Source organism: Pseudorasbora parva, chromosome 9 (genome assembly GCF_024679245.1).
Source record: "Pseudorasbora parva isolate DD20220531a chromosome 9, ASM2467924v1, whole genome shotgun sequence".
Taxonomy (NCBI): domain Eukaryota; kingdom Metazoa; phylum Chordata; class Actinopteri; order Cypriniformes; family Gobionidae; genus Pseudorasbora; species Pseudorasbora parva.
The window spans coordinates 36,605,473-36,749,651 of NC_090180.1; the positions used below are offsets into that span (position 1 = coordinate 36,605,473).

Consider the following 144,179-nt stretch of genomic DNA (forward strand, 5'->3'; position numbering starts at 1 on the left):
TAAGCATTGGAGTGAGTGAATCTCTCTCTCTCTCTCTCTCTCTCTCTCTCTCTCTCTCTCTCTCTCTCTCTCTCTCTCTCTCTCTCTCTCTCTCTCTCTCTCTCTCTCTAAAGCTATGCTTGGCTTGAGGGTGGATTCTACAATTTGCATCAGTATATTGTGCTGTCACAACTATGCCGTTTGCATGTTAAAGCTACCCCATAAAGACATCACACTGCTTGCAGTATAGACAGCATTGTTGATTATGATGCAATCTAGTCACGTTGCACAACTTGCTTGCAGTGTAGCCACACCGTTATGTGTTTATTTGGCCAAGGAGAACATTTTAGGGAATTTATGAGTACATAAATTAGAGAAGTAGCACTTTATTTTAGTTTGCTGTTCCCCATAATATGTACTTATTATAGTAATTGCAATAACTAGGTAATAACGGGGTGCTAATCCTAAACCTAGCATTAAACCATGTAGTTATCTTGTACTACCCAGTACTTTCGTATATGTACATGTGTGCATACTATAAAATGAAGTGCAACCACTTCCAAAATTTTATGACACACACACACACACACACACACACACACACACACACACACACACACACACACACACACACACACACACACACACACACACACACACACACACACACACACACACACACACATATATATATATAGATTAAAAGTCATAATTAGTTCATACGAAATATGTTTAAAAATTCTTACTTTTTATCTAAGAATGTGTCATTTTTATAACTAATCATGTCATAATGACTTATGTCAGAATTTTGTTTAGATTTTTTGTGTTAGAATTTCAACTTGTCTTCTCATAACTATCACTTAGTATTTCATAATTTAAACTTTTCAATGTCATAATTATGATTTACCAAAGCATTATATTTTTCTTATGTGGGGAATATTGGCTACCATATGAATCAGACTACCATATAAACCAGTTCAAAACTGGATTACCGAATCAGTAGGCTGAACTGAAGAACCAGATCTGTGATTCATGATTGAATCATTTGTTCAGTTTTGTGAAGTAAATCATGTGATTCATTGAAAAAAAAATCACTTAAAGGAACGTTTTATTCTTGGTTTAGTTATCGCCATTGTCAACATGCCAAAGAGAGCTATAAAACATTCAGTAATTCATTACTTTTCCTCATGCAAAGCTCATATGTACCACTTTGGCAGCTCCAATCTTTATCCACTATCATTATTTTGGAACGACAAGATTATTGTAAATTGAGTTGAACTAATCATTGATAAAGTATTTGAAAAAGTAACCTGGTATAAATCCAATAAATAACACATTTTATCTACTTTATTCCTATGCCCCATGACGCTTTGTGCAAGTGTAACTTCCTTTAAGCTGTAAACAATCAGTGAAAGGCTCGCTCTATGAATGCAATAATATGTTTGTTTTTTTTTAAACTGGGAAAAATGAGATGACGTTACTTACCCTTCAACCATAGAACATTTAAATGGTATTTAAAAGTGTAAAAGCATCATCAAGGTACTTCCAATAGATAATGAATAACCCCAACATTTTTATTCTTTACACAACAATAACGGATAGGATAAATATCGCTGTAGTATCTGTATTATGTAAAATACGTTTCCCTCATTCAAAAATGTTCATTAACTTCAGCATTGGATGATACTATTTAAAAAAGACTTCCATCATTTTGACAGATAATAAATTGTCTTTCCTGTGAAAACAAACCTGGAAAAAGACGTGAGGATATGAGGAGAAAAACAAGAGATTATCCGTGCATTGCAGTGAATTATTAATGGGATACACCGATCAGGCTTAACTTTATGACCATCTTCCTAACATTGTGTTGGTCCCCCTTTTGTCCTGACTGGTCTGCGGCTATGCAGCCCATAAGCAACAAACTGCAATGCACTGTGTATTCTGACAACTTTCTATCAGAACCAACATTAACTTCTTGAGCAATTTGAGCTACAGTAGCTCATCTGTTTGATTGAACCACACGGGCCAGGCTTCGCTCCCCACCTGCATCAATGAGCCTTGGCCGCCCATGACCCTGTCGTTGGTTCACCACTGTTCCTTCCTTGGAACACTTTTGATAGATACTGACCACTGCAGACCAGGAACACCCCACAAGAGCTGCAGTTTTGGAGATGCTCTAACCAAGTCATCTAGCCATTTGGCCCTTGTCAAACTCGCTCAAATCCTTACACTTACCCCTTTTTTTTAACACATCAACTTTGAGGACAAAATTTTCACTTGCTGCCTAATGACGAGATAATCAGTGTTATTCATAATGTTACGCCTGATGGGTGTATATTGTAAATTAAATCGGGAGAACAGACCACAAATGTGCAGTATGTTGTTCCAGTATATATGCATTATATAATTTTTTATACTATTACAGCGGAATGCAAAGGAATAAAAAAAAGAAAATAATCACGAGGAAAAGAATGCAGCGACTGAAAAGAGCTCTTGCCATAAATATTCTTGTTATAAATTCACGTTAAAGGTGTACTATGTAGTATTTTTGCAGTAAAATATCCAAAAACCACTAGGCCAGTGTTATATATTTTGTTCAGTTGAGTACCTACAATATCCCAGAAGTTTCCAACTATTTGTAAATTGTGAGAAAATTGCTATTTTAACCAAGGAAACGGGATGTTTCAGCATAGCGTTTGAGGAAGTCGCCTGTCAATCGCGTGATATCTGCATTACCCTCGGTTTTATTCTGCAGAAGCGCTTTTCTCTTAGCAGTGTGAACATGTCACAGCAGCGTCGAGCGAACGCACAGAGTAACGTCATAACATCATTTTAAACACACTTAAATGTATCTAATATGATAAACAGAGCTGCTTTACCTTATAATCATGACTGGAAAAAGCGGAGGTGCGCGAGTCCAGCGACTGTGTCCTGTTCCATTATAATAAAAGTCCCGGTGCTCGCGAGCCATGTGCTTGTATAACAATCGCTCCAGCGGCCGTGATAAGCTCCACAACACTCGGTCCTGCTCTGCTTTACACTACAGTAACGTTAATAACCGCATTCATGAACATGATTTCTGCCCGAGTCCTATTTTCCACCGGCTGTGAGGTGAAGACCACATGTCCCAAGATACTGCGCTCACACTTGGCATCATCAAACTACACCTTTGTTTAGAATAGGCGCCCTCCAGTGGACAGAAAGTTGCATAGTGCACCTTTAAAATACAAAGTGTTACGTTATTCTCATGTCTCTGAAAATAAGGACAATTGACTGCTCATTCAGTCAAACTGACGGATACGCTTTATTTGTAGAGCAACCTTATGATTTGAAATAATTTTTTTCAGTCTTTTTTAATTGAAGTTCCCCAAACCAGAAGTGACACCCATAATTCAATAAAATTGATGGATACTTCCAAAAATTAACATCAAAAATATTTGATAGCTTTAATGATTGTATGTGAGCTTTCAACATCTTGTGTGTGAACCTATGTCTGTATATAGGTATATGTTTGTACTAATGGATGTGCAAATATCCCTCTCGTCACAATGGCGTTGTGATGTTGTCAGCGCAGGTAGCTGAAGTGGAAATAATGCCGCATGTCAGTGGGAGCAGACAGGCCACTCCGAATCCACACTGAAAGCCTCCACTTTTCAGCCTCATCTGTGGCCAATCTCCCCGCCGGACGGACCTCGCCGTGAGCTCATTGAGTTGTCAAAATCTCAAATAATCCCAGCTGCGAAGAAAAGAACAACCGCAGAAATGTCTGTCTTTCTCTCACTCGGGGTCAGTATTCCAAAATCTTCTCCAAAAAAAGCTCAGAATCAGGGTTGCCGTGGGAACCCCTAAAGCCAGGCCCTGGTCGGACCAGCAGGCATTTAAATGGAAATGGGCAGTGCAAGCAGCTCTTTAAAGGCATCTCCCTTCTCTCCTTTAGCTCGTCAGCACACATTTGGGCACGGCTGGCCGCGCAGCAAAGACACCCCACCGGCACACCGCGATGTTCAGGCTTAGAAGATTAGGAGATCCTTTTACAGAATCTAATCTGGTGCTATAAAGGGGGACAATGCGAGCGAAAAGGAGAGGGGAGAAGGGCTGATTCGTTTTAAACTGCGCCTCAGCAGCTCGAGTGATTTTATTCCGTTTACCCACCCCAAAATATGCTCATAATGCAATCTGGACTGCTCTTCCCCGGCTGATTGTGTGTCGTTCTTGCATGTCATGATCCATCAGGATCAACACGCAGTCACAGAATCCAGCACAGAGGCGGAGCACGCTCGGATCGCATGCTGAGACGGGAGAGAGTGACATGAGAGAGCGGATGATGGTGCCAGGATGTCATAATAAAATGGGCAGAATGAAAGGCCGCTGTGTCTAACGTGGTTAAAGAGATCAGCTCTTCAAAGCAGCCGCCCCCTTCGTATCTCTCTGATGCACCCCGCACCCAAAGGGCTGCCTTTCAGCCTCACAGTGGTCTGGTCCAGACTCATATGGTGCAGCTGTTTCGGAACGTCTCCGAGTGTATTTATATGTCTGTTTGTTTGCACACAGCCTGAGGCTGGGATGGTATGCAAAAGCTGCGCTGCATTGTGGGAAGAACATGAGGTTGGGCATCACGGCGAGGAGTGTGGAGAGTGATTTGTTTGTCATCTCCATGAGTTCAGGGATATTGATCCCACTTTATGTAAATCATTGGAAAATGAAGGCATTTGAATATTTGTGACAGACACGAGTGAGGCGTTTTGGGTAATTCATGCAACCTTTACAAAGGCATAAATCTGGGATTCCTCCTTTTGCAGCAAGAAAGGATAACAAATAGTCTCATTTAACATTCTGCAGTCATCTGAAAATCTCAAACCATATGGCTGGGATGAGCAACCCGTCCAAAAATCTGCTCCTGATTTCACTACTGTTTTATCAGCATCAGTGTTTTTTGTTCCCCATACGTCTGCAATACTTCCATTTAGATAACAAAACGTGAAAGTTACTCTCTTTCTTTGCTTCTGATTTGTCTCTGAAACATTCATTCATTCATTGGAGAGCTGCAATCAGGCAGAAAATCAAGCTTAAAGAGAGGGAGTGCCAGTACAGACACAGGGTTTCTTTCCCAAACCTAATCCACTTTTTGTTGCAGGCTACTAAATTGCATTCCTGCAGGCGAGGAGAATGGAGTGGGACTTTGGACTGAGTAATACAGGGGCTGAAAATACAGAGATATGGGAATCGTTAGCTACACTGGTGGCAGGAGATGTCTCCTGACAGAAGCTGTTAGGACATGCCAGCTCGATAATGCTGTTTGAAATAGTTTGAACCATTTGATTTTCTCCTTGGCTAGGAAATGAATCACCTCGAGACATTCTCAGCTTCATAATGCAGTATACATTACCGGCAACAACAAGTTGGATATTGAAAAGGATAAAAAAATATTTAAAAAAAAACTGTCTCAAAGACTTACTGGACGTACACATTTTCACATATGCAAAATACTATTCCTGCTGGCTTTAGAAACAGAATGGGATTATTTTAGGTAGACAGACAGACGATATTGATTCTGTAGATATACAAACAGGCAGATGATAGATAGATAGATAGATAGATAGATAGATAGATAGATAGATAGATAGATAGATAGATAGATAGATAGATAGATAGATAGATAGATAGATAGATAGATAGATAGATAGATAGATAGATAGATAGATAGATAGATAGATAGATAGATAGATAGATAGATAGATATGCAATAGACAAACATAAAAACAGACAAACGATAGGTATATAGACCGACAGACAGACAGACAGACAGACAGACGATATATAGACAGATAGATAGACAGACAGACAAAGATGATAGGTAGATAGATGGACAGACTGACAGACCAGCGATAGTTAGATAGACAGATAGATAGATAGATAGATAGATAGACAGACAGACAGACAGACAGACAGACGATAGATAGATAGATAGATAGATAGATAGATAGATAGATAGATAGATAGATAGACAGACAGACAGACAGACAGACAGACAGACAGACAGACGATAGATAGATAGACAGACGATAGATAGATAGATAGATAGATAGATAGATAGATAGATAGATAGATAGATAGATAGATAGATAGATAGATAGATAGATAGATAGATAGATAGATAGACAGACAGACAGAGACAGACAGACAGACAGACAGTAGAAAGATAGATAGATAGATAGATAGATAGATAGATAGATAGATAGATAGATAGATAGATAGATAGATAGATAGATAGATAGATAGATAGATAGATAGACAGACAGACAGACAGACGATAGATAGACAGACAGATAGACAGACAGACAGACAGACAGACAGACGATAGATAGATAGACAGACAGACAGACAGACAGACAGACAGACGATAGAAAGATAGATAGATAGATAGATAGATAGATAGATAGATAGATAGATAGATAGATAGATAGATAGACAGACAGACAGACAGACAGACAGACAGACGACAGACAGACAGACAGACAGACAGACAGACAGACAGACAGACGATAGATAGATAGATAGATAGATAGATAGATAGATAGATAGATAGATAGATAGATAGATAGACAGACAGACAGACAGACAGACAGACAGACAGACAGACAGACAGACAGACGATAGAAAGATAGATAGATAGATAGACAGACAGACAGACAGACAGACGATAGATAGACAGACAGACAGACAGACGATAGAAAGATAGATAGATAGATAGACAGACAGACAGACAGACAGACGATAGATAGACAGACAGACAGACAGACGATAGAAAGATAGATAGATAGATAGATAGATAGACAGACAGACAGACAGACAGACAGACAGACAGACAGACAGACAGACCAATGATAGATAGACAGACAGACAGAACACTGGACATTGTCTGCTGTGTTTTAAGACGATTCCTAATTCTGTATTCACTCTGTGTGGGAGATACATTAGGGACAGGGTCGGCTCTAATCGTTATTGTCACGACTCTCTTTTCCATTAGTCAATGCTTACGTCCACACACGCGCAGCACATACACAGACACTAGGCCGTGCAAGACTGATTGAAGCTGGGCGCAGTACGTTAATGAATGTATGCCCAGCGAATACAAATAAGGTTCCTGTTAAAGTTGATTTAAACAACAAACAAACCGCATATACAGCAACACAAATGAGGAAAATCTTAGCAGTCGTGAAATTATTCAGATATTCACAAGGAAGCAACACCCTGGTTGGAGTCATGGCCTAGTGGTTAGCCTAGAAGGCTTTTTTATTTGAAAGGTTGCTTTCAGATCTCAGGAGAAATAATGCTATGTTTTATTTACAGATCAACTTTATTTCAGATGTTTCCCTCAAAAAATAGAGTAAACATAGAGTATTTCCTCCTTCAGGAGAAAAATTTGAGATAAGCACAATTGTTGACATATAACAGAAATACAGAGATGTTAATGCACATAGAGATAGGACAGAATTTCATGAAAAGTGACGCTAATCTGGTGTCACTGAAACATTTTGAATCCATTATTTAAGAGGAGGATGAATCTATGATTGGTCTTCCTTTGTGTTCAGCAGAAGAAAGACATTCATATAGATTTGGAACAACTTAAGTGTGAGTAAACAATAACAGAATATTTTGGCTGAACTATCCATTTAAAGTTATAGCGCACCCAAAAATTAAAATGTGATGTTTATCTGCTTACCCCCAGGGCATGCAAAATATAGGTGACTTTGTTTCTTCAGTAGAACACAAAGGAAGATTTTAACTTCAAACGTTGCAGTCTGTGAGTCATATAATGCATGTAAATGTTAACCCATGAGAGTATGAGAACTATGAGAGTAAAAAAACGTGAAAACAAAAATACATATTAAACCCTGCAATTTGTGATGACACGTTGATGTCTTAAGACATGAAACGATCGGTTTGTGTGAGAAACCTCAAATACACCACTATGTCCAACAGCCTTCAGCGCGCGATCACTTCCGGTGAGTGAGGTCTGTACACGGTATATGTTGTAGAGATACACACAAGAGATCACTTCTGGGGCTTGCATAAACTACACCATATCATGTACAGACCTCACTTACTGGACGCGATCGCAGGCTGAAGGCTGTCGGACATAGTGGTGTATTTGAGGTAAAACATGATATAAATACTTTCCGGTTTCTCGCTGATCGTTTCGTGTCTTAAGACATCAATGTGTCGTCACGAGCCGCAGAGTTTAATATGGATGTTACCATTCACATGCATTATACGACTGACAGACTGCAACGGAAAAACTTAATTTGTGTTCTACTAAAGAAATAAAGTCACCTATATCTAGGATGCCCTGGTGGCAGATAAACATCACCTTTTCCTTTTTCGGTAAAATATCCCTTTAATTTTGGATATTCCATGTTGGTCAAATAAAGGTTATAATAATAATAATAATAATACTAGTTGAGATATTTTTTACAATCAAGAGAAGGCTTGCATGATTATGGTGTTTTTTCTCAGGAGACAAAATCTCAGATGAGAAATTTTAATTTTTTTCAGAAAACCAAATACTTTAAAAAATACGGTCTGCCTAATTCAACATCAACAACACGATTAGGTTCAGTTGCTGCCTTCAATTTATAAGCCATTTCAATTTATTTAAAACAGTGTTGCCTCTAGTTGTGTCTTTAACAAAAAAAAAAAAAGCTGGAATTGGTTCAATTATTGAGTCATATAACAATTTACAGTGAATGTTTATTACATTCGTTATTTTTTATTCTTCAGGAGTGTGCAAATGCTTACACCTTAAAGGTGCAACTTTTCGTCCACTGGAGGGCGCCTATTCTAAACGGCTCGCGAGTACCGGGACTTTTATTATGGCGGGACACGACACAGTCGCCGGGCGCCCGCACTTCCGCTGTTTCCGGTCAGGTAAAAACAGCTATTTTTATCATATCAGATACATTTAAGAGGCCAAGGGCTTCGGCCATCAGTCCACTCTCTTCCCTGAACTGAAATGAAGTAGTGGGCTGTACTTTCCACACGATTGACATCAGGTTCATGTACGCCAGGTTGGCTGGTAGTTATGTTGCCCGCATACCGCCTCCCATGGCCGAGACTGGTATTACGATACCTTACGGGCTGGGGCTAGTAATGCTACTGCTAATTAAGATTGATATTTCTGCAGCACTATAACTTCATATTTTTTTAATGACATCATCGCCCTTATTTCTTCTCATTCTTTTGATGCGTGAAGGTCATTTTTTGGATATTTTTACCTCAATTTTTACACATGGCACCTTTAAACCACAGCGCTCATGCAAGCAATGTGAGTTTGAATCCAGGTCATGTAACATGTTATGTCACTGACCTCTCTATACTGCAGCAAAAAAAAGCGAAACCACATCAAAGTCTTCATGGACAGTTGAGTTTTGAAGTGATAATCTGATGGACAGTGAGTCACTGGTACAGATGACCTGCTGCATGGGGCCAATGAGATGCTGTTTCAGGCCAAGAAAAACAGCCAATCTTGACACAGAAAGACTATCCATGCCGACCTGCGAGCCGAACTCATCAACTCTTAGCTACCAGCCTGGGATGAATGAAATCAGACCCCTGCAGCCCTCAGCAGGAGTTTTATCAGTGGCTGGCCGAAAGTCCACACATACACACACACACACGCATTTCTAGAGTAGATCAGCCTGCGCAAATCTGCTTGATATCTTCCACCATTTAGCTACGTCCCCTTTTCCATTGTCGACACCACTGTCTTTGTAAAAGAGCCATTAATTTTAGCCTCACCTTTGTTCTTCTTTTCTACAATCTCTTTCACTTTCTCTAGGTCTCCCATCATTCCAATGCCCTTCTCTTTTTACATCCCTCCGTCTGTTCTTTTTCACACCCCTTCTATTTTTTTCCCCAGCACGTTGGTCTGGTATGCATCGCGGCATGTTATTTTGAGTTCCCATCGATGGCAAAGTGTGTGTCAAAATGTATGATTTTACCTCTGATAGCACGTGGGGAATAATTGCGGCAGGCAGAGGCAGAGAAGGAGAACAAGATCTGTAATCTGTTTTCCTTGGATCAGAACTTTATGAATACTCACAGGGCTTAGTGAGCTGGGCGAGATGCATAGTGCAGATACTTCCTGCTGTCCCAAGACCGGACCGCCCGCAGCTAACAAACCCCCGCTGGAGTCACACACACACACACACACACACACACACACACACACACACACACACACACACACACACACACACACACACACACACACACACACACACACACACACACACGCACACACACACACACTACCCCTAAATTCCCTCAACATTCTCCTGTCCAGATCAGCTCAGTGTTTTTTTTAGCATGAGAGTTCTGCCTGCTGACTAGCTTATGAAAACATATATTTATGCCAATTATCCCAAATCAATGCATGAATTAAAGATCCTTTTTATTTTTAAATAGGTAAATGCATCTTATTCCAAAAAAATAAAACATTTTGGGGATGTGACTGACTTTTTAGTGAGTGAGAAATGTTTTATATCTCCCATTCAGAAACTCTCTTCTATTCAGGTTAAAATATGAATAATCATATATATATAATATACACTCACCTAAAGGATTATTAGGAAAACCATATTAATACTGTTTTTGACTCTCTTTCAACTTTCAGCAAGGTGCTGAAATCATTCTTTAGAAATGTTGGCCCATATTGATAGAATCACATCTTGCAGTTGATGGAAATTTGTGGGATGCACATCCAGGGCATGAAGCTCCCATTCCATTCCATCCCAAAGATGCTCTATTGGGTCGAGATCTGGTGACTGTGGCAGCCATTTTACTACAGTGAACTCATTGTCATGTTCAAGAAACCAATTTGAAATTATTCAAGCTTTGTGACATGGTGCATTATCCTGCTGGAAGTAGCCATCAGACGATGGGTAAATGGTGGTCATAAAGGGATGGGCATGGTCAGAAACAATGCCCGAGTATGCAATGGCATATAAACGATGATCAATTGGCACTAAGGGGCCTAAAGTGTGCCAAGAAAACATCCCCCACACCATTACACCACCACCACCAGCCTGCACAGTGGTAACAAAGCATGATGGATCCATGTTCTCATTCTGTTTACGCCAAATTCTGACTCTACTATCTGAATGTCTCAACAGAAATCGAGACTCATCAGACCAGGCAACATTTTTACAGTCTTCAACTGTCCAATTTTGGTGAGCTTGTGCAAATTGTAGGCTCTTTTTCCTATTTGTAGTGGAGATGAATGGTACCCGGTGGGGTCTTCTGCTGTTGTAGCCCATCGTGTGTGTTGTGGCTTCACAAATGCTTTGCTGCATACCTCGGTTGTAACGAGTGGTTATTTCAGTCAAAGTTGCTCTTCTATCTGCTTGAATCAGTCGGCTCATTCTCCTCTGACCTCTAGCATCAACAAGGTATTTTCACCCACAGGACTGCCACACACTGGATGATTTTCCCATTTTACACCATTCTTTGTAAACCCTAGAAATGGTTGTGTGTGAAAATACCAGTAACTGAACAGATTGTGAAATACTCAGACCGGCCCGACTGGCACCAACAAACATGCCACGCTCAGAATTGCTTAAATCACCTTTCTTTCCCATTCTGACATTTAGTTTGGAGTTCAGAAGATTGTCTTGACCAGGACCACACCCCTAAATGCAGTGAAGCAAGTGTTCCTAATTATCCTTTAGGTGCATGAGTGTGTATATATATATATTTTTTGTTTTGTTTTGTTTTGTTTTACAATGCAATAAAACCAAAAGCTAAAACCTGTCTTCACATTTGCATTTAAATTCAGGTCTGACTCAGTTCTGTTATGGAACACCCACACTCACAATATTATATTCCAATAAATTCTCTATAGGCAAAATCATATTCCATATCCCATTTTTTACTATAAAATATATCACATGATGAAAGTAAAATGGGTTGCAAACACTCTTTCACGCTGACCTTGCCTGCACAGTCCAGCTCGACTGGACTCTGAATCAGAATGTAACAAGCTGTTGTGGTGTGATGAGAATCCAAATTAAATTCCATTTTCAAGCAGTGAAATTATCAAACCTCTTGTCTTTATTACGATGATTGACCTTTATGGCCGTGTGGCCACTTTAAGAGATTTGAGCTTATGAAATCTGAATTGCATCGATCAAAGCATCATCACTCATCATAAAATATTTTTTTTCACTCAGTCTCCCTTCGCACTCCCACTCTCCAACAGCTGATAACACAGGCGATGATTAGCCCCGGTGAGTGGCGGCAGAAGGTCACATGTCTGAGTGCGGCTTTCTGTTTCTCCCGCACGCTCGCAGATGGCGGTGATTAGGGCGAGCAGGACCGTGTGGACAGTGTAGTAGATGGATCAGGGACGGAACAGGAGATAAATAAACTGGGCTGTTTGCGTGCTGATCCTGTCAGCAAACCCGCAACAACCGATCTATCAGCAAAGACAGTGAGCGAACTGAAGATAAATGAAAAAAGGCTGAGAGAGACTGGTGAGTGCAGCAGGAACAACAGAAACAGTAAAAAAAAACATCGGAAAGACAGAAAATCACAAATGAGATCTCTATTCTACAGAGCCCCTCGAGGGACATGGTGAAGAAACCACCTTGTCCCCTTAGGGGTTCCATACAATTGTCTCTGCTAGACAGCAATAAGATTAAAATCGGCATGAAGCAGAACTTGCGAAAGTCTTTTCTTCCCTATTGTATGTATATCTAAGTGAAATGGCTTCTTGAACAAGAAAAATGTAGGGCAGAACTTGATTTTGCACTCTTGTGCATACTTTGTGTTACTGAATCAGTGTCCTAAAACTGCTGGTACCTTTTGATAGCACTTATAACAATCCAAGTTGCATAAAATATTGGTGGTGAGTGCATGTCTTTATTCTTTGCAGCATGATAAGCTTTTCTACTATAGGCAGAGTGCCAATGAATGCTATTCTGGTTCAGTCAATAAAAAAAAAAACATTGACAAAAGAGTAATTCTTCAGAACCTAACTTGCATTTGTATTGCATAATTACTTGCAGTGACTGCTTGCGGTAATTACGCTTGTAAGATTCTAAAGTAGGCTATATAACAGGTGTTCCCAAACTTCTGAATCTTATGGGCTGTGACTGATAGCTTAAAAATGCTGCTTGCAGAGAATGCATTCAAAGGTGGGAAGGCATCAAGGCATGTCCGAATCCAATGTTAGCTTCACTTCCGTCTCCTGAGATACATTCATCTGAGCATTTTTTTTTCTAAGGCAGCATAGATGTATCCTTTGCTGCCTTTGATATCCCACAATCCTGCGCTTTCAATTCTGTGACAGTTGAGCTAAAAATAAAGATGCTGTCTGAAAGTTGCGGTTGGTGGTGATCAGTTTGTTTGTAAATTGTGTTCCACTTCTGATGTCAATTCTAGCGAGAATCCAGTTCCCTGAGGTACCTTTGTGCGCAAACAAAGTCATTGCCTGATAAGGCAGCGAAAGAACAAGTCAGCTTTGGACGCAGCCATGGCCATAAAAGACAAATCAGCAGAAACCCAATGTTAAGCTAGTGCAATGTTGATGTGAAACTGACATTAAAGCTGAGAAGCTTAAAAAACGTTGATATGAAACAATGGACTATCCTTTCTGCAATGGGCCTGACACAACAATTTCCGCTTCAATGAGTCTGATTGATTGAGAAACCAACTTGTAAGCATTTCTGCTTCACTAAAAAGCGCTCATAAGAGTCTTTCACTTTGAACTTCAATGGTTTCATTGTGTATTCTAGATTCACTAAATAGAACGGTCTCACAAAGGTTAGAATCAGACTTTTCTCGTTACGCTGTATGTTTAGGGTCCACTCAAAAGAGCCATCTTATACGAGTCATTAGTTTGAGAGTCTGATCACTGGTAGCATTATATATTCCTCACTGAATAAAGCATGGGATATTTTAGTATGGTGTGTCCAATGGAAGCCCATTTCCACCATAATAAAAAAAAAAAAAAAAAAAAACACAGTTATGCCATAAAATTCGGTCATATTTATGAGGTAAAAAGTCCAATTTGACAAGCCAAGTCATAAATATGATATAAAAAGTCCAAATTATGACATAAGAAGACAAAATTATTAAGTTAAAGGGTAAACAGTTGAAATTCTGACTAAAAATGTCATAAATATGACAACAACAAAAACATTTATGAGATAATAAAAAGTTTAAATGATGTAGTTGAAAATGACATTAAAATAAAGACATTAAATAAAAAATGACATTAAAACTAGAAGTAATTATTATTACAGTCATTATGACATATAAATTAATAATTTCAACTCTTTTTTCAACTTTTTAAATCATAACTTAGTATGCCATAATTATGACTTAGTATGTCAATTTCTTTTTAACGTCAATTAAAAATGTTGTCATAATTTTGACTTTTTATGTATTTTTTCTGGCATAAATGGGATTCCATAATATTTGTTCAGCATTGGCAGAAAAATTGCACTTGCGAGAAACTGCCAGTTGTGACTTTTTAATTTTTTTTCTCCCGATTCTAAGAAAAAAAAAATGCCAGTATTGGGAGATGTAACCTCCCAATTGTGAGATAAAAAGTTGCAATTATCTTTTAAGATGTTTTATTCTGTGGCATAAACAAGCTTTCATAGTCAACTGAACATAACGTCATAAAAATGTTTTTTTCTTTTAGCAGTTAAATTAACTGCTTCAGAAATATAGACTACACGTGAACCGAGCATGCAGTAGAAACATGTGAGCAGGCTAAAATGTTTCGCAAATCTGTCCTGCGGTACTGAAGTCAGTGGATCAAACTTTGTTCTGTAGTTGGAGGGGGAGAACATGGGAGAACTGGGGGAGCAAAGAAAAACCCCAGGCCGTGAAGAAGACTCAAAGAGCATAGAGATTAAATGCTGAGGATATTTATATCTCATATTGGAGTTAGTCCTAGCCCGGGGGACACCGACTGCAGAGCAGAAGTCTGTAGAAAAGCAGGAAAGAGGAGCGCGGGGGAGGGGAACCAACATACATTGCAAGATAGTACATTTTAGTGCGAGATAACATTATTAGAAAATGGTCAGGGAAAATAATGGAGAAAGAAAAGCACGAACACAAAGAAGCTGCCTTCAGTCATACATGGCTAGGGTTAATTCTGTCCTCATTTTGTATTCATAATCTGTTCCTGCTCTAAAATGGAGAGCAGCACTCCTCAGCAACTTTCGTTTGATGATGGAAAGTAATAGAACTCTGCAGACTCAATTGGTCCATTCATCATTCAACAACACAACGCGTGCAGATTTCCCCCACCCGACCAAAGTCTGCTCCGGCTCAGTCAATGGGAGGTAGATTGGTATTCACTCACGGATGTTATCTTATCAGTAACCTTGAATGTGAAATCAATTTGTTTTGTGCGGGCAGGGCTAGTGAATATTTATGCCAGTTTTGGAGCGAGGCAATTGGCTCCATATTATCTCTGTTACCTGCACCGAACGGGAATGTCAATGATGTACTCCAAATAAAGCGTCCTCCTTGTAAACAATGGCCTTATCTCTGCGTTTTCATGGTCGATTGTGCAGTCGGGGCCATGTCGTTTTGATACAGCTGACATGCCGCCCGAACGTGATATAGGCGGTTATTTCTCCTGAACCAACTGACAAATGTTCTCATTGTGAAGCATTTTATCTGCAAGTAAAAAGCTGTGGGAGTGTAATTAGCGGTCAAATGGATAATGTAATTAGATTTTCAATTTGTTGATTGTTATACCATAAGAAAATGACAAATATAATCTCCCTTTTTCACAGCAAAAAAAAGATTAAATGGAATTGAGACTTTTCCTGACTAATGAGATGTCTAAAACATCAGTATACTCATCAGTGAGATTAAAAGTGCAATAGGTGATTCTCTACAGATTTTTTTTTTTTGTTATGCTGGTTGCAAGTATCCTCCTATCCTGATAGAAAGCACATGTGAACATGTGAAAAACATGTGAAGTTGTCTAAATGTATATATATATATATATATATATATATATATATATATATATATATATATATATATATATATATATATATATATATATATTTATCGTGTGTTAAAGGTGTAGGACCATAAAAAACCAACACGATCTCATGGTCATGCGTATAAATAGTACGAGTTTGCAATCTCGTGGAATGTATACGGCAAAATGAGTTTTGGCGTGCGTATGGTACGCGGTTTTACGCGTGCATATGATACACACTTTATGGCGTATATATGACACGCTCTTGGGTAGGTTTAGGGTGGTGGGGTGGGGGGTTTGTATGTATAATAAGCCATAAAGTGCGTATCATATGCACGCGAAAAACCGCGTACCATACGCACGCCAAGACTCATTTTGGCGTATACATTCCACGAGATTGCAAACTCGTAGTATTTATACGCATTTTCGTGAGATCCGTCTCTAAAAAACATGTGTTCCCTATCAGTCAATGTGTGTTTGCAGCGCAGCCTGTTCACACAGACATCATACGGCATTATTAGCGCATTCACGTATGTTGTGCAGACAGATTGAGAATATCATTGCCATGTTTTATGTTCTTATTTTAGAGGTGACTTCGCAGAAATAGAAACCGTTACTTAAATAGAATCATTGTGTCGCCATCATAGCTGGTTAGGACGAAAACTCAAATTAACATGGAAAAGATACCTTTTATTGTGTCAATGTCGTATGTAGTTAGGACATGGTGTGAGTCTGCTCTGTAGTGAACATGAATTGGAGCCTGGTATCAAGGCCCCGCCAACACTCTCACAGAATTGGTTAGTACAGTTTACTCATTATGTCAGTGTGAAATGAACAGCTATGGAAATGTATAAATTAAAATTGAAGCGACAATTTCCCCCCCAAAAAAGTCTGTTGGTGTTTCAATTTCTGTTGGTGTCAATCATGGCGTCACACTTTCATTTTTCTAGCATCAAAGAACTAAACTAAACTAAACTAAACTAAACTAAACTAAACTAAACTAAACTAAAATAAAATAAAATAAAATAATGTTTGAAGTGTAATTTGATTGTTTCGTTTGTCTCACATTAGATTCAGAGGACGGGGTTTATGAACTATAAAGGCTCCAGCCTTTGAAAATTGAAACATTTTGTCTCTGTTTACTAGTAATAAATGGAGAATTTAATCAGGTAAATAAATCTCTTTAATTTTAAATGAGAACAAACTGAGATGTTTCCTTAGTTATACATGGAATGAACATTTTATTTTGAAAACATCATCCAATCAATAAAAGTCTACAATTTGAATCAAAATTTTGATCTTCAGACTTCTTTCTCGTATCAGTGATGGTGCGCAAAACACATGAAAATAAAGAGCTGGATCTAATCGCACACTGTAAAGATTTTATGAAAACAAAATCAAAAATCACATAACAGGATACACAGAAAACACTAACTGTTTTCTTCTTGACAACAAAAACACATCATTTGAATACTGAAGAGAGACCTTATCATTCCTTGTGACATTATATATTCCATTGTAGATAAGCATCCCTTTGTAAGATGCTTTATGCTAGTCAGTGCTCAATTGATGTGGGTCTATCTTGTAGATACAGTACCAACTTAATTTGTGGAAACTTTCAAATATTGCTGGTGGACCAAGAAAACCATACAAGGTTAAATTAGTTGGGCCAGAACCAAAACACATATGCTGGTCTTTCAGATCTCTACAATATTTCAAATTGCACCAAGATGTGAAAAAAGGTCACCCAAGACCAACTTATCTGTCTTTTATCTTACTATATGTCAACAATAGACTCTTTTCTTTTTCAAAGGAATTTAAAGCAAAACATCTGAGAAATTGTGATAGAAACCACTTGCCTCCTGAGCTTTGCAAGACCACCGAGCAATTCAATGTTCCACTAGGATGCGGTCATCTTTCAGTCTATGTGTGTGCGTGTACTGTTTTGGCTGGTGTTTTGTCACCTGCCCATAAATGTCTAGTAGCAGATTGAAGTCACTGTAGCAGAATACCGTGTGCATTTGTTTCGTCCAACCTGGGTGAGATCATTACCTGAGGCGCTATACGCTACCTCCTTCACCTCTCTCTCTCCTGCAGGTTGTTGTAATGCAGCAGATGGCTTCCCTCCACCGCTGAACGTTTCAACAGAACGGCTCACAGCATCCCTCTCCGTCCCACTCTTCCTCGTGCTCTTCGCCTCTATCTCTCTCTCCCTCCATTTGCCCCCTGTCCCCGCAGTCAGAAATGGACACCAGCCAGACCACTGCAGACCAGCGTCCCTCGCTTTAGAAGACAGATTTCAACAAAAACATGGGATGGAAATACCATTTGATTGCAGAGTGTGTGTTTTGATCGAGCTGTGTTTCGCATGCTAGAGATAATGAGGACGGTCTGTGGATTACTTCTTCCATGTTGCGCGTAATTCATAAATATATGTCCTTTGGTGAAGTGTTCGGCCATAAATCCCGCTTCATAAGCTCCAGAAGTTGACAAAGACATAGAGTTTTGTAGAAATACTAAAGCTCGCCTCAGTATTGGTCTTGGACCACGGCGAACCTAGGAAAAGGAATGTGTATGCGCTCGGCACAGGGGACTTTTGGCATGGCGGTCTGTATGGATTGTCCTGTGGTGCACATGCAAACCAAGGTACTAAGCTCAAGGCTTTGTCCAAACATTTCCCTCACTTTCTCTGGCTCTTAATATTTATCCCTCGCTCCATCATTATCTCTATCTCTCGTTTCTGACGAATCACGCAAGTGTTCTCTATATCACACTTTGCGGTTGAAAAGGTTCCAGAGCTTTGTTGCATTATAGAGATGGATCTGTTGAACTTTTCCTAAGTTGAGGATTTCAAGATTGCTGGCACGGCGTAAACCTCTGCTCGCGTCTGATTTATGCTGCTGGGTTTTTCTTACACAATCTCATAAATACTTATCACTGGACAGAGAAGAAATTAAGCAGACTGCTTTTTGGCCGCAGTGGTGTCTGCAACATTTTAGTCTGATAGAAAACCAAACTCTGGCGTGTGGATGAGGATGCTGTGTTGTCGATGCTGTGGGATATGGCTGGGCATCAGAACCTCATGATGGACTAACAGTATTTTTACAGAAATTTAAAATACTTTTAAAATCCCCCTGCAGTCAATCATTTGTTTCTTTCATAATCAACATAATATATTTTTTTTAAAAGTTCCTGTGAAAATCTCTTCATGCCTTAAAATAGCTTTAATGTAACTCTAAAACCTTGCTTTATTTAGCATATGCGGTTTCATGCAAATTAGACCCAGCCTTCATTCAATCATACCAGCTCGGACTACCTGAGCTCTGTCAACTGTAGTCAGTGTTGCCAAGTCCATGGTTTTCCTGGGGAATTGGGCTACATTAACACTGTTGCTACAGGCTGTTTTTCATATCCATGGGTTGAAGCGTCCCCAATAATGTGATGCCCTTGGAATGTGAATTTTAGCAGGGAAAACACAGCTTTTACCCCCAAAATGCAATTGTGCTAGCCAAGAAATCTAGACGCACCCTAGCGGCAGCAAATCTAATCTGCCGCGAGTGTCGTTTAGCAACTCTCAATACACGTCTGAGCTGTAAACGGCAAACTCTGGTCGCGGCAATCACATCGTGTATAGAGTCGGTGGGCGGGGCTTAATATAAAGACGTCCGAGTTGCGCGTGCGCATGCTTCTAGTAAACACAGAAACTGGCGAACGGCGGTCTTTCGAATCAGTTTTGACCGCGACTTGGAGTTAAGGTTTTCTCTGAGAAAATAACAAAGAACGGCACTGAAGTCATTCTTAAGAAGGTAAGATGTGTTCTGAGTTTTGCCGACCGGATAGTTTTAATAAAGTTTTAATAAAGTGTAATCTGTCAACGAGTTCTGCTTCACCTTCGTTGCTCTGGTTGGTTGTAGCGCTATCCAATTGCGTGCAGAGGGAGTTTGAAAGACAACCGTTTATCCCACCCCTTTGGATTGAGCCCTGTCAATGGTGAGTTTCCAGACCAAACATCTTGATTTGGGTCAGGCTTGTCAGGCTACAATGGGCTAGTTTGTAGTATCAATTGGGCAGATTTTGTTATGAATGTGGTGCTACACAAAGCCAAGTAGAAATATTGGTTTAATTCAGCCACATTCTGTATGTTTTAACCAGAAACTTATTCTGAAGATGTAGAGGAAAAGCGAATAACAACAAGTCGATGCATCAGAATGGTAGTCGTAACGCGTTTTATATATTACTATCTAAAACCATAGACACGTAATGGTAATTGATATGATTAGCCTTTGGATTGACTATCAGTCAGCTAATAATGTGTTGCTAATGTTACACAAACCATGTTCCTGTTCCCCATCTTAGAGTCAGACTGCTGCTTTCTAAAAATCAGCACGATAGAAACGCTGACAGGACTAGTTGCAGCTAGCTGCGGCTTGGGCATTCCCATCATGAAACAAGAATGCCTATTGGTGTTCCTGGTAGAGTCTCATCGACCAATTATGATGAGTTTATCAAGGCACACTGGGTATGATGCCATTTCCCCTTCCATATGCATGATTTTTTTTTTCCCAAACCAGTTCAGCAGAAATGCCCTGCAACCGATTCTAAACATTTCATTGGCCGTGTCAATCACAATAACGATTGCCTACACCCAACCCTGATCCCTAAACCTACCCATCACAAGAAACATTCTGCATTTTTACATTGTCAAAAAAAAACATCATTTAATACGTTTAAAAGTCAATTTACATTGTGGACACACACACACACACATAATGGTTCGTTTAGACGTAGATATTCACGCGGAATCACACGGCGTAGACATACACGCAGATAGCTCAAAATGTGTACAGATAACAAGCCACTTGGCTTTAGAAAGTGCCGTGTATGTTTACGCAAAGTTATGATGTCATGTTGCAAGATGCTAGATCTTATTTTAAAGCTTCCGTTTGAGAAAAACGAACTATCGAATGTTGAACATATTAATCCGGATGTTGACAGCTAGCAGTTCAGCAGAAAAGGCGAAGAAGAAGTTCCAGTCTGAGAAACCCCCCACCAGCACGATAATGTCCATTTGTGGCCGCAGTTGGATGATATTGGATAAATCTGCACATAGTTTGTCTTAAAGCATATAAAAACACCACACAAACATATACAAAACATTGAAAACTTGATTTTCACCCCATTTAAATGTGATACTTACGTGTAGTGTACTAACTAAACACCTGCTCATAGAGAGCTAGTGAGCTACCTACCTAGACAGCATTTTAAGCAGTTGTAGGTGTGCAGCCATCAAGTTTGATTGATTTAAAATTGACTATATACCTAATGTTTGTGCATGCTAAGTTGTAGGCTATGGTTAGAATATTGTGTTGTTACCTTAGCAACATGCTAACGACAAACACTAGCCTACGGACCCTTTTCAGAGAGTGTGGACACATTTCTGCAAAAAATTATGTAAATCTGGTCAAGTTTTTTATATTTTTTATTAGTATACATTTGAAACACTACCCTGGTAAATTACAAAAAAAAAAAAAAAAAAAAAAAAAAAAAAAGCGAAGTCAACACTTCTGCAATTGGCTTTCTAATACAGCTGCTGAGGGAGCGATTGCAAGTTTCTCTCCTCTGGCTGCCGTTATTCGCCTCTCTATATTATTTTCTTTTGGAAAGCTGTGGAAATGCAATAGTGATTGTTTTTCTTTTGCTGTTAGAGCAATTGGGACTGCAGAAGTAATATTTGTATTGGTCTCCCAATCTACAGAATTGTACCCTGCTGAAGTTGACTTTTAAGTTACAAAACCTGGAAATGTGAAAAAGGTCCATTAGAATCAACTATGAGTCTCTCATGTTCTATTTGTATTATGTGCAGAGTTGCTGTTTATGTAGAGTGTCCCAAATCAGTCACTTTTAAGGCTTAATTTCAGTTAGTATGCTGCCTAGGATATAGACAGAAAGCTTACTAGGATTTGAAACAGAGCTTGTATGTGTTGATCCTAGAGAAAGCCTGGTAAATAAATCAAAAATTCTTGAAAAAAAACAAAAACAAAGAGTGGCAAATGAAGAGTAAAAGTACAGAAAAATGAGCAATGAAAACACCCACTACATGCGACGTTATGACAGAAGTGGTGAGACAGTGGGAAAGGAAAATAAATTGAAGATTTTAATTGCATTGAACCCCCTCTGCTCTCTCTCTCTATCTCTCTCTCTCTCCATTAGTTTTGTGGTTCCGGTAAAAGCCTGTGGGTGAGTATGACACTGTTAAGCAAACCTCATTACCTTTGTCATCTCTTTCTCATTAATCATGCAGGGCTGTATGAAGCTCACCACAGCATGTGCACACCGCCAAAGTCAATCACTCACACTTATACACCTCACATATTAATAGGCATGAAATGTCGATAATGTATTAAACATAATCCAGCATCAAGTGATAAGTTAAAATCAGCTTCATACATTCAAAGGGAGGATGTGCAAAAGTCACATTTGAAATGTCTGCACTGCAAAATTGTTTGCTAACTTAGTTTGCCTTGTTTTCCAGTGCAAATATCAAATAATACTTAAAACAAAATGCATGTAAGCACTTGAGACACAAAGTTGTGTAAAATATTTAGACTTCATTTGAGAACATATTTTAGGGCTGTCAAACGATTCATTTATTTTATCCAAAATAAAAGTTTGTTTACATAATATATGTATGTGTACTGTGTATCATGTATATTTGAATACACACACAAATACATGTATATATTTAAGAAATATTTGCATGTACTGTACTGTATATATTTTATATTATATATAAATATAAGTTTTAATACATTTTCACATGTGTGTATTTATATATAATAATTATATACAGTACACACACATATATTATGTAAGCACAACCTTTTATTTTGAACGTGATTAATCGCGACTAATTGTTTGACAGCTATTTATTATTTTTTTCTTTGTCTGTTAATAAATGTTTTTCCCTTGTTTTAGGCATAAACCTCACTAAAATCTGATTCTGATCTCATTTGGTAAATATATCTTGTTTTAAATATATGTTAACTATATAACAAAACCAAAATACTAAATTAAGAAAATGTTGTCTGGCTGTGGGGACCCAGCTGACATTATCCCTAAATGATTTCACTCTGCTGTTCTTCTTTTAATGTTTATGTAAATAATTCAATAAAGTAGAATTTATTTTTTGTATTATTATGCTGCAGTTTATGTCTGAAATATATCCTAAAATGCCATCTAGTTTTAGCGCCAAAAAGATTCCTTTAGTTCAGAGGGAGGTCAGGACAACGGTCTTCACACACACCAGGAATACTGTTTGTATAGGGATTAATGGACCAGAGGTCTCATACAGCTTAAGGCTGATTATGGAAATGTAGAATGCAAAAGTTCCCACCGTCCATTTGTCAAGAGCTGAAAATCACTTATTTACCATTCAATCATTGGTCATTTAACCCCAAACAGCTTTGGTCAATATGGGTCGGCTCCCCCAATCTTGAAAAATGAAATAAAATAAATGCATTTGTATTTTAACTACATTGGGGGAAAAAGGGAATTAAAAATAAAAAATTCTGCCATGAGCCACAGTAAATACATACATTTTTACTGGATTTTACTGGATGTCTGGAAACCAAGACAAAGACAGCATTTTTTTTTTGCAGCAGCAAATATTTAGGGAAATCCTTGTTACTCAGGACATTTTCCATGCTCGTCTGGGATGGGACAAGATAAAAGAGGGAATGAATGCATTTGCTGCTGCCACTCCAGATTTCGATTGTTAATCTTGTCCTTGTTAAACTTGTTTCTTCTTTCCTGCAACTTAAAAAGAAAAAGAAAAAATCCATGTGCTGGAAGTTGTTGAAAAGAACTGATAAAGTGGCAATTGAAAAAGACTGATATCTAGCTGATAAAAGACGCCAGTACTGTAATACACAGAGATCCCACAGAATACACATATACAGGACACTAGAACAGATTCATATAAATGTAAGACCTGGCTTGTGTCCTGACAGACCTTAAAGATTTAAAACATGGATTCAGGGCTGGTTTTGTATAGCATAACTCTCTCAGACTGCAGTTGTAAGCCGTTTTTGAGTCCTCAGACACACTCTGTCCTTCACCACCCTCTTAGAGTCTAAGTCCTGGTCCACTCCGTCCCTGTTAAACCTCATGGAGAACTATCAAAACACTTTAGTTCCTGCTCCCTCTCTCTCTGCTCTCATCCTGCAGGAATGCCATTTCTCTTCCCCATTACATATCAACCAGATTCAGGCTGGTGAGTCTTTCCTGAGCAAAGTTTAAATCATCTAACATGTTTTTGTTTTTTTTTTGCTCCATCCTTTCTTTTCTTTTTTTCCAAGGCGACGGGCGTCTAAATACATGCATAATGAATGCATCTCTCATTAGAATGATTGTCAGAGGAAAAACATTGCTTGGCTCACGGCAGGGTTTTCTGGGATTCTAAAATTACGTTTTCTCCACGTTTTTTTCCCTCCCTCCTTTATTTATCAAAGGCTTTCCACAATCAGCCCTCATCGCGACCGGGACGGCTGTGGGAAACAGATGTTTACTGATTAAGCAGGCGTACCGTGCCAAAGCGGCTGTATTACGGCCCATTCAAAGTGTAGAAAGGACAGGGGAAAAAAAAAAGTTTATAGAAAAAAAAATGAAGGAGGGAAAAAAAAGACTGGCTGACGGAACGCAGGCACTCACGGGCAGCCCCCTCTTCTGCCGCTGCTTCAACCATAATACGGTTTGATTGTTTAAATTGTTCTTCGGGGGAGAATTTTCTCATTTTTTTCCTCTTATTTTTGATATGCTTTTAATGTGTTGGTTATCCCTGCCAAGCTGCTTTTACTCACAATCAGCGTTTACACAAACACTCACTTCAAGCTCGAGCTGAAAGAGACGAGGAGAGGAATGATGGGTGAAAAGGAGAAGAGAAAACTCAAAATAATCTAAATGCTACTGGCAAGACCGGCAAACCTGTTTATACCACCACATTCGACCGTTTCGTTTTAACTGCAGCCAAAATGTAATAGAAATATGTGACCAGCATTGAAGCCAACTGTCCGCTCTCACCCTCGGCTGCCACTTTATGCGGATATAAACACGGGATCCATTTCTCTCCATGTGAGAATACCTCATCAGACGCCCCATCCAAATACCTTTCAAGCAATCCGTTTCAAAGAATTAGCGTAATTAGCCACATAAATCAATGTAGACATTAATTACAATGCACTTGGCAATCATTTATTTCTCTCATAGCTCTATTTTACAATTTACAAACTAGATAAAAAAGACCATAAATAAATGACATGTTTCATGTACCTAAATTCATCAAATAAAAACGGAAGAGGGAAAATGCTGACACAATTGTGCGCAACCTTAAACTTAAAGGAACGTGTGAATTGTTAGTGTTCTTCCGGGAAAAAAAAAAAACTACATTAGGAGACTTGGCACGGTACATTCTACTGAATTTCTCTCCTCTCACATTCATTGCATATTCCAAACAGGTCCTAAACAGGTAAGGAGGGAATATCGAAAGATGAAACGGGAAGAAAGCTAAGTCAGAAGCATTTCACACGAGAATGCGTCACATTAGCAAGAAGTCGATAAAGTTTGGAAGGATGGCTGTGGTTGATGTGAAACAGATCACACTTGAAATGGTAACAGTTTATTTTCCCTTTTTATAAACATTCCTGTAATAAGTTCATTTTAGGTACAAATAACGTGCCTCTTCTTGCAGTCCGCATTCAGACCATTCGAATTAGCATTGAAATAGTTTCATTCGAGTCAAAGGACCCAAATAAATGTGGCATGTTTTTAAGTTACAATCTCCAGCATTGGTAAGAAGCAAAGAACAGCAGTGGCTTAGAGTATGTAGCAAACGACTCCAGTATGTTGGTCTCCAGAGAGCAGCCACGAAGTTCTGCAGTCTTAGCGCACATCATGTGCTTTTGTCCTCAGTGTATGCGCCTCCAAACAAACCGTCATCCTTCAAAGAAAACAGCAACACGCTGCACTGAGAACGGAGAGTTTTTCCTGTCAAGAGTGAGACCAAATGAAAATGTTCATTATATCTCTCATCGAATCTCTTAGGAGACAACCGAAGGGCCCTCAACCGCTCCTCGGGTTGTTTGTCATGTTCTCAGTCTCCCGTCGTGGAAGCGTTCAGCGTTTGCTGGGAATAATGGGAATTGAAGTCCGGTGTCAAGTAAATGTAGTTATTGAAACCGCGATGGATGCGAGTCTGCGTCGGGTTTGACGGAGGATATCGCTGCGAAGCAGATGTGTGAAGGTGACTCTGTGGAGCGAGAGAGAGAGAAAAAGAAAATGATTATGATTCAGGGATTCAAAGCGCGTCCTGTAAACAGACCAGAACACACAAACGGAGCATTAATTGAAGTAATCCACAGAGTATGGAAACTGAAATTGCTCTGTTTGCTCTGTTGCTGGGGAGCCTGGGAAAAACACATTTTACATTGTTGGCGCTGTTTTCATTTTGAGCTCATCCCATCAAACGGCACCGATATATATATATATATATATATATATATATATATATATATATATATATATATATATATATATATATATATATATATATATATATATATATATATATATATATATCCCTTGTGTTCATTGGTACTGGTTCTAATCCCAACTAATGAGCGGATAAATAACTGCAGGGGACAGAGAGGAAGTAGAGCGGATCCCATAAACATTGGGTCGGACTTGTTACTTTGTGCTTACCTTAGCTCAGCTCTGATGGAACTTCCAGTAAGGGAGACATGTGTTGATTTCACGGCCCGCCGAAGGTCTCCGGAGACAGAGAGGCGAAGAGAGAGAAGGCATGGATGGAGCAGGGAAAAACCGTGGAGACCGAGGTGGCGAGAGAAAGATGTAAACTGAGGGCCGATTTTTCTATTCCGATCCAGGCCAAGTGGAGCGGCGTGGAGAATTGCGGCGTGGAGACAGATATTCCATTCTGAGGGGAGACCTGGAGACCTTCCAGAACTGGTCTTCCATTGTCGACGTTTGGAAGATAAATGCCTCGTGAAATCCCCAGGAAAACAGCGGTAAAGAGTGCATAAAATCTTTATCTCCAACACCTCTATTTCGTGTGTTAAAAATCCGCCAGGTGCCGCTGACTCAAGTAACCATGAAGTGGCAAAAATCCAGTACTATTTATACATTTACTTACAGGCACATACATACAAAAAAAATCAAATAAACGAACAGAGAAACTCCTTCGTAGTTTCATTGAAATGAAAAGTTTCCTACAATCATATCCAGAGCATCAGTACAGCGCGGGACAACCCTCTTGACTCGATGGCGTTATTGAAAGAAAAGTGCTGTATCGTTCCTCTGAAATCGTTTTCTGTTTTATTTTTTTTCCTCAAAATGTTATTTAAAGTGCATGGATGAGGTAAATGGATTTTCTTAGAACCAAAATAAAAAAGGAAGTCCAAAGAATGTTTCGAGTTTGTGTGTTCTGATCCCATGGGTTCAGACAGGAACCATCCTGTCTTGCATTTGTTGCATCTGGGACAGCATTCCCTGCGCGCTGTTGAGGATCTTATCCTGATGTGCGGCAGAGGAGATCCCTATCCTCGCCATGTCTCTGTTCCAATAAAACACAAGACGAAGGTGATGAGAACATGTTTAAACTCTTTTTTGTGTCCCTCTCTCCTCATTTGCTTTTAACATGAAATCTAAGAACTCGATCCTGGCTGAACATTTGAATGCCAAAGTAGAAGTTCTCAGTGCTTCGTTGGCAACTACAGGATTTTTTCACGGAAATGTGACTACTGAACCCATACGTCAGGACCGTGTATCCCTGAGCGCTGATTTAAGAGCTGGGTTTCTTTCCCTTGTATTAGTCAAAAGTATGCCCGAAGCCAACATACACACATCACACATCTCCTAACACCATAATAGAGCCCAGTATTTGGTCACGAGACTCACTCTTGTGTCATGTGGACCACAGCCTCTGGGGTAGTGTAGCCAGCAGCAGTGAAGTTGTCTCTGTAACGTTCCATGTTGATGGCCTGCAGCCAATCGGCAACTGATCCCAAGTTTGATGTGAATTCTGGGCTGCTAGGCTCCAGGAGGGTGGTGTTGGGTCTAGAAAAAGAGAAAAGACTTAGTTAGGAGCCCCAAGAGCTTGGGCTCGCTCTGTGTTGCCCACTATGAACAACGTATGGAAGAACTATAAAAGACTTTATTGCCGTGAGCATCACTTCATTGGAACACGTTTATATAACACTGCCAGTCGTGCATTTAACATGCACTTATGTGCCACAGCTGAAAACACATTTACAGCAATCTAAATCACTGGAGATTGGACCTAAGAACATGGCCTATACGTGAAGTGGCATGCCCATTCAAAATGAGCAAAGATTTTGAGCCAAGTGGATTTCAAAAGATGGAGCTAAAAAACATTTATTTTTTTATTTTTTTATTTATAGATTTAGAAATTGCACAAAAAATAAAGATAATGATTGAATGCAATTTCCCCCAAAAAACACATTAATCATAAACATTTTTATTATTTAACCAGAATAATATATATATATATATATATATATATATATATATATATATATATTTAAGAAAAAAATATTATAATATATATATATAAATAAAATATATATATATATATATTAAAAAAAAAAATGCATATGAAAACAACTCAGATATGGAAATAAGTGCACCAGGACTGTGACTGGCGTACCCTCAAAAAATAGGTAGATGTTGCCCCTTGGCTTCTGTGATAGAGATTTTATTTATTACCTGGCTATCTCTCCTCCTGTCCTTTTTAGGCTGTTGGGGTTACGGATAAGTTTGTCCAGCATGTTGACAATTTGGCTGAACTTTGGCCTTTCAGCGCGCTCTTTCTGCCAACAATCCAGCATCAACTGGTGCAAAGAAACTGGACAGTCCATGGGTGGAGGCAGCCTATAGCCTTCCTCAATTGCCTTTATCACCTGAGATAGAGAAAGATCCAAATGAGTTGAAGACAACAGCTGTAAACATTGAAGCTCTGAATCAAAATCGTCCAGTCCTTATAAAACACTTACATCCTGGTTACTCATGTCCCAGTATGGCCGCTCTCCATATGACATCACTTCCCACATGACGATGCCGTAACTCCACACGTCGGAGGCGGAGGTGAACTTTCTGTACGTAATTGCTTCCGGGGCGGTCCAGCGAATAGGAATCTTGCCTCCCTGTGATTGATAGGTTCCTGTTATTTCCTTTCAAAAGAAATAGCAAACACATGCATCGAGGTTAATCATACACACGCATGCACACACACACACACACACACACACACATGCGTTGAACTAAATATTAGGGTTAGTTTGCTCATTCCTATTCTATTTGAAAAGCACAACCACATGCATGCAGGTTAAATGTTAAAGATAATGGGTTAAAAAGCTTGTGTTAGCGCTGCAAACACAAGTAAGCGAAGACGTTTCAAACGTAGGTGTTAGACTTACCCTGGTAGTGTAAGCAGCATCTGGGTCTTCCTCCAAAACTCGAGACATGCCAAAGTCAGACACTTTGCACACCAGGTTACTGTTCACCAGGATGTTGCGCGCCGCCAGGTCACGGTGGACGTAGCTCATGTCAGACAGATACTTCATTCCTGAAGCGATACCACGCAGGATGCCCACCAGCTGAATTACAGTAAACCGTCCATCGTTCTTCTATGGAAGGAAGAACATATATAGTTAAAAGATGTTTAAGCCAATACAGTACTAAACGACTGCCGGGTCAAAACGACATGCTTTAATAAACCTACAAACTAAACGTACCCTGAGAAAAGCATCAAGGGATCCATTCTCCATGTATTCAGTGATGATCATAACTGGTTTACCTGCGTGGAGAAATAAAAAACATTTGAATATATCAACATTGTATAGCATGCAAGTAACAAGTGAAAGTAAAGACATTTACAAATGATCACATTTTCCACTAAAATATCAAGCATCACGACTGTTCTCAATAGTCTCGATAATAATACGAAATGTTTATCGAACATATTTCTGTTCATTAAGAGCCAACAGATCCTTTGAAGCTGCATAATAGCACCTGATTGGAATGCAGTTTGCCCTACTCAGAACCAATCAGAATTGGTAAATCTAGGTACTAAACCTGTTTAAAGGTAGCCTAGAAATCTAGACGCATCCTAGCGGCAGCAAATTTAATCTGCCCGCAAATGTCGTCTAGCAACTCTCAATACACTTCTGAGCTGTATTCGCCTAACTCTTGCCGGGCCAATCACATTGTGTATAGAGTCGGTGGGCAGGGCCATAATGACGACGGCCGAGTTGCGTTTGCATGCTTCTAGTAAACAAAGAAGCTGGCGAACGGCGGTCTTTCGAATCAGCTTTGACCGTGACTCTGGAAGACTTGGAGTTAAGCTTTTCTCTGAGAAAAGAACAAAGAACGGCACTGAAGTCATTCTTAAAAAGGGAAGATGTGTTCTGAGTTTTGCCGACCGGATACGGCGAATGTTTAATCAGTCAACGAGCTCTGCTTCACCTTCGTTTCACCTTCGTTGCTTTGGTTGGTGTAGCGCTATCCTATCGCGTGCAGAGGGAGTCTGAAAGACAACCGTTTATCCCGCCCCTCGGATTGAGCCCTGTCTATGGTGAGTTTCCAGACCAAACATCTTGATGTGGGTCTGGCTTGTCAGGCTAGTTTAAAGGGACAGTTCACCCAAAAAAATTAATTAGCCCATGATTTACTCACCCTCAAGTCATGGTGTATATGACAGTCTTATTTCAGACAAATAAATTTGTATTAATAATTTATTTATTTATTAATTATTATTAAAAGTTATTTTATAAAAGTCCTGGCTAATCCAAGCTTTATAATAACAGTGATTATTGCTCGTTTTTGAAGTCCACACTGTAAAAAAAAAGATCGTTGGTTTTTGTTGGTTTAACTTAAAAAAGTAAGCAACCTGGTTGCCTTAAAATTTTGAGTTGAAATTAAAAACTTGAGTTGATACAATGAAGGAAATTTGTTTAATAAATAGAAACTCAAAATATTTTTGTATCTGAACCACATAAAAAAAATGATAAATCATGAAAATAGCACTATTTGGCATGTTTCACTGTGTCATCAGAAATAAAACACACACAATTACCCAATATGCTTACAAATTTTTTTTTAATAATATTTTAATAAAGGTTGTCGAATCTCAAAAAAATGTTCATTGTATTAACTCAAAATTTGAATTTCAATTAACTCAATTTTAAGGCAACCAGGTAACTTTTTTTTCTAAATAATTTTTTTACAGTGCATAAAAATGCATCTGTCCATCAAATAATGTGCTCCACACGGCTCTGGGAGTTTAATAAATGCCTTTGGAAGTGAACTGATGCGTTTGTGTAAGAAAAATATCTATATTTAAAACTTTATAAAGTAAAGTTTCGGCTGATCGCCTTCTGTAATCAATTTATGGAAAAAGTGTTGAAAGTGCCTCTGCAGTTCAAAGGCTTACGTGACCAGTTATTCTCGTCAGACGTCGCGTACGCATCTTGAACTCCAAGAAGGCACTTTCAACACCCTTCCACGAAAGGCGATCGGCCGGAACTTTAATTTAAAACGTTTTAAATATGGATATTTTTCTTACACAAACGCACAAACGCTTCAGAAGTCCTTTATTAACCCCCAGGAGCCGTGTGGAGCATGTGATGGGCAGATCCGTTTTTATGGATTCAAAAACTGAGCAATAATCACTGCCATAAAGCTTGGATTAACCAGGACTTTTTTAATATAACTCAACTAAACTTCATTCGTCTGAAAGAAGAATGTCATATACACCTAGGATGACTTGAGGGTGAGTAAATCATGGGCTAATTTTAATTTTTGGGTGAACTATTCCTTTAAATCACCTATTTTCAAGAGCTAAACAGTCCAATAGTGATTCAAAACTCAAAATGTACAGAAAAATGCAGATATTGTATGTTGCTTGTAGCCGTATGCACTTAAGTCACACATCAGTCCATTTAAATGACACTTCCCAATCAAGAATTGTTCGTTCGCGAGCCCCTCCTTTCTCACACTCCCCCCTCTCTTCCTCTTCGCTCCTGTTTGCGAGTGGGATTTCTGTGTAGGTTTGTTTACTGAATGCGGCCGTTGCTGGAGGCTATCAGGACTGGATTCCCACATTACCTGCCAGTCAGTACAGAGACAAGGCAATGCTATGGCAACGCAAGCCCCTCTCACGGAGCCAAAAGGATGGAGCGCAGGGGCTTCACAATAGAGGACAATGGCACATGCACACACGCCTACACAGAGCCGCTCACAAACTCATGCACACACACACTTCACCTCAGAGGAATCATTGCAGTGTTCTAGCGGTGCCTTCATTATGCAAATACAATCTTGCATTTAATGCCAGCGCATAAAAGACTGCGCCCACCAAGCCCGTCTGTGAAAGCTTTCTGCAGAGACGGCTGGCATCGCGTTTCTCTCCCGCTCTCAGAGGCTTAGGGGCATTTTGTCTTTATTTATTTAGGACAATTTCTACATCATTAGTAATTTATTTAACAGGTTTAATTGGCCTGGTTGGAGGCGTAGGTTACGAGAGAGGGCTGCCATTGTCTGTTTGTAATAACAGCTATCCTGAAGACGCTACTTCTGCCATGCTGAGGATTATGGGAGAAGGGCTGCAAATATTAAATAGGACTAGCACGTTGCACTAAGCTGGCTATGCAACAAAAGCTCTGTTATAGGAAAAGTTATGATCACATTGTATCATGCATTTTCCTAGTTTTTCATGTCAAACCATCCTAATTTTTTTAAATAAAAAATACATAAATAAGTTAAATAAAATGAACTTTGGCCCAGTTAATGTATTTGCACAGTAGACAAACTCAATGAAAACGTAAATTGGCTCTTGTAACTGAAAGGCGTACTTTCATTACTAGACTTGCCATATCGAGTGTTATAATTTCTCCCATTTATTTTTCCACCACTGGTCTCTTTCTCCTGCTCCTTATAATGTCTCTGTCTTGCTCTCTGTTCCACTTCTGTTCTCTTTCTCTCTGTGTAACCCATCTGTTGGCATTGTCTTCACTAATACATCAGAGAGGATGGGGATTTGCCAGGGCTATCTGGAGAAAAGATGTGACTCAGTGGGATTGTGGGATTGTTACATGTCTGCAGAAGTCCCTGCATATGAATGCAGCTCTCTTCCATGCAGTCTACCAAAACAAACTTAAAAAAAACACACATCTTCATCTTTGTGTTTCTCTAGAGCTCCCTAGCTGCCAGACAGCACCATCCGCGTGAGAAGACACTAAGGGTGTTCTTCAGTCCAGCTGTCAAACGCAAAGCCATCAAATGCAAATCACAGCTCCACCACATGCGCGCACACACATACACACACAGACTCACACACACAAACAGGTCATCTGCATATTCACAGTGAAGGCCGGCCACAACTACACTCTAGTTTTTTTTTAAACACACATATGAGAGAGTCAACTTTCAATCAATAATGAGTTATTAAAAGGTTTGATGTCAGGTCTGCCAGTCAGCCAAGATTCCGTTCTAGTAATGAGAAGGGTGCATTACAAAAGACAGGGTTGATTTTCAGCAAATTGGGGGACAGGGAGCACGTCATTTCTTTAGCATGGTTCCAAAAGGCATTTAAGATGCAAACAGGAGGCAGGCATCAACAGTAAAAAAAAATTAGAAGCAAAGTCGAAAACCTGAAGAAATGAAAACCATCAGCTCTACAGCAGAGCTTCAATGGGTGGCCAAATAAGCTGACAACACAGCAAACAATAATTTTCTTAACAAGCATTTTTGTTTCTAGTTTTTCCCATACAAATATGTAAACATCCTTTTCATCCTTGTGAGAAGCAAAATTCCATATATTTTTGTATTTTTAAAGTTAATAGTTTTATCATTGAAACTAAATTTAAGGAGGTTTATGCTTAAAACTAAAAAAATATATAAACAATACAATTGATGATTGAATTTATTTGAGAACAATTTTAAGTATATATATATATATATATATATATATATATATATATATATATATATATATATGTATATATATTTTTTAATTATCAACTATTATTAGTAGCAATATTAATATTAATTATTTTATGTTTCGATAATTCTGCTGAAAACCACAACAAAAATCAATATGCATCACTTTGCAAAAAGTCTTTTTATGAAAGATGGCTGTAGACAGTGAAGCACACCGCTTGAATCAACAAGCTCATGATTTGCAAAAGATATGCAAAACCAGAACAAATCGGTCTGAAAGGATGTGGTCAAAGTAAACGAGTAGCTCGTTCGCATTATAAACTCACATTTAGTGACGACTCCCTCCAGTCGGATGATGTTGGGGTGGTCAAACTGGCCCATGATGCTGGCTTCGCTCAGAAAGTCCCGCCTTTGCTTGTCGGTGTATCCTGCTTTGAGGGTTTTTATGGCGACGCAGATCTCACGCTTTCCAGGCATCTTGAGACGGCCGCTGCACACCTCACCGAACTCTCCTTTAAACGGAAAAACCAGGCTTGAATCAAAAATGTCTGTGGTACATAATGACCCATGAGATATCTCTGGAACGGTGGGCTAACATTTCACTGTAACAGTTGTGGTCTAGCTACACTCAGTCTGAGACACACGGAAAGGAAAACAGCAGGTCGTTTGCTCACCAATGCCGATGACCTTTTCAATCTTGATGCAGGAGGCGTCGATTTCTTTAGCAAATTCGCGGACTGCTTGGTTGGGGTCCTCGTAGGTGAAGGGGTCCACATAGATCCGGACCCCTGTGGAGAAACAGAAAGAGGTGCCTACATGTTAGGAGGTTGAGAGAAGAGGAGGGGAGGATAGCTGGCAGACAGACAACATGATGAATATACAACATCTGTTTTCCATTCTCCTCCTCCTCTTGTTGGCTTCTGTCTGTCCTCCACCACACTGAGAACATATGAACATGCAACCCTTCTCTTCTCCTATATAACCTTTTCCCTTTAACTTAGTTGATACATCTTTGAGAATGTGTCAGTTTGTGTTTATTTGGCCCCTGCATTACCTGGATGTAAATGCCTCTCCTCATCAGAATCCTGCTTGGCTTTGCTGTATTTGCTTCTCCTGTTAACACACGGAGATGAGAGAGATTTTAATCCACAGAAAAGAAAAATCACAAATTAGATCTTTTTAATGTCTCACTGGTTTCTTTCAGACGGGAATTAATTCTTTGAGATTGAACAATGTCGGAAAATGGCGCTCAGATTTTTTAGATAGCAAAGTGTGCAATGTGAAAGTCAGAGAGGTAAATTAAATGTGATATTTTTGCATAAATTATTTGACATTTTTTAATTATTACAATGCCTCCTAAAGCAGGCTCCGAATGTTTTAGCTATTATTACAACAATTTTAATAATAGATTTTTAGATTCTAAGGCATTTTAGGATACGAATCTGAGATGAATAACTAGAAACATAACTGAGCTCTCTAAGTCTCCTGGTATATGAAACAATCACCTAAGAAATACAATACAAATTCTCAGAGAAATCAGCTGAAACATTTGTACAAAAACATACACCCAGACTAACTGGCATATGTGAGCCACAGTGGGCCAGTCAATGTATTAGGTCAAACTTTTGAAAACCCTTAAACCTTTTCCATAAAAGTGGGGCTGTAAAAATCTGCAAGGCTAATAAAGCTGCACAGAGTGAGAGAGAGACTACATCAAAGTAGATAGAAGGTCTGTTCATGAACCAAGTCCATTTGCCTTTCATCTAAAATAATTTAGAGATTGACGGATAAAGAACAAACAGCAACGAGGTGGATAGAATGACAGATGAGTAAACACAAACTCATCAAGTGGCCAAAATGGCAACTAAAATTCCGTTTAAAACCACCCACCCCCTCTTCTAAAAACATCACTGTTTGCCTGTCCACAATGACATAAAGGAGATAGAATGTGCCACCTTCAAAGTTACCATTTCACCCAATCACCTACTGACCCCTTAGGGCCAACCGCTGACCCCTCTACATGGGCGCAGGAGGCAGAATAGAGGCAATGGAACAGATAACAACCCCGCCTAGGACGTTGCCCTAACCCAAGACTCCCTGCTGGGGATGGGGTCACCTGCCTGTATTTAGAAAGGGGGTGCTCACCCAGGAATGCACAACTGCTGTTATTGTTTTTCTACTGCGTTCTGGCGCTGACAAAGGCCCCCAAGGTTTGGGGCTAGTGAAGGAAGAAAAGGTTAGAGGGAGGGAGAGGGGCATATCCACAGGTAGAACAGGAGGAAAGAGCCAGGCTTTAACGCCTGAGTGCTCTGCAGAAGCTAGAAATAGCTCTGCCTGCAGGGGGCCATGCCTTCGTGGGAGGAGGCCCTGCCATCAGCCCGAGCGGCCAGTACACATTTATTTTAGGAATAAGGAGATTATCAGGTGTGATATCTAAGTACAGAAGCAAGAAACCTCACAGCTTTGTAAGGGGCTATAACCCCCCTCCTTCGCCTCCACGATCGAGCGGTTGGTGTCCCCTCAAGGTAGAGAGGTGTAGGCCAAAGGTGAGAGCTACTTGCGAGGTGCAGTCTTGTCTCCCACTGATGGGCTCCACTAAGGAAGTGCTTAATGGATGCTTGGCCAAAACAAAAGCCCCATTCATTAGCTTGAATTGTTAGTGTCCCCCTGAATGAAGGCGATGGCTCTCTTTGGGTACTTTGAGGATGCGAAGATGATTAGCTTGGCTGATAATGATGCAATGTTAGACACTCTCACTTCGGTCTTGGGAAACTCCAATCAGACACAAAAGAAGGAGGCCTTCAGAAAGGGAAATGTAGCTGATGATAACCATGGTGGAGTAAGAGCTTGGCTGAGAGTTTGGCAAAAAAATGTGTTTGATTAAGGTAAAGCAACCATGACATTTCGCCCGTGGGAGTATGACAGTCGCTCTGATTGAGTACGGTACAAAGACGCACATACGCTGTCCTGCCGTGCGTCTCCCTTGGGAATGGAACGTCTTCCCTACGGATTCCGACACACATGGCACAGAGAGACCCGTAGCAGCACAGCGGAGACTAATCAGGCAGAGCTGCCAACGGCCTGTCACAATACCACTAGCTACACCACAGGAAAAAAAGAGAGCGAGAATGCAGGAAAGAGGAGGAGGAAGAGCTGTGAGAACCAGACTGATGGACAGGTAGAGAGAGGGGAAGACAGCAGGAGAACAACAGATAGAAAGACTGATACAGGATGACAGACAGGGTGAGGGAGAGGTGACGGAGACGCCCACAGGGACAGAGGGAGAGATGGAGGAATGATTCCCGTTTCAGACAGTATCTGTGAGACGAATGACATCCAGTTGGGACGGGTGGCTTACCTGCGGCTGATGACGAAGACTCCGATGAAGATGAGTAACAGAATAACGCTGCCAATCACAGAAACTAACAGGACGGTGGAGTTAGCGCCATCTCCGATGATGGGAGAGGGAACTAAGAGGAAAAAAACAACTTCAAAGTTAATCTCAAATGTATAATTCCCATTTAAAGTGTCAGATTAAATTTGTTAGCAATTTTGAATTCTTAGTGAAGAGCCAGAGAGGAACAAATCCTGTTTCTTTTAAGTTGCTGAAACAACTTAGTATCAAAGCTCAAAAACATTCCACTCGTTCCACAGAGTTTGCTTTAAAGGCTTTTAAAAATACCAGCAACTTTGTAGTAAGCAAACAAAGAAACTATCGTAAAGAAAAGGAAAACATACACATGGGCTATAATTATGTTACTTTAGAGAAATAGTTTCCGGATGAATGGGTGATCCACCCTAAAATTCAACACAAGTCTCTAATTGTGGAAACAAACACTTGCCATTGTCGGCTCGGTAACACGCACATGGAAACCTACCTGAGTTGGTCATGAACTCGAAGGGGGCACTGAAGTCTCCATAGCCAGCGGCGGTGCGGGCACGCACATGGAATACATAAGAGGTGAGCGGGCTCAGGCCTTTAATCTCGGCACTTCGGGACGTGGTCTTCATTATGCGATAGCTGCGCTCATTTTGATCCTGATTGGATGAGAGAAACAGGAACCAACAGTTGAACCATCTTGTGGGATTGGTCATTAGGATTGTTTTATTTGGAATCAAACCCTGATAAAAACAAAACGGAAGAGGGATTTGTTTAAGGTCTGACACAGAAACTACAGCCAGGCTTTTGTAGGGAAAACCGCAGCCTCGTTGTACAAAAACAAGGCTGCCATCTTTGTTTTCGCTTGCTCCCTTGGGTGTAACCTGAATTTGCTTTTCAAAATTCCCCCGTTTCATCACTATATCCAAACCACTTAAACAATGTGAAGTTTGAACCAAAACAAGCAAAGGAACTAAGTTTAATTATTTTTTTTTCAATGTCCCCTAATGTTTGGCTTATAATTGTTGGATCAAGAAACAAGAACCTTTGTGTCTTGGTCTTGAGTGTGTGTCAGTGTGTGTTTGCAATGGAAAACATCAGCATGTAAGGGAAAGGAATCTGACCACTGCTGCAATCTGTAATCAGTCAGCCAGACGAAGACACAGCGGGAGAAGAGAGAGGAGAACGCTGTTATCCTCTTTCTATCCTAACGGCCCGCATGCTCCACCCTAGATCTGTCCATCCACCCCATGCTGTTCTGACACACTGGTTCGCCAGACTCCTGCTGCGAGTGTGAGTGAGTCTGGTCTGGCCATGAACTAAAATGCAGCTCTCTCGTTTGATATACAGTACCTGACATCATACTGCTCAATGAAGGCTTCACATTGATTGCTACACCTTAATCTGTGGTTTCAAAGGAGCATATTTCCCATTTATAGTCTCTGACAAGTGCATTTACAAAAGTACATCCCTAATTTAAAGCTGCCAGGATGAGGAACCTGCCATCTTAAAATGGGATGGATTGCAAAACTAAATCCAACCAGCATAGTTTTTTTTTTTCCGCTGAAGTTGGTTGACCAAGCTTTCTGGTTAAAAAACCTAATTGAGCTGTACACCAGCGTCCAAAACACAACATATGCTGCTGACCACATATGCTAGTCTTTTCAACAAGGAAGCTCCCATCAGAGCCACATTTTGGAAACTACTTTCCCATGAATCATCTCACCTTCTCATAGTACTTGACCTCGTACTCAAGAATGACTCCGTTGGCTCTCTCGGGTTGCTGCCATGCCAAAGACACAGCGTGTCTAGTGATGTCCTTGGCCTGGATGGTGGTAACCGGAGAGGGAGCTGGAAGAAGAGAAAATCACAAAGAGAATTTTTTTTAGATTTGCTAGGAGCACTGACCACCTAGCTGTTTCAGAGAAAAATAAACATGTTAGTGCCATAAAGCAATGAAAAGGTATGAGATTAGAGATATGTATGCTGTCGAACCAAGAAAACCTGAAAAACACCAAAATGCTGGAAGTTACGCAAGTTAGCATTTGACGATGTAGTGATTACAGCTTCGCAACTCCCAGAAACAGGTTGGATCGCCAAAGGGATGCACCCATTATATCATCATCATTACGGATCCACTATGAGAATCAGGCTAGTGCTTCTGAATCTTTTCCTCCTCTTATAATTCCACTTTGCTACCACAGAAGGTCCATTGATGTAGTCATCTAGGGAGCACATTCTTATCTGTAATCTTTAGGGTTTTATCAATGACACTCCGCAGCTGCCAAAGGGGAATTTAAGCCAGACCCTGAAACGATTCTGGCCTAGTTTCTTAGCACAGATGAAAATTATAATTAGAAACAGATCAGTGTTTAATATTTATCTTCTATTAACTCGACTTTTACATTTACTTGTTGAAAATCTGGAAAATGTGTTGCTATGCTGTGGTTTGAAATTAGCACCTGCCAAATGCAGGTAAAAGTCAACTGTGGCGGCCATTTTATGATTCATTGAAATACATATCTTACGTGCAGTTCTTTTAATAATGATTAATCTGTATTTAATTTATTATTTATGGATAACTTTATTTACTGTGAATTTTGCTACTTATTAGACAGGAAGGCAACAGCTAAATATGATATTTGCTGTGACGTAGTCAATCTGGTTTATTTCTCTTTTATTTCTTTTTGGCTAGTAGAAGTTCTGAATGGCCGGTAACTTCAAAATGTTGTAGCCAAAATGGCCGGTGAGTGAAAAAGTTCAGGGTTAATAACCCTTTTGTTAAATTAATACTAATGTGGCCCTTAGCAAGCATTAGTAGAGAAAACCAGATCTGGCTTCAATGCTGTAGGGCAATATCTGTTCAGAACCCCGATATATGGGGTCATAAACTCTAAGAACAGACGGTCAGGAGTAAAAGGTCTGTTTGAAGAGTGTTCCATACAGGTGTGACCGCTATTACAATCAGAGTTCGCCAAGACAATGATGGTGGGAATGACACTTGGAAGACCCCACTCCTGGGGGCCCTACACACACAGTCCCCAAAACCAGACAAAAAGGCACTTCCTGTCTCACGCTTTCTCAAGAACCCGAAATTAAACACCTTGTAAAAGTTAACAGTCCACTCAGCGCAAACAAATGCGAACAGCCAAAAAATGCACATATGCGCAATTTGACCCTACAAGCGGTTTAATGTCATAAAAACCCATTCTGACAGACACAGGCAAGAAGTAATTAGAAATTTCTATGCAGTGATATAAGACAGAGTACTTTCACAGACGAGAAGCTGATTACTAAGTTAATAAGTATGCTCAGTGCTATACTGTGGTGACAAATTCAACACATCAGCCTGTGACCAGATCACATTACGGCATCATCCTGGTATTTAATGAAGTCTGAAGTCATAACAGTGGGAATATCATATTCAACAATGATTTGTGAACATAAACCACACACTTACCAGCTTGGTTAGTGGTAACCGTCACAGACACCGCCTGTTCCGGTCCAGGACTCTGCTTGGAGACCCCATTGATAGCCCAGATCTCAAAGGTATAGTTAGTGTGAGCCTGCAGGTCGTTTATGGACACCCGGGTGGCGCGTAGGCCCAGCTGCTGGGGGGAAAAATGGATGCCGTTGCCGCAGGGCTGACAGCGTTGGCCGTCCGAGCTGCACCGCTTGCATATGACATTATAAGCAAGGTCCTGCCTGCCACCGGAGGATTCTGGAGTCGTCCACTCCAGATTCACGGAGGTCTCATTCACATTGGAAATAAGGTGCTGTGGAGCAGATGGGGGCTCTACGAAAAGACAATTTTGGGAAAAAATAAACAGTTTAGAGAACTATGACAAAATATGCACATGATTTATGTTTCATTTCCGCTACAGTGATGTCTGAAAGTTTTGGAACAAACAAAACAGGATTATGACTGTGGCAGAGATTGATCTCAAAATACACCCTTGGCAAGGGAATCTTCAATGGTAAACAAATACACCCGCTCACACACACACACACACACCCTTTTATTGCCACTGCAGGCAGATGATGTTACAGGCTATGACGGATGCAAGTCTGTTTGGGTGCTTGTGTGTATTGCTGCTGTTTTCACTGTGGTGTTTTCGTAAAGCAGGCGCTGCTGAATTTAAAGATAATTACATTTACGACAAACCAGCACCACAGGCGACGCAGTGCTAGCTGCGCAAAAAGGAAATACACTAAACCCGCACACTAGAGAAAGAGAGAGAGAGAATGAGAAAGAGAGAAAATGATTACATCTCCATAATTGAGTAACTTTTGCTGATAGGGATCTCATAAATGCTAATTTGGTTGCCCTCACTGCCATCTCTGGTATAGCAAAGCAATGACATTCTTGTCATAAATATGGTTCTCTAAATCTGCAGTCTCAGGTTGACTTTCTAATAAAATCTGCCCGGAGCAACATTTTATTATTTAGGAGTTGCTCTTTTATTGCTCAGGAGACTTAATTGAGTCCTCGGGTATGTTATATTCAAGTATTATGGTTTCTCCTAAAATTAACATAAAAAGAAGTGTGACAATTGTCAACATACATTATAGAGATTTAAAAAGATTATAATTTTGTTTAGAGAAAACTGGATGAGAAATGTTTGAGTTCAGATTGAAATTTCAAGACTTCAAGACTAGGTATCTGAGCAAAGTTTGCAACACTGTTGAGGTCTCCAGAGGAGTTTTGAAACTCCAGAGTTTTGAAACTCCAGAGGATTGTTAAGGTCTTAAAGGGACAGTTCAACCAAAAATTAAAATTAGCCCATGATTTACTCACCGTCAAGACATCCTAGGTGTATATGACATTCTTCTTTCAGATGAATAAAAGTTGAGTTCTATTAAAAAAAGTCCTGGTTAATCCAAGCTTTATAATGTCAGGGATTGTTGCTTTGTTTTTGAAGTCTATAAAAATGCATCTGTCAAATAACTATGTGAGGTTAATTAATGCCGTTGGAAGTGAATTGATGCATGTGTGTAAGAAAAATATCCATATTTAAAACTTTATAAAGTAAAGTTTAAGCCAATCGCCTTCTGTATTCAGATTATGGAAAAAGTGTTGAATGTGCCTCTGCAGTTCAAAGGCTCACGCGACCAGCGTCGCTCATCAGATGTTGCGTACGCATCTTGCACTCCGAGAAGGCACTTTTAACACTTTTCCACAAAAGGCAATTGGCCTTTTAGGCAAAAGGCAAATTAAAAAAGTTTTAAATATGGATATTTTTCTTACGCAAACGCAACGATTTGCTTCAGGAGGCCTTTATTAACCCCCCAGAGCCGTGTGGAGCATGTGATTTGATGGACAATATATATATATATATATATATATATATATATATATATATATATATATATATATATATATATATATATATATATATTAGGGCCATTATATATATTAATATATATGTATATATATATACATATTTATTACGCAAAAAAAAGAAATAACATAATTTTAACCACACTGATTTTAGCACCGCGGAACGTTTTTCAATGAATGAGTTTCGACGGACCGATTATACTGGAACACCGACCAGCGCTCACGAGTCACGACAACAACAAACCATAGTGAACATGAACGAAGAAGCTGATGAGACCGCTTTGCTTGGCCCCGTGGATGGGAAATTTCCTTTTAAAAAATGAAAGGATGGAAGCGTCGACAAGAGCATGGTTGTGTGCAAGCTATACAACAAGGAATTTGTGTATCACCGCACTACATCGAGCCTCAAATATCACAAATATGCTTTTGCTACACTTAATAGCAAACATTGCGCTGGTCTGCTGGACTGAAATAAATAAACAATATTTTGGTGATTGAGCTTATGTATTCAGTCATTATTCAATGGTATACTAAAAATCCATGTGAAAAATTACTTCTCATTGTTCTCAGGTCAACTATTTATATGCAATTAAAATGCGATTAATTTCGATTAATTAATTACAAAGCCTCTAATTAATTAGATTAATTTTTTTAATCGAGTCCCGGCCCTAATATATATATATATATATATATATATATATATATATATATATATATATATATATATATATATATATATATATATATATATATATAAATAACTCTGATTGTATTCGTCTGAAAGAAGAATGTCATGTACACCTAAGATGACTTGGACTTCTTTGAAAATCATGGGCTAATTTTCATTTTTGGGTGAACTATCCTTTTAACAAACATGACAAAATCTGAAAAGCAAGAGATAGCCACATTATTTTTCAATGTGGAAGTAAGCAAATTCCTGTGAATTTCTAAGACTTCTACTTCATTAGCCGCAATAGGTACATAATTAAATAATAATAAAGTGCAGTGAATGGTAAAATGTCTCGGTTACATATGGTAACCCTCGTTCCCTGAAGTAGGGAACGGAGACATATGTCAGAGATGATCCGACGAAACGAGATCCAATTTCATCAGATCATCCCTGACGTATGTCGAGAGTGACCGACTGAAAGGGAATGTCTTGGTTAAGTATGGTAACCCTCGTTCCCTGAAGGAGTTAACAGAGACGTTTGTCGAGAGTGACTGACTTCAGTTTCAAGCAGCATAGTGGACTGTTTTTATAACACTAAAATAACTGGAAGTGGATGACACCAAAAGCCTTTGTATTCTTTTGTAACCTAATTACAAATGGCTGCACTTGCCTATTGTTAAAAATATGTTAGATTGGCATTAAACAAGGGTCTCATTTTAATGCCATTGCTCTCAAAGAAAAGCTACTGAAATATTAATCTCCTACTCTCCCACTGGATGGACAATTAGGTAGTCCAGCCAAAGTTGGCATATTTAGCTGGGATAGACACAAGTATTTTAACTAGAAAGAAAAATGAATCCCTTCACTCTTTAAAAAACCTCCGATGAGATTTGTCATTCCGCTGGGTGGTCCTGAGTACCACACGTTCAACATTAAACTCAAAGAAGTGAGTGAAGGGGACAAACATTCAAACAGGATGCGTCTCATTATCCCTCCTCGAGATCTCCCCATATGGCAAAAGCCATTTTCAAATATCTCCATATCCTCCAAATCATTTAAACACTTCAAACACATATCTGATCCAGGTCTGGATTAGATTGAATTCCTCCTGGCTGAGCTTTAAGTGTAAATGGACTTTAAACTCTGTTTAACCTGTATTAAGTATGTGGCTGCTGTACCCACCCGGCAGACTGGGGTGAATCGAGCGCGCTCCCACGGTGGCTCGGTGCCACACGCTCCGTGATTGACAGGAGCTGATTAAGTCGACCGGCTTCGCTGCATTTTAATACGATAAGGTGAGAGAGAGGCTCGGCTCGGCAAGCGTAATGGGGTCGTTTCACTCGCGCCTCTTTGCTGTCTGTCTCCCCACTTTCTCGCGTTTCGCTTTTTTCCCCTCCCTTGCTACCTAGCGCCTTTTTATCTCGTTTTTTTGTATGCGCCTTTCAGCGCATTGGCTGTTGAGTATGTGACGGCTGCTTCTGGGTGAACGACAGACGGTGATATGAAAGATCTCCAATTAGAGAGAGGCTAGAGTAAGGAGACAGAAGCGAGAAAGACAATCCGATACGTAAAATGGACGCCCGATAGGTACATGAGAGCCCTTCCTCCCCCCCACCTGTCGGCCCTGATCATTCAGATCTGGAAAACCTATTAAATCTGACACCATGAACACATCTGGCCTGGGTGCCTCTCTGCCCCTTTCCCAGAGATCTTTAATATATTTATCACGTAACGCGTTTTAGATCACCCCGGCCTATGCACGTGTGTATGTGTGTGTCTGCAAGAACCAGAGTGATTCGTATGTGAGAAAGAGCGTGTCTTGATGTGCACGTTTGTTTTGTTTTTTTATGATTAACCCAGTCGCCTTGGCTCAAAGCTGTGCCGCGTTAACTGTGCTGGTCTCTATTTAACAAGCAGAACACTGTTATCAAGTCCATGACTCACCTCACGGTCTGACACACATATCTATCTACTCATCATGACAGCGCTCCTCCCAACTCACTGCTACACACACACACACACACACACACATTGTCAGTCAGTCATGAAACTTTTTGATTAGACAATGCAGGAATAAAAGACACAAAATAACATCCGCTGCAATTAAACGTCCAATAATTTATCACTGTCAAGCTGTTTTTTTGTTGTTGTTGTCCTTATAGCCTTTAGGAAAACAGCTCCACTAGTGTGTGAAGTGAACAGCTGCAGTCGGATACAAGTCCAGGCGGTGCTGGTTCTCCTGAGTGATATGTGCTTCCTTAGTTTAAAATCCCTGACCTGGTCTAATGATTGCTCATGTCCAGGGCGGTTTGTTTACGTCTGTTTTTAGTCTCACACAGCCAGACATTGACTACAAGCATAATCTGATCCACATTACAGCTTATTCTTGCCAACAAAAAGCACACAGGAAGAGACCATATAACTGAAATCTAAAATGACCCTGTGACATTTAAATGTGGGTAATTATGAAACGGAGCGTCTTTGAACTTTAAACTTTCCACACTGTAAAACAAATTATTTACTTACTTTTTAAAGTTAACCAACAATATTTTTTTACAGTGCACTAAATAGTTATAACAAGTTTGAATTTAACATGTTTTTATGTTTTAAACATTCAAACTTATTCAGAATAAAAAAATCGTCTAGCAACTCTCAATACCCTTCTGAGCTGTATTCGCCTAACTCTTGCCGGGCCAATCACATCGTGTATAGAGTCGGTGGGCGGGGCCATAATGAAGATGACCGAGTTGCGTTTGCGTGCTTCTAGTAAACACAGAAACTGGCGAACGGAGGTCTTTCTAATCAGCTTTGACCGCGACTTTGGAAGACTTGGAGTTAAGCTTTTCTCTGAGAAAAGAACAAAGAACGACACTGAAGGAAGATGTGTTCGGAGTTTTGCCGACCGGATACGGCGAATGTTTGATCTATCAACAAGCTCTGTTTCACCTTCATTGCTCTGGTTGGTTGTGTACCGTATCCTATTGCGTGCAGAGGGAGTTTGAAAGACAACCGTTTATCCCGCCCCTCGGATTGAGCCCTGTCAATGGTGAGTTTCCAGACCAAACATCTTGATGTGGGTCTGGCTTGTCAGGCTACAGAAAAACTGCTTTTAGCATCGATAACAATCGATAACAGTATAAATCTGACCACAATCGCCAGTGTATGCATGCATGAAACACAGAAGTGATGCACAATGTGTATATTAATCTATGGAAGGTTTTTTTTTTTTTTTTGATTTTGTAAAGAAATTAATATTTTTATTCAGCAAGGAAGCTCTAAATTGATCAAAACTGAAAGTAAAAATAATCAAAAGTGACAGTAAATATGAAAATGTTCAATGTTATACATTATTTCTATTTCAAATAAACACTGTTATTTTGAACGTTCTATCCATCAAACAATGCGGAATAAAAGTAACAGTTTATATATATATATATATATATATATATATATATATATATATATATATATATATATATATATATATATATATATATATATATAATGCAGAATAACAGCATCGATAACAAAAAAAAAAAAATACTTCTTGAGCACCAAATTAGCATGATTTCTGAAGGATCACATAAGATTGGAGTAATGATGCATAAAATTTTGCTTTGCCATCACAGGAATAACTTACATTTTGCAATATATTAAATAATAAATACTAAAATATTATAATGGAAAACAGTTGTTTATAAATAAGAATGTTGATCAAATAATGCATAAGTGCAAAAGAGACCTCTTTCAAAAACTTTTTAAAAATCTTACCAACCTCTAACTTTTGGACAGTAGTATAAATCTGACTAGAATTGGCAATGCACGCATGCACGGAAGACAGAAGTGATGCACAATGAGTGTATTAATCCATGGAGTCGGTGACAACCCCTAAATCAAAGTAAATGCACTTACGTGTGCAGGGCATAGAGGCAGGGTCCGTCTCAGACCTGAAAAAGCCTTTGTCACAGGCACAGGAAGTGGATCCCTCCCTCACGGAGTAACTGTCCAGGGGACACTTGGAGCAGCTGTCGTCTGTAGCCAGCGCTCTGTAGTAACCGATCTTGCAGGCTGCAAAGTGAAAGAAAGAGAGAGAAAATCGAGATGTTAATGATTATAAACTATTCGACATGTCCTGCTACAGTTTCTCATAGTTTTGCGATACAAACCGTAGTCTTTCACCTCCAGCAATCATAAAGGCACTCTGTCTGTGTATGTTTATGTCAGGCCTGTAAGTGAGGGGTGTGGAATGTCAGAATGACAGACAGCAGTGCACGGCTTTATGACACTCTAATGAAGAGAGGAAGTGATACCAGAGGAATGCACTGTCATTAATCCTAACACCCAAGCCAAGCCCTCTCTCTCTCCCTCTCAGCATTTGTTCTCTAGCTCTGTTTTCTCTTTCAGTCTCTCTTTTCAAGTTTGTCCGCTTTCTTTAATTTCTTGTCCATTTTTGCCCACCCTGCAGCTTTATTCTTTTCTTCCTTTGTTTGTTTGTTTGTCTTTCTACTTCCTTCTTTCTTTTTCTGTTGCTCCTAATATGCCACACACACAAACACACAGAATAATTTCCTATTTATGGTGACAGAGACAAAGGAATGCTTTGAGGTCTTGTATTGACTTTTTCCCCCTCTCTACAAAGCCATCGATACCCGCAGAAGTACAGATAGCATTTGAACAAGAATAAATCCGCACTACTTATGACATTTATCTAAGAGTTTATTGATCTGTAGATAGGGCACAGATGTGTTTCCCTAAAAGGCCCTATCAATGTAAACGCTCTGTATGGAATATCACAAATCATAATAATGCCTTTAGCGATAATCATACATGCTCTTAGCAAAGTATTATGGGAAAGAAACACAAGGCTTTTATATGACAAATAGGACAAACAAGCTTTCGTGTGTCGAGAGGACGGGCATTAAAGGGCAGTCAGAATGGGCTTTGTGTGCCATTCACTTAGATTCATATGAATGCGAACAAATGTGACGATATTTGCCTTTCACTGTGTACAAAAGTTTGGGTTTGTTGAACTCTGACCTGCAAATTCACAATGCCAAAACACGTTAGACCAACAGGGGATTTAAAAGATCACGGATTTACCTGTTGGGTGAAAATTAAACATAGGGAAACCCTCATTTTGGTGGGTTTGCATCAATATTTGTAAGTGCGGTTAAGAAGAGTCTTGTTGGTTTCAGTGTGCCGGAAAATATAACAGTACTGTACTGGTTTGTCTAAATACACAAAAAAAAAACTATTAAAAATAATTTAGAAAACAGACCAAAATCTAAAATTAATCATTTAAAATAGATTTACAGTGCAATATGAAGGATAAACCATTGTTTTGAGATCTGCTAAAAAAAATTAACAGTATTATTAAAATAAAAAATTCAATTAAATTAAATGTATTAAAAAATAAAATTAAAAAAAGTTAAATTAAATTAAATTAAATTAAATTAAATTAAATTAAATTAAATTAAATTAAATTAAATTAAAAAATATAAATAAATAAGAAAACAAACAAACAAACAAACAAACAAATAAATAAATAAATAAATAAATAAATAAATAAATAAATAAATAAATAAATACCTGAACCAGTGTATCATGTACCAATATATCATGCATCCTACTGTGATGGAACGTGATATCATATCTGCTTTCCTATATTTGCTGTTGGGTCCGAACTAATTCGTTATTTTCTCTAGCCCCGTGACTCCCTTTACACGGATCCTAACCAGTCATGTACCCCACACGCCCACAGTTAAATACCACTACTGCAAGTATAAATGTGAACAACATTGATTGTTACATCGCATAGTATTTCCGCTTAAAGTGAGGACAGAAAAGTTCTCGGCTTTTGATTGGCAAGATGCAGGAGGTCAAGACCAACAGTACTTCGAACAAGTGTCCCTCATCACTCTCTGCCTCATTCTCTCTTATTTTTTCTCTTCACTGGTCAATTCTTTTAATCTCACATCAGTGTCAGGAACCCCGGGGCTGCATTAGCGCTTGCCCTCGGGAATCACCACCTTCCACTCTCCTCCATTTCTCTGTTTCATCTCTCTCTCCATCACAGACTGCCCAGGGGCCAATCACTCGCAATCAGCCACAATAGCATGCTTGATCAGAGGAGAGAGTTAATATACATCTTCAGAGGGAAGATTAACACAGTTTTGTCATCTTCTAAACAGGATCCATAAAACAACAGTAGGGGGGCGAGGGATAGAAAGATAGGACAAGCTCAGGGAGAAGAGATGCGGACCTGGGTCGCAACCTTCACTGGACGGTGGGTTTTTGTTGCAGTGCATTGGAGGGGAAGCATGGGAATTAGAGCTAGAGGCTTCATCTGATCAGCTTTGGTTCATCTTAACACCAGCTGGAGGACAGAGTTAATTGAAGAGGATTCTTGGGAAGCTTAACGCCACGGCAGGAAACTGGAGGTGTGATCGAGAGACCAGAAGACCTCGAGTGAAGGAGCTTCCGTCTTGTTTATAAGCGAATGCACTCATTGACGTGTAGCACTTTTCTCAAGCACTTAGGATATCTAACACCCTCCACCTGCTTAAGAGCCCGAGTGTTTTCTCAGTCCCAGACCCTTACGGAGGATGGCCAGCTGTCTTCTCCCTTCCTATGTCCTCCATCCTAGATCCCTCAGGAGACCCCTAACAGATCCTGGTTTCCATTCCACACACATCTCTCGTCCCCCCTACAGGTCTGACCTTTCCACTCTCTCTCCATGAAGCCTAAGACCAATGGGCTGGACAATAGCAGGACAATCACGGTCTTATTGTCCACTCTGGTGGACGATTGAAGAGATGAGCTTACTGCCTGTGACATAATAGGGTCGTAATTACTAGCCCATGCCCTAATATTCAGGGTCAGCGCTCTCGTCCTACCGTCCACCGCAGGGACAATGTCCTTCTCAATAAAGACACCATCTCAGACTGAATGCTTTCTATGAGCTTTAGACCTTAAAACAGTCACCTGTTGTCTTTTATAGAAAGACAAAACGCAGGGTGGAGTTAAGGACAAAAGTGGATAGGGCATTGTGTTTGGAAGCGAATGAATTATGGAATTCCGCAAGGTATGCGAGGCGGTTTATGAGTATTGAAAGATGTTCCTGGCAGGACAAAAGACTTCAATTAGATGCATGTAATCCGATGACGTTTGGTTAGACACCGACAGAGGGTGATACTTGCGTCAATAAAGACATTGATGGTTTCTATTCAGATGATCGCAAATAAATAAACAGGGGACAAAGAGGTAAATCTGCAGGAAAAATAAATAGAAATGTGAGGAGAAGTGGAAAGAAAAAAACGAGAGAGGGGACAGGGAAATGAGAGAGAATGGAGCTTCAGCGCTGGGTGGTCTTCAGAGTGTGTGTGTGTCCTTTAGGAAATTCAACACTGACTTAACTCTGCCAGGTTATATTTCTCTCCTCACACACACAAGTGGAGTGTGACTCTCTCCGTCTCTATCTCTCTCTCGGTTTTTGCCTTTTTTTCTCCACCTCCTGCACCCCAGAGTAATTAAAACACAATAAAATTAAAAGTAATAAGATTAATAAAAACTACAAAATGCATGTTGTCTAAGTTGATAATTGACTTTATGCAACAATAAAAAACATAACAGTTTACGTGCAAGTCTTAAATGGTTTTGCACATTTTGAAACATGTGCATCCTTTTTCGCACGTTTCTATCCATCATTTTTATGCATTATCCCATAATCACATAAAAGAATATACTGAGGGAAACCCAGCTAATGCTGCTCATAAACAGGTTTACAAGTTAGGAAATTCATTAGAAATTGAGCATATTGGACAATTTTGGCTGCTGCTCTGAAGAAGAAGAAAAAAAGAAAGCCTCTTTTGCACAAACACACACACACACACACACACACACACAAACTTGCCGAAAACAGAGAAAGTGAAGTCAAGACCTGTGGGCTTGCAAGAGCTAATGGCTAACATATTTATGACACTTTTATGACGCTGGCTTATCTCTGAAGCCGCTGCTCAGAAGGATCAACAGCGGCTAATCCACCTCACATAACGCACACACACACACCCTCACATTATCTTCATGTTGGAATATCAAGGTCTTTTTATGACGTATCTAGTTCATAGCCTTTAATGTAGTTCCTTGCCCCTTTAGTCACTTAACAGGCTTGTTGTTACTAATACACAGAGAAAGGGGGTGTCAAAATTGTACCTCTGTCACTGGGACCGTACCCTTAAAATGACTTATTTGTACCTTTTCTAACACAAAAAGGGTAATATTAGTATCTTGAGTTACATTTTTGTACTCTAGGGTACTAATAAGCACCTTTTAGGAGTAAAAAAAAAGGTACAAAGATGTCATTTTAATGGTACTGTCCCAGTGAAAAACTATTGTACAATAAAGTGTTGACACCCCTTTTCTCTGTGCGTACACTGTAAAAAATGATTTAAAAAAAGTTACCTGGTTGCCCTAAAATTATCAGTTCATTGAAGTTATTACAATGAACATTTTTGAGAATCGACAACCTTTATTCAAATATATATATATATATATATATATATATATATATATATATATATATATATATATATATATATATATATATATATATATATATATATATATATATATATATATATATATATAATATTATTTTTTATTTTTTTATTTTTTTTATAAGCATTTTGGGTAATTGTGTGTTATATTTGTGAAGACAAAGTGAAACATGCCAAATTGTGCTATTTTCATGATTTATAAAAAAAAATTATGTGGTTCAGATATATATATATATATATATATATATATATATATATATATATATATATATATATATATATATATATACAAATATATATATACAATATATATTTGTATTATCTATTGACCCAATTTCCTTCATTGTATCAACTAAAAAAAATAATTTCAATAAACTCAAAATTTGAAGGCAACCAGGTTACTTACATTTTTAAGCTAAACCAACAATATTTTTTTTTTACAGTATAGAAATGTTAAATATGTAGTTATCTATTATCTTCTATATAGTATTTACACACTCATTTATCATTACTAAATGTTTACTCAATTGTTATTGCCATCACACTAGTCACTATTCGGTGAACCACTGGTTTATAAAAGTGAAAATTCCCAACGTTATCTTTTTTTAAACTTTTCAAAACACAGCTTTCACTCTTATCTGATACTACGCCTGAATAAAGAAAGAGAAAAACCCTGCGCAAAACAGAACGAGAAAAAAAAGAGATGATTATCATCTCTGCCCTGCAGCACGAACACACCAATTCCCTCATTGATCGGTTCCCACCATCTTCAGCTTATTAATTACATCTGCAGTGACTGATACCTTGATCCACTCACTGCATGCAAACATTCCTCATCGCTGCAGTGTGCGTGTGTGTGTGTGTGTGTGTGTGATGATGCTGTGATTGATGTGGCTCTAACCCCGGAGAAGCTTGTTTGTCAGCGAGGGGCCAAGCTGCGTCAAACCTTACTGGCTTTAATCTCCATATATTCGCCTCGGTTTTATTTATCGCTCTTCTGTCTGTCTCTGCTTCTCCGTACCCTTCTCCTGCCCTCTCTGGCTCTCTGATCCCCCACCCGAACCTGTCAAAAGTTTCCTGGGACTTTTCTTAAGACAGTCCCAAGGTCTTACCAAAGTAAGGTAAGGCGGTACAGCTAGAGGCGAACGCACGCGAAGGACGTGTGTTAACCTTTAAGTGCGAGAACTCCGCTTTGAGGTAAATTATTATCTGGCCATCTGCTGTACAGAAGTGTGTGTGTGTGTGTGTTGCTGTATTTTATATAAGGAGCTACGTAAAGCTTTGAAGGGAAAGGAAGGGGGCAAAGCAGCACAGACAACAACTCCAGGGTAGGTCTTTCTGAATCATATCAAGATCCCAGCCAGAGGTTGGGATCTGATAGACAGGAACCCCACCTATCCACCGACACTCGCGACATTTCAGGAAGTTCTTTATGAAGGATTGGCTCAGGCAGGTGACAAGAAAACACTCTTTTCTCCTTTCAGTCTGCTGTGGGGGGGAGGGACAGTGCAGCAGCAGGGATGTGGAGGTGAAGTCTCTATGAAATGCAGCTCATTGTCTTGTCTACTGTCCTCTAAGGGGAGCGGGCAGCTGAGAGAGGCAGGGGGCCAAACATCTCGCATTCTTAACAATTCCTGCATAGCAAACAAGGAGGAGATGCCTTGCAACTGTGTGTGTGTGTGAAGAGAATGCTAACCCGGAAGATCAGTCATTTTACTCACTCTCATGTCGCTAAATACATGCAGGGTTAGATGTCTACAAAACAATGAGTTATCTGTTAAAGTATAGACCAAAATGAAAGTCTTTTAATTTTGAATGTGAAGTTTGAACTTTCAGAAGGACTAGTGAGATTTGGGAACTATGGTGGAAAGCAAAATGTTTTTGGGAGATTAATGCCTCAAATATCAGAATTTTATTCAGGCAAAGCTCTCAAACAGCTGCAAAAGACTTTATGTTAATTGTTGACTTTTTTAGCACTGTATTTTGTACCTTGGAGAATTTTTGTATATTTTTAGTACTATCTTTCAGTACTGTGGCAATACTATTTTACAGTGATGGTACACAAAAATCAGGCCCCGATTGAATACGTTCCAGTGACCATCACACTGTAAAAAAAAATTGTTGGTTTAACTTAAAAAAGTAATAACCTGGTTGCCTTAAAATTTTGAGTTTATTGAAATAAAAAAAAATGAGTTGATATAATGAAGGAAATGAGTTTAATAAATAGAAACTCAAAATATTATTGTATCTGAATCACATAAAAAATGTGACAAATCATGAAAATAACACAATTTGGCATGTTTCACTGCATCATCACAAATAAAACTCACACAATTACCCAATATGCTTAAAAATATATTTTAATAATATTTGAGTAAAGTTTGCGATTCTCAAAAATGTTTATTGTATTAACTCAAATTTTTAATTCCAATGAACTCAAAATTTTAAGGCAACCAGGTAAATTTTTCAGTTGGTCAAATTGAATTTCTGTTAATTAAATTGCATCAATTCACAGAAATTCAATTTGGCCAACTGAAAAATTTAGATAAATTTAGATTTTTTTTTTTTTTTAGTGTATCAGATGGTAATACTACGGTACTTAAAAATATTCGAAATTCATGTACCACATAGTATTCTGTGATACTTCCAAAATACCATAGCACTAAACTAAATGGTCTGAAATCCTTTGGTACCTTTTTGGTACTTTTCTGTAAGAGCATGGTGCATCAAGATACTCATAAAAATATGATCCTACTTTAGTAAAACCCCTCAAATCACAGTAGTATCACTGTACATGTACCATGATAGTTTTAGTCCACTATCCGCATCAAATAAATATTCTCTCACTTATTACGTTCTCCTTGAGGTTTTTCTCTCTCACACAGTCTCGCTCCCTTGTTCTCTTTTCATCACTTTCTCTTTTTTCTCTCTGTCTGTTTCCACTACTCACTCGTGGTCATAATTGCCTCGCTCTAAAGGGTGCAGAAATTGTCCCCTCATTGCAAAGCCAACATTTTTCTCCTCAGTACAAATGCTCTGGCCTGCAATTGCTTTTCTGGCACTCCATAAACCACCCCCCTCAGCCCTGTCTGTCTCTTTCAACACATCTCACAGGCAGGATTACTCTTACAATCATTAGCAAATAGCACTCGCTTCAAGCAGGCTTGGCATTGGGCTCTCTCTGGACCGCTATATTAAATTCTGCAGAGGGGTCGGGGCGGTGCATTCGGCGTGAACCCTGTCTAAGTGGTGCTCTCTTGAAGAGCTGATGCTGCTGAGAACAGGTCGTGTCCCGTCCACTTGTTTTGTTCAGCGGCCAGACCGCAGAGACTGCAAAGGGCTACTCTGGGCTGGGCTGCAGCCAGTAGCGGCGGGACGTGCTTTGATAGCTCATGGTGAAGAAAAAAAAGAGATTCTCCAAGACGAACCCCCTTAAGAAATGGACATTTCAAAACCTGAATATGAGCTACGGCTTATAGATTTGTGCACTAGGCTGTGATGCTCATGTGGAAAATGTACGTTTGAAATCCAATTTCAATGTCTCAATGTTTTTCTCTCCTAAAATAGAAAAAAATTGTCAGCTTAAAACCTGCAAAAGTTCATGTCATATAATTTGCAAGGTCTTTAAAGTGTTAGTTCATCTCAGAAATGTAAATTATGTCATTAATGACTCTCCCTAATGTTGTTGACACCCGTAAGATTCGAATGGTTATGAATCAGCGTATTTATTCAGAATTCGGATCACCAATGTCACGTGATTTCAGCAGTTTGACACGCGAATCATCCGAATCATGAATCAATCCGCTGATTCATGACGGTTCAAATCTTTGTTTGCGCATTGAAAACAAAAACCCAAGAGAAAACAATGCTGAATAAAGTCGTAGTTTTTGTTATTTTTGGACCAAAATGTATTTTCGATGCTTCAAGAGATTCTAATTAACCAACTGATGTCACATATGGACTACTTTGATGATTTTTTAATTCCCTTTCTGGACATGGACAGTATACTGTGCATACACTTTCACTGAAGGAACAGAAAAGGTCTCGGACTAAATATAAAATATCTTAAAGCTACACTGTTTAACTTTTTTAGTTCATTCTTAGCTAAAAACACTTAGATCTATCAAAAATATATGTGCTCATTAATGTATATTAACTTCTTTCAAGTAATAAAGTATTCTCGTAAGTTTATAATATGCCATTGAAAATACATACGGGTGAGGGGTTTGAATGCTGGTCGCCATGTTGCCCCTCCATCTTGAAAGTACATTAGCCAAAGAGGGACATACCCATAAATTCAAGCTTCGCCTTTCGCGTTTTAACACTTGATGGCCGTGTCGAATGTGAAGAGGGGGATTGCCATGTTAATATTGGACTAAATCGGCCACCGTAGGAGTTAAAACGAAATTAAAATTTGTGAGGAATAGAAACTAATATTGTTACTAATACCTTTTCACCACTTGATGGGGGAAAATATCACACAGTGTAGCTTTAAACTGTGTTCCGAAGATGAACGGAGGTCTTACAGGTGTGGAACGACATTAGGGTGAGTCATTAAAGACAATTTACATTTTTGGGTGAACTAACCCTTTAAGTTAAAGCATCGGTTTTCCAGATCAAACCTACGATGAAGTTTGCCCCGTGAGGACCACGGTGAACACAGAAAAATGAAGGTAATGTCTGTTCGGTGCTGGTTGATGCCAGGGAGGGTCGTGGCCTCTGGGTAGAGATATTGTGCACGGGAGAGAGAGAGATAGAGAATGAGAGGGGAAAAGAGAGATAGAGAAAGGCCCTTATTGATTCTAGGAGCTTTTCACATGCTAATGTTCTCGCTGTCGGCTTCGGTCCCCCACCTCCTCTTAGCCAAGGGCCTTCAAAGGAAGGCTGCCACACAAAGACAGGGAGAATGCGCTGTGCTGCCCACTGAATGGACGCTCTCGCTTAGCGAGCAAACTATGCCTTAAAAACACCAGGAACAGCTCATGACATAGAGAACATTGCACTGGAGAAACAGGCACACTCTTAAAATCTCAAATGGAACGGATAAAATCTAACAGTTTGATTACATGTATCAAATCAGAGCCAATGAAAGCAGTAACAACTTACAGTGAAAATAAGCAACATTAAGACTGGATATTTTTCCCCCTCTCAAGTGATCCAAAATTCGGCACAGCGCAAGAATTCCTTAGACATACTGAATGCACATGCAAAGGGTTATGGGTTGTGGTTACTGTGAATGTGCGGCCACAAGCTCGTGCCTTGGAGCAGAGGTGTGTGCCGACGAGGTGGTGAGCGAACAGAAAGAGTTTCTGGATTCTCGGATTAATGTCCAGCAAGGGATATTAAAGGGTAAATGTGTCAACACTACAGCAACGATGAGTGAATTACACTTCGCAACAGTCTCTTTTTCAAATTACTGCTTTGCTTTCTGTCACGTGTGTTAGTTTTTGAAGGTTGAGGAGTGCAAATATAAATGAGAAAAATGCATGTGTGGTTAGATTGCGAAAGTCTGTGTGTACACATATAAATGCACTCAGAGTTTGTTAGGAGAAACATACTCGGGTTATTTAAGTAAGCCACATGTGTTAGAGGAGGCATGCAACATTGTAATGCTGTTAAGGGTGGTTTACAGGCCAAGAGGAGTGTGTGTGTGTGTGTGTGTGTGTGTGTGTGTGTGTGTGTGTGTGTGTGTGTGTGTGTGTGTGTGTGTGTGTGTGTGTGTGTGTGTGTGTGTGTGTGTGTGTGTGTGTGTGTGTGTGTGTGTGTGTGTGTGTGTGTGTGAGCCTGTTTATGTGGTTTATGAGGACACAAATTTGTATAACTACATGGGTATTACACTGGTATTACACTATAAATGTGGTTTATGAGGACATATCAAATGTCCTCATAATTCAAATGGCCTTAAAAACATACTAAATGATGTTTTTTGAGAAAGTAAAAATGCAGAATGTTTCCTGTGATGGGTAGGTTTAGGGGCAGGGGCAGTGTAAGGGGATAGAAAATACGGTTTGTACGGTATAAAAACCATTACGCCTATGGAGAGTCCCTGTAAACCACATAGACCAACATGTGTGTGTGTGTGTGTGTGTGTGTGTGTGTGTGTGTGTGTGTGTGTGTGTGTGTGTGTGCGTTTGACAGTAGCTTTAGTTGGCAATTCAATGTGATATAGAAATGTATCATTTTGTCTCACTAAACTGCTACTTAGCTACTTTTTAAACCTCAAGTACAGAATTATTCTGTAATTTCACTGTTACTATTTGGTGACAAAACTGCTAAGCAACAATGTCTAGCTACATTTCAATGCTTCTATATAAGGACCCGTTCCTATGTTTCGAAATTCCTCTGTGAGATTTACGTCTACAGAAGTGCTTCAGCAAACGCTCTTCATCTTCCCCTCCCGCTTTTCTGTCTTTCTCTCAGTGCTAACAAAGACATAAAGTCACAACTAATTGCGTTCAGTGACAAACCGAGTGGCTATTTCCACAGCAGCTGGTCTGAGAGAGACCAATCCACTCTATCGAAAACCCCAGGAATGGAATAAACCCTCAAGTCTAATAGCAAGCATTAGATCCAGCCATGCTTCAGCCCCTCCAAATAATTACCAGTATTAATGCGCATTGTGAAGTCGCCGCTGTGACCCCTACGGGCTAATCACTAGTGTTGCCTTGCATTGTGGAAACAGGTCTGCCAACCCCCAAAATAATCCCATTACTAAGTCTGTCCTTTCTCCAGCTCCTGTTCTTGTAGACACGCTCTCAGCTAATTGACATCTGTTAACTGACGTCCTATCTAAAAGTGCCGAGAGTGAGTTTTGCGAAGAGCACTTCAGTCAGGAATCCCTGAGTATACTGCCGAGTACGCATGTTTGCGCAATGGAGAGTTCAAAAAGTGCTTTTGTGTGTGTCTATGAATAGCATTTCTTTCAATCACGTTTGCATATTTACCTAAGTAAGACAACAACGAGCCACTTCAGTTCCTGTCATTCATTCTGCAAAAAAAGTTTTGTCATTTTGTTCAAACCGCTGGCACTAAGATTAATTTGTGACATCAATCATCATGAATCCAACCATTCATATTATGCCTTCATAAACACTTCATTAGTAGAAAAGAACAACTGCATTCATGGACTCCATCTGGTGCATTTGTACAGAGAAAATTTTGGCAGCGTCCTAATCAAACCCGAGGACAAAGACGCGCAGCAGCCGCGCTGACTGTAAAGTTAACAGTGCCCCTCTTGCATAAAACAGGTCAGCAGTTTCAACGTCTCTTTCAGAAGAAAATGATGGCTCGGGCCTTCCTGCCTCCGACACAGGCTCAGTCCAACCTATGACCTTCTCTGGAAGGAAGCCAACTTAAGGGCTCCATGTACGGAGTGGGAAAAGAAAGAAGCCAGGCACTAACTTATAGGGAGGATCGCATAAAGTAGCTGGGCTGGGCGCTCACGTCCGCCGTTGACGGACATCTTGTCAAATGAGCACAAACCCTTTGGCATGAAGCATGTGTGGAGAGCAGCGGCTAAATGGATGCTGGGTTAATCAGGGAGAATGGGAGGACAGACCCTCAAGCAGCGAGTCAATAGGGCTCATCCACTCAAAAAGATATTTGCGCTGGCATGCGGACGCTGAGACAGTGCTGTCCACACTGCTGTACGAGTGACGCTAGAAGAGATCTGTGCTCAGCTCTTCTGATCTAAGGGATCCAGACCGCCGGCAATGAATGTGTGCCAGACGGCGTAATTAAAATATAATTAAACACCAGAGAGATGAGACTAGCGCTATTAAAAATTCTTAAAAGGGAATGCGAGCTAGTTCACATTAGCAAAAATTTGCTTAGCATGTAGTTTCAACAGACTTTCTTGGGAAATTATGTGAATGTATCAAGGACGCTGGACAGTTTCTACTTAATCTGGTTATTTCAGGTATTTTGCCTTATAAAAAAGTACAGTGATTTATCATACTATGGGAATTTAAGATCCTGCATGGGACAGCTGGAAATCTTGTACAAGGTATTTCAAAGTGCACCATAGTATTCCCATGGTATTACAATGCTCCATTTTTATTTTAAAGGGTTAGTTCACCCAGAAATGTAAATTATGTTATTAATGAGTCACCCTAATGTCGTTCCACACCCGTAAGACCTCCGTTCATCTTCGGAACACAGTTTAAGATATTTTATATTTAGCCCCGAGAGCTTTGCAAGTGTATGCACAGTATACATGTCCAGAAAGGGAATAGAAACATCATCAAAGTAGTCCATATGTGACATCAGTTAGTTCACGAGTTCACACTTACAAATAATTCAGATAGAATAAATGGTATGCGTATTTGGCGTGCTGTCCGAGGAGAAGGCTCCGAGCTTGGTATTTGGCCCGAACCCAGAGTACTCCCCCCGTATTTCTGGTTAGGAAAGTAACCAGGTGCGTGTGAGGTAGAAGGGGTGGTGGAGGGATGCTGCAAACTTTGTCAAGGAACATTGGTGAGTTGACTGTGTATTTATGTGATCCTCCACTTGAGCTGATTGGTAGACATGTTGATTACTGATTGTTGACAGCTGGTTGGAATGACATCATGATTAGGTAGATCATTTGAACGTGCTTCTCCCGAACTTAGTTTTTTAAGAAACATCATTTAATTAGAATCTCTTGAAGCATCGAAAACACATTTTGGTCCAAAAATAACAAAAACTACGACTTTATTCAGCATTGTCTTCTCTTCCGTGTTTGTTTTCAATCCGCAAATAATCTGTATCATGAATCAATATGCTGATTCATTAGCCTGACAAGCCAGACCCACATCAAGATGTTTGGTCTGGAAACTCACCATTGACGGTAAAACGGATAAACGGATAAACGGTTGTCTTTCAAACTCACTCTGCACGCGATAGGATAGCGCTAAAACCAACCAGAGCAACGAAGGTGAAACGGAGCTCGTTGATAGATTAAACATTCGCCGTATCCGGTCGGCAAGACTCGAACACATCTTCCCTTTTTAAGAATGACTTCAGTGCCGTTCTTTGTTCTTTTCTCAGAGAAAAGCTTAACTCCAAGTCTTCCAGAGTCGAGGTCAAAGCTGATTCGAAAGACCGCCGTTCGCCAGTTTCTATGTTCACTAGAAGCACGAGCACAACTCGGCCATCGTCATTATGTTCAGCCCACCGACTCTATACACGATGTGATTGGCCCGACCAGAGTTTGGCGTTTACAGCTCAGAAGTGTATTGAGAGTTGCTAGACGACACTCGCGGGCAGATTAGATTTGCTGCCGCTAGGGTCCGTCTAGATGTCTAGGCTACTGATTCATAACTGTTGAAAATGCTGAATAAAGTCGTAGTTTTTGTTAATTTTGGACCAAAATGTATTTTCTATGCTTTAAGAGATTCTAATTAACCAACTGATGTCACATATGGACAACTTTGATGATGTTTTTATTCCCTTTTTTGGACATGGACAGTATAGTGTGCATACACTTTCATTGGAGGAACAGAAAAGGTCTCGGACTAAACATAAAATATCTTAAACTTTTTGGGTGAACTAACTCTTTAAGTATTTACTCATAATTTGTCATTTATTTTATTTGTTTTATGTCAGATAGCATTAGCATGGATGCAAACAGCTCGACTAGTTTCCATCAGCAAAACACGCTTAACACAGTTTCAACAACCCCTCCAGAGAAATGTTGTGTTAAATACCACAATTAAGTAGAAAATATCTTGTCATATAAATTATTGAGGGTACAAAGTCACAGCTATTGCAGTTAAGTGAATACAATATGAATGCAGTGATATCAAATAACATTTTTGAACGAAGAGTAAAAAAAGGGTCATTTGTCACACCTAAACTTACATTAGCGTGGACGCTAACAGTTACGCTAACAAGAGAGGGACAGTCACCTCCATCCCTCACCCTTCCCGCCAGTTCTGTCCTTCAGGCCGTTTTCAGCCCCCGGTGCATCCATCACAACATGACAACTGAAGGGCTGCGAGCTGTCAGGGGAGCTTCCGTATGGGAGCACCGGATGATGATAGACAGGAAGAGGTCAAGGAGAACAACGCACACATGAGCAAGCAATTGCACACATACAGACATCGAGAGAGAGAGAGAGAGAGAGAGAGAGAGAGAGAGAGAGAGAGAGAGAGAGAGAGAGAGAGAGAGAGAGAGAGAGAGAAAGAGAGAGAGAGACGCAAACAGACCGGAGCGTCTGAACTCGAAACACGGACGTCAGACTCGGCCGATTCAAAAGATCTGGATTTAATCATGCGAATCATATTATCCAAATGATTTTAAACATATACAGCATGCTCCCATGATCACAGAGCGAGGAGGACGGACCTAACCTCCGCTCGATCTCGCTGAAAGGACGAGCCGCCCATTGTCTTTGAGAGACAAGTTTGCTGGCTTTGCATTTCACGGACGAAATATGCAAATTATGTATTTGTCTGATATCAAAGGACACCTCTCTCCATCTCTCTCTCCATCTCTCTTTCCTGGGACAGCTGACAGTCCATTCAGGGGGCAATGGAGGGGCTCATAAGGGAGAACTGAGGAGGATCGTGACAGGAATCAACATATGTGCTTGCCATCAAAAGCAAAAAGGAAGTGATGAATATTCATAGGCAGGAGCATTTTGGCAGGCGGCGGCTATTGTTTAACAAAGAAAAGAGCAAAAACGACTCACAGCTGAGGATGATGAGTCTCATACACCTGCTCATAATTATGACAGCAAAGAGATACACAGGCAAGCTTTTTCGAATTAGGAACACACACAGCCACATACAGGTGCTAAGTTGCGAAGTTTACACAGGAAAAAAAAAATCTGCATCTCAACAATAACACATAAGAAGAACGGATCAATACCTCTCCTCAAGTACACCAATTTGCTTAATGCGTGATTAAAGCTAAAACGTACTTTTGCATGGTGAAGTCGATACAAACGGCGTTCTCTAGAGAGTCTATCTCAGCTTACACACATAAATAATGTTTTGTCAAGCAACGTTTTTCTTCCAGTTACACAAACTGCTGTCTGTTCTGATTCAGAGAGCAGTGTTTTATAATTATAACACCTTCCCATCATGCTCTAGTTTTCAAACCCTTTATCCTTTCTAATTACGTAAATATGCCTGAGCTGTTTTACATTAGCACCCATTAAAAAATAATGTGGTGGCACAATGGTTGAGTGATGCATCAGATGGTACTTTGATATATACGGTACTTGCATGGTACATATATAAAAAACCATAGTATCACTGACAAAAAAAGAACCATGCACTCTACTTGGCCTTTTTTGACAAGTATCATGAACTCCAAAAAAGTACCATGGCACCACCATTTATATCCCCTCCTACTATCCCAGCAAACATTGGTTATATGGCAACATCGTGTCTCTGGCCAAAAATAGTTGCGGTAGGACAGCACATTTCCTAAAAATGTATTCAGGTGTGTCAGTTCAACTTTAATTTTAGAACTATTTTTCAACCACGGGACATGTCAAAGGGACGTCTTTTCAAAGGACATTAAACGTCACAATGTTTGCCGGGAGGGTGATATGAAGGCATCCGACTGCTTTGAAATATACCACGGTGCTAAAAGCCATGTACTATGGTACTTCCAGGAATATTATAGTAGAACTATAGCCTGGATGCAAGCCGGACTTGTCCCCGCCCACAACAATTTTTGGGTCGGGCGGTTCGGTCTGGACTCGGACCATAGAGGAGTAATTATCCCCGAACAGAAACTGTTCGGACCAATGAAATCATCAGGGCGGGCTTTAGACGATGACGGACAGATGATAAACAGAAACGTAATCATGCACGTCATCAAAGGTGCTTGGATTATATTTGTTCAAATCCTAAACGGAGAGCTTGTTTGTATATGCATTCAACTGCACTATTTCTCTCGAAAATGATGATCATGTTGAGTAAGTACTTTGTGTATCCTTAATTTATTTTTATTTTTTTACAACACCGGCAAAGATTGTTTATTCCAGCGCGTGTGCAGACAGGGTTGCCAAGTTTTTACAACAAAACCCGCCAACTACTAGCCCTAAACAATAGCTTCTCTGGGTGCTGGTTCTCTGGAAGAAAAAAAAATGGTGTTTGGGGGGGTATAATGTGTGTTATTATGGCATGGTTGCCTGCTAAAATTCGCACTCATGGGTCTATATATCACATAATAGTCACTTCAACCTGCGGACATAGAAAACAACCCGCGGGAAAAATCTCGGACTTGGCAACACAGTGCAGTTGAGCTCTGTTGACATTTGACAACTAACGTAATGCGTCACGTCGTTGCTCTGATTGTTTGTAGGTCTAGCCAATTGAGGTTTTTCCTGGTTCGGTTAAAACACGCCCCATAATCACAGCCCAATGGAGCAGTTTCAGACTCATATTCTGACTAGAATAGAGTATGACCACATCAGGCTAGTGCTAAATTCTTGTCATACTATCATGTTTTTGGAAATGCACTATAGCAATATCATAGTATATTTTGAAATATATTGATGTACTATTTTAAAAGTAAGGTGAATCAATTCAAGTATCATGGGGTACTACCATGCTTGTTTTATACAGTACCAGTACTTCATTTTTAAGAGAAAATTATAATTGTAAAAATACTATAGTACTGTTTTGCAGAGGCATTTTAGTCAGAAGAGCTGAAAACCCGCTCATGCTGGTTGGATTTTTCTCCATGTCGTCGTGCTGTTTCACTAAACTACGTGTACATTTACAGTGTAGTGAATCTCTGAGAGTGGGCTGTCATTCTTCATTGCAGCCTAGCATCTCAGCAGGCTTTTACACGTCTCCAGCTCGCCGGACGCCCACTAACAAGCAGAGATTTCCTCTCTGTCCTCACCTCCTACTCAACACAGCAGATGAGCAGCGAGAAAACAGAAATCTCTTAAAAAGAAGAAAAGACACCAAATCCTCTGGCCAAGTCTCCGCTCCATTCACCAACCGAGCTGCGGCTGTTTTGTGGCCTTCTCTCGCTCCTCTGTTCCTGGACCTGTCCATCTAGACTGCAGCTGTCAAAATTTTGACGTCTTAATCAATCTCGGCCATGACCCCCGTCTCTTGGGGAGGAGAGGAGGATAAAGCCAGGGGTCACCCCTGACCCTGTCTAGTATTCCTCCCCTCTCGCCCCCATCCCCGATCGCGACATCCCAACAATTGGGGAGAGGCTCCCATTGAGGCCTTCTGGGGTACAGGGCTTGTATCCCTTATCCTCAATGGGCTTTTTTCACAAGGTCCTTGGGACGCCCCATTGAGAAAGTTCTCGCCCTCGTCATTGAAGGTGAACCTCTGCATCCCTCCCCTGGCCTGGGCTGCACACACAGACTTATTAAACAGACAGTGACTCGCATCTGCATGCTGGGATAGAAAGCCACCTTTTGAACCCGCTTCAATGAGGAAACAACTGCCTGTTGCCTCGATGAAAGATCAGCATTTGATGGCTTAATCAGACATTGATGACAGGTTCATGCTTAAATAACACAGATATAAAGAAGATGGTCTAAGGATATGTAAAGAAGGCACCTAGGTTATTTATAAAAGCCGGAATTTTGAATATTAGCTACTAAACATGATTTGTGGTTTGCTTTTATTGGTCACTTTTTGCATTGGCATTGCATTTTTTTTAACAAATATATTTTATGCACCAGTGCTTAGCAAAAATAAGTTTCTTTTTATTTTCCTGCTGGTCTGTAGTTATAGACTTATGATGACTTTGTTATTACGAGCTTGTTGCATTCAAGTGCTTTGTTGTCGGAATGAGCAGGGATGATGAAGGACACCAGCTTTGTTCTTGCCTATTTATTGGGAAAATCTTATCAAAACCAAAATTATATGTAGTGTCACATGCACTGACAACCATATAAACATTTACAATGCCATCAAGATCTGCCAGATTCTATCATTTTGGTCAAATGCAGGCTGTTTAAAAAAAATGCTGGTAACACTTTACAAAAAGGAAGTATTAGTTAACATTAGTTAATGCATTAGTTAACATGAACTAACCATGATAAACCCCTCTGTTCAGCATTAGTTTATCTTTGTTAACGTTAGTTAATAAAAATACAGCTGTTCATGGTTTTTCATGTTAGTAAACATTGCATTAACTAACAAGATTTTAATAATGCATTATTAAATGTTGAAATTAACATTAACAAAGCAAAATAAATGCTATGTAAGTGCAGGTCATCATTAATTCATGTTAACTAATGTAGTTAACTAATGTTAACTAATGAACCCTTAGAAATGGTAATAGAGTGTTACCATTTTTCTTTACAAAATGTCTTAGTTTTTCCAAAAGGTTTGCCACCTACTAACATTTTTGATGACAACAAAAGAGAATATATTGCAACAACAATAGAGAATACAGTAAGTCACAGGAAACCGAGCGTAGTTTGCGATGTATAAAAATTAACATATAAGACCGATGACATTGGTGACACGGCACTGGCTGCATCACTAACCCTAACCGTCCTAAAAGAGCAAATGATGGTTTTGTTCAACTGACCTCAAACGTATAGTTCAGCACTGTGCAAACAAGTGGCCATAAATTAAACAAATTTTCCTCTACAGATTTTAAGACTTGAAGTGTTTTATTAGTATTTTTGTATTTACATGCGAGTTGGGAAATGAAATCTGAAAACTTCTACCGATGCCAAACAACAGAAATCTTAAAAACACCCTCTTCCAAACATCTCAGAGTAATGAAATCATCAACGCGAGCCCTGAAGTGATTTAAGTAAAGCGTTCCACCAAATGTCTTTGTGGAAACGCCGTTATGCTCTTGGTAAATTACAGCCTCTTTCCTTCATTTCAACATATCTGAACGGCAAAAGAGAGCAGAGGGAGAGAGACGGAAAGCTAAGGAGCGAGTGGGGAACCTGGCCGCTGCCAGCGAGCTCTGCTAATAAAAGAGGGGCCAAGAAAAACGGCCAGGTCCCAGAGAATGGCCTTTCCCAGTGTACCCCTTCAACCACCCACACAAGCACATCCACAGAGAAAGAGAGGGAGATCGCCCGCGGTGATTGCCGACCGCCCCCCTTGAGCCCGCAGGAGCCCTAAATTACAGCCCGTATTTGTCATGCAATTAGCCCGCCGAGATAGCGCTCATAAATAAAGGCCGTTAGACTGGCCAGTCGGCCGTTTATCACCCCGCTCAAGCAGTGACCCTCTCCTGGACCAGACAGAAAAGAAAGAAAGGGCGTGCTCAAACTGTCTACATGTCCTCTGGCTCTTCCTTTTTGCTTGCACTGACCTCAGCATTACCCCAAACAGTATATCATGGCTTTCTCAGTCCCGTATGGCCTGACTACGGACACTGGGAATCAAAGCCAGCATGGAGAAAGAGAAACGGCCCTCTGGTGACAGAAGCAATCTATCTGATCCTCTCCTTTTCTTCTTTTATCTGTCCTGCTCTTTCAGAGTTTTGCCAATCACATCTTTTCGCTTTAATGCGTACTGAAAACCACCGCACATGCTCTTGAGAGATAGCAAACGAGAACGAGAGCAAAAAGGGTACAAGAGCATTCGCCCATGATCTAATTAAGCGGATTCTGCACATAAACCACACGGCTGTTGCTCCAACAAAATAATTAGCGCCAACGTTTCTCACGCGCATATCCACAGGGATGTGTTTTGATATCAAACAGGGCGGTTCATAATCATAACCAGACCTCTTGAACAACAACACTCGCTTAATCCACATTGAATCTGCTGAGTGCACAGCTGTCTACATCTTAGTAAACTCTCACATCCCTGAGGGGAGACAAGCGCATCCGGGTCAGCTTCACTTATAATGATCTCATCTTAAATTATGGAATGTGTTGCTGCTGGGCCATCAGGTTTTTTTTAACTTTCCATGTGGGAGGTGCGTAACTCTCGAATCATAACATAACCTGGTGAAACGCTCTGTTAGAAAAAACACGAGCGAGGGAGTTATCCGAGCTCTTACCTTGGCATGCTCCTCCGTGTTCCTCATAGCCAGGGTTACACAAACAGTTTCCAATAGGCACCAGCCATTCTCCATCTGCTCCACAGTACATTTTAGGGACCTCGCGTTCCTCTGAATTGTCCACACAGGATCCACGTACCTCCACTAGTGATGAGGTATCCGCCCCAGTGGTGGTGTCTGGGAACTGGGCCAGGTTGCGTACAGTGAGGGGGCATTTCTTATAGAAGATCCGTACGGATACCAGGGCGATGCAGGCCCCGACATCCTGGAAGGCCAAGTAGAAACCCTTCCGTGTCAAAATTCCTACATCCCGCACTTCCGTGTTCAGCTTCATGATGCGGTCTCCTATGTCCACCTGCGTGAAGCTCTCGTCGGCCGCGATGGTGTCGATTTTGGTGAACTGGTTCTCTCGGATGTACCTCTCTTTGTCATTGTTGGACTCATAGTAGTAGAGGTTAAAGGTCTCCTTGCAAGTTCCCATGACTCCTGGCAGGCTGTTACAGTCACGCAGGGTGAATTTGATCTCGATGTAGACTCGCTGAGCTCCGCCACGGGGAATCCAGTCTGTTCGGAGCCAGTTGTTCTGGTTGGGTTCCATTACGTTGCATACCTGGTACGTCCTGATTGGCGTATTCTTCTCATCCATGATGCTCACCTCTTCCCACTGTGAGAGAAATGGAGGGAAAGACAGAGAGGTAAGTAGGCCTGTAGAGATTCTGCTAGGGAGACTTTTGTCACAGCAGGTGCACACAATTCCAGGCCCAGAGCTGGAGATTTTCCACAGACCAACAGCTGCAATGATGCAATGATTTCATTGATTACAATATGGTAATGAGAATTTAATCAAACATCTGCCAGATTCTGTGCACTTTTTTGTGGATGGTAGGGATAGTGGTAACACTTGAGTTTAGGTTCCAATTTTCACTATTAGATAGTTGCTTATTAGCATGCATCATGACTAGATTATTGGCTTTTTATCTGTACTTATAAAGACCATATTAATGCATTATTCTGCATGACCATATTCTACATCCCTTAATCCTACACAAGACCTAAACTTAACAACTACCTTGCTAACTTTTAATAAGCAGTAATTAAGAGTTTATTGAGGCAAAAGTCATAGTTAATAGCTAGTTAATAGCCAGAATTGGAACCTAAACTAAAGTGTGACTGGGATAGTTTACCCCAAAAGGATAATTCTGTCATAATTTACTCAAACCTATATGACTTTCTTTCTTCTGTAGAAAAAAAGAAATGTTGAAGAATATTTGAAGAGTTCGGATGCAAAAGCCTCTAAAAGCCATAATAATATATGTTCATAAAATACTTTCACTTCAAACCCATTAAATCCCAGCTCAGCACATTCAGAAGTGCCGGTACTTAGGTAGAAAACTATACATAGAAGCCTGACAAAATTGCTTATTTTTTAAGAAAACAGTCAGATGGATTTAGAGGCTTTTGCATCAGAACTCTTCATTTGTTGTCCAATAAAAGTATAGTCAATGGGGTGCAAAACACAGTGTGGACAAAAAACACTTTTTTCACAAATGTATTTATGTGTTCCTCATTAGAAAAGTCATACAGGTTTAAGAGCGACATGTAAATGATTTTCATTGTTGGGTCATCCATCCCTTTAAGACAAAAAGTTTTATTACTCAACCTAAATTAAAAAAATTATACAGCACTTTTGTGTGTACAGAAATACATATGAAAGCGCTATATAAATGCCTCATTCATTATAACCTGTACACTGCTTTGCAAACTCTTTGGCCACTCAAAGATGTTTTTAGAGATTTAATTTTCTTTTAAATGTAAGATTGTTAAATAATCAACATAATTGGGATTATATGATTCTCCGAAGCATTGTTAAGCTCCATTTCTGTACATTAAAATTTAAAGTGCCGTTAATGCCTTTCAAATGATAGCTGTGTCAAATTATTGACCTCTGTAATTGGGAGAAAGACAATTGTTTAAAAAATATTAAAACTAAGGCGAAAGTACGGTTTTCAATAATAATACAGCATTAGCAACACCTTTGCACATATACCAAACAAAAGGCACTACCCAGCCCTGCAAGAACGCTCTGACTTCCTGCTCACCATTAATCCCATATTAAGCCATTGTAATACCATGGGGCCTAGAGTTTGATGCTTCCTGCTGGTGAGAGTTTCAAATGAGATGTATGCAATGAAGTAGAGTTTTGAAAAGGCCTGTCACGATCTATGACGCTGTCTTTTCTTCTCGCTTTTTTACTCTTTGTAAGTCGTAAGTGTAGAAATCCCAGCTGTCACACCGATAAAGCTGTACATTCGGCCCGCTTGCATGAGGGAGGGGGTTCTGTCGGGACCCTGTCAATCAAACGGGCCGATGAGATAAAGCAGCAGAGGGGGGGTGGGGGTACCACATTTCCTCAAATGCCAAGTTCACCACTAAACCTGAAACCAACATAAGTGGGTATACGGAGAGAACAAGGAAGACTAATTGTGGAATAATAAAGTAGTAGATCAATCAAGTAGATTGATTTCAATATTTCAATGGAAACATTTCTAAATAAGTATGTATGCAGTTTTAATCAGTTTTTTGTTTTTGTTTAAATAGGCTGTAATATTAAAATACAACAACACACTCAATAATAATGTATATAAACGTGCTTAAACTTACACATACAGTTGCTGACTAAATAATAATTATAATTAAGTATGAAAATTAATGTAAAGTGTGGCCAAAAAATACAACAAATAAATATAAAACTGAAAAATGCATAAATTAAATATTTCAACCTCAACATGTTAACCATCAGCGCAGTGTATTTCAATGATCTTATTTCTACTCATTTTAGCAAAGTCAAAAAGTCAAGCTTCGTTGTAGTACATATGCAAAACACAGTGCACCAAGAACAAGAAAATTCTTGATTTTTAAGATGCCAACCCATAAATTATGTAAAGAAATTAACATTATAATTACACAGCATAACATTTCTAAATGAATTATCCTGAGCACAAGCACTTAAACTCAAGTCGTTTCTCAGTCTGTATGAAACATCAAATTATAAGAACAAAGCCATTTCATCTGTCAGGATTTATAATTATGGATGTTTGTGCAGGTCCCATTAATCTTCTTTGCTTCATATATGCAATAATGCAGAAAATACTGATTGCATACAGTGTGATAGCTCTTAAGCCGTTTCCCATCCATTTTTTTGGTGTGGTTTTAGCATAGCATGAGGCCTTGGTTAGACCTTCTAGTGTTATGTACGGAGCGGAACAGCAATTCCGCTGTGCCACAAAAAAGGTTCTTTCATTTCTCTAGCCTGCTTTTCATGTGCAACTGTAGTTTCCAAGACAATTAACACCTTCAAGAGTTGTCAGCAGAGATGTTTCCACACAAATACAAAAGTAAAAACAACATTGTCTGCCCTCTGTATAGACTCACCCCTCCTTCCGTGGGACTCGCAACCCATTTCAATTCTCCTTGCACAGTTCTCGAGTCCAGCAGAGTCACTGCGGAAAGACAAAATGCTGTGAGTCACTGAAGATGGATCATCAACCTCCTTATGACTACACCAAACTTTCTCTTAAGTCACAACTTGTTTCTTTTGCTACCCTTTTGTTCCCAAACCACAAAGTTCTTACTCTCTTCATTTCCTCAAAGCATATGCTTATTAATGCATTGGATATGGTTAAATAACACAAAATATTAAGCCAAAATAAGTATTTTATAAAGTTTGATTGTGATATGATTAAGTATTGTTTTAATCAGTGTACAAATTTGGCTAGTGTCCAAACTAAATCCGGTCCTTTGAGAGAAGAACGTAATTAGCGCACAGCGAATGTGCAAGGAATATATAAGAAGCTTATGTTTACATTAAGTGTTTACTTTTATTTTTTATTTCTAAAGGTTTCAGAATGTGCGAGTAGCCTTTATATAGTCTATACACGCCAAAAACAAAGCTATAGCCAACCCCAAATTAAAAGCGTACGTGTAATGTGATATTTAAACGAGTTTATAGTCTATATTAGACTGAAATGTTTTTTATCACTTGTCTCGTGCGTGCCTCTGTTAATTAAGATGAACGAATTTCATACTATTTCGCTTATGAAAACACATAGAATAAAATAGGCAAAATAGAGTCGTAAAAAAGCAATTTTCCTTCACATTATTCGACCAATACGCTACATATATTTCCATTCTGGTCATCCAAGCACGTTTCATGAAATACAAATAAATAAAGACAAAAAGATAGGCGGAATAAATAGTTTCAACCAAAATTAGAAACCACAGTGTTTACTCCCAGTAGAGTCCGAGTTTAAACTTCGTTTGTTGAGAAGAAAAAAAAAAAAAAAAAAAAAAAAAAAAACGGTTCAGTCTTCCATCTGCGGATTTGGGAACCACGGACACTTGGAGATTCCCAAAGGGACTTTCGGAGAACACATTTATAATTCCTTTACGCTGTCGTACAATGTGCCACTCTACATCGTCCCAAGTCGTAACCCAAACAACAACAAAAAATTTACTCTTGGAGAAATTTCCCTTTGGTTTGGTAAATCCTTACCTTCATTAGGAGGGTAGACCCGTGCGGTTAATGTTAAAGTCGGTATCCAGAATATTAGCGCAAAAGTCGCTGTGAACACAAGCGCAGCCATTGGTGTCATTTCGTGTGCGTCTCCTCCGCTCCGCGTACGGACCGAAGTTGCGTCTGTCCCGGTGGAATTAGCGTTTGAGAGTGATGCACTGAGCGCTGCTGAACACCGCCGAGGGGCGGATCTTTACTGCCTGACGTGCCTGTCACAGCGAGACACAAAAAGTCAACAGTCTGTCCATTCGAGGGAATAGCCAACCCATTTTCCAGGTATATGGTAATTGGAGAATTGCAAAAGTATAAAAAGTCTTTCTTGGTTCAATCTTTTGCGTACCATAGAAAACCTAAGCTCGCGCGTCTGTGTGTGAGAGATAGATAATGCAGAGTGTGCGCGTAAAAGCGAATGCAAACGAACTAGAGGCTGTTGTTAAAGCGCTGTTTTTACATACATAACTTGGTCTATAATATATAGGAAATACACTGATCATGATAATTATACATGTATACGTCATAGATAAGACATGGAGCGCGCAAGTCATTAAAGTCAAGTTAACCAGCTCTTTAGTGGGAAGAGCAAGCGCGCCGTCTAGTGTTTGCAATTTATTCATCTAATCCACAACACTTGAAGCCTAATTCTAAACGTGCTAGTTCGTGTATAAAGAAACTACTTTTGTAACATAACAGAACATGATTCAGTGGAAATAATTATTAATTTAACAAGCAATCCTAAAATAGAGGGGGAGATGCTTCAAAAAAAGCATACCATTTTAACTCTGCAGTGTTTCAGTACTACAGTTTTAATGCCAGAGACTCATTTTCGCAAATCGGTTCTTTCAAACAGTTAATTTAAAAGGGATTGTATCCTTAATTTTATATCTCGATATAATTGCGTGATTGGCAACCCGGCATGGCATATAGGCTACTATAGCCAAACTTACGTTCAGTAGACACATGATAATTTCACGATTAAGTTTAATTAATAACTGTGTTTATCGTGCCCGAAAAGAAGTCTGATTCTTAAACGAATTGTTCAGACCTCAAAAAACGATTCATTCGCGAATCGGGCATCGCCATTCAGTGTTGCTTCAAAGACTTAAAGTTATTAAATGTTAGGGTGAGACCCTTTATGCCTTTATCAACTGGACGCCTACACTTCCCGACCTCTCCTGCCCTTGTCAATCACGCGTTTCATGACGCCCACAACCAGAGCTGCGTCTTTTTTCATAGTATTTTCCGTAGAGTTCCATCAATAGCAGCAGATGCGTCGAATTCGCTTTGCGCCTCGCGCCGTCTTACTGCATGCGCCCACCTGATGAGCCAATCTACATCCCGTAACGGGTGATAGGGCTGACTGTGTGCTGACAACTTTGACAACAGTGTGTTTGCATATGGATGGGCTGCAAGGGAGAGTACTGACTTGAGTTATTGAGCGCCACCCTCGAGGCTGATGGATCTGAAAGAGACAAGGCACTGTTTATACTTTAACATTAACAATTGTGGCAGCACTAAACTGTTGTGTGGATCAATGTTCATGGCCGGAATAAAGTGAGATATCACTGTGTTTTAGCTTAAATATATAATCATGTAAAGTTTAGTGACAAAATGTGGAAAAACCAGGCACTTTGGTGTGGCATGACCATTTTTTGGAAAGCATTAAAGGCAAAATTTGTTGTTACATCTACCATATAGGTTTGATAAACCTGAATTTTCGCTGCATTTGTAACCCTTTTTTACCCATTCTGATGTAGTTTGTGTGTGTGTGTGTGTGTGTGTGTGTGTGTGTGTGTGTGTGTGTGTGTGTGTGTGTGTGAGCCTGTTTATGTGGTTTATGAGGACACAAATTTGTATAACTACATGGGTATTACACTGGTATTACACTATAAATGTGGTTTATGAGGACATATCAAATGTCCTCATAATTCAAATGGCCTTAAAAACATACTAAATGATGTTTTTTTGAGAAAGTAAAAATGCAGAATGTTTCCTGTGATGGGTAGGTTTAGGGGCAGGGTTAGTGTAGGGGGATAGAAAATACAGTTTGTACAGTATAAAAACCATTACGCCTATGGAGAGTCCCTGTAAACCACATAGACCAACATGTGTGTGTGTGTGTGTGTGTGTGTGTGTGTGTGTGTGTGTGTGTGTGTGTGTGTGTGTGTGTGTGTGTGTGTGTGTGTGTGTGTGTGTGATTTTGTTTAGTTCTAGGCACCATTTTGAGCCCTATTTATGGAAAGTTCCAGATTGTTAAAGTAAAGTGTTCCCAGTAAAGGTCGTTTTTTGAAAGTTGGTTTTAGCAGATTGGGTCAAGGCTTGAAAACTGTCCCACCACCTTCTCAGATTTTAGAATTCAAGTTTCGTCTGACCACAGCCAGCGCTTCCTGTTTATGTATAGTCCAGAGAAGCTACGTTTTTGTTCTTTCCCATATGTGTTTGGGGCCTCTCGTTTTTAATGGCATTAGGCTGAGGAGCAGGTGACGTCCGGGACTTTGTCTCTAGGGCCACGATCGAAGCGCTTTGTGGCGACGCCGTTGCTCCGGCGAAACCATTTCGCCCGGCATAATGAAGTCGGGCGGAGCATCTGGCGTTCCTAGACGGGTGCCCAACATCGATTGTCACTCAGTTTGACGAAGAGAATGGCGTTTTATTTTCTCAATCTGCACGAAAGACTGCGCAATCATAAAGGCCCAATTAGCCGGGGAGGGGGGCGGTTCGCTTTTAGAGGTCTCGGCCAATCGCTTTAACTTATATCGGTGAAGGCCTATTGATCGCGTTATGGCTAGTGGGCGGGGAGTCGCCACAGGCAGGGGTGTGTTTGTGCGAGGCTTAGCTCTGGGCCGTTGTGTTTGGTCATTTGTGTCACAGTTTTTTTTGATTGATTACCGTCAGATCATTTTCCATTCTCTTTCGGGATTCTCGGGTCTCCTGTCTGAATTCCCTGAGCGGCGCCCCCACACTCGGTTTTGTTCTCCGAGCCCCAGATGGCATCTGCCCACACATCTGTATTGTGCGACGCTAACGCAGGCCTCCAGACTGAGTGCACCCGGGACCCCCAAGGGACACTGTGCGGTCTGTAATTGCTAACTTCGAGCAAGGCAACACTCTTCTACTTTCTGTACACCCCACGTTCTGGCCTCTCTCAGAACCTTACAAACAACGTACACTCATATCCGAAAGAACTTCGCTCTAATGCGTACATCCTGTGCTCATGCAAACACTGACCGTGTGATGGATCGGTTAAAACGTAGTAGAGGGGGTGAATGAATGCAGGCAGGCCGAACTAAAAGGATGGGCTCAGCAGTATGAAGAAGCGTGTGGGTGTTTGTGATACAGAAACAAAGGAAGTGAAGAAGAGCTTTTGGCTGTTATTTCACAGATAGTTATTTCACCCTAAGCTTGATTGAGATGTGACCGATTCCAATGGAATATGAGATTGATTGGTTTTCATTCTCCAATGAAGATGTACCCTTACTAGATGTTTCTATAGCCTTTCAGAGGAACCAAATGAGGTGAGAAGTTTCTTTGTTTGAACGTGCCTGTCTTTCAATAAAATCCAAAAAGACCTTGCTGAGGTTTTTGCATAAAATCCTTTTTCTCCTTCTGATTAAGATGAGGAATGACTCACTCTTTCTCTGTCTCCATACATGATTTTCCCAAAGACCTTTTTTGTTTGAGATAGAGTCCTGTTCCCCCTCGAGTATGTGAATGGATTCCAGACTCTGCAAATCAAACACAAAGCTATCAGCTCTGCTCTGTGTTCTCAACCGCTCATCCCCGGGTAGAGGAGAAATCAATGGATAGCGTAAGAGCTCCTAATCATCAGCAATGGAGAGTCCCTGATGTTTTCCCAACTACAGCATCAGATACCTAACAATCAATGTAGCGGACACTCGAATGGAGTTTGGACAGTTTTTATGTAAATGTTACTCGAACAGTAAATGACATATGGAATCCCTACTGCTATTTGTTGAATCTGTTTTAAAGAGCACGTCCCACATGTGCACTAATTTTCCCTGGGTTCACAGTAATGGTCGATGGATTTGTTTTTTTTCCCAACAGTCGATGTTGATATCTAAAGCAGAAGCAGAACTTTAACACAGGCAATGTGTACTAGGAAATGAATTACTCCATGCTTGTCATATCTATCTATCTATCTATCTATCTATCTATCTATCTATCTATCTATCTATCTATCTATCTATCTGTCTGTCTGTCTGTCTGTCTGTCTGTCTGTCTGTCTGTCTGTCTGTCTGTCTGTCCGTCCGTCCGTCCGTCCGTCCGTCCGTCCGTCCGTCCGTCCGTCCGTCCGTCCGTCCGTCCGTAAAACTTTCTAACCAACATTCAAAGTTTCTTGACAAAAAGCTTTTTTCCATCCGTCTGTCTGTCCACTTTTTTTCTTTCTATCTATCCATTCGTCCGTCCATTCGTCCGTCCATCCATCGTCAAAACTTTTTAACCAACATTCAAAGTGTTTTGACAAATTGCTTTTTTCTGTCCATCCGTTCATCCATCTGATTCTTTCTTTCTTTCTTTCTTTCTTTCTTTCTTTCTTTCTTTCTTTCTTTCTTTCTTTCTTTCTTTCTTTCTTTCTTTCTTTCTTTCTTTAAAACTCTCTAAAAGCTTACATGAATTTAAATTTAATTTTAATCCTGCTTCCTTACATTTAAATCTTGTTTGCTACCTCATATCAAATTCAGGAGTTTAAAAGGCAGTTTCTACTGTACAAAATCCTGCAATATATACATAATAAAATTCAGTAATAGCAAATGAGATGTTTTAAAAAATCATACTGTTTGCTATCTATTGAAAAAAGCTGTCAGTGGAATAACTTCTGATGATCAGCCAAGTAAATGTGGTTTGTCGGCTGATCTGATCATCTCAAAATGGCCAGACATAAACCGGTCCATTGTTCTATCACTAGCCCAAAGCAATGGAGAGCTTGCGGACCCCATAGGCGCAAACATACTACAGAAATCAACAATCCTGAAGTGTGACCCCCTTCATAGCGAAGGAAACGGTTACACACTCTGGTTTCTCCCGACCTCCATTGGCAAACATCCCACGGTGGTGCAGACTGAGTCCCACACGGCCTCAACATTTGCAGTAGCATGGCTTCTATTTGCTAATTCTACTTCTCTTAAGAGTTTTAAATAACAGCCTAGTGCCAGCCACAACCACACAGCAGTAAAGCAGGCTTTAGATGTGGCAGGGTGGCTGTTTGGTGAAGACGGATAGAATGTGTAATGGTGCGGAGTGTCCTAGAGCGCCTCAAAAATAAGCAGTCATTAGAATGGTGAAGGCATCACTGTCGGTCCCGTCGCACCAGGCAGCTGTCACAACTGTACGGGGCAAAAACTCGGGATGAATGAGGAACGAAAGGGAAAGAGAGAGTCATCCGTGACTGTAAAACACATTACAATATTCGAATACTCCAGAAAGCTCCATAACCTCTACCTTTGGGTACTTATGTATATCATTGCTCAAAGAGTAAGACATCTGATCTGTCATGCGAGACTGCACTCTGCCTTTTGTCATATGACTAAGTTAACTGCCATGACTGTTTGTAACTCTAACCTTGAATTATTTCAGTGCAGCCTTATATTGCTTTGTTTAAATGTCCTCTGCCATTTGTCTCAGAGTCAGCTCCATGCTCAATGGTGCTGAGAGGTAAGGTTTGACATAAACAGAGAGTCAAAGCGGCAGCAGGTGCTGGCAGAGAGGCAGGAAGACAGTGAGACATTTTGTTGTTTCAAACAGCCTGCTGTGCCAATTGAGTCCCGACACACACAAAGTCACGTTTAGACAAATATACTTAAGTTATAAACACTCATAAGGCATTTGTATTCATAGGTATTTGTACAGTATGTAAATTGTACACATACAAACTGCATTTATTTTTTCTCTCTGCACTGCCATGGAAAAAACAAACCAAAACGTACTCTGTTAACATATTGAAAACACTGGTTACTGCTATGACATGTAAAACTTCAGAAACATATGAATCCTTGTACATAACAAATTCAAGAAGTTCAGTTCTAAGACACAATAGTGAGACTCTCATTTGTTACTGAAAAAAAAAAACCTTTAACTGACAATATTTTGTATAAATGAAACCCAGATGGGAGTAATGAAAGACAAATCACTTTGTCTCTTTATATGGATTAAATTCATTATAGTAAAACCCCAACAAAGCATGACATATAAGTGAATAACGTATATCTCATTCTTTATGTAACATTAACTTACTCATTAAGCTGTTTTACTCGTTTACCGATGTGTGTGTCCTGTCGGAATTGTTCCAATTTGTCTTTAAAAATCACATAGAAAAGAATGAAACATCATAAGTCAAATTACGTAAACACAGTAACTGTGTTAAATAAATGTGATATAGCATTAAGCATATTCAATTAATCAAGTTGATAATAAGATAAAACCAATTTATTATTTCTTTGAATTCAATATTCTAAGACCTGCAAATGATAAATGTTTGTACATTTTGTATGCCTCGAAAGTTGTTCAAACACTAGAGTTTACAATAATAAGAAGAAGAAGAAAGAGAAGAAAAATTATTATTATTGTTATGAATTATATAATAATCATTATTATTATTATTATTATTATTATTATTATTATTATTATATGTTGGGGATAATGCATACGTAACGTACAGATACAAGTTATGTAATCTGATTACTTTTTTGAGTTACAAGTAACACATTACTTTTAAAATTACAACTAAATATCTTAGTTCCTTTTTCATATAAGTAACGCAAGTTACTTTGATTTCCCATTTCCCCAGCCTAGGTGAGGAAGGTAATGCAGCAGTAACATACTGTATCATTACTCTCCATAAAAAGTAACTTGAATAATGCAATTAGTTACTTTTTAGATTAATGTCATATTGTAACCCACTACATTTAAAAGTAACTTTCTGCAAAACTGATTACTATCATTCTCACTAATTACTCATCATTATTAAAAATAAGTACATTGATTTTGTATGTTTCAGTGTCCATGCAAACATAAAATAGTGTGCTAGAACCACACCTATAAAAACTATAAAGACATCCACAGACATATGTGCTAACATACAGGAACTCAGACAAGCAAACAGACATATGGAAATGAACACAAATTCAGACACACATGCCAAGTAGCAAACTGACACACACACACACACACACACACACACACACAGAGAGAAGGGCGGAAGGCAGCCAGGTAGCGAGTTTCACCAGTGCCAGAAGCCTAATAAATCATCAGACGTGAGGCTTGAGGTCTTGAGACAGCAGTTGACTGGTTCTTGGAGCGTCAGTCGCCTAGTTAGATATGTAAATATCGCGTAAAGAATTCCGTCCACAATGCCTTCTCCCATCTGTTCCTCTTGGCATATTGATTTTTAAAGCAGCGCTTGTAACATGGCAAAGACTTGGCTTTCCAAGTCACTGCTTTAATTTGCCAGAAATTACAATAGCTACACTGTGCAAACCTTTCATATATCATTCTATCATTGCATGGTTTCTTTTGTCCTCTTTTACAAGAACAAGCTGAAAGCAGCACTATAACGCATGCCGCTTACAGGCAAAAATACAGCTTCAGTTTTAGCAGCTTAAATTATCGATTTCGCTGTTGTAGAAAAACAGGGAGGCAGAAAGGGAGAAAGAAAGAGTTCTTTTTTCCCACTTAGTTTTAACATGGTTCAATAGCAGTGGAGGTGAGCTGCCTGCGCCCGGTCTGCTGAGATGAATGAGAAATCTATGATCTGTCTGAGCGATTTCATTAGGAAAGGGAGAGACGGGGCGGCAGTGTTAATTACTGACAGTACGGCAGTGCTAAGCTGCCACTGATACGTGCGATCAGAGCCGTTTTTAATTACTGCTGTCGTAAAGTGAGCCACGTTTACAGTAATAACATGATTATGGTATGAATATTGCAGCGTGAGAGGAGGCATGCCTCACACTTGGTAATATTTTACGCACCGACTGCAGTAATTAGTGCGGTAATTGTGTTGGCATGCTTACTGATAAACAAGCAAATTATTTTGGGTATTACCATGAGCTTCAGAAAGACCTGTGATACATTCATCTAGGGTAAAATTGAGAGCTTCTGTGTGTTTTTTTAGGAGAATACATACAAATTTCGATGAGTTTATTAGGGTTGACGACAAGGAGAGCCATTTTTAAGATGATGACGGTGTGTGTTCTTGTTATTTTTAAAAAAGTGAATCACTGTGTTTGTCTGTGTGACGGCAGGAAAGAGTGAGCGGTACCGGTGAAAATAGACTGGTTGGTGGTCTTGTTCTTGTCGGACTGTCAGCGGGCCGCCCAGGCTCACTGTGAGGTCACCCGTCGACCCCTTTGGCTCCACCACTCTGTCGGTTCCCATGATGCCCACTGATTCCCTTTTCAGCGGCTGACCTGGCAAGGTGAAGAACTGAGTTTCAGGCCTCTGGGAGTTCAGATAAGACCCGCCTCTAAAAATACCTCTCAACAGCCCTGGAGAGCCCTTCTGTCCCATGTGTCCCCTGCAACCAGGAAAAAAAATGTTCATCCAAAATGCACTGTCCAAACTAGGCGCAATGCAGTCATTTTTCTGTCCTCACTGAAGCATAAATCCTGCACAAAGAAACAGCCAATCAGAACACTTTTAAGGTTTAATTTTATTGCTGAAGTGATTATAGAGCAACAAAATTATGATTTATAGCTCGTTTCCATCGAGCGCTGCGGTGTGGTATGGTTCAGTACAGTACTATTCGGGACCGTAAACCCTGATCCAGCTTGCATTAACTGCCAACAGTATGCTTATGATAGCCGTGATTTGGCGATTTACGTCCTTCTCATGCAAAAAAAGAAAACAACACAGTAAACAACAATGGATGACATACAGCAGATCTTGTTTTTGATTCTTGGCATGTGGCTGTTGTCACAAGAAGAAGACATGCTTTGTTTGAAAACAACAGCCAAAAAAGCACATGCAAGTGATGATTCTCCGTCAACCAATCAACGCTCTGCAGTGAATCTAGCTCCACCCTTTAGTCAAAGGTGGACAAAGTACACAACTCTATTACTTGAGTAAAAGTAAAAGTACTACGGGTCAAATATTACTCCGTTACAAGTGAAAGTTGTAAAAACAGATTTTTACTCAAGTAAAAGTACAGAAGTATTTGTTTTAAAAAGTACTTAAGTATAAAAGTAAATTTCCTTTTTAATGCCAATGCATTATTTTATTATTGTTGTATAAATGCACATTATGCCATCATGGTTTAAGCCAGTCAGTGATGCTCCATCTGACATACTACCATACGACTATCTTAAACTAATTTATATACTTGTATTTAAGTTACAAAGCTCTTTACAACGCTGCTGTCACTTTAAGGACGAATGCACAGATCCAATACACTGATACACGTGATATTCTCCCAACTTTACCATTCTCTTTCTGCCAGTTTATATTTTTAATATTTTATAAGACCAAGTGTATGCCAAGTAAACTAATCTTGATTTTTTTCAAAAACTGAAACATACTTTCAAAGTATGGCTATGGCTCCACACACTTGAGCCTAAGAACCGTCTTCTTCCATTGTGCTATGAACAGATCAGTGTTCAAAAAAAGTTGGGAAAATGTATATGACCCTATAAGCGATTCCTGATAGACTGTCTGCAACAACAACAAAAAAAAACCTTTTAAAGAAGGAAAAATCATCCACTGACTTTCAAAGCTGCAACAGAAACGACTTTCGACCTTGGTAGAAATGTAGTGGAGTAAAAAGTACGATATTTGTCTTTCAAATGTAGTGAAGTAAAAGTCACAAGTTTCCAGAAACAATAATACCCCAGTAAAGTACAGATACTCAAAAAGTGTACTTAAGTACAGTACTCAAGTAAATGTACTTAGTTACTGTCTCCCTCTGCCTTTAGTACAGTAGTAGGTACCCCAATAGATGGGTGCCAAAAAAGTGGTTCACACATAAAGGTGCCAGGAATAACCAAAAATGGGTTTTCAGAGTGATGGAGAAGAACCATTTTTTGGTTCCCCAAAGAACTGTTTTGTGAAAGATTCTTTAAAGAACCATTTTTTTCTAACCATTTTATATTCTAAAGAACCTTTTTTAGAATAACAAATAACCTTTTGTGCAATGGAAAGGTTCTTTGGATATTAAAGGTTATTCATGGAACCATATACCCTGCCAAAAAAAAAAAAAAAAAAAATTAAGAACCTTTATTTTTAACAGTGTATGGTGCGGTTTGGAATTAGGAAATTAGTTTTGAATTAAATACCATAGTACTTCAAAATATATTCCAAGATACTGTATTCATGTATTATTGTATTTACACTTCAATGTGCTTTATTTTATTTTAAAGAATATGCTGATATTACAATCATGGAAGTGACCAAAATATAGTTGTGCCACTTGTTTGTAAGTGTACTTGAATGCTGACAGAAATGTTAATGAAATGCAGCCAAACCCATGTCTCCACAAAAGTGTGTCCGTGTACCTGAAGCAGGCAAAGAAAGTCTTTCACTGTGGACCGCTTGCCTGAAATTGGGCTAAAGAATTTTAATGGACTCCGGCAAATGGGAGCTAATTGGAGCGAAGTCGAGGTTGGGATAGGTGGAGTGAAACAAATGGACTGTAGAAAGAGTCATGTTTCAGAGAGGCACGCTGAGAAGGACAGACACTATGGCAATTAAATGGAAACCAAACTTGAAGAGAGCCAAAGGGAAAGAGCGTATGAGAAACAGCGGAATTTGGAGTCCAAGCAGAGGGAAATGCATTCCTTCAGTAAATTGCTGGTGGGGAATAAAGACGACGCAAGAAACGTCAGTCAGACTTTAGAGTTAGAGATTTACAGTAAATCAAACTAAGTCCTGTGCTGTTTTCTTTTAGAACTTTAAGCTTGTGATATATAATCATCTTACAGTGCTGTCATAGCAGAGCTGCCTGTTTTGGGGACGTGCCTTTTCTCATTTTCACTGCGGTTTATGTTATTTATTGTTAGTTGTTCTCTGTGTAGCTATGGTGAGTACACTGCCAGAAAAAAAAGGTACATTGCTGTCACTGGGGCGGTACCTACAAAACCAAAAAGATAAAAATATGTACCTTTAAAGGGTTAGTTCACCCAAAAATGAAAATTATGTCATTACCTACTCACCTTCATGTCGTTCGACACCTGTAAGACATCTTCGGAACGCAAATGAATATATTTTTGTTGAAATCCGATTGCTCAGAAAGGCCTCCATTGACACCAATGTCATTTCCTCTCTCAAGACCCATAAAAGGCACTAAAAACGTCGTTACAACGTCACTACAGTCTGCAATCATTTTATGAAGTGACGAGAATAGTTTTTGTGTACAAAAAAACTAACAAAATAGCTACTTATACACTCTAAATAATGCTGGGTTGTTTTTTAACCCAAAATGCTGGGTTAAGACTGTTGGGTAATTTTTGTTGGTTTATTTGATCACATTTTAAACACCATTGGGTAGTTTCAAATTTCCAGTCGTTGGGTTAAACCTGCTGGGTCGCAATGCTTGGTTGATTCTACCCAGCGCTTGGTTGTTTCACGTGCTTCCCGCCTTGATTCATTTAAATTCGCTCCTGAACTGTCATTTTGAAAGGACAATGCAAAAGACACAGCCATTGGTTGCAGATGTTTTAAGATAAGTTCATATGTTTTCATTAATAATCATTTTAATTAGCATAATTATAGTTTTTTCTTCTTCGCGGCAACAATTCTTAAGCTGACATAACGATAAGACGAAAAAAGTTTTACCTCAGAATCCGATGCAATGTAGGCTACTGACTCGTGATAGTTTAGGTCGGCATGTGAGATGATAGATTACAGTTTATGATTACACAGAACCATGATCCCCTTATGAAAATTAACCATGGTTTTATGTAGGGATGTCACAAGTAGGCTACCGGTACTTCGGTACCAAGTAGGCTATACTGAAATTTTAAAAAATGTGACGATAGCCTATCTGTATAGCATTGACTCACAAGTAGACTATATTCGGCCCCGCACCTGCGTTCAGTCGCGTCACGCAGGGCTCTGAACTGTAGCCGAATATATACCAGTGTCTGTGTGTACACACACGCGCCACACGCTCGCTGTCTTTTTAGTCTCACTGAGGACATGAGAATTTACATTTGATAAAATCATATCATGATCCATGAACACAAATACTCAAAGGTCACGGCAACCCGTCAAAATAAAAGTTCAATTTAAATGTGATTACATTGACAGAATACATTAGGTTTGTAGTTGTTATTGTTGCCAATTTTAACACATTTGTGTGTTGTACCATTTGTCAAGCAATAAAAATGATTGTTTTAACAGTAAACATGCATTCTTAATTTGTTATTTCATGATTGTCTAGTTTTACAGTAGGCTAATGCAGTGGTTCCCAAACCTGTCCTGGAGGACCACCAGCCCTGCACATTTTGTATGTCTCCCAATATCTGACACACCCATTTCAGATCTTGCAGTCTCTACTAATGAGCTCATGAGTTGAATCAGGTGTGTTAGATAAGGGATACATACAAAATGTGCAGGGCTTGTGGTCCTCCAGGACAGGTTTGGGAACCACTGGGCTAATGCACAGGAGAAACTTTCAGAACAACCCAGCAAGAATAACCCAGAATAGCAAATCCATTAATGGTAAAAATTGACCACATTTTGGGTTTTCTCAACAGCCCAGCCTGCTGGGTTAAAATGCCACTAGGTTAATATAACCCAGCATGTGTTCTATCCAATATTTACCCAGCGCTGAGTTGCCAATTGGGTTGTTTTTAACCCAGCCATTTTTAGAGTGTAGTGATAGGCCGATTTCAAAACAATGCTTCCTGAAGCTTCGGAGCTTAATCAATCAGTGTATCGATTCATGCAAACTGCTGAAATCACGTGACTTTGGCGATCCGAACCGCTGATACACTGATTCATAACGGTTCGGAGCTTCACAAAGCAGTGTTTTGAAATCGGCCATCACTATATGAGACGTCCTTTAGGTTGTTTTTTTCGTACAAAAACTATTTTCATCGCTTCATAAAATGATTGTAGAACCACTGCATTGAGATGGGCTTTGTTACGACGTCTTTAGTGCCTTTTTAAAATCTTGAGAGAGGAAATTACATTCCACAGCCTTTCTAAGCCAACGGATTTCAAAAAAATATCTTAATTTGTGCTCCGAAGATGAAGGGCCTTACGGGTGTGGAATGACGTGTGCACATTAATAACAGAATTTTCATTTTTGGGTGAACTAACCCTTTAAGCAAATTACTAATAAAAATGCACATACTGAATATATGTCTTGGTGTACTGCACACACAGATGAGAGTCAAATAAGGGTTAACATAGCCTTTTTACAGATGTGCAAAAACAATTGGACACCCTTTAGTGAATCAAAGTTTGTGCAAAAAAGGGCCGTCTTTAGGGTTGTTATAGACCTCTAAGGATCTTGAGCGGCGAATTAACCAGGTAGCGATAGGCTATGGAACATATTCTCAAATGGTAAATGTTCTCTCTACAGCAGTGTGTTTGCACTCTCTATACTCTTGAAGTCAAACATTTCACTTTTCCATCTCCCTTCCAAATATACACACTGTGCATTCATCCCCACTGACAAAAAGAATGTACTTCAATACTCATCTGTCTAGCTTGTTTGAATTGTGCCGGTGATGAATGATATTTATTCTGCTCAGGACCTTGAGGTAGCCACATTTTAGCAGCCATTAATAATGTCGATGGCATGCCCTGGCCACAGAGGGGCTTGTAATCTGCGAATGGGTGTGGGGAGATGTGGTCTAGGGGTCAGTGTGTGTTTTTCAGTGCTTACTTCCAATTCAATCCGCACCCTTGTCTGATACCTTGATCTCGCATTGTATGGAGGCTCCTACGGAGTCAGAAAGAGTGAAAGAGCCAGATAGAAGGATCACTGTGGGGATGTTTTGTTCTGGACGGAGTGCTTAAAGCTTTACTCGCCACCAAAAGGAGGAAAAGAGGGGTTTTTCAGCTGTCCTCCCACTCACTCCCTGTCCCAGCTCTTCCTGAAGGGAGGGGGGTAACAAAGAACGGCCTCCCCCCTGCGGTTCTCTTCAGAGGACGTGGGAGTACCTGCGAGAGGCAGCGCTTGGCTCAGCACGGATCTGAGCTTTCAGATCTACAGACCAATTTTCCACAGTTGTGTCATGACATCTGAGTAAATATCTCCATATGGAGACCCAAACGCAGGTACACACTCACACAAACAGCCAGCGCACACAGTCATATAGCTGAATTATAAGCACAGCGAACACTGATGCCACTAGACGTTTGTGTGTTCAGCCAAAACATACACACATGCACACAAACACAGGCCTGGTCTGAGACCCATATTTCTACTCAGACCAAGAACCACTTCCATCTCGACTAGAGCTGGCAAGCGGTCGAAAAACTGGAATGTGGTCTGAGGGGAACACACAAACCACAGAAGCTCGGATCCAAAATAAACTCAAACGTGTTACACACACACATACAATGGACTTGGAAACACAGAGATGTTATACATGCACTTTTACAAACCCTGGATTGAAAAAAAAAAAACAATAGAAAATACTTAGATAAATACATTTACTTGAGAAAATGACCCATTTTCTGACCCATATCAGTGTTTTTTTTTTTTTTTTTTTTTTTTTTTTTTACTCAAAGAGCATCTGGGTAGGTAACATGACAGGTAAAAAAAGAAAGAAAAAGAAACCTTTAAATGACTCCATCTAGGAATATATTGGAGGACCACAGATAGAATCTACACAACTTTATTTTGTTTTTAACATTTTTTAAATTGTAATTATAGTTATATTTTAACAATTTGCACCTCACGATCATTTAGTATGAATAGCTGTACATGAATTTAAATACAATAAATAAGAAATATTAAAAATAAAAATAAAAGAATATATATATATATATATATATATATATATATATATATATATATATATATATATATATATATATATATATATATATTTTTTTTTTTTTTTCTCGCTTTTTATTTACAGTTACACAATTACAGTTTTACACGCATCCACGCATGCACGCACACAGACACACACACATACACGCACGTCGTGTTTCCATGTTTTATGGGGACTTTCCATAGGCGTAATGGATTTCATACTGTACAAACTGTACATCCTATCCCCCTTATACTGCCCCTGCCCCTAAACCTACCCGTCACAGGAAACATTCTGCATTTTTACTTTCTCAAAAAAACTCCTTCTGTGTGATTTAGAAGATGTTTTCCTCATGGGGACCTAAAAATGTCCCCACAAGGACAAGGATTTTGGATATTGCCATCTTTGTGACACACACACACACACACACACACACACACACGCACACACACACACACACACACACACACACACACACACACACACACACACACACACACACACACACACACACACACACACACACACGTGTTTTTGTGAATTATGGGGACTTTTCATATAGGGATAATGGATTTTACACTTTACAAGTTGTACATTCTATCCCCCTACACTTCCCCTGCCCCTAAACCTACCCATCACAGGAAACATTCAGCTTTTTTAGATTTCCAAAAAAACATAATTTAGTATGTTTATAAATCAATTTTACATTGTCGGGACCATTGGCTGGTCCCGACAATGTAGGTGATCTCAGGTTTATATTACATTGTGGGGACATTTGGTACACACACACACATACACACACTTGATGTGACATGAAACCCTTTTTATTCTATTGTATTGAGAATGTCACGATAGATTTATAAACTGCTCTTGTCCTCGGACTGAAATGTGAAGTGAAACGATCATGTTTCTGAGTGTGCTTGAGGACATGAGCACGCACACACTATCAACGAGGGCAATTAAGTCTCTCATTTGCACGTTTCCCAGACCAATAATCCACTGTAATCTCTTATTTCTTTTAAGATGATTGTCATGCGCTCTTGAATGCAGTGTGGTCTCTTAGCGCTGTCATCAGTCATGACAATGGCTGCACATCTGCGCTGAGCAAACATGAGTTACGAGCAGATTACAATCCCTATTCAAACCCTGCGTAATCTTGGGGTAATCAGCATCAGGCTACTGCACAGTCCATCCGTGTACCCTAAAGCATATCATTAAGGTTTATGGTTCAGTGCTTATTCAGAGGATGACCTATTGACAAACAGACAGATTGCATGGCAACTACACCACCTCAATGTAATTTCCTGTCCCTGTGCGGAAGCGGTTTACTGTCCTGGAGATTTAATGCAATGCCAAAAATGAAATCAAATAAATGAATGAATTTAGGTAAAACTAATATATATATATATATATATGAATTATAATATGGTCTGTAGATCTGAAAGCACAGAACCAAGCACTATAAAATATTTTTTTCTCATAATATTGGTCCTTAACATAGGCTTAATTTTCTTGAAGGCATATGCTTTATTCTTTCTTTCTTTCTTTCTTTCTTTCTTTCTTTCTTTCTTTCTTTCTTTCTTTCTTTCTTTCTTTCTTTCTTTCTTTCTTTCTTTCTTTCTTTCTTTCTTTCTTTCTTTCTTCTCATTTAATAATTTTTGACAACAATTTCCCCTGCATTTCTTATTAATGTACTGCAATGTTTGTGTGTGTGTGTGTGTGTGTGTGTGTGTGTGTGTGTGTGTGTGTGTGTGTGTGTGTGTGTGTGTGTGTGTGTGTGTGTGTGTGTGTGTGTGTGTGTGTGTGTGTGTGTGTGCGTGTGTGTGCGTGTGTGCGCACAAATGTAGTATTTGGATTTAAACTAATTATTAAATTCCACTGAGGGATAAAAACATTTTTATGGCATTTGACAAAGAATAAAGAGAATAAACCAGCCTTTTGTGTGCTGAATAAATAAATAAATAGGCCTAATTGTGTTTGTTTTCTTTATGAAAAATACCATTTGTAGTTTTTTTTCTTTTGATTTTACAAATAAATACACAGATATGTTTTTGTGACATTTAACCAAGCACAGCTTTCTAATGTGCTGGCTTTCATATAGCCTATAAACACTTGAGCATGCAAACCCACCAAAGAGACATCCTCTATTTATACAGGGCTCTCTGACTGTCTTACTGTCTCTTTCTCTCAGCTTCAGTGACACAATCACATGATCGAGCTGCATCAAAGAATATACATTCTGTCATGGTCTTTCATACACAAACAAAAAGTCTTCCCTGCATACATAAGCAATACCTACACACACACACACACACACACACACACACACACACACACACACACACACACACACACACACACACACACACACACACACACACACACACACACACACACAGCATACAAACACACACAAAAACTCAAGAATGGACTCACATACACACAGATCTCCAGTTGCCTCCCACACTCTGAGCAGAAGGGGGAGGAAGTGACAGTTAGCTGTGGAATTCCTGCTGTGTGTCTCTCACTTAGCATGCACTTTTTGTTTCTTTGCCATACACACACAATGACAAACACCCATGGACTCTCACAGAGTGACAGGACCTTCAGAAGTTTCCAGCGTGTATTCTGGAGGAGAACAAGTCACTGTAATGTGGTATACCCTCCCTATGGGCAAACCCACATGGAATCTGGGCCCAGAGAAAACTGCATTTCAAACGCCTGTCATTCACAAAGTTGTAAATTGCATGTTAATTGGCCGATTGCAACCTTCTATGGTTTTTGTATAATAATGACTGAACTGTAAGTGATGATTCTGAATATGACCTTCTACACTGTTCTAACCTTGTCACATACTGCAATATAATGAATTCCTCATCAATTTAATATTTAATGTCTGTTTATATACACAATACAGTATGAACAGATAGATGGCCAATAAACGCAATATAAACCTCTTCTGGACTTGATAAGGTCCTGGGCACAGATTCACATAACATTCTTAAAGGGATAGTTCAGCCAAAAATGAAAATGTTGTCATTAATTACTCAGCCTCGTGTCCTCCAGACCTGTAAGACTTTCATTCATCTTCAGAACAAAAAAAGAAGATATTTTTGATGAAATCTGAGAGCTTTCTGGCCCTCCATTGACAGGCTACGCAACTACCATTTTCACACACAAGGAAGGTAGTAAATAGCCTGGCTCTGCCCTCCTACGTACTTCCGCTCAGTTTTCATTTTCCTTCAACGTCTGGGACTGTGGTGTATTCTTAGGTTTTCCCTGAACAATTTTTACCGGTCCAATCAGCAAACAGAGGGAGTGGGAGTTCTCAGTGAGAACGATGACGTTGATGTTGTGCGGTAGTTTGAGTTGTAGTTTAGTAATGGTGGCGGAGAAAGATGAAAACGAAACCATTCATTCCGTTGTGACAACGCTGCCGAATATCCAAAAGTTAAAGCCGGAGCAATAACAATCTTTGCTGGGGTTTGTTGGTGGCCATGATGTTGTGGCCCTCCTCCCCAACAGGGGGAATTCAGGAAAAGTTTGATTTTCCAGCTCTCTCCGATAATGGTGAAGAAGATGGCTGAAGCGCTATTCAGGCGGTAATTGTTTCTCGTGGGGTCAGAAGGTATGGCCATCATTTAAGTTAAAGGGGCTAGTCAGTTATTTTATTGCCGTCCGTTTACCACCACCTGCGTAAAAATCCTCGGCCGAGATACCTACTGCTTTTGACAAACACCAAGGTCGTGTGGGGATGTAATAGCTTTCTAAATCCACATCTCTGAGCTTTCAAGAACATATCACTTCAAAATTCACGGTTTATCATAATTTTTGACCACTGCAGGGCACCGTATGGTTGCGCTTTGCTGTTATTTGGATGCATTTCTAGACTTGAATTTCTTTAAAATGCTGGCAAGTATTTACAAGTGCAATATATTTCATCACCACTCAAAAAATTTAAATAAAAGCACATAAACATTGATTATCATACCAAGCATATGACATTTTATTTACAGCATACAATCATGGTGGCGTGAATAAATCACAATCCGAATGCACAAGTTTTCGGTTTTATCCTATGGTTTTATCACTGAGGTGGCCTGCACATTTATGTTGTCAGATTTCCATGTGTGAAACAGGCGAAGGGCGCATGACATACGTCACGACCAAATGTTAGCGGTTGGTTATGGCAGATCCAGAGTGGCTCTGGGCAGATCCAATAGTTTTAAACTTCAACAGAGTACCGCCTTCGCGGAAGTAAACGCTTATCAATTGAGAGTGGCCAGACTCTATGTACAAATGAAATGTAGGAGATTCTGGTAAGACCAGGCTATGTAGTAAAGGTATCATTAAATTAATCCATGTGACACCAGTGGTTTAACCTCAAGTTTATGAAGAAAAGAAAAAAAAACCTTATTTACCACTTCATTTACAAAATATGAATCTCTGCATTCACGAGAGCACCCGCATATATCTTGTGTTGAAGTGAGGGCCTATATGTTGTTGTGTGAACATGCGGAAAAAAACACCTCAATATATTTTAAAATGTAATTTATTCCTGGTATTACAAAGGTGAAAATTCTTTCACCTTTGTGCTTTACTGTCACAGGAATAAAATACATTTTAAAAATGTATTCAAATAGAAGACTTTGTAATAAAGTTTTTTAAATAATATTTTAACAGTGTTTTACATCAAATAAATGCACCCTTTGTTAGTGTTAGAGACTTCTTTCAAAACTATTTATAAAAAACATAATTATTCCATGTTGTCAAGAGTAGCACACTCTTAGAAGAAAAGGTTCTATCAGCCCTACGCATCTGGAACCCTTAAAAGGTTATATATAGAAGTATAGTTGAGTATACTCCAAAGATCCTTTTATGCTAAAAGGATTCTATAATGACAAGAAAGAACCCTTTTGGCACTTAAAAAGGGTTCTATACAGAACACTGCAAAAAAAAAAATGCATTTCTTATCAAAGAAAAAAAAATGCATTTCTTATCTTAGCAAAAACTCTCTTCATTTTGAGTTATTTTTTCCCAAAATAAGACAATTACTTTTGCTTGTCTAGTAAATACTTCTTGTCTTAAGAATGTTTAGATTTTTGGACTATAGAAAGAAGATGAAAATACTAAGTAAGAAAAGCATTTTTTGCAGTGAACCTTTTAGGGGTTCCAACTACGTAGCGCCGATAGAACCTTTTAAGGTTCTATATAGAACCTTTTCTTCTAAGAGTGTGTGTATATGTAGCATATATGTAGTATGTGTTGCAATGCTTAATATTTGAAATAACTCAGATTCACAAAACACATTTTGGGAGGCAATACTAGCTTTAAGAATGTTTGTGAATCTGGCCCAAGGTCATTTTTATTTTGTGATGAATGACCAGCTTTCCGCAATAATTATGCTTTCAGTGCATAGTACAGGATGTAACACCATGTTTTAAAAACATCCCGCAAAATTCTGCAGATATTTCCCCGCAAAATCAAGATGAGAAAATGTGGGAAAAACCCACAAAATACATCCGGACCTGTCCATGGGAAATGTTTCTGTGGGTTAATGTAAATCTGTGATAAATCTACTCCAACATAAAGTTATAGCGCATTCACACGCATGTGAGAGCATTGAGTAATAAAACACAAAGATAGCCAAAGAAATATGTAAACGACCTCCCGGCATATATCTAATTTATGGATTTCATAATTGCCCACAAAGACACACCAGTGATGTGAAAATGAAGGGCATTAACCTCAACACATACATTTGAAAGAGGCTAATATATAATCGCATAATTTCTTGGCCTCTCTGACCATCTCCCAAACCACTGCTCATTTTTCTGGCTCTTTGGGCGAAATGCCCCGTTTATCAGAGGCACCATCTTCCTCCTCCGTCACTCCTCTCACCGTTAAAGATGTTACGCAAATTTTCCAGTGAGTGTGTAGGTCATTGTGATTTTGCCAAATAATACATGTTAATGGATCAACATTCCTGTCTGAAAATCGTGTCCTAATCCAAAACGTTTCCCTTAAATCAGAGGGAAACGATACACCGTAAATCCAAATAAGTTGGCAAAACTACAAAAAATGAGCCGATCAGTGACCAAATTTTTGATATTAAGAAATTTAAGCAGAACTTTAAGATTTTTATTTTGTACTTGTAAAGTTTAATTGCTCTTAAAGGGGTGATGAATTGAGAAATCAACTGTCCCTTGAGCTTTTGATATATAAAAGCTCATGGTAATAGAAGATTATCCTGTAAGTTTCAGAGCTGAAAACATCCGTTTTAGTCAAAGAAAAGCTTTTATAGACACCAGGTCCAGAAAACGATCGTGAGCTTCATTCTTCCGTCATCGCGCGCCGCCGCCTCTACAGAACGTGTAATTCAACCCCGCTCACCGACTCATGGAGCTGTTTGGATCACTATAGCCAGCAGCAATAAACAAGTGGAAAAAGATAGCTAGATATTGTGGGAGAACACAGTCGCTGCATAAGCTTTCTTTGGATCATAATATTAGAAATGTGTGATAATTCTTTTTTTTTTTTTTTATGAAGATCCAGCTCACGTGGGGAAGACCGTACGTGTGTTCGCTTCATTTCACTGCGGAATCGTTTGTAAACAAGTCTTAGGTGCTGGATTTGCAGACACAATGTTGTGCCTTCTATATTGGATCCGACAGGAATTGTGCAACAAACTTATGTGAGTAAAAAGTATTTTTATACTAATAGTAGTCCGGGGGCTGTGTGTTTGGGCTGTGTACCAAAACGTACGCCCGCCAGCAGCAATTCTTTCTTGATCTGGTTGCGCACGTGTGTGTGTGCGCGCGCGCGGTTCGTGCTTATATCGACCGATCCTGTGGGCCATGTACAGAAATAATATTCCAATCAATCAAGGGTGGATGAGAAATAAATCATTGTGTCTGCTTGATAAAGACGTTTATGAACCCTGTGGTCGAAAGAATCTTTGCAGTTGCCACTTTCAAAATAATCTCTCCCTAATGTGAACTGACAGGGTAATAGATATGACAGCGGAGCTGAAGCTCATTAAATATGCAAATCATATCCAATCCTAGCCGTGGACGTTTTCTTTCAAGTCTCCAGTGCGGCACGCCCATCTCTCGTTCAGGAGAGAGCCTCAAAACCAGTGTAGAAAATAGCCTATTTCTTATGTTACGATGTTTTTGAATGTAAAAACCGCACGAACCTTACTTCAGCTCTCGTGATGAGTGTATTCTGACTCCTGCTGCATTTGTGCCGTGACACTCGATCGGCTCTCTCACATTATATTGAACAGACACTTTCAGTTTTTAATTGTAGTGTCGGTTCTCTAACTGAACAGACTTTGGTTTCATAAAATCAAAATTCATTTGATTTTATAAAAATTAACGCGGTGGGAAAGTGATCCAGTAATCCAGTAGCAGCGGCTTTGGGAGTGGCCTCGTAGGGCAGCGAAGATACGATAATATTTTGAGTTTCTATTTATTAAACAAATTTCCTTCATTGTATCAACTCAAATTTTTAATTTCAATAAACTCAAAATTTTAAGGCAACCAAGTTACTTACTGTTTTAAGTTAAACCAACAAAAACCAACACATTTATTTTTTTTACAGTGTGGGAGTTGTTGTCTTTAATTATTATTTTTTGAAAATACATTTTCTGTCTTTTCTCAGTCAAAAATAATTTCCTACTATACATTAATGACCCAGTTTAAATACAAAGCTTAACGTTAAATCACTTACATAACCCTTTAATTGAACTAATTTGTTTAATTTGAGTTGGCTCTAATCAAACCAATTAATTATTTTGAGCGTTAGGGTTTACAGTGGTGAATAAGACTGATGTAGAAGCACCTAACCCTGGTTTTAAGCCTAAACTTGACAGACTGTAAACTTGTCCCTCAAATCTGATTGGCGGATCGGAATGTAACTGGGTGAAATCACATTCACAGTACTGAATACAAGCAAACCATTTATCAAAATCATTGTATATGCAGTACTGTATTTCTATTCTATTGCCAACATACCATTTTCCCCTCTTTCTTTGTCTAACATGGCTTGGGTCCCTTTCTCTCTGGCGGTCTTCTCAGAAGCGCATGTCTGTGATAAAGCTAAAGGTGACATGATAAGCTGTGCAATCATCTAGGTCTGAGGTGCCCTAATCCCTGCCTAAGCCCTGTCATAAATCCATCTGTTATCTGTGTTACTCCTCTACACCGAAACACAAAGCACCCGCACAGAGAAGGCTCTTGTCAAGATGCATTCTGCCTACAGATCCTGCGTTTGTGTGTCGGAGCTGGCACTTTGATTTATTGTGGCGCTCTGGCCCGTGCTCCTCTGGGCCAGCAGTGTGTGTTTGTTTTCTATTGCACAGGAGGACAGTGTTGAGCAAATGTTAGCATGCTGCTCAGAGCGCTAAAGTGTTTGCATAAGCAACTCTACAGTAGCGGCAACACACAAAGTGTGTGCATTGACGGGTGCATGTCCTTCATTAAAATTCAAAGCGATTAATTATTGTCATGATCTATGGAGATTTAAAGTGATAGTTCACACACAAAATGACAAATCTGCCATCATTTCCTCACCATCATGTCTATCCAAAACCTGTATAACTAGCAAAGTATTTTATATTGACATTTTTAGAAAACTTAATGTACATGAATACCACTATACTTTGTGTTATATTACCTTGGCATAACATTTCTAGTTAACAACTAATAATTAACACTAATAACGGCTGAGGGAGTAACAGCAAATTTGAAATCGTTCCGTCATCTGACCAATGCTATCAATGCATCATAATTTTTCCCTCTTTTGTAAAGTCAAATGCTTTTGTGATTTTATTTATTTCTTGCTGGCTATTGGGGCAAATAAGAACACTACATTTATATTTAGTTTCCATTCACCACAAAAGAAGTTTACCCAATGACAACTTCTGAGAAACCTGGAAAAGTGCCAAGGGTCTATTGACTTTAAAGAGATAGTTCACCCAAAAATGAAAATTAGCCCAGCATAATTTGCTCACCCTTAAGTGATCCAAGGTGTATATGACATTCTTCTTGATGATAAATATAATCTGCGTTATATTAAAATATGTCCTGGCTCTCAAGCTTTATAATGGCAGTGAATGGCTGTTTCTGTTTTGAGATTCATAAAGTGCATCAATCCATCATAAAAGTGCTCCACACGGCTCTGGGGGTTATTAAGTTTGTAAAGTTAATAAGTTTGTTTAATACACTTTGTAAAGTTAGGATATGTGTCTCATACAAATGCATAGCTTCACTTCAGAAGGTCTTTATTAACCCCTCGAAGATGTGTGAAGCACTTTTATGATGGATAGATGCACTTTGAGGATGAGTAAATCATGGGCTAATTTTCATTTTTGGGTGAACTATCCCTTTAATTTGAAGACAGATACATTTTTCAAAATTTCTTATTTTGTGTTCTGCATAAAAAAGTAAGTCATACAGGTTTGGATTGATATGAGATGAATTAGTTTTTTTTTTTACAATTAATTTTAGGTGAATTCCCAATCTTAAAGAAATATCATCAAACTAATATTAGAAGGAAATCAGAGGTTGATTATGATATTGTGACACATAAACAATCACACTGCAGTCTACATCAGCAAAAGTGCACACTGAGAAAACATAGCAGCTGCTAAAGGTAAGCAGAAATTCGTGAGCACCCTTATGAAACTTAAAATGACACATGGGACACCCCATGGTCTCGTAAACAAGAAGTTTGCCATTTGGGAAAGGGCCTACCAGTTCCGCTTTAGATAGCCTAGACAAACTCGCTCACTCTTCAATCTTGAACTCCTATTCATTGCAAATGCTGCAAAGGACTCAGAAACTTTTACATTGACACTTTTATAGAGTTAGAACCGTCTCTGGCAAGGGGCCCTCGTTGCAGGAAGCGGGCCTTAAATAATCATTCATTATTTTCCGTGTCCTTTACATCCTTCATAGCTGTCATCTCGCCGGCTTTATTGGACAGAATTTATCACAAACTACAAAAAATCACCCCTAGAATGAGAAATATTTGATTACTTTAAAGTTGGAGCGTGGCCCAAATTTGAGAGCAAGAGGAGGAGGTGTATGTTGTGTCACTGACAATGTTATGCCAGCTGTGATATTTATTCTTCGATTTATGGCTCTGTGTCCACTCTGTCTGTCCTCTGTGACAAATCTCCTACTTAAGCTGGCAGTTTTTTGGCCAAAGTCATTGAGGTGATTTTAATGTTAAAAGCATTTTTGTTTTTCATGAGATGTCAAAACTGAATGAACAAAAGCCACCAGGGAATGACTAAAACAGTTTTCTTCAGCCTGGTAACAAATGGTGTCTAAATAGAATGCTGAACTTTTTCTGAAAACAACAGCAATCATTTTAGCGACATCATCGTTCTTAATTCAAAGCAAGACGAGGAAAAACAAATCCATCTCCATATCCTCTGGCGCCCCCTAAAGGGAAATAATGACATTTTAAATGACTTCAGTACAAAACAGTTTAAAATGATATTAGGAAAACGCCTTAAAAAGAAAACAAAGACTGATTGCTTTTTAAATTGTAGAAGGCTGGTTGTGACACTTTATGTCAATATTAAACCTTTTGTCATGGGTTTAAAATGGAAGTCCATTTACAATATGCTATGGTAAATCATATTTAAGTCATATAATTTGTTTTCCAGAGCTGTGTGTGTGTGTGTGTGTGTGTGTGTGTGTGTGTGTGTGTGTGTGTGTGTGTGTGTGTGTGTGTGTGTAAAATAATAGCATATTGTGATAAAGTTCATTATTTTCCATAATGTAATGATACAATTTTTACTTTCATATATTTTAGATTCATTGCACTCCAACTGAAATATTTGAGGTCTTTTATTGTTTTAATACGGATGATTTTGGCATACAACTCATGAAAACCCAAAATTCCTGTCTCAAAAAATTAGCGAATCATGAAAAGGTTCTTTAAACGAGCTATTAACCTAATCATTTGAATCAACTAATTAACTCTAAACACCTGCAAAAGATTCCTGAGGCTTTTAAAAACTCCCAGCCTGGTTCTTTACTCAAAACCCCAATCATGGGTAAGACTGCCGACCCGACCCTGTCCAGAAGGCCATCATTGACACCCTCAAGCGAGAGGGTAAGACACAGAAAGAAATTTCTGAACGAATAGGCTGTTCCCAGAGTGCTGTATCAAGGCACCTTAGTTGGAAGTCTGTGGGAAGGAAAAATGTGGCAAAAAACGCTGCACAACGAGAAGAAGTGACGGGACCCTGAGGAAGATTGTGGAGAAGGACCGATTCCAGACCTTGGGCGACCTGTGGAAGCAGTGGACTGAGTCTGGAGTAGAAACATCCAGAGGCACCGTGCACAGGCGTGTGCAGGAAATGGGCTACAGGTGCTGCATTCCCCAGGTCAAGCCACGTTGGGCTACAGAGAAGCAGCACTGGACTGTTGCTCAGTGGTCCAAAGTACTTTTTTCGGATGAAAGCAAATTTTGTATGTCATTCAGAAATCAAGGTGCCATAGTCTGGAGGAAGACGGGGGAGAAGGAAATGCCAAAATGCCTGAAGTCCAGTGTCAAGTACCCACAGTCAGTGATGGTCTGGGGTGCCATGTCAGCTGCTGGTGTTGGTCCACTGTGTTTTATCAAGGGCAGGCTCAATGCAGCTAGCTATCAGGAGATTTTGGAGCACTTCATGCTTCCATCAGCTGAAAAGCTTTATGGAGATGAAGATTTCGTTTTTCAGCACGACCTAGCACCTGCTCACAGTGCCAAAACCACTGGTAAATGTTTTACTGACCATGGTATTACTGTGCTCAATTGGCCTGCCAACTCTCCTGACCTGAACCCCATAGAGAATCTGTGGGATATTGTGAAGAGAAAGTTGACGCAAAGAGACGCAAGACCCAACGCAACCTCAATGTGATTACTTTTAATTAAGTGTTAATTCTCTGAAAAGTGTGATTTAAGTAACTTATAGTTGATGAAACACCCACATATATTTGTTTGACAGCTGAACAAGAACATACTTATCTAGGTATTCGCTAAAAATACATACTTAAATTAAAAAAAAAAAAAAAAAAAAAAAAAAAAAAAAACCCTGAAATGCAGGATGTGCCTTTCTTAAATTAATAATTTGACAAATATTCTGAATAAACCTCAGCTTTCTAACCTCAAGGTCAAACGAGGTCAAATATGCAGTGATTGTACCTCGTGATTTCACTGGCATTTCCAATCAGCGTATGCAAGGCCTGGCCTGAGCGTATCACTTTGACAGGTGATCTATCTGTCTGTCTTCAGGCTTGAGAGGACCCAGGTGTAACATTTACCCCATGAATTTTAATCTCAGAATCAAATATTTATCACCGGAGAGCAATGAATGAGAGAGCTGGTGACCTGACGTGTCTTTTGTCGGTTTCTCCTCTCTCCAGATTCATCATTTGAGGTATTAATTTGTTAACCTCCCACTGGGTCATTATAAGGAATCAAAATGAGAGAAGCTTACATCCACCCACGTACGGTAATTATTCAGACTGAGAGCAAACATGTGAAAAGATTGAAGTGCACGAGCAGAAAGTCCCACTCGCTCTGGCACAGACGAGAGGAGGCGTACAATATGATTCACGTGTGTTGCAGAGCAGAGTGCGGGGGAGAGCGGAGACAGAGACAGAAAGAAAGGTCTCAATAAAAGAGAAAAGTGGAGATGTTGAAAAGGAGGGTAAGGTTTGGCAGCAATGATTAACTTGACTGTGCTGTACGTAAAGATGGAGCCAGACTGCTGTTCTGACAGTGAGGAATGAAGGCGTTTACTCAGCATCAGTTTACACACTAATGCAGAACACCTCAATGTTCAGGACAACCACATCATCATTCACATAAATCAAGACCCTTACAGAAGTGATCTATCTATCTATCTATCTATCTATCTATCTATCTATCTATCTATCTATCTATCTATCTATCTATCTATCTATCTATCTATCTATCTATCTATCTATCTATCTATCTATCTATCTATCTATCTATCTATCTATCTATCTATCTATCTATCTATCTGTCTATCTATCTATCTATCTATCTGTCTGTCTTTCTGTCTTTCTGTCTGTCTGTCTGTCTGTCTGTCTGTCTGTCTATCTATCTATCTATCTATCTATCTATCTATGGAAGATGGATGGATTGATGATTCGATGCATAGGTGGATGGATATATAGATGGATGGATGATATCTATTTACAGTATATATGGATGGATTGATGGAAGCTATCTATCTATCTATCTATCTATCTATCTATCTATCTATCTATCTATCTATCTATCTATCTATCTATCTATCTATCTATCTATCTATCTATCTATCTATCTATCTATCTATCTACATGGATGGGTGGATGGAAACATACATACATGGATACCGATGGACAGATAGATTATTAGATAGATAGGTAGACACAGACTAATATCCATCTATCCACCTATTCATCTATCTATGTATCATTCATCCATCCATCCATCCATCCATCCATCCATCCATCCATCCATCCATCCATCCATTCGTCTGTATGTGTCCGTCCTTCCAATGATCTGTCCACCTGTATCCATCTATCTGCATACATGTTTCTATCCATCCATCCATCCATCCATCCATCCATCCATCCATCCATCCATCCATCCATCCATACTATTAGTCCTCTGTGTATCCATTTATTAATCAATACATGTATCTATCCATCCATCCATCCATCCATCCATCCATCCATCCATCCATCCATCCATCCATCCATCCATCCATCCATCCATCCATCCATCCATCCATCCATCCATCCATCCATCCATCCATCCATCCATTACCCATCTGTCTGCCAGCCTGTCTACCTATCTATCTTCCTACTCAAATATTCATGTCTGTCTCATCTACCCACGAACACTTCTCACTAAATAAAGAATCCTAACAAAGAAAATCACTTTGTCATGATGTTGAGAGTGCAGTTAGGGAATTTATGATAAAATACAGCTAAAAAAAAAAAAAACACAGGGTTGCTTAGATATTAAGACTGGTTGCAATTTCCTGGAAATATAAATGATTTATCAGCCGACAGAAATAGAACTTGCTCACAGCAGACAGCTTGCACCTTGCATGATATGTTTCCTAAATGTATACATATAGTATATCTCACAATTGTATCAAAGATATGCAGCATTTAGATAGAAATTCACACGACAAAACATCTATCTATTTCATAATTAACGGTGTGTTACACTCAAAGACACGCATACAAGCAAAATGAACTAAATATATGATCTTTACATTAACTCTCCCCGTGATGTTTAGATTCCACTATTGAGAAGTTTTCTAGGTCACGGAAGCTGTGCATGTTAATTTGCTCTTTTGCTCAGAGGGGAAAATTGTCATTCTCACCACTAAATGGGTCATGGTAAAGAAGAGCTAATCCTCACATTGCATAATAAACAACTTCCCCTGTAAACACATTTGGTAGCTCGAGATAAGGGGTCTTCCATTTCATATAGTCTAAATCATACCTGTAATCACGTAATACCATCAGATAGAATAAATAAACTCAAAGAGCTGAACACATGATTCAAAACAGATGACAAGATAACGCATTTTCATTGTTAGTCATGAAGAAGATGAAAAATTAATAGAATAGAAGATACTTTCTGACGTTTTAGAGTGATTTTTTTTTTTTTTTTTCAGAACTGGATTCTTATTCATGGATTACACACGAGTTTAATTTACATCAGTCGTACGGAAAAACATATACAAGAACTACACTCTTAGAAGAAAAGGTTCTATATAGAACATTAAAAGGTTCTATCAGTCGCTATTGGGAACCCCTAAGGTTCTATATAGAAGACTTTTTAAGTGTTTAATCAAAAGAACCCTTTACACTGTCAGAAGAAAAGGTACAGTGCTGTCACTGGGGCGGTACCCTAAGGTACAAAACTGAAAAGGTTCTAATTTGTACCTTTAAAGTACTACTATGTAACTTAAGGTATACGCACTCTTATATGCACCTTTTAAGGTACTAATATATACCATTTAGGGGTTAGTAAGGTACAAAGATGTACCTTTTTACTTTTGTACCTTAGGGTACCGCCCCAGTGACAGCACTGTACCTTTTTTTTCTGAGAGTGTAGGGTTCTTTGTAACTAGGAAAAATGTATATATGGAACCTTTTAGGGGTTCATTCATTATCATTTGTTTTGTCCGGATTAAATATTTCATATAATTGACAAACATTTGACTGCATTATTCAGTGTATTCAAATGTATTTATGAATGCATGTGAATGATTACAAAATTCAAGATATGGCGGTTAGAAAATGTATATATTTTTCTCATTTTATGTAGTAAATCAATATCACACAAAGAGTGCCATTTCATTTTTTATTCTCCAAAAATCAGCATGATTGAAATGCTGATTGCATGATTGAAATGCATGATTGAAATGCTTAATATCACATCAGCATGTGATATTAAGTTACTAAAACAGTTTAATAAACAATAATTTAATTGCAACTACAAAATGTTGTAGAATAATGAAATAATGCAAGAACAAAAAGGGTTCTTTCTTGTCATTATAAAACCTTTTTAGCATAAAATGTGAGCAATTTGGAGTTGAGTAAAGAATCCTATGGATCTATACAGAACCCCAATGAACCCTTTTTTAGATTGTATCTTGCGTGCAGCAGCTTCTCACATGGGACGTGTGTAATTGCTCAAGATACAGGGAGGAAACCAGTAGATCACTCTGTACATCTGTGGTTGGGACTTGCTTTTGTAAGAATTGTAATATCGGCAATATCGGCTTTCCTGTCCTATTTTTCTGTGGTTGCTGTCCCCATTTTGGAGCCTGCATCTGATTTGTGTCTCTACGACACGTGTAACAGATCTTATCGCTCACAAATATAAGGCCTTGCACTGCCACAGCAAACATCTCCATCTGAAACGTGCTCCATAATGTCTCTGATCACCGTCATTGTCCTCAGCAGTATTCTCCTGAGCCTGTTTCCACACACTCCAGCAGCATGTAAGTTTCTTTACAAATGAGGTCTTGCTGCATTTGTTTTATTGCATTGCTGTGAATGGACAATATGTATAAACAGAGCTATTTTATGCAAGTCGATGACTATGGCTTTAAGAAAGATGCTGTGTCATGTCAGATGGCCCGCTGAACTACGCCTGCTGTGTGAAATACACCCGAAATCCTCTGCCCTTCGGTGTGATCAAGGGCTTTATCGAGCAGAGCTCCCGCGAGGTGTGCCGCATAGATGCCATCATGTGAGTCACTGGGATCTGACCTCAGAAATGAGTCAGGGTTCACACTTACCCACACAATGTGGTTACACTAAAATAGACACATTTAACCATACATTTAAATATGTGGGCAGCCGATTAAAAAAAAAAAGAAAACACATAAAGTGTCATACAGTGAGAAATCAGCGACTTCATTTAATTAATAAAAAAACAATATTATATTAATAATTTTAAAGATGTTTTTAAAAAGTGTGCTGTAAAATTATAACTGTTTACAAGTCTGGAGTCGGTACGATTATTTTAAACATTTTTTTAAAAACTTTGAAAGAGTTGTTTGTCTTTGATGAATATGAAGAACATCAATGTCTTACTGCCACTTTTGATCAGTTTAATGCTTCCTTACTGAATAATCTGATTCATTAAAAAGAAATCTCACTCAACAGTAGTGTATATGATTAAGATTCAGCGTTATAGGTCACTAAATCAAATCATTTCTAAGTCAGACGTTCTCGCTTGCGAGAAGTTATTTTGAGTTATTCTCAAATCATGCCGGAGAACGTGATCAAGTTTTACACAAACATGTTGCTCAGCTGCTGAATTAAAGCGTGAGTTAAAAAGGATACGGAAAAACTTCCTTTTTAAATGAGTTATTTAATATTATTATTATTAATAATAATATTTGATGTTTAAATAATATTATCTGAATTACTTATTAGGAATGGGTCATTATAAGAGTTTGATATAAATATGTGAATGTAATTTTTTTTATTGATATATATATATTTTTGCATTTTATTTGTATGTAAAAGTTTCTATGTACTCATTGGTTATTCCTCTAATTATGTGTTTTTATGTGTTGGTGGTGTGAGGATTATCACAAAAGAAATGAAAGGAAAAGAAAAGTAGAAGGAAAAATAAGGAATAATTATTAGGGAAGAAATATGTCTTTAAAGGTCTATTTGTATAACTGTTTTTAAATGTGTTTGTATTGAAAAACATGAGTATATTATATATTATTTTTAACTTAATTTGAATATTTGAAATCAACTTTTCACTCAAATTGTTATGTTGATAATACAATACAAAACCTTGTTTTTTTAAAGTCTCTTTCTGCCCACCACACTTGTTTTATTGGATCAAAAATAGTCTTTATTTATTAATAGTCTTTATTAATAGTGTTTTATTGGGTCAAAAATAGTCAAATCTAATATGCAAATTTGGTGCGCAATATTTTTTTTCCTATTATAAGCTGAAAACAGTTTTGCTGCTTAACATTTTCGTGGAAAGCATGATACATTCAGTACTCTTTAATACAGTTCAAAATGATTTGAATTAGAAATATTTTGCAACATTGTCTTAAGCATCAACTTATTGCATTCTTACTGACTAAAAAGCATTAATTTATTTTAAAAAAAGATACTAAGTCTATATGTTTGAAAAGTTGTCAATATATAAAACTAAATTAAAAATACTATTGCTCTCAGACTTTTGATCCCCTCTATATTTACACCACTGAAAAGAACTGACAACTGTGATAAAATAAATCCAAATAAAATAAGTTGCTGCCTTAAATTTGTAATAATCAAAGGAGTTGAAACTTGCATAACATAAAAAATGTGGAAAAAAATTTCAACTACAAAAATAGTTGAAGTTATGTATGTTGCCATGACTTACTGATCATATTTTTACAGCACCTTCAGAAGAAAATAAAACAGTTTTGCTATAATTTTCTATCATTCTAATAATCTTTCTTCAAGTTTCTTCACCAAGAACAACAAGAAGGTGTGTGCGAGCGTTGAGGATCAGTGGGTGAAAACGGCGCTTGCACGTCTGAGGTAAGGACGACAAAGTGTGTGACATTTAAAACAAGTCACCTGCAATGTGCCATTGCAACATTCAAGGTAGCATTTGTGATCACGGAGCATTAAATAGTGTCACAGACTCGTATTGATTTGTTATTTTATGATGACCAAAATAACACTGACTTTATTGAATTTATATTTTCTTTATAGGACCAAAATAGCAAAAATGACAGACAAGAGACCTCAGCCCCTCACCACGGATGGACTGAAAAGTACAATTCCCAGAACCACCACCAGCAGCCCATAAAGCAGATTACATTAATAATTACTGATGATTATCCTCATACTTTGACTTCTATTCTAACTAGTCATCCTTAACAATGAAACGCTTGTTTTGTACAGAACTATATGTTTGTACTCACTTTTATATCACACAGAATGTATAATTCAGACTGAGCTGCTGATGTGTCTTAAACAGCAATACTAAAAGAAAAAAAAGCATTAAAAACTGAAGTTGAAAAAAAAAGTTATGTATGTACGCCACTTGAAAGAAAGCTCTTAAGAGAGAGTAAGCAGAACACAGATACTGTACACAGAACAAAAGTGACAGCAATTACTTTACAAAATCACTATAGTTTAGAATAAACCATAGCACATCTGTTTAAAAGGATGAGTTTCTGATATGTCGGCGCACAATGTCAACATCTCATCTTTGTCCTTGTCAAACCCAGCAGGCCTGGTTACAGGTTTCTTAATATTCATAGTGCTCATCAGCTAAAAGAGAGACAATGATATAAAAGCAATCAGCTAAATACTTATAATCTGCACTTAGTGTGTTATAAGACAAACTAACACAGTTAGAGTCTAAAATTAATAATGTAAAAGTCCCTCAAAGTATTTTATATACAACCTGAAGATACTCCTCGAAGTTGATGGCTTCGTATTTATGAGTGTCTACGGTGTCAAACATCGCTCTGCGCCGCCGAGGAGAAGTGTCATCCTGAAAGAAGTCAAGCAGCTCATTGCTGTCCCAGAGTTCATGAAAGGACAGTACATGGGGGGACGGGACAAGAGAGAATATGTGAGTGAGAGATCTAGTGCACACTGTAAAAAAAAAAACAGAGGCACATTTTGAACTTTTGCAGTACAATCACCTCGGATGTTTAAGTTATTTCAACTTAAATTATGTTAAACTGACTTTAAAAAAAAATGAGTTACATATTGTATAAAAAAGTTTAACATTTCTTAACTTATTTTGATAAGTTAAAACAATGTAAAAAACATATGTTGTCATAACTTATTGAACATATAATTTTTTACAGTGCAGGGGTTTTCAAACTGGGGTCCGGGGACCCACAGGGGCCCTGCAGAAGGTTCTAAGCAGTCCCCAGAAAAATTTCATATAATTAAAAGACAAAGCAAAACTGGATAAAGTCTCTCCTTGTTTGCCACATACTTTTCAGAATTGTATGTTTGCTTAGTATTTTTCTAGTGAGTTTTTCTCACTATAGTCCGCTTTATCTTGCCCACAGGGTTTGTAGAGCTGTATTCTTAATGCGCTACATAGCTGCTTATACATTTATTGTGAAAGTTGCTTATACAAGTAATTTTTTTTATTGAACATGTCCTCCTTAGGTTTATCCATCCAACATTAAGTATAGCCGATTTAAATTAGGAAACAATGCTCTATTTAAAACGTCACACTTACTATCTAACAGTTTAAATGTTTTTTTTTTCATAAAAATATATAGATGGATTTAAGGGGGTCCCTTATAAAGGTTCATCATAACTGGCATCATCATGTTTGAAACCCCTGATCTAGTGACCTTGTGATGTTAGCGAGTGCTGCCACCTAGAGCTGAAATAGTTTGTTACACATTGAAGTGACATTCCTCTGTCAAGGTTTAGCTTTGCATAATGCACGGGTACCGTTAGTAAGTGTTCACTCACAGGATGCAGAAGTGGAGAAGGTACTTATAATTATCCACGGCAAACTCGAAATGAAATCTAAGGTTCGTGATGTCTTCAGAAGTCCACTGGGGGTATTTCTCCTCCAACTTCTGGACCACTTCACTCCAGTTACGTCTATACACTGAAAAACACGTGAAGGATCGACATTATGCCTGGACCTACTGAAATAGGACATACTTTTGCTCTTTCTGCTCTGGTTGCAAAACAGAAAGTGTTAGGCAAACTTTTAAAAGTCTCATGTTTCAGAATTTCTGATAGGCCTACTCGTTACCATTGAACCTGCTCTCTTCCATTTTGGAGCGAGCATTCTGCCGATACATAGTTTCACACATTTTAAAATTTTCTTCATGGAGTGCAGCAAAAACGTCAACCTTTTCTTCTTCATCTGCAATACACATATAGAAAACATCCTTTAGAATAATAGTCTGTTATTAATAGATAACTATGCAGGAAGTAATGCAGGAATAATAAGTAGCACTACATTAACACTTCAGCTATACTATTAACAAATATAGAATTAATCAGTAAGTAATATTGAATTCAGGACTAAGATAGTTCCTTATTAGGTAATTAATAGTTACTGAAGGAGACTAGCGTCACTAATAACTAATAGGTAACAAGGAAAAATTATAAAGAATTACTAATTAATTACTAATCACAACATTAACATGTCTGAGATGTGAGAAACTGTATTTTTTTTTACTCTCAATGTGGTCATAAAATGCATCACTAATTACTTAAATGGTTCCTAGTCATTATGCAGGAACTTCTAGTGATCTGGAACATTATTTTAAAGTGGAAAACATTGTTAGATCACTAGTAGTTCTTAAGAATTGTCCTTTGTTACTCTGAATAACGTAATAAAATGCATCACTTGTGCAAGTACAATCACTCTTCAAGGACTACTGGTGATCTGGACCATTATTTTAAAGTGAAAAACCATATTTTCCATTTTCAAATAATGAGGGAAATAAAATATTGATATCGGATGGATGTATTTATTCACTCATGTGAAGAATCTCTGGACTAATAATATTTGACGACGCAAATTAATGCAAACAGCAAATAGTCCAAAAAAGATTTTTTTCGCCAACTTAGAATTTCGTTCACTGTTCTGTTTGACCTGGTTACAGTCATGCTTTGAATTAGTCTATTATTTTACATAAAATTAAAATCATTCATTATTTCATTATTACATTATGATTTAATTTATATATATATATATATATATATATATATATATATATATATATATATATATATATATATATATATATATATATATATATATATATATATATATATATATATATATATATATATATATATACACACACTTATTATACTCCCACATAAAAACCTTCATAATGATATATATATATATATATATATATATATATATATATATATATATATATATATATATATATATATATATATATATATATATATATATATATATTTATTTATTATAATTTATTTCTGTGATGCAAAGCTGAATTTTCAAGATCATTCCTCCAGTCTTCAGTGTCACATGATCCTTCAGAAATCATTCTAATATTCTGATTCATTATGAGTTTTGGAAACAGTTCTGCTGCCTAATATACTTGATGAATAAAAGGTTCAAAAGAACTGCATTTATTCAAAATAAAAACATATTTTCAAATAATATAAATCTCCTTTACTATAATTTTTTATAATAATAATAATAATAATACATTTTATTCATAATGCACTTTATATTAAACATCTCAAAGTGATACAGAATTAAAAACAATCAACAACAATAAATAAATAAGTAAGTAAATTATTAAAATAAAATAAATAAAACTGAAAAAATAAAGAAGTAACAAGTCAATTAAAAGCTCTGCTAAAAAGGTGTGTTTTAAGACCACGCTTAAATGCATCTATCTATAGTCTGTGGAGTCCGCAGGTGGTCAGGGAGAGCATTCCACAGACTGGGGGCTGCAGAGCAGAAAGCCCGATCTCCCATAGTACGGAGATTGGTCGAGGGAGTTTTAAAACGAAACAGAGAAACAGGGCGGAGGTTACGAGTGGCTGTTTGTGTGGTGAGGAGTTCCTTGAGATAGGAGGGAGCATCACCATGGATGCACTGGTGGGTAAGGAGAGAGATCTTGTACTCGATCCTGAACGACACAGGAAGCCAGTGGAGTGATTTTAGTATGGGGGTGATGTGGTCGTATTTGCGCACTCTCATGAGGATCCTAGCAGCACTGTTCTGAATACACTGCAGCCTCTGGAGATTTTTGCTAGGGATGCCGATAAGGAGCGCATTGCAGTAGTCCAGCCTGGAGAAGATAAAGGCGTGGACAAGCTTCTCCGCATCAGCCAGTGATAGAATGGGACGAAGTTTGGCAATGTTTCTGAGGTGGAAGAAGGAGGTCTTACACAGGTGATTGATGTGAGCTTCAAAAGTAAGCTGCGATTCCATTCTGACCCCCAGATTGGTGACTGAAGTGGAAACTCCCTGACCAGAGAAAGCAACGCTGGTGATAACGGACTTCTGGACCTGAAGTGGAGTGCCAACTAGGATAGCTTCAGTCTTGGAGCTGTTTAGCTGCAGAAAGTTTTGCTTCATCCACGCCTTTATCTCATCCCGGCAAGTGATCAAAGTAGATGGTGTGAGGTCAGCAGAGGGAGATGAACTTGTCCTAAAGTAAAGGGGAGTGTCATCAGCATAGCAGTGAAAAGAAATCCCATGCCGGCTGATGAGACGGCCAAGGGGGAGCATGTAGAGTATGAACAGGGTGGGTCCGAGCACAGAGCCTTGAGGGACACTGCAGGTGACATTGTGTGACAGGGATGTAGCTTCTCCTAACGCAACATATTCAGTTCTCCCAGTGAGATAAGAAGAAAACCAGTTGTGGACCGAGTCAGAGAGACCGATAGTGGAATGTAAACGGTGAATGAGGATGTTATGGTCAACTGTATCGAAAGCTGCAGTTAAAGGAGAGAAGGGATGGGGAACCAGCATCTGCCGCCATCAATAGATCGTTTGTGACCCTGACCAAAAGCTGTTTCTGTGCTGTGTCCTGAGCGGAAACCAGACTGAAATTTCCCATAAAGATTGCTATGCTCCAAATGGACCTTTCCAGCACCTTAGAGAGGTATGGGAGGTTGGAGATGGGCCTGTAGTTGTCATTAATGTCTGGGTCTAAAGTAGTTTTTTTTAGAAGTGGTCTGATGATAGCAATTTTTAGAGATGAAGGAACAAGGCCAGCCTGGAGGGAATTATTAATAATCTTGGTTATAAATGGACTTAGGACACAGAGGTTAGATTTTACCAAGGCTGTAGGAAAAGGATCCAGTGCACAGGTGGATGGTTTCATTTTTCTGATGATGTCCTCAACCTCGAGCTGTGTGATGATGGAGAAGCAGCAGAGATGTTGGAAGGTCCCTGGCTGTGGATCAACAGACGGGACAGGCAGAGCGGAGGTACTAGATAGAAGCAAGTGGATGTTGTCTACTTTGTTCCTAAAAAAGGTCATGAACTTATTGCACCTCTCTTCTGTGGCTTCTGAAAAAGTGTGAGTTTGCGGTTTGAGGATGTGATTTATAGTGGAGAAAAGCTTCTTGGAGTTTCCAGGGTTATTGTTGATGATGCAAGAGTAAAACTGTGACTGAGCATCTCTCAAGGACCTTGCGTAGGGCTTCTGATGATCTTCTACTGATGAGTTCTGAGAGCTTGAGACAATTTAACACATCCTTGCTGAACAAAATTATTGATTTATTTCAAAAAAAGAAAGAAAAAAATGACTGACCCCAAATTACTGACCAGTAGTATATATTGTTGTTACAAAAGATTTCTATTTTTTAAAACAATTGTTTCTTTTTTTCTTAAAACACACACACACACACACACACACACACACACACACACACACACACACACACACACACACACACACACACACACACACACACACACACACACACATATATATATATATAACTTTTTATTCATTAAAGTATCCTAAAAAAGTATCACAGGTTATGAAAAAATGTTAAGCAGCAGAACTGTTTCCAACTTTGAAAATGAATCATCATATTAGAATGATTTCTGAAGCATTATGTGCTGAAGACTGGAGGAATGATCCTGAAAATTCAGCTTTGATCACAGAAATAAATGATCATTTAAAGTATAATAAATTGAAAACCAATTATTTTAAATTGTAATAATATATAACAATATACATTTTTTTCTGTATTTTTGATCAAATAAATGCAGGCTTGATGAGCAGAAAGAAACAGATTTCTTTCAAACTTCTTTCAAAAACATTACTAATAGTAATGTGTCCAAACTTTTGGCCTGTGCCATATATATATATATATATATATATATATATATATATACACACACACACACACACACACAACACAGGCCAAAATTATAGGCTATATATGAAACAGACATTAATGACATATGAAACATTAATATATATATATATATATATATATATATATATATATATATATATATATATATATATATATATATATATATATATATATATATATATATATTAATGTCTCATATTAAGACCAAGCCCACACGGATCTAAAATAGTGTCACACATGAGTTTACCCCATGGTTTACCCAATCAGTTCCACACGTTTACACAAGACATAACAGATAATGTTTGCATGAATACTCGAAAAAACAGATATTTTGAAATACCGTAATTGTAGCCTAATTCTGTGTAACGTTATATCGGGTTCGCGACTTGTTCTGTCTTAAACTGGCGAACTGTTGATATTAGCGATCGATTTCTTGTAATCTACAAATAAGAATAACTTAACAACACATTGGGGAAATGTAGGCCTAAGCCTAAAGCAAATGTGAAGGAAAATGCCAGCTTAAAATAATGGATAAACAAAAAACGAACATTTTCGACAGAAAAAAGTAAAGAAAAAGATGATAACTAACGTCAGCTCTAATTTTCCCGAAAAGGATTTTGAACTTAACGGATAATTCAGTCACTGACCGTCTTTGACCTTAGACTCGGGAAGATCGAATATGAAAGGCGGCACCGTCAAAGAACTAGAAAAAAATGATCCCATTTCTAGCAATTTATAGACAGTCTGTCAAAAATGTGTAGTTTGATAAGACAAAAATCACAGCAAAAGCGCAGGTCAAACAGCGTCCCTGTCTGCAGCCGAGCCGATTAACCGCTTGCGCACAGAGCGCATTTAGGCCACGCCCACACCGGGGAGGGGTTCAACATTGGATGCAGTGGGTTGGTTTATGTTGACATAATTCTTTAGCAAACGCTCCTGGTAACTTAAAAGATATAGCAACAGTTAGCACAGGCAGTTAAAAAAGTTAAACAGCACATTAACATTATTCAACTACCTCATCATCTCTTAACAGCTCATCCTTAAAGAAAAATATAAGTGGATTAAAGTTGTTCTATGATACACATTTTAAATCATTATTAAAATTTATTATGCATACCTTGCTTAAAACAGAGGGAAAAACTGGGGTTTTATCTAGTAAAAATTAGGCAATTTAAAATTAGCTGAGCAATATTATAGTTACATAGTTACAAACCCAGCATGTATTTTTGTATTGCCACAGGTTTCAGGGAGAAGTGCAGAGCATTCTTCTTCTTCTTCTGAAATTGGATTAGAATAATATATATATATATATATATATATATATATATATATATATATATATATATATATATATATATATATATATATATCAGCAAAAAAATATTATAAAGCTGACAATACAATGCAGCTACAGCAGCCCGTTTTCTCTTGCTCCCATGTCTTCCACAATTTGATTGTCATGCAACAAAAACAAATAATATAAGCAATAGAAGCAGTACAATATTAAACTTAACTGAATGCAAAGATCACAAATTAGCTACAGTAAAGACTAGTCAAAACAAAAAAAATAATTAACTAAAAAAATTACAAAAATGACACAGCCATAATCTTATGGTCTTCAGAATCCATGATGTGGAGAGCAAATTGTAGAAATGGAAACTGAATGCAGAAAAGATCTCCGTAGGCTATACCCAACTCATCATCATCTAAGAATCTTAAAGCTCTTAAAGACAACAAATATTCTGTTAAAGTTTGCTTTTCTGTTTTATAGGCCCATGTTTATATGCATGGCGTTTTAGTTGTATTATTATTTAATTGTATTAACCTTTGCAATTTTGTTATGTACTTGTATTTTTGATACCTTGGCATAAAATAAAATAAAATAAAATAAAATAAAATAAAATAAAATAAAATAAAATAAAATAAAATAAAATAAAATAAAATAAAATAAAATAAAATAAAATAAAATAAAATAAAATAAAATAAAATAAAATAAATCACCCTTCGCTGCGATTTTGATTGACACCAGGCGATCTAACCAATCACATCGTCGAGTCTGCTGTTTTGGCCGACAAAGCAGATATGCCTGGATAGATTACCGTCTGGACGGTGGATTTGGAAATCATATATAACGCCATATCAATCAGGTAGTGAATGACTTCAACGAGGGGTGTAATAAATTCGATTAAATAAAATCGAAATTCGGACAACACTGTATCGCCGAAGTAAGTTAGTTTCCATGAAGAGATGGCGTTCATCTGGCTTCACACATGGCGAGTATATGAAAACACCGTAGGCTACGTACGTAATCGCCTGCATGTGCATAGGCTATTGGTAACGTTACATAGCGAGATTTAATTATTCTGTAAAGGCCGCTCTGTCTCTGGTTACCCAACAATCATCTGATTGCTAGGTTTGATTCACTTGATCTGCCGGAGCCGTTAAAGGATTGCCAAATCGGTTTGCTCAAATTCCTCAAACTCCTCACATTCACACAGGCTCCAGCATCAAAAAGAGGAACTAATTTATCATCGCAGGAATTGCACACATCTTCCCGGCCTTCTGGAGAAGCACCCTCCCTCGGTTGTGCTTACTCAGTGATTTTTATGAAGGATATTTGATGGTGCAATCGTTTGCTTAAGAAACGGGTGACCCTCAGTGATGCAGTTATTTTTCGCAGAAAAGAACATTTGAGGATGTACTTTGGTCATGTGAAATGCCTGACTTTACTGAGGGCACCGAAACCTGTTGCAAGTTGTTTAGTCACCAAATGCAATAAGGAGAGAAGGTGCAAATCACTATCATATTTCCGATAAGAATTAATTAGGTTCTGTAGCCTATCTTTGTATCAGTAAACTTCACAAAAAGGAATCCTTATTTATGCTTTTTTTTCTTATTTTTGTAGGTCTAAACAATACTACCTTTTGTTGTCTTTCCAGGTCCAGATAAATACGCACCATGTAGCCTATCACAGCACCTCAACACTTGGAATGAATTGTACATTTCTAAACTGCACCTCAGTGCTTTGCAGATAACTGGCTTTAAAGGGATATTTCACAGACTGTAAGTAACCTATGACAGATTTATCACATGAAACATGTTCTAAGTGTTTGGCGAAAAACAAACCAAAATCTCGGTCGTTGGTCTTCCGTGCTCGACTCTCTTAGCACTGCAGTTCACTCCAACTCACTCCAACTCGCCCAGAAAAAGTACACAAAACTAATGTATTAGTCACTTAAAGGGTTACTTCAGCGATTAGCATATGGCTTTGTATCAGTAGAAACCCTGGAGTATATTCAAATAATTGTGCTTTCCCCCCTCATATCCCCCTGAGAACAGAGATTTATGCATTTTATTTCTGAAAAAATTCTGGAATGTTTGTCCAGAGGCTAAAGAGGGAGGTCCAGCAGAGGGAGCCATTTCCGCATGTTTTGAACCCGTGCATGGGGAATGGGAGATCACACAGCATAGCTCGCAGCTGCAGGCACTCATTTAAACAAAGCTATGGTGAGCAATGTAAGTCTTTTAACTTATCAAATTAATTTCTATGAAAATTAAGCTTGCAAAGGCATGAACTGAAACGCGCCAGACTGAACTTGCGTTGTGAATGTATGCCGCGAGTGTAGTCGCGATTACCTTAGCTCTCATCATGAGAGCTCATCAGCTCATTTATCTCACTCCTGCAGTTAGTGCTCAGTGCTGTGATACTTGTGCGGTGACTCGCTCATTATATTGAACAGACATGTTCGGTTTTTAATTGTAGTGTCTTCTCCAACTCAGTCACAGTAATCATGTTGGTGGCTTTGGGAATGGCCTCACAGGGCAGCGAAGCATTCTGGGAATTGTAGTTTTTCATCCCCATGAGACAAAAATATGTCTTTTCTCAGTCTAGATGGCACCAAATTCAAAAAAAATTTTCACCTTTCTACTACATTGATGACTCAGTTTAAATACAGATTCATCTTCCCAGCGCTGAAGTACCCCTTTAATGAGAATGCTGCCACCTAGAGGTGAAACAACACGAATCAGAGAGCCCCTACAGATCCATTTGAAATTCAAAAATAATTTGAAGCGAAACTTTCCCCTTACTTAGGCTTCAACTTTCATTGTCATCAAACAACTAGAATTGATGTCTGAGGTTCAAGAAGCCTTCAGATGTCCAGTGGGGAGTATATGCAATTTCTCCTTTAACCTTACAACTATGCCATTTCAATTTTGTTTATACTCTAAAAGATGTCATCACAATGTAGACCAGTACCTATTGTATGTAACTAAATCTATGAATATAGTAGCCTGACTATTAATGTCTCATGATCATAATAGTGTGACAACAGAATTTTCAGTATTTAAGTCATATAGGCCTACCATCAAATTTAGCCTTTTCATTTCACCTCTGTAATGCCAAAGCTAATTCCAGATCTGAGTCTGTATAATGTCTATTGCAGAAATCAGCAACATCCGATTCTACATAACCAAACCACAAGCAGGGAGACATTGTATGCACATTAGAGTGCCACATTAGAGTGTAAATCACTTCAGTTTAGTTTAACTTTTTTGACTTTCCTTGCTTATTATATTCAGTGATCTATTTGAGTCTTTAAAAACTTTGTCACTTTCCTTTTGCTTTTGAAGTTTGATCTGGCAACCCATCTAGTTAAAAAATTTAGAAAATATTAGATTTATTTATTTTTTATATACAAGAGGTTGAGCCTGTTTATATTCAATCAGTGGTTAATTTAAAAATGACTAGATGTATTTCACTGACTGTTTTCAGGCTCTTTGGACTAATTAGCTCCCTGGCCAGAAGAGGCATATGGACCAAAATGTCAGTCGGCCTCAGCAGCGAATAGAACAACTGTTCTCAACTGTTGGTAGACAATCAATGTTTGTCTGATTCGATTAAAGTGTGACTTTAAGGAGATTAGTTTGCTTTAATTTATAAGGAAGTTTTAATTTTTTCTCACTCCCATCTCATCCAAGATGTTCATGTCTTTCTTTCTTCAGTCAAAAAGTAATTACTTTTTTTGAGGAAAACATTCCAGAATTTTTCTCCACATAATGGTTTTCAAAATTCCAAATCAATCCTGTTTCAAAGGCTTTGAAGGGCTTTAGAGAGCTCTGCACGGTCTCAGCTGAGGAATAGGGTCTTACCTAGCGAAACCATTGGTCATAAAAAAAAAGTAAATTGTCAGCTTTACTTGACATTCTTTTTGTCATATAACTAAATTGTTATTTGTAAAACTTACTCTATAGTTGTGTGGAACCACTTGACACTACTTTTTTAAAGTAAATTCAAAAATAACTTAATTGAGGGCATGATGTCCATCCAACAAATGTGTTCATATGAGTGCCCACAGCCTAAACACAAATAGCATGGAATAGCATCTCAAATAGCATGGAATAGCATCTCCCCCTCCCCCCATTGCTAGAAAAGAACCTATTCTTCGGCAGGGATCGTGCAGAGCCACTGAAGCCCTTTGAAACTGCAGGTTGCAGTTGAAAACCATTATGTGGAGAAAAATCCTGGAATATTTTCTTCAAGAAATAAATTCCCTGAATTTATTTTCGACTAAAACAAAGAAAGACACGAACATCTTTGATGAGAAGGGAGTAAATTATCGGGAAATTTTCATGTTGAAGTGAACTAATACTTTAAAAGCAGATGCAAGCGTGCAGGAACGAGAGATCGCATCAGCGCGTCCTCGTCAAATTCGTTGAACATATGGTGAGTGATGTGGCGTTAAAGCTTTTTCTGACACCACGCTTTGTTTCATGATTAAATGTGTAAGCCTTAATAATTATAAAAAAAATTGAAAGAGATGACAAACACTTCTTAAGGCTTATTTACTACTTTATTTGAGAACAATTCATCTTTGGCAACATGTTATAAATAGATTGTGTCAGACAGAAACATAGATTGTAAGCAGTATACACGTTACATGGCTTTTTCATCAAATTCTTCGAAAGAAATAAATATTGATGGATAAATACATCAATAAGTTACACCACAATAAATAACATTAAGCACACAGTATTTGAAACAATGTACTGTTATCAGCAAAATAATCAAGCATCTTTAGATGTATATCTTTTTTTTAAGGGGAGGAGGTTGAGAGAGGCGTGGAGGCAGTGCTGTTCGTGTTCTGCAGTCTGAGAAAGAGAAGAAATAAGCATTATTATATTGAAAAATCTGCTCTTTCTGATAGGCCTTCATTTGAATCAGTCTTTATGTTGTCATTTTTAATGTGCTACCGCTGTTGCATTGTGTTTTCAGTCTTACCCTTGGACTTTTCTGAGCTCCTGGAGCTTTTCCCTCACCCATTTTTCGCTCCAGTGACTGCATATCGGGCCCTCACTTGTGAAGAAACTGCACCGAGACAGGTGGACAGATTTAGAAACAGCATTTTTTTTGAGAGAGATGATTGCATACAAGACAAAATAGATATTCTTTATATAACATATACTTACATGACTGCTTTGACACAAGGAAGATTTTTTATCTGAAGTTTGAATCCTGTTATAGGTAACGTGATTTCCTTGGTGGAGGCGGACGTGCAGCATTCAGTAGGTATGTTTTGTCCATCTAATGAATAGAGGAGTTTGATTAGATCTCTTCCTGCAAGTCAGACATCACACAGATGAATTTAAAAGTATAGCCTCTTAAATACTTACTCGTCTCCATGATCATAATTGAAATTAAGGCAATAGCGGCAAGAGTCATCGTCATCTTCTGGTTGAGCTGCATGTTGCGTTCTCTGCTGAGGTCTTCTGTCGATGCAAAGTTGGAGATGCTCAATGATACCTCACTCACATCATCCCTTTTTATATAATCTAAAAGAGGAACTGTCTGTCGCAATTTACAGTGGATTTGCCTTTTTTTTCTTCTCCTGAACACTCTCTGTAGAAACACCTCCTGCGTTTATGCTTACTCTATGGTTTTGGTCCGGATATTTGATGATGCAATTTTGTGTTAAGGAATGGATGAATGAAAAGAGCCATCAGTCAGTGAAGACATTTTGTATTGCAGCTTTTGCTGACTTTTCTGCTGTTCTTCCTCCACGTGTACTATTCTATATATATATATATATATATATATATATATATATATATATATATATAATATATATATATATATATATATATAATTTTTTTTTTTTTTTTTTTTTTTTTTTATAAATAAATGAACACAAATAAGCAGTTTGTACTTATGTCTACAGGTACATGATGAGGGCATCCTATGAGCCTAGCAGATGCTTCCTGTGGCTGGAGGGCAGGATCTGAGCAGAAAAGAGGAAGGATGTGAAGACTCCTGGAGAGCTCGGTGAGTAAGAGATTCACTCAAATCATGACAGTATATGGTGGGATGTTCACCCTTGCACTTTCCATTCTGACCTCAATACTCAAGAGTTACTGAAGGTACAAAGCCAGTTACTTTCCACTTAGACATTTGGAAACCCTTTTAATACCATATATGTGACCCTGGACCACAAAACCAGTCATAAGTGTCTTTTTTTATTGAGACGTATACCCCATCTGAAAGCTGAATAAATTAGCTTTCCATTGATGTATGGTTTGTTAGGATATTTGTATTGTTAGGAAACTTACAAAATATCTTCATGGTGCATATTTACTATCTTAATGATTTTTGGCATAAAAGAAAAATCAATCATTTCAACCCATACAATCGTACATGTTGTTGGCTATTGCCACAGATATACCCATGCGACTGGTCACATATTAGACAACTGTCATCTCTGTGCATAGCTCTATGAAATGATCACCGTATTCTCTAACCCAGGAGTGTGGAACGTTGACCCAGAAGGGCCACTCTCTTGCAGAGTATAGCTCCAACCCTAATCAAACACACCTGAAGCTAATCAAGGTCTTCAGGATTACTAAAGTTACAGGCAGGTGATGTTTTTTTTTTTTAGGGTTGGAGCTTAAAGCCAGGTACACACTAGCTGTGTCTCATTTCGTCAAATTTCGAAGGCTGCGTCCTCCGGAGGACACGTCCTGTGCAGGATGCAGTATACGAAGTGTCCTCAATCAGAATTAAACGAGACGTCCTTTGTAGGACACACAGGCAGGAAGTATCACGTTGCTATGCCAACACATTCAGCCTCGTTGCGCTCTCACGCCAGTTTATATGAATTATTTATAACTTGAAAATTACTATGAAATGTTTCTTGTCTTGACAGCAATATACTGTTCTAAACGTTTAAAAAGCACTAAAGCGTTGTAATCCTGTTAACCACACAACCATCTGTTTGAGGTAATAGAGCTTAAGAAGAAAAACAAGCTTGAACTTACATTTTAAACACCACACCTACGCTTGCATGTATATCTGGCAGTGGTGCAGTTTTTTCATATAATATAAAAAAATATATATGATGGTTGTTAATGGCGACGCAAAGAATTATGGGTTATCTTCAGCCGTGAAGGCTACACCTCATGCACACTCCGAAATCCTGTGAAAGAAGGACACATTCGAAGGTCGCATTTGGAGTGTCCTACTCACTTTTTTGAAATGAGACGGCCTTATGACGTATGCACCCTTCAAATGCGACCTTCGGAGGACGCAGCCTTCTGAAATGAGACACAGCTACTGTGTGATTTTGGCCAAAAATTGCGAATCCTAAAAGATTCCTCTGATCCTAGGCTAAAATCTAAAGTCTTTGATCGTTCGTTTGACATGTTCCCTGGCAGCCAATTAATGACCGCTGCGCTGAAATTTGTCAGAAGATTTGGCGCACACTCCTGCAGTGTGACTTCTACGACGACCGTTTTAAGATTTTAAGTTTTAAAATCTATTGTGTCTCTTGAATAAACACCTCTTGTTAAAAGTCCAGCCTGGCCACCTCTTGATATGAATAAATGAATGAAACTTGTTTCATGTGTGTGGGAGAGATCACAACACACACACACACACACACACACACACACACACACACACATACACACACACACTACATGTTTTTGTTTTTTGTCATGTTGGTACTGTTTGGAGCAGGTCTTAATTATTTTGCTACTGGACTTTTTTGTACAAGTTGAGTTGTAAATTAACTTGCAGTTTATCCTGCAAAAATGCCCAAGTCTACATTGAGCATAAATGGAAACACACAGTTGTGTATGAATATCATACACACACACACACACACACACACACACACACACACGACACCAGGGGCCTATTGCACAATACTAGGATAAGGGATAAGGGAATACTAGGAAATCTCAATTTATATATAATCTCTTACCGTTAATTTTATTTATTTTATTTATTAACTGAGGGCATCACACTGCATGTCAAGTATCTCTACCCTGTGCACTTGCTACTCAGATAATTTGTCTGAAGACGAATATAGTGTGCAAATGATCCACTCAGTATTGCAAAAGACTTCCTGTCACTTACTTGCTACACTTTTACTAGTCCTCACATGACTCAAACTCATGTCCTCTCTTCATCTGAACTCATTAAAGACAGTTCCTGAGGCTTGGACTCAATTTCATAGCCATGTGTCTATTCTGCTCACGCTTTATACATTTTTTTTTAAATTATTATTATTATTATTTTGTTTTTTTTATCATTTCTGTATTTCTTTATTGGCATCGGTGGGTAAATAATCTTTAACATCCTTTGAAGCTTTCCATTCCACAATAGTTTCTTGTTAACACTTTACAATAAGGTTCATTAGTTAACTACTACATTAGTTAACGTGAACTAATAATGAACCGCACTTATAAAGTATTTATTAATCTTTGTTAATGTTAATTTCAATGCTAATGGGGTATTTTCAAGATAAATTTATTTAAAATCACTAATTCATGGCCTCTTGTGGCTTATTGCTTTTACCGGTCATTATTGTGACTGCATCTTCTTTCTTATTTCTGAAAGCTCTAAAAGGGTTGTTGTTGGCTTTGGGCTAGAAATACAATTGTGTTAATGAAAAAAATGATTGTCTTAAATTAAAATCTATCAATATCATGTGACTAGTGTGAGAGGTGACATGACCAGATCAGTTTAATTCCTGCTTGCACATCTAGATGATGTCTTCCCCAGACTACTACAAAAAGAAGCAAGTAAAACACCTTAAAGGGGTACTTCAGCGCTGGGAAGATGAATCTGTATTTAAACTGGGTCATCAATGCTGTAGAAATGTGAAATTATTTTTGAATTTGGTGTCTTCTAGACTAAGAAAAGACAGAAAATGTATTTTTGTCTCATGGGGATGAAAGACTACAATTCCCAGAATGCTTCGCTGCCCTGTGAGGCCATTCCCAACACCACCAACTTCATTACTGTGACTGAGTTAGAGAAGACACTACAATTAAAGTTAGTTAATTGAACAGACAGTACAGTGTCTGTTCAATATAATGAGTGAGTCACCGCGCGAGGATCACAGCACTGAGCACTAACTGCACGAGTGATGAGAACTGAGGTAATCGCGACTACATTCGCGGCATACATTCACACAGGAGTTCAGTCTGGCACGCATTTCAGTTCATGCCTTTGCAAGCTTAACTTTCATAGAAATGAATTTGAGAAGTTAAAAGACTTACATTGCTCACCATAGCTCCGTTTAAATGATCCTGTCTGCAAGCTGAGCTCTCCCTGCGAGCTGAGTGTAATCTCCCCATCCCCCATGCGCAGATTCAAAACATGCGGAAATAGCTCCCTCTGCTGGCTGTAGTCTTTAGCCTCTGGGCAAACATTCCTCCTATGATGCAAAAATCGTCATTTTGCATCATAGGAGGAATTTTTCCAGAAATAAAATGCATAAATCTCTCGTCTCAGGGAGATATGAGGGAGGAAAGCACAATAATTTGAATATTCTCCAGGGTTTCTACTGATACAAAGCCATATGCTAATCGCTGAAGTAACCCTTTAATTAACAGATAGAACTATCATATTTTGTACATCTTTAAAGGGTCTACTACCGATATATTTTGAAAATTATTCTCCTGCATATACAGCTCCGAAGTAAATTAAGAGACCACTTAACATTGGTAAATCAAGGTTAAGTTGTCTCTTATTTTTTTCCAGAGCTGCATATTTTGCATGTAAGAGTTGTACATTTGTAACTGTGACTGGTAGTATAACACAGTGTTTCGATTGAAAACACAGGTCGTGGCTGCCAATCCCAGCCATCATCTGTCCACTTACACATAGTTCAACACTACCAGATGTGCTGGACCTCCCAGACGTGCGTGATCCCCCAAGTGCTGTGTGTGGCATCACACTTGAAAAAGAGGCAACCGAAAGTGTCCGCGACAGTGATGGGCCATATAGGGAGCATCTGCGCGAAACAGCCCATCTGCCAGGCAGACAACCAAATGGTGATGCAGAGGTGAACCATCCAGAGGACGAGGCTAATGGGGCACACCACCCGGCCCTAATGAACATCCATCCCATCCTCCAGACAGTTCACCTCTGCATCGCCACCCAACAGTCCACCAGGCAAATTGGTTGCCCCAGCCTGGCACTTCCCATCTGAGACATCACCAACACAGTCACATTAACAATTATGTAAAAAACATTTTTTTACAAAAGTTACCTACTGCAGATTTAGCCAACATAAAATCAAAGAGGGCATAAAGTTTGTGTTAGGGAGGTCTAAAGAGTAAAATGCATCAATTTGGGCACATTCTATTTGACTGTATAATGCACTCTTAATGTACTGTAGATTTAGGTTTAAATGACTGAATATTTTAACTTAAAGGGAAAAGTTCACCCAAAAATTTAAACTAGCCCATGATTTACCCTCAAGGTATATATGACAGCCAGTTTCCGCCAGACCACTTTCCGTATTCAACTTGCGGAGTTATAGTTTAATGCCTCTCGTAGTTCAAAATGCTTGAGCTACCTCCGATGTCATGCGTTGCACGCCGCGTCAGTTATTTTTTCCGTAAGTTAAAAATGGAAGGGCAGAAGCTAGATATTTAGATGAGATACCGTGTGGATTGCTTTTATCATGGATGGATGCACTTTTTTGGGCTCCATAATGTGCGAGTCGCGTCGGTTTCAAAGCGCACACACAAACGGCCTGGAAGCTGGAAACTCTTGCATGGATTATTGTGCTTTTAACAGCTATATCTATAAATTAACAAACATGTTTTAAATTTAGCAACAGTAGAGACTGCATTTTACAATAATCACAATCACCGGGGCTTGTTTAATGTGAATTAAACAAGAAAAGGTGAAGAGAAAGGTACTTGCAGGTTTAAAAAGCATTAATCTATTAATTAGTACAGTGAAAACTATGCAGTTTTATTTTATATAGCACCATATTTTATTTCTATCTGTTTTATTTTATATTTACTGTATTTATTTGACCATTTGTTTGTACTTTGTTTCTTGTTCTTATCGTATGCATATAACACAAAAAAATGCCTGTAAATGCATTAGTGATAGATGTTTTATATTTGTTTTGTTTAAACATTGCTTTGTAATCTGAACATGTAAAATATCTATAGCAAAATAAACAGCAATGTTAATTATTTTTTTAATTTTTCTTTTTATTATAATGAAGTCTAACAAAAAGAACCAATAAGAAAGAATGCCGTTAAAGTACCTTATTGATAAGCAGTATCGGTAAGAGTATAGAGTAAAGGTAAGAGTAAACTCTTACCGATACCCATCCCCATAAACACCTATGGCTTAAGGGGTCAGTTTCTGCACTTTTTCCAGTCAGTCTTCATTCGTCATGCCGTCAGCGTGACCGTAATCCGGTCTCTTTAAAATAAGGAAACCACAAGATAACTTCCACTTTTGCATCCAATCCACGAATTCATTCATAAAAAAGAGGATGCAAAACTTCATCTGTCTGCCTTTTAAGACTTTGTTGGGAAAATGGTAGACCGCTGTTAGAAAATCCAGGATGTAAATAGATTTTTCTGTTACCCACAGATACTATTAACTAATTTTTTTGCTTCAATAAACTATTCCTGCATTTTCTCTACATTTTCCAGTTTTCTTTAGCCTTTGAACAATCAGTAAATAGTTGTAAAAGGATAATATACACTCACCTAAAAAAAAGGATTATTAGGAACACCATACTAATAATGTGTTTGACCCCTTTTCGCCTTCAGAACTGCCTTAATTCTATGTGGCATTGATTCAACAAGGTGCTGAAAGCATTCTTTAGAAATGTTGGCCCATATTGATAGGATAGCATCTTGTAGTTGATGGAGATTTGTCGGATGCACAAAGCTCCCATTCCACCACATCCCAAAGATGCTCTATTGGGTTGAGATCTGGTGACTGTGGGGGCCATTTTAGTACAGTGAACTCATGAATGTTTAAGAAACCAATTTAAAATGATTTGAGCGTTGTGACATGGTGCATTATCCTGCTGGAAGTAGCCATCAGAGGATAGGTACATGGTGGTCATAAAGGGATGGACATGGTCAGAAACAATGCTCAGGTAGGCCTAAAGTGTTCCAAATCATCATCCTCCACACCATTACACCACAACCAGTAGCCTGCACAGTGGTAACGAGGCATGATGGATCCATGTTCTCATTCTGTTTACGCCAAATTCTGGTTATTTTTAGTCAAAGTTGCTCTTCTATCAGCTTGAATCAGTCAGCCCATTCTCCTCTGACCTCTAGCATCAACAAGGCATTTTCACCCACAGTACTGCCGCATACTGGCTGTTCTTCCCTTTTCACACCATTCTTTGTAAACCCTAGAAATGGTTGTGCATGAAAATCCCATTAACTGAGCACACTATGAAATACTCAGACCGGCCCGTCTGGCACCAACTACCATGCCATGTTTAAAAGTGATTAAACCACATTTCTTTCCCATTCTGACATTCAGTTTGGAGTTCGGGAGATTGTCTTGACCAGGACCACACCCCTAAATGCAGTGAAGCAACTGCCATGTGATTGGTTGATTAGATAATTGCATTAATGAGAAATTGAACAGGTGTTCCTAATAATCCTTTAGGTGAGTGTATTATATTTCTTATTTATTGTCATTTAAATTATACATTTGTTTTCATAAAATGTTAAGTAACACTTTAGTTAGGGTCCGATTCTCACTATTATTTGCTTATTACCATGCATATTATTGGCTTTTTGTTAGATTTTATTAAGCATAAAATTATGCCTTATGCATCTACTTTACTAACTATTAATAAGCAGTAATTAGGAGTTTATTGAGGAGAAAGTCATAGTTAATAGTGAGAATTGGACCCTAAACTAAAGTGTGACCATATTTTTACATGTATCAGAATGTTACCAGAGCACTCACACTTTAGCAAGGATTTTTACATTGATTATATAATTTCCTTTTTTTTTCTCAAAAGGAAATTAAATTTAATATATTTTGTTCCCAGTAGGGAAATTTGGTGTGGACTTGTCATTCTACATTTCTACATCACTTGTTAATCATAGAAAATACCATACAATACAGCACAATACAAACATATCCTAAAAAGCAACCATTTATCCTTATTTACTTATTTAACTGATGTAGGCACAAACAAGTTTTTGAACCTATTCAATTTACAGGTTCTATAATGTCAACCGGAATGTCTATGAGTTCACAGCAAGTGTGAAGTACATGAGACGGACCACACAGAATACTTGTAGCTTCTCTTAATGTATAACAAATTTATGTTCTGATCATTAAATGTTCTGTCCATGTCTATCCACTAGCTGGACGCTACCGTGATACCAATATCAATATTACCAATATTATAACAGTAGCTCTAAAATTGTATTTAGCATATGTTGGAAGTTTTTCACGTGACAGTCCTCTGATTTCAGCCTTGTTGAAGACCATGAGCCTTCTGAGTCTCGCATGAATTGATGCAACTCTTGCTTAGAAACACACAATGTTTCCGACACACCAAATCAGGCCACTAGACTCTTCCGACCTAGAAAAAAAAAAACCTACATGATTTATCTTTCTAAGTTCACTTGCTAGGGGTCGCTATTGCATTTCTACCCGAGAACAGAAATATCTAGTGGATGTTCTAGGGTTCTTCTCGTAGTAAAAACATCTTACTTCCAGGATGGCTTATAAAGCCTTATCAAGATTGTTGGGTCGCAAGAGTTTTGGGTCGCAGTGACAGTGACCTCGGAGAAGTGTTAAAAGATGGGAAATGTGGTTTAAACAAAAGCTTCCACTTTCACCCCCACATCAACCCACTTTTCTCGTGTCTCTTTTTTGCACAGTCACGATTCAAGGGTAGGCAAAAAAAGGAAGCTTCATACAGTCACTATTATAGATATTTAACTGATTTGCTATTTCCATCTTCCTTTTTTTTTTTTTTTTTTGCCTAGTTGCTTTTGATTGCTTTTTACTCAAAGAGCAATTCTTGGTACTTGGCATTTTGGTTACTTTCCAATATTTTAATAAAAATTTAAAAGTTGACATGTTTGCTTAAATATAAAAAGTCAAATAAATGATTGTACTATATACAAAAAAGAACCAGTTAGAGTCAAGCAGGGTGTAATGTCTCTTGAAACTTTCAGCCACAAAGATCTTATATACTATACTGTATGTAGCCATTGTGACAACTGCAACATGATAAAGACCCTTTAGATTGTGGTTGGAGAAAAAGAACAGGCCGCCATGACCTAGAAATCCAGGAAATGCAGTGAGCAGACTCGGAAGTAAGATGCAAAATTAACATATTTGAAATGTTGATTGTGTTTGATTTATGTCCTCATTTAAAGCTCTGATAGCTAATTAAATACAATTTGTCTCGCATATATTATTAGTTTGTTTGACTTTTTAGTTTTACATCCACTAAATAAGTATCGTGGCTAGTCATTTTCTAATTACATCCTCTGTGACACTTGAACTCTGTGATGGTCAGTATACCCTAGCCACAATTCTGGTTAGTAGTTTTATTTGCTATTAGTTTATATTATATTAGTATTATTAGTTTATATTATATTAGCCTGTCAGTGGATGGCAACGCCTTCAATGGGTTGTAGTAGAAGACAGGACCCCCTTTTTTTTTTTTTGAGTGGCTGATGATAACCGATATGACTGAATGGAAAATGTTGTGTTTCTCTTCAGTTCTGCTGCTGTGGCCACAGATCTTTTTAACCACATTGCAAGGTGTGTTTCACACATTTTTACCATGGGTTTGTCAGAATACATCCTTGTCATTACTAGATTCATTGCAGTAATACTTTTTCATAATCTAATTTTTCATAATACTGGAAAATTAATGTCCTTTTATCTCCAATAGATGTTGTTTTGGTTTCAGGCTGTCCGACTACTACAAATACTAAAGTTCCTCTGAAGAATCTGCGTAGCTACACCGTCCAGCACGAACCCTTGTTTTCTGTGAATGCTGTGAGTTGAGTATTTTTGGCAGGGTTGGTAGGTAATACCAACATTACTGTATTATCATCACTGAGCAGACAAATGAAGAATACTACAAACAAGTGACTTGTCAATGATTACAACATTCTAACACTGTGTAACAACGCGCCACTCACATTCGGTGTAGGCACTGTATAATATGGTAAAGATGAGAATATTAAAGTTAATTACTGCCATCACTATATATGGATATATTTTTTTCGCTTCTCTAATAACGCATTGAAACTAATGAAAGCATTTTTTGTCCAAAAAAAAAAAATGACTGCATGTTCTGATTCATTCTGTAGATTTCTGACAATCAGAGATCACAATCTGCTCGGATCCCTCCTCACCATGAGCCATAAAAGCAATGAAGTACCTGGATGCAAAGAAGAAACCTCAGTCAGCATCAGGTACAGCTCCTCAATCTGTGACAGTGGCTCCTATGAAAATGTCAACCATAAATACAAAATCAGTTCAGAGGTAACGTGATAAACATCCATTTGACTTAAAGTTATTTGAATTAACATAATTTACCAATAAATGGTCTGGCATTAGAAGAAATGTGTTTTCTATGAAAGTGGAAATTTTGTATTTTATGACTTTAGTCTAAAGATAAAAAGAAACATTTAAAAAAATCTTAAAATGGCTTACAGCTCGACAATTATAAGAGGATACGCAAAACAAAAAACAGAATGCGATGGTCTGGGATGGGGAAAAAGGGAAGGGAGTTTTGTCAAATATGTCCTTGTGTCATCATTGGATTTACTGCTAGTAATAACATTTTCAATAATAGTTATTTATTTCCAAATAATAATAATAATAATAATAAAAAAATGTATGTCCTGCTTTTATCTTCAATAGATGTTATGGGTTCAGTTTGTCTAACTACTACAAATACTAAAGTTCATCTGAAGTATCTGCATAGCTACACCATCCAGAACAAGGCCTTGTTCCCTGTGAATACTGTGAGGTGAGAATCCATTCAGATTTTGGCAGGGTATGTATATTCACTGAGCAGACAAATGAGGATTACTACATACTTCTTCAGTGATTACACCAGTGTAATTAGGTAAATATACAAATATTAAAATAAAATTGCTGCCACATATCTGTCAGATAGATATTTTGGTTTCACTAGTAACTAACAGCATTTTTCGAAGGCATGTTCTATTTCATTCTGCTGATTTCTTACAATCAAATGGAACACAATCTGCTCGGATCCCTCCTCACTATGGGTCATAAAAGCAGTGAAACACCTGGATGCAAAGCAGAAAACTCAGTCAGTATCAAATATAGCTTGTCATTCTGTGACAGTGATTCTTAAGAACATGTCAAATACAAAATCAACTGGTAAACAGACCTTTGAATTAAACGTTTCCTTTGAAATAAAATAATTTACTAATAAACAATGTTGTCTATAAAGGAGTCTTAAATTAAAATGGACTACAATGTTCAAAAAACATTGTAAATTATTCTGAATTATTATGAGTACTAAAAAAAAGTATAATGTGTAAATTTGCTTATTTACAGCTTTACAGATCAGATATGCTCTACTCCAGCGAAGAAGCAGGTTTATAATTACACACAGAACATAACAGACATTATAGTACACACAACACAAACAAAAGCAGGAAATGATACAGCATTTCCTATCCCAAGATAAGATCCCAAGTGGGGCAGGATTGGAGAGGATCTACTAAAACCGCAGAGACATTTCAGCTGGATGGGCAGGCATGGGAGGAAGAGGAATCAACCATTATAAATGAGCCAATTGTAAAAAAATTACTTAGATTGAAAGCGGATCAGGTTAACTCAGGTTCTTAGTCCTACCTACCTAATGTCCAAGATAGTGGCAACTAGCAAACATACTCAATCACTTTTAATTTTAAAATATACTCATATGATAATCAGAAATGATGACTGGGACGTTAATGGAAAAAGAGTGGTAGAAATATAGGCTATCCATGTTTACTATTGTAAAGTATTTTTATCGTAAGGTATTTTGTTTAGTGGTTGTTCACATTTAAAATTGTCTTTCGTGCATGGCTTCCACTACAGTGGACAGATATTTGGAAGCCATTTTGAAAAAAGTTTTAGTACCATATCCAAACCACAAAGTGGCGAACCCATCGTCTACAATTCTATTTAATTATTGTCTTTGCATTTATTTGTTGTTTTGAGATATTGCATCATACATCAGGAAAGAAAAGGAAAGGAAAGAGGAGATGCACCAAGTACCACAGGAATAAGTGTTAAATCCTTTTATTCTCAGATAACCAGTTAGAAACAAAAACGTCTCGGTTACGTATGTAACCCTCGTTCCCTGAAGGAGGGAACGGAGACGTACGTCAGAACTGAACCGACGAATGGGATCTTACTTTAGAGACCAATCCTACTTCGAGCATCTAACAACGAGCCAATGAAATTTGGCATGCGATCACGCATTCCACGCTCCGCCCCGCAGCGCGGGTATAAATAGGAAGTGGAATGGTAGATCAGCGCTTTTTCTGCTGAGGAGCCGAAGGTGACCGGACTCCCAGCGGAAGCACAGCATCTGGCGACGGGACGTACGTCTCCGTTCCCTCCTTCAGGGAACGAGGGTTACATACGTAACCGAGACGTTCCCTTTCAGTCGGTCACGTTCGACGTACGTCAGAACTGAACCGACGAATGGGATCCCTATGGAAAACGCCAGGATGCTGGCCCTTCCAGCGTCCTGCTTGAGCGCACTGCACCGTCTAGTATGGTACGGAAGTCAGGGCTCCAAGCAGGGAGTACAGTCACTGCTGTTTCTGCAAGACCCACTCAGAATGACTATTGGATAACGCTGGGAAAGCGTGCCTACCTCGTTCTTGAGAGAGAGGGTACGCTGCGGGGCCACGTCCTTCAGGGAAGGAGAGGTGGCAGAGTACACATAAGGACTAACCTGGCAGGGTAGTGCAACATATGGCAGTCTCTGGGGTGGTTCCAGCCTGATTGAAGGGGGGAAAGAACACGCCCAGAGACGACAGAGCGGGCTCTGTCGAGGGAAAGACACGGGGCTAGCCCGAAGGGTAGCTGATACCGTGGAAGAATACACATATGGGGTTGCCGTGAGGGAACCGCTACATATGGAACCCAGCCTACAGCCACGTTTCACAAGCATACGGGTGCAGGCCTGGCGTCAGACGGTCCGCAACGTCTGACACCGGAGGGGTGACGGAGGAGCTCGACAGGGTTAGCCGGTTTCCCGGGGAACACAACTGGAGACAATAGACGCACGTATCCGGCCCAGAGGGCGGGAGTGGCGTTTCGCAAGCCGACACTTAGAACGGGCACTTAGCGCTCCCGGCCCCTGGGGGCGAGGATGCGGGAAGATACTGGCTCTACACGTAAGCTATAGAATCTAGCAAACGTGTTAGGTGTCGCCCAGCCCGCAGCTCTACATATGTCTGTCAGCGAGGCGCCTTGAGCCAGCGCCCAGGAAGAAGCAACACTCCGAGTGGAGTGAGCTCTTACACCGAACGGGCAAGGCACGTCTTGGGACTGGTAGGCCAAGACTATAGCATCCACTATCCAGTGGGCTAACCTCTGCTTGGAGACAGCCTTTCCCTTCTGCTGGCCTCCGTAACAGACGAAGAGTTGCTCTGAGGTCCGAAGGCTTTGGGTCCGGTCAACGTAAGCGCGAAGAGCGCGGACCGGACACAGCAAAGCCAGGGCTGGGTCTGCCTCCTCCGAAGGCAGCGCTTGCAGGTTCACCACCTGATCCCGGAAGGGAGTGGTAGGAACCTTGGGCACATATCCGGGCCGGGGTCTCAGGACAACGTGAGAGTTACCCGGCCCGAACTCTAGGCACGATTCGTTGACCGAAAGTGCATGCAGGTCCCCTACCCTCTTGATCGAGGCCAATGCCGTCAGGAGCACTGTCTTCATTGACAAGATTTTCAACTCGCAAGACGCCAAAGGCTCGAAGAGAGGGCTCTGAAGTGCTCGGAGCACTAGAGCTAAGTCCCAAGAGGGTATCGAGGATGGACGAGGAGGATTTAGTCTCCTCGCACCTCTGAGGAACCTGACGATTAGGTCGTGCTTCCCCACGGACTTACCTTCTACTACACCATGGTACGCTGCTATTGCTGCAGCATATACCTTGAGGGTGGAGGGAGACAGCCTTCTCTCCAACCCATCTTGCAGGAAGGAAAGCACGACACTGATTGAACACCTTCGGGGGTCTTCCCGGCGGGAAGCGCACCACTCAACGAACAGGTTCCACTTCAGGGCATAGAGGCGCCTCGTAGAGGGGGCTCTAGCTGAAGCGATGGTATCTACGACAGCTTGTGGTAGTCCATCTAGAACCTCCGCGTCCCGTCCAGGGACCAGACATGAAGATTCCAGAGGTCTGGACGCGGGTGCCATAGCGTGCCCCGTCCCTGAGAAAGAAGGTCCTTCCTCAGGGGAATCGGCCAAGGAGGGGCTGTCGCGAGGAGTGTGAGTTCTGGGAACCAGGTCCGGTTGGGCCAATACGGTGCAACTAACAAGACCTGCTCCTCGTCCTCCCTGACCTTGCACAGAGTCTGTGCAAGAAGGCTCACTGGGGGAAACGCATACTTGCGTAGGTCCCGGGGCCAGCTGTGCGCCAGTGCATCTGTGCCGAGGGTACCCCCGGTCAGGGAATAGTACCACTGGCAATGGGTCGAGTCCGGAGAGGCAAACAGGTCGACCTGTGCGGCTCCGAACTGGTCCCATATCAGCTGGACCGCCTGGGGGTGGAGTCGCCACTCTCCCGGAGGTGTCGGCTGACGAGAGAGCTCGTCGGCTGTCTGGTTCAGCACACCAGGGACATGAATGGCCCGAAGCGACCTCAGCTGCTTCTGACTCCACAGGAGGAGGTGGCAGGCGAGTTGGAGCAGACGACGGGAGCGTAGACCACCCTGACGGTTGATGTACGCAACGGCCGTGGTGCTGTCCGTACGGACCAGTACATGCTTGCCACGCAGCGGCCCCTTGAGGCTGCGGAGTGCCAGATGTACTGCCAGTAACTCGAGGCAATTGATATGCCAATGCAATTGCGGCCCCGTCCACAGACCAGCAACTGCATGCCCGTTGTACGTGGCCCCCCAGCCTGTGGTGGAGGCATCCGTGAATAGCACAGCATGCCTGGACACTTGTTCTAGGGGCACCCCGGCCCGGAGAAACGAAGTGCTGGACCACGGGCTGAAGGTTTGGCGGCAGTAAGGAGTCACTGGGACCCGGTACTGACCGCTCTGCCACGCCCACCTCGGGACTCGGCCATTGAGCCAGCGTTGAAGCGGTCTCATATGAAGCAATCCGAGCGGCGTGACCGCGGCTGCAGATGCCATATACCCCAGGAGCCTCTGAAAGAATTTCAGTGGGACCGCTGTCCTGCTCTTGAACATATTCAAGCAGTTCAACACCGACTGGACTCGCTCCTCGGTGAGGCGCGCCGTCCGGTTGACCGAGTCCAGCTCCATACCGAGATAAGAGATCCTCTGTGTGGGACAGAGTTTGCTCTTCTCTCGGTTGACCCGAAGGCCCAACTGGCTGAGGTGACTGAGCACCAGGTCCCTGTGTTCGCACAACTGGTCCTTCGACTGGGTTAGGATCAGCCAATCGTCGAGGTAGTTGAGAATCCGAACGCCGCGTTCTCTGAGTGGAACAATGGCTGCCTCCGCGACCTTCGTAAAGACGCGGGGCGACAGGGACAGCCCGAAGGGCAGGACCTTGTACTGATATGCTTTCCCCTCGAACGCAAAGCGTAGGAACGGTCTGTGTCCAGGGAGAATAGACACATGGAAGTACGCGTCCTTCAGGTCGATCGCTGCAAACCAATCCTGGGGACGGATGCATTGGAAAATGCGTTTCTGCGTCAACATCCTGAACGGGAGCTTGTGCAGGGCCCGATTCAGAACTCGCAGGTCCAGGATTGGCCGAAACCCATCCCCTTTCTTGGGCACAATGAAGTAGGGGCTGTAAAACCCCGTCTTCATATCGGCTGGAGGAACCGGCTCGATCGCGTCCTTCGCCAGTAGGACCTCGATCTCTGACCGCAAGACTTGAGCATCGCAGCTTCGCACGGAGGTGAAGAGGATGCCCTTGTACTTGGGTGGCCGGCGTGCGAACTGAATCGCGTAGCCGAGTCTGATGGTACGGATGAGCCAGCGAGACGGCCTGGGGAGACCTAGCCAGGCCCCCAGAGACCGTACAAGTGGGACCAACGGCACCACAGACGTGCCCGGGGTGGGGCAGCGAAGCGGAGTACTCTGGCCCGACTCGGGAGGCCCGGAGGCGGCCCGTAGTGTTGCCTGAGCACTCCTGGTTTGGACAGAGAGTGGGTGAGAAGGCCCGGAGGCGTCCTCGGAGCCCACTCTGCTGTCCACTGCCCGGAGGCAGGGAAGTGAAGCACTCAGCCCCGACCCGGAAGGCCCGTGGGCGGCCCGGAGTGTTGACTGAGTGCTCACAAGAGAGGCAGTGTGTGGGTGAGAAGGCCCGGGGGCGTCCTCGAGGCCCACACAGCTGCCCCCTGGCGACGGGAGGGTAGGAAAGGAGTGACAAGGCCCGTGGGCGTCGCACACTGCCAACCTGACCCTCTTGGGGCCCAGAGAGAGAGGAAATTGCTCTTTTGGTGAAAATGTGGGTACTGCTGGACTCCGGAGAGCCAGCGGCAGAGATGTTGTGACCAGTGATGCCCCCCCGGTCCTCCTCCGGGGGGGTGGGAGGGATGCGGACATCATCTCCCTCAGAGCAGCTCCTCTTCTCCCTGGGCTGCCCGTCTCAGGGCCGCTTCCCCTTACGCTTGCCGGCAGGTTTCGCGGGCCCTTGGACGGGTAGGGCGGCCCCCTTGCGTCCGGCACCCTGCTTCGCGGGTGGAGGCTGCTGCTTGGGCTTGGCAGGGGCGGAGGCGGACGCTGGAGGATGCCCTCGGCGACGAGCAGACTGGGGGGCTGCCCCGGGCGGCTGGGTGGAGGCAGCAGCGGGCCGCCGGGGCAGGATATTCTTGATGGCCTCCGTCTGCTTCTTGGCCACCGAGAACTGCTGGGCAAAGTCCTCGATGGCGTCGCCGAAGAGGCCGGCCTGACAGACAGGGGCGTTTAGAAACCGAACCTTGTCCGAGTCCCGCATGTCTGTCAGGTTCAGCCACAGGTGGCGTTCCTGGACCACCAAGGTGGACATCGCCCGACCCAGGGAGCGAGCCGTGACTTTCGTCGCCCGGAGGGCGAGGTCCGTCGCGGCCCGCAGTTCCTGCATAACTGCCTGGTCGGAACCACCCTCGTGCAGTTCCATGAGCGCTTTGGCCTGGTGGACCTGCAGGAGCGCCATGGCGTGCAAAGCTGATGCAGCTTCTCCGCAGGCTGAGTAAGCCTTGCCCGTCAAGCCGGACGAGAACTTACACGCCCGGGAGGGGAGACGCGGGGCGTGCCTCCAGTCCGCAGCGGTCTTAGGACACAGGTGCATCGCAACCGACCGCTCGACTGCAGGGATCCCCTCGTAACCCTTAGCTGCACCACCTTCGAGAGTGGTGAGGATGGAGGAGTCAGTCGATCGTTGGCGAGCGCTGTACGGCGCCACCCACGACTTCGTGAGCTCCTGATGCACTTCCGGGAAGAAAGGCACCGGGGCGGGACGCTGAGAACCAGCGCGACCCATCCCGAGAAACCAATCATCCAGCCGCGAAGGTTCGGGACGTGGTGGAGGGTTCCACTCAAGCCCGACACTTGCGGCGGCCCGGGCAAGCATAGCCGTAAGTTCCGGGTCAGACTCGGGCAACGCTGTCACACCCGAAGGGGGCAACGCAACCGAGTCTTCATCCTCGGAACCCATTAGCTCATCCCCCGATGCAGCAACCGACATCTGGTCCTCCGCCGGAGCCCCAAAAGAGACGACTGGCGCTCCACGTGGGAGGTCAGCGCGCCCTTCCGGAAGCTCCACCGGTACAGTGGAGGGGAGAGGGGCCCGAGGAGCCGTGAGACCCGTCGGGTTTACCCTGACCGACACCCTCAGGTCCCCACCAAGGTCATCAGCCAAAGTAGTAGCCCTCTGCTTTGCAGCTGGAGGACCACTAGATCGGGGGATGGACGATGGTGTTCCACCTCTTCTGAGGTATTGGAGACGGGACCGCAACACTGCAATGGACATATTCCCGCAATGGGAACATGTCTCATCCACGAACGCAGCCTCAGCGTGCTGTGCGCCCAGACACGAGAGACAACGAACGTGTCCGTCAAGCGGAGACAGAAATCGACCGCACCCAGAAACACACGGCTTGAATGACATCTTGAAAAAGACGCAGGGTCAAACCGTGTTGCTCTTTTGTGAATGGAAGTTGCTCTTTTAGTGCTGAAGCACTCAGGGAGATGACCGCGGCTCCACGCAGTTCGATAGTGCAAGCCTGCGTGAGCTCTCAGTGATATGTGTGTAGCGCCCAGCGAACCAACTGTAATGTAGTGTAATGCAAGGAAACGCTCAGCGAACCAACAGCTCTTTGTACACTCAGTCACTGATGTGGACGGTCTCTCGCTGACGCGCCGTATCACCCGCACTGGCAAACTCTCGTTCACAGGAATTTTGACTCGTAGTCAGAAAGCTCTTCGTAGAAACAGCAAATGAAACTGTTCGGCTCCGAAGTAGAAAAAGCGCTGATCTACCATTCCACTTCCTATTTATACCCGCGCTGCGGGGCGGAGCGTGGAATGCGTGATCGCATGCCAAATTTCATTGGCTCGTTGTTAGATGCTCGAAGTAGGATTGGTCTCTAAAGTAAGATCCCATTCGTCAGTTCAGTTCTGACGTACGTCGAACGTGACCGACTGAAAGGGAACTATATTTTTTAAAGCTAAATAAGATGTATTTTAAATACTTTTATCCAGATTTTAATAATATGTTTTGCCTATTGGGCCTAAACAGTATTTACACTTTAAAAAAAGGGAAAAAAATTGCTAATTGATCATTACATATTCACCCTATAAATTACTTCCAAATATTTATCCTCATGCAAAAAGATGCATTGTACTAATCATAAATTAAGGTCATCATTCAAAATTAAAATGGTATATTCATCAAACATATTTAATTGTGCTCAGTCAATCTATGAAGTTGAAGTGAAAAATCCATGTTGGATATTTAAGTCCTATGTCTGAGAAATGTATACGCCTAATGTCCTGGAGAGAACATGTATTTTAACCAAATATCATGAGTTGAAATTGTTAATAAAGTAATGTGATAAAATGTCAACCATGTGCTTACTTTATTTATATTTTTGTATTTTGGGACAGTGAGAAATAAACAATTATTACTACAATTTAAAATATTTAATTGGACCAACCTCACAGTTTCACTGTAAAACATTTCTCCAATTTAAAATGTTAGTGACTGATCACATCTAATATTTTTAGCTGGCCAAACTGAATTTCGGTGAATTAAATTGTATCAATTCACAGAAATTCAGTTTGGCCAACTGAAAAATTTAGATGTGATCGGTCACTAGAAGATTTTGAATTGGAGAGGCCTGACATTTTTTACAGTGTAGATTCCACATTTTTTGAATGTTTTAGTTCAAATTATGGGTAACACTTTAGAATAATGGTCTGTCATTAATAAGTAAAAATGCAGGAAGTAATGGCAGGACTAAAGAGTAGTCCTACATTAACACTTCAGCTACTATCAACTAATATAGAAACAAGCTTAACTAATCAGTAAGTAAATAAGTATATAAATAAGTAAATAAGCAGTAAGTAAGTATATGTATATGTATATATATATATATATATATATATATATATATATATATATATATATATATACACACACTTATTATACTCCCACATAAAAACCTTCATAATGATATATATATATATATATATATATATATATATATATATATATATATATATATATATATATATATATACACACACAGTCTTGTTCAAAATAATAGCAGTACAATGTGACTAACCAGAATAATCAAGGTTTTTCGTATATTTTTTATTGCTACGTGGCAAACAAGTTACCAGTAGGTTCAGTAGATTCTCAGAAAACAAATGAGACCCAGCATTCATGATATGCACGCTCTTAAGGCTGTGCAATTGGGCAATTAGTTGAAAGGGGTGTGTTCAAAAAAATAGCAGTGTCTACCTTTGACTGTACAAACTCAAAACTATTTTGTACAAACATTTTTTTTTTCTGGGATTTAGCAATCCTGTGAATCACTAAACTAATATTTAGTTGTATGACCACAGTTTTTTAAAACTGCTTGACATCTGTGTGGCATGTAGTCAACCAACTTGTGGCACCTCTCAGCTGTTATTCCACTCCATGATTCTTTAACAACATTCCACAATTCATTCACATTTCTTGGTTTTGCTTCAGAAACAGCATTTTTGATATCACCCCACAAGTTCTCAATTGGATTAAGGTCTGGAGATTGGGCTGGCCACTCCATAACATTAATTTTGTTGGTTTGGAACCAAGACTTTGCCCGTTTACTAGTGTGTTTTGGGTCATTGTCTTGTTGAAACAACCGTTTCAAGGGCATGTCCTCTTCAGCATAGGGCAACATGACCTCTTCAAGTATTTTAACATATGCAAACTGATCCATGATCCCTGGTATGCGATAAATAGGCCCAACACCATAGTAGGAGAAACATGCCCATATCATGATGCTTGCACCTCCATGCTTCACTGTCTTCACTGTGTACTGTGGCTTGAATTCAGAGTTTGGGGGTCGTCTCACAAACTGCCTGTGGCCCTTGGACCCAAAAAGAACAATTTTACTCTTATCAGTCCACAAAATGTTCCTCCATTTCTCTTTAGGCCAGTTGATGTGTTCTTTGGCAAATTGTAACCTCTTCTGCACCTGCCTTTTTTTTAACAGAGGGACTTTGCGGGGGATTCTTGAAAATAGATTAGCTTCACACAGACGTCTTCTAACTGTCACAGTACTTACAGGTAACTCCAGACTGTCTTTGATCATCCTGGAGGTGATCATTAGCTGAGGCTTTGCCATTCTGGTTATTCTTCTATCCATTTTGATGGTTGTCTTCCGTTTTCTTCCACGTCTCTCTGGTTTTGCTCTCCATTTTAAGGCATTGGAGATCATTTTAGCTGAACAGCCTATCATTTTTTGCACCTCTTTATAGGTTTTCCCCTCTCTAATCAACTTTTTAATCAAAGTACGCTGTTCTTCTGAACAATGTCTTGAACGACCCATTTTCCTCAGCTTTCAAATGCATGTTCAACAAGTGTTGGCTTCATCCTTAAATAGGGGCCACCTGATTCACACCTGTTTCTTCACAAAATTGATGACCTCAGTGATTGAATGCCACACTGCTATTTTTTTTAACACACCCCTTTCAACTAATTCAACTAATTGCCCAATTGCACAGCCTTAAGAGCGTGCATATCATGAATGCTGGGTCTCATTTGTTTTCTGAGAATCTACTGAACCTACTGGTAACTTGTTTGCCACGTAGCAATAAAAAAAATATACGAAAAACCTTGATTATTCTGGTTAGTCACATTGTACTGCTATTATTTTGAACAAGACTGTATATAGAATACACGTGGAGGAAGAACAGCAGAAAAGTCAGCAAAAGCTGCAATACAAAATGCCTTCACTGACTGACGGCTCTTTCCATTCACCCATTCCTTAAACACAAAATTGCATCATCAAATATCCGGACCAAAACCATTGAGTAAGCATAAACGCAGGAGGTGTTTCTACAGCGAGTGTTCAGGAGAAAGAAAAAGGCAAATCCACTGTAAATTGCGACAGACAGTTCCTCTTTTAGATTATATAAAAAGGGATGATGTGAGTGAGGTATCATTGAGCATCTCCAACTTTGCATCGACAGAAGACCTCAGCAGAGAACGCAACATGCAGCTCAACCAGAAGATGACGATGACTCTTGCCGCTATTGCCTTAATTTCAATTATGATCATGGAGACGAGTAAGTATTTAAGAGGCTATACTTTTAAATTCATCTGTGTGATGTCTGACTTGCAGGAAGAGATCTAATCAAACTCCTCTATTCATTAGATGGACAAAACATACCTACTGAATGCTGCACGTCCGCCTCCACCAAGGAAATCACGTTACCTATAACAGGATTCAAACTTCAGATAAAAAATCTTCCTTGTGTCAAAGCAGTCATGTAAGTATATGTTATATAAAGAATATCTATTTTGTCTTGTATGCAATCATCTCTCTCAAAAAAAATGCTGTTTCTAAATCTGTCCACCTGTCTCGGTGCAGTTTCTTCACAAGTGAGGGCCCGATATGCAGTCACTGGAGCGAAAAATGGGTGAGGGAAAAGCTCCAGGAGCTCAGAAAAGTCCAAGGGTAAGACTGAAAACACAATGCAACAGCGGTAGCACATTAAAAATGACAACATAAAGACTGATTCAAATGAAGGCCTATCAGAAAGAGCAGATTTTTCAATATAATAATGCTTATTTCTTCTCTTTCTCAGACTGCAGAACACGAACAGCACTGCCTCCACGCCTCTCTCAACCTCCTCCCCTTAAAAAAAAGATATACATCTAAAGATGCTTGATTATTTTGCTGATAACAGTACATTGTTTCAAATACTGTGTGCTTAATGTTATTTATTGTGGTGTAACTTATTGATGTATTTATTCATCAATATTTATTTATCTTTCCAAGAATTTGATGACAAAGCCATGTAACATGTATACTGCTTACAATCTATGTTTCTGTCTGATACAATCTATTTATAACATGTTGCCAAAGATGAATTGTTCTCAAATAAAGTAGTAAATAAACCTTAAGAAGTGTTTGTCATCTCTTTCAATTTTTTTATAATTATTAAGGCTTATACACATTTAATCATGAAACAAAGCGTGGTGTCAGAAAAAGCTTTAACGCCACATCACTCACCATATGTTCAACGAATTTGACGAGGACGCGCTGATGCGATCTCTCGTTCCTGCACGCTTGCATCTGCTTTTAAAGTATTAGTTCACTTCAACATGAAAATTTCCCGATAATTTACTCCCTTCTCATCAAAGATGTTCGTGTCTTTCTTTGTTTCTTTAGTCGAAAATAAATTCAGGGAATTTATTTCTTGAAGAAAATATTCCAGGATTTTTCTCCACATAATGGTTTTCAACTGCAACCTGCAGTTTCAAAGGGCTTCAGTGGCTCTGCACGATCCCTGCCGAAGAATAGGTTCTTTTCTAGCAATGGGGGGGAGATGCTATTCCATGCTATTTGTGTTTAGGCTGTGGGCACTCATATGAACACATTTGTTGGATGGACATCATGCCCTCAATTAAGTTATTTTTGAATTTACTTTAAAAAAGCAGCGTCAAGTGGTTCCACACAACTATAGAGTAAGTTTTACAAATAACAATTTAGTTATATGACAAAAAGAATGTCAAGTAAAGCTGACGATTTACTTTTTTTTATGACCAATGGTTTCGCTAGGTAAGACCCTATTCCTCAGCTGAGACCGTGCAGAGCTCTCTAAAGCCCTTCAAAGCCTTTGAAACAGGATTGATTTGGAATTTTGAAAACCATTATGTGGAGAAAAATTCTGGAATGTTTTCCTCAAAAAAAGTAATTACTTTTTGACTGAAGAAAGAAAGACATGAACATCTTGGATGAGATGGGGGTGAGAAAAAATGAAAACTTTCTTATAATTTAAAGTGAACTAATCTGCTTTAAGTCACACTTTAATCGAATCAGACAAACATTGATTGTCTACCAACAGTTGAGAACAGTTGTTCTATTCGCTGCTGAGGCCGACTGACATTTTGGTCCATATGCCTCTTCTGGCCAGGGAGCTAATTAGTCCAAAGAGCCTGAAAACAGTCAGTGAAATACATCCCTGATCTCTAGTCATTTTTAAAATAAACACTGATTGAATATAAACAGGTTCAACCTCTTGTATATAAAAAATAAATAAATCTAATATTTTCTAAAAAATTTAACTAGATGGGTTGCCAGATCACACTTCAAAAGCAAAAGGAAAGTGACAAAGTTTTTAAAGATTCAAATAGATCACTGAATATAATAAGCAAGGAAAGTCAAAAAAGTTAAACTAAACTGAAGTGATTTACACTCTAATGTGGCACTCTAATGTGCATACAATGTCTTCCTGCTTGTGGTTTGGTTATGTAGAATCGGATGTTGCTGATTTCTGCAATAGACATTATACAGACTCAGATCTGAAATTAGCTTTGGCATTACAGAGGTGAAATGAAAAGGCTAAATTTGATGGTAGGCCTATATGACTTAAATACTGAAAATTCTGTTGTCACACTATTATGATCATGAGACATTAATAGTCAGGCTACTATATTCATAGATTTAGTTACATACAATAGGTACTGGTCTACATTGTGATGACATCTTTTAGAGTATAAACAAAATTGAAATGGCATAGTTGTAAGGTTAAAGGAGAAATTGCATATACTCCCCACTGGACATCTGAAGGCTTCTTGAACCTCAGACATCAATTCTAGTTGTTTGATGACAATGAAAGTTCAAGCCTAAGTAAAGGGAAAGTTTCGCTTCAAATTATTTTTGAATTTCAAATGGATCTGTAGGGGCTCTCTGATTCGTGTTGTTTCACCTCTAGGTGGCAGCATTCTCATTAAAGGGGTACTTCAGCGCTGGGAAGATGAATCTGTATTTAAACTGAGTCATCAATGTAGTAGAAAGGTGAAATAATTTTTTGAATTTGGTGCCATCTAGACTGAGAAAAGACATATTTTTGTGTCATGGGGATGAAAAACTACAATTCCCAGAATGCTTCGCTGCCCTGTGAGGCCATTCCCAAAGCCACCAACATGATTACTGTGACTGAGTTGGAGAAGACACTACAATTAAAAACCGAACATGTCTGTTCAATATAATGAGCGAGTCACCGCACAAGTATCACAGCACTGAGCACTAACTGCAGGAGTGAGATAAATGAGCTGATGAGCTCTCATGATGAGAGCTAAGGTAATCGCGACTACACTCGCGGCATACATTCACAACGCAAGTTCAGTCTGGCGCGTTTCAGTTCATGCCTTTGCAAGCTTAATTTTCATAGAAATTAATTTGATAAGTTAAAAGACTTACATTGCTCACCATAGCTTTGTTTAAATGAGTGCCTGCAGCTGCGAGCTATGCTGTGTGTGATCTCCCATTCCCCATGCACGGGTTCAAAACATGCGGAAATGGCTCCCTCTGCTGGACCTCCCTCTTTAGCCTCTGGACAAACATTCCAGAATTTTTTCAGAAATAAAATGCATAAATCTCTGTTCTCAGGGGGATATGAGGGGGGAAAGCACAATTATTTGAATATACTCCAGGGTTTCTACTGATACAAAGCCATATGCTAATCGCTGAAGTAACCCTTTAAGTGACTAATACATTAGGTTTGTGTACTTTTTCTGGGCGAGTTGGAGTGAGTTTGAGTGAACTGCAGTGCTAAGAGAGTCGAGCACGGAAGACCAACGACCGAGATTTTGGTTTGTTTTTCGCCAAACACTTAGAACATGTTTCATGTGATAAATCTGCCATAGGTTACTTACAGTCTGTGAAATATCCCTTTAAAGCCAGTTATCTGCAAAGCACTGAGGTGCAGTTTAGAAATGTACAATTCATTCCAAGTGTTGAGGTGCTGTGATAGGCTACATGGTGCGTATTTATCTGGACCTGGAAAGACAACAAAAGGTTGTATTGTTTAGACCTACAAAAATAAGAAAAAAAGCATAAATAAGGATTCCTTTTTTTGAAGTTTACTGATACAAAGATTCTTATCGGAAATATGATAGTGATTCTTGCACCTTATATATATACCTAAGTTCCCAATCAGTCGATGTTTGGTCAGGTTACTACGTTGCGATCTAGAATATGTTTTTCAAATGTCCTCTCTATTGTTGTTGTTACTTCTGTTACCTGTTCATATGTGACTGGAAATATTGTCATAATTGCCTGTTCTGTTTCATTCAGTAGATTTCTTACAATAAAAGGGATCACTATCTGCTCGGGTCCCTCCTCACCA

The 144,179-nt window shown here is 39.4% G+C and overlaps 4 protein-coding genes across 9 annotated transcripts; 1 reads left to right on the forward strand and 3 right to left on the reverse strand.

Moving 5' to 3' along the window:
• Positions 1-25,221: 25,221 nt before the first annotated feature.
• Positions 25,222-72,937, reverse strand: epha4a (eph receptor A4a). 3 transcript variants are annotated; one of them, XM_067452458.1, is made up of 19 exons: positions 72,473-72,937; positions 71,353-71,420; positions 67,921-68,584; positions 47,327-47,482; positions 40,864-41,199; positions 39,130-39,254; positions 37,903-38,062; positions 37,383-37,494; positions 36,037-36,144; positions 35,079-35,137; positions 34,699-34,812; positions 34,351-34,536; positions 29,821-29,882; positions 29,503-29,712; positions 29,080-29,256; positions 28,793-28,986; positions 27,965-28,123; positions 26,750-27,620; positions 25,222-26,297 (listed from the first exon to the last, which is right to left on the reverse strand). In XM_067452458.1, exons 1-18 carry the CDS (start codon positions 72,570-72,572, stop codon positions 27,506-27,508), a joined length of 3,105 nt encoding a protein of 1,034 aa, XP_067308559.1. In that variant the 5' UTR covers positions 72,573-72,937; the 3' UTR covers positions 25,222-26,297; positions 26,750-27,505. The 3 variants fall into 3 exon arrangements, with proteins under 3 accessions (XP_067308559.1, XP_067308557.1, XP_067308558.1); XM_067452456.1 differs by lacking the exon at positions 36,037-36,144 and having other exon boundaries at positions 72,473-72,935; XM_067452457.1 differs by lacking the exon at positions 36,037-36,144 and having other exon boundaries at positions 29,080-29,229; positions 72,473-72,933.
• Positions 72,938-103,320: 30,383 nt separating this feature from the next.
• On the forward strand, positions 103,321-106,001 carry ccl20l (C-C motif chemokine 20-like). Its single transcript, XM_067452464.1, has 4 exons — positions 103,321-103,477; positions 103,611-103,728; positions 105,462-105,539; positions 105,717-106,001. The coding sequence occupies exons 1-4, from the start codon at positions 103,408-103,410 to the stop codon at positions 105,811-105,813; spliced, it is 363 nt and encodes a 120-aa protein (XP_067308565.1). The 5' UTR covers positions 103,321-103,407; the 3' UTR covers positions 105,814-106,001.
• A 123-nt stretch (positions 106,002-106,124) lies between these two features.
• On the reverse strand, positions 106,125-114,839 carry si:ch211-122l24.6 (uncharacterized protein LOC557261 homolog). Of its 4 annotated transcripts, none has more exons than XM_067452460.1 (5): positions 114,758-114,839; positions 107,749-107,862; positions 107,457-107,598; positions 106,417-106,531; positions 106,125-106,280 (listed from the first exon to the last, which is right to left on the reverse strand). In XM_067452460.1, the coding sequence occupies exons 1-5, from the start codon at positions 114,837-114,839 to the stop codon at positions 106,143-106,145; spliced, it is 591 nt and encodes a 196-aa protein (XP_067308561.1). In that variant the 3' UTR covers positions 106,125-106,142. The 4 variants fall into 4 exon arrangements, with proteins under 4 accessions (XP_067308561.1, XP_067308560.1, XP_067308562.1 ...); XM_067452459.1 differs by having other exon boundaries at positions 106,417-106,610; positions 114,758-114,831; XM_067452461.1 differs by lacking the exon at positions 114,758-114,839 and adding an exon at positions 112,484-112,653.
• Positions 114,840-117,682: 2,843 nt separating this feature from the next.
• Positions 117,683-128,621, reverse strand: ccl34a.3 (chemokine (C-C motif) ligand 34a, duplicate 3). The gene is made up of 5 exons (XM_067452463.1): positions 128,546-128,621; positions 118,509-118,604; positions 118,305-118,419; positions 118,117-118,203; positions 117,683-117,986 (listed from the first exon to the last, which is right to left on the reverse strand). Exons 1-5 carry the CDS (start codon positions 128,574-128,576, stop codon positions 117,932-117,934), a joined length of 384 nt encoding a protein of 127 aa, XP_067308564.1. The 5' UTR covers positions 128,577-128,621; the 3' UTR covers positions 117,683-117,931.
• Between the last annotated feature and the right edge of the window lie 15,558 nt (positions 128,622-144,179).

What these genes read in the sequence shown, in the direction of transcription:
- epha4a (XM_067452458.1), bottom strand. Translation starts at nt 72,572, where the DNA reads ATGACACCAATGGCTGCGCTTGTGTTCACAGCGACTTTTGCGCTAATA. An exon ending in ACACGGAGGAGCATGCCAAG is followed by an intron (nt 47,483 to 67,920) that starts GTAAGAGCTCGG and finishes TTCACTTTGCAG; the next exon opens with CCTGCAAGATCGGTTACTAC. An exon ending in CCCTTGATGCTTTTCTCAGG is followed by an intron (nt 29,713 to 29,820) that starts GTACGTTTAGTT and finishes TTCCTTCCATAG; the next exon opens with AAGAACGATGGACGGTTTAC.
- ccl20l (XM_067452464.1), top strand. Translation starts at nt 103,408, where the DNA reads ATGTCTCTGATCACCGTCATTGTCCTCAGCAGTATTCTCCTGAGCCTG. An exon ending in TCCACACACTCCAGCAGCAT is followed by an intron (nt 103,478 to 103,610) that starts GTAAGTTTCTTT and finishes GTGTCATGTCAG; the next exon opens with ATGGCCCGCTGAACTACGCC. An exon ending in TGCCGCATAGATGCCATCAT is followed by an intron (nt 103,729 to 105,461) that starts GTGAGTCACTGG and finishes TCTTTCTTCAAG; the next exon opens with TTTCTTCACCAAGAACAACA.
- si:ch211-122l24.6 (XM_067452459.1), bottom strand. Translation starts at nt 114,796, where the DNA reads ATGGTGCGTATTTATCTGGACCTGGAAAGACAACAAAAG. An exon ending in ACCTGGAAAGACAACAAAAG is followed by an intron (nt 107,863 to 114,757) that starts GTAGTATTGTTT and finishes TGTGTATTGCAG; the next exon opens with ATGAAGAAGAAAAGGTTGAC. An exon ending in ACTTCGAGGAGTATCTTCAG is followed by an intron (nt 106,281 to 106,416) that starts GTTGTATATAAA and finishes TCTCTCTTTTAG; the next exon opens with CTGATGAGCACTATGAATAT.
- ccl34a.3 (XM_067452463.1), bottom strand. Translation starts at nt 128,576, where the DNA reads ATGCTGACTGAGGTTTCTTCTTTGCATCCAG. An exon ending in AATTATGATCATGGAGACGA is followed by an intron (nt 118,420 to 118,508) that starts GTAAGTATTTAA and finishes TCTATTCATTAG; the next exon opens with ATGGACAAAACATACCTACT. An exon ending in CCTTGTGTCAAAGCAGTCAT is followed by an intron (nt 118,204 to 118,304) that starts GTAAGTATATGT and finishes GTCTCGGTGCAG; the next exon opens with TTTCTTCACAAGTGAGGGCC.